Raw genomic sequence first — 144,179 nt, forward strand, 5'->3', positions numbered from 1 at the left:
ACAAAGAAATGGCTGACCAACTAAATACATACTTTGGTTCTGTCGGTACTAAGGAGGACACACATAACATACCAGAAATGTTGGGGAACATAGGGTTTAGTGAGAGGGAGGAACTGAAAGAAATCCGTATTAGTAGGGAAATGGTATTGGGGAAATTGATGGGATTGAAGGCCGATAAATCCCCAGGGCCTGATAATCTATATCCCAGAGTACTTAAGGAAGTGGCCCTAGAAATAGTGGATGCATTGGTGGTCATCTTCCGAGATTCTATAGACTCTGGAACAGTTCCTACGGATTGGAGGGTAGCTAAATGTAACCCCAGTATTTAAAAAGACAGGTAGAGAGAAAACAGGGAATTATAGACCAGTCAGCCTGACGTCGGTAGTGGGGAAAATCCTAGAGTCCATTATAAAAGATTTAATAGCTGAGAATGTGGAAAACAGTGGCAGAATTGGACAGAATCAGCATGGATTTATGAAAGGGAATTCATGCTTGACAAATCTACTGGAATTTTTTGAGGATGTAACTAGTAGACTTGATGAGGGGGAGCCCGTGGATGTGGTTTATTTGGACTTTCAGAAGGCTTTCGACAAAGTCCCATATAAGAGATTGGCTTGTAAAATTGAAGTGCATGGGATTGGGGATAGTGTATTGAGATGGATAGAAAACTGGTTGGCAGACAGGAAACAAAGAGTAGGAATAAATGGGTATTTTTCTGAATGGCAGGCAGTTACTAGCTGGGTACCGCAGGGATCGTTGCTGGGACCCCAGCTATTCACAATATATATTAATGATTTAGATGAGGGAACTAAATGTAATATCTCCAAATTTGCAGATGACACAAAGCTGGGTGGGAGGGTGAGCTGTGAGGAGGATGCAGAGATGCTTCAGTGTGATTTGGATAAGCTGAGTGAGTGGGCAAATGCATGGCAGATGCAGTATAATGTGAATAAATGTGAGGTTATCTACTTTGGTGGCAAAAACAGGAAGGCAGATTATTATCTGAATGGCTATAAATCGAGAGAGGGGAATGTACAATGAGACTTGGGTGTTCTCGTACACCAGTCGCTGAAGGTGCAGCAGGTGGTTAAGAAGGCAAATGATATGTTGGCCTTCATAACCAGAGCATTCGAGTACAGGAGCAGGGATGTCTTGCTGCAATTATACAGGACCTTGGTGAGACCACATCTGGAATGTTGTGTGCAGTTTTGGTCTCCTTATCTGAGGAAGGATGTACTTGCTATAGAGGGAGTGCAGCGAAGGTTTACCAGACTGATTCCTGGGATGGCGGGACTGACATATGAGGAGAGATTGAGTCGATTAGGATTATATTCGCTGGAGTTCAGAAGAATGAGGGGGGAATCTCATAGAAACCTATAAAATTCTAACAGGACTAGACAGGGTAGATGCAGGAAGGATGTTCCTGATGGTGGGGGTGTCCAGAACCAGGGGTCACAGTTTGAAGGTACGGGGTAGACCATTTAGGACTGAGATGATGAGAAATTTCTTCACCCAGAGAGTGGTGAGCCTGTGGAATTCGTTACAACAGAAAGTAGTTGAGGCCAAAACATTGTATGTTTTCAAGAAGGAGTTAGATACAGCTCTTGAGGCGAAAGGGATCAAAGGATATGGGGAGAAAGTGGGAGCAGGCTATTGAGTTGGATGATCAGCCATGATCATAATGAATGAGGAAAGGTTGGAGAAACTCGGATTATTCTCACTAGAGCGGAAATTGAGGGGCGACTTGATAGAAGTTTACAAAATTATGAGTGGCATGGATAGAGTAGATAGTCAGAAGCTTTTTCCCAGGGTGGAAGAGTCAATTACTAGGGGACATAGATTTAAGGTGAGGGGAGAAAACTTTAGAGGAGATGTGCAGGGCAAGTTTTTTACACAGAGGGTAGTGAGTGTCTGGAATTCGCTGCCAGAGGAGGTGGTGGAAGCAGGTACGATAATGGTGTTTAAGAGGCAGCTTGACAAATACATGAATAGGATGGGAATAGAGGGATATGGACCCCGGAAGTGCAAAATGTTTTAGTTTGACGGGCAATATGATCGGTGCAGGCTTGGAGGGCCGAAGGGCCTGTTCCTGTGCTGTACTTTTCTTTGTTCTTTTCTTTGTTCTTTGAATAGCGGAGCAGGCTCATAGGGCTGAATGGCCTACTCCTGCTCCTAGTTTCTATGTTTCTATTTCCCTCATGTTCACTTCCTCCTGTTCACTTTCTCCCATTCACTCCCACCTGTTCACTCCCATTCTCTCCCTCTTGTTAATTCTCTCCCATTGCTGATGAGCTCTTCACTCTTCACCGATTCCATTATAACAAGGCCCAAGCACAAATATCAGGCCTTACTGTTCAGTCACAAGCCATGAACCCTGTAGCCTCCAACGGGCCTTTATCTGCCATTTTGCCCCATTGGCCTGCAAATCCCCACAGCCTGTATTGCTATGGTGGTGTAAAGAGGGCATCCTTAAAATTTTAAAGGGCAAAAAGTGCTGATGCAGTTGACCACATGTTCAGCAACTGAACAGAAAATCTAAGGCTAATTCGCCAGGGTGCTTCCCTATAATACTCCTGATTAGGCATGCTCTTTAGTTATTCCTGTCAACTGATTCCTTTGTAGGGTAAATGCAGCAATCCTTGCAGCAGTACACTGTACACACAGGGAGCCCCCGGCCTTGGGATTAAGTCTTGGAGACCTATCTCTGATTGAATTTTCCTCTGAGTGGGGCTCCTTGATGGGACCATAGGACCCAGTGAGTTAACCTTTAAACTTACTCTTGTCAAATATCTTATTAGCAAAGAAATAGCTCAGGACTAAAGCACATTTGCTACTATATAAATAGACCCAGCCTGACAGGTTAACAAACTCTCCTCTAGAAACATTCCAAAGTGTGTTGGCTAAAGGAACTATTTCAATGAAATGCTATCTCCAAGAGATGGAGCTGATGGACAACAAAAGACTGGGATCATTTTCATCCTCATAGCTTACATTCAATGAGTACTTCTGCTTCCACCTGAGCAGAGGCTATCGTGAGGATGATGCTGCAAGGCAGTTCACAAATGGTCAGGTTGACATCGTTACTTCTATCCATCTGCTCTGGGCTCTCATCAATCAAATCAACTAAAACCTGGATTCGAGAAGCACGTGTGAAAAATTCCGTAGTGCCTCTGAACGCCACATGACAATGAATGACACCAGATCCCTGCACCATTTAACCCTTTGCTTTTATCCATTTAACCCTTCCCATTTTCCAGTTAAGGGTCATTGAAAGGCATTCAAATCCTTGCTGTTAACAGGCAAATTTTCATGGTGCTAGATCTCAGATTACACACCTGGAATCAGGAGCTTGTCTTGGCTAAATGGTCTATCCACAACAAAATTATTCTTCTTCTTAGGCAGTCCCTCGGGTCGAGGATGACTTGCTTCCACACTATAAATGGGTTCTCAGGTGACTGAAGAGTCAAATGCGTGCCCTACAGTCTCTGTCACAGGTGGGGCAGCGGATGGTAGGGGGATTGGGTGGGTGGGGTGCCCGGTTTGCCTCGTGCTCCTTTCGCTGCCGATGCTTGGCTTCAGTGATGAGACTCGAGGTGTTCAGCTTCTTCGCGGATGCTTTCCCTCCACTTTGGGTGGTCTTGGGCCAGGGATTCCCAGATGTTGTTGGGGATGTTGCACTTTTTCAAGGAGGCTTTGAGGGTGCCCTTGAAGCTTTCCCTCTGCCCTCCTGGGGCTCACTTGCCGTGTCAAAGCTCCGAGTAGAGTGCTTGTTTCGGGAGTCTTGTGAATTTGCTGCCAACAGGAAACCAAATTTCCTGGGACAAATGTAGAGTTTGGATAGGTCACTGTACTGATAGCCTGGTCATTACCTCAACAGGCTCCCTGTGGGACACATTGGGTGGACAACAAGGCCCCAGGCCTTCAGTCTTTTGTAACTAGTTGCTCCTTGGGGCAGCTTGTCTCCCAATCCCTTGTCCAACCCTGAGGTAAATGACTCAAATCTAATGTTACTGAGATAGAGATGTGCCTTATATGGAATCAATGGAGTAAATCGGCATCACAAGGGCCCAGATTTTCCTTTTGCAATAGTGGTGAACACTGAGATGTTTGTCAGTACTGAGGGACACAACGGCAATGCAACTTCCAATGAGTTTGCTTACACTGAAAACCAGGAGCTGTGGTGCACCTGAATGGACTCCAGAGAGGCCCATGCTAATGGTGCCACCATTCCAAGCTCATCTCCCGCCACCACCCCCAACCACCCCCTCTGGCTGCCCTCCTCTCCGTCTCCATTCCCTGGTCCCGTTCCCCACCCCCCTACCCCTCCACTTGGTCTCCATCTCTCTGCCCTTCCTTAGTCCCACCAATCTCAGGATCAGCCTTTCAAAGTCGTTCCCCTCCATCACGTGTTCTTTCCAACGTCGGAGGAGAGGGGCAGTGCTGGGCGAATCAGGGGGAGATGGTGGAATGGGGTTACCAAGGGTAGTGTAGGGATGAGGGGCCGGGGTGAGGGGAGGGGGCCAAGAGTGTGTTAGGGGGGAAGCAAAGGGTACGGAGTTTGGGAGTTGGGCGTGGCACTAATGTCAGAGGGACAGACCTTGACAAACTTTTAAAAACAGTTATACATGTGTTAAAAGTATTTATTATAATGGCTGAAAAAGAGTCCTAACTGAAAAATATTTAAAATCAATTTAAAAAAGCCTTACCTGTCATTGTTTGATGACTGATCTCAAGGGGCATGTCTTCAGCTTGTGACAACACAGGTAGATGTTTTTGGGCGCATCACCAGTCAAAAGAAAACCTGGGTGTGATGACTTGATATAACAGACAGGTTTCTACTTGAAACAGATAGCTCTCGTCATAAAGTTCATTTAGAAGACATATGATTGAATCGGGGAATCAGGGCACAACTAGAAAGCCACCCACCCCCTCCCCCCTCCACCCCCGTGCCCCCGGATTACCCACGTTTAGGGCTCATTCATCAAGAACAATCACGTGACCCCTAATAGGCAGTAGGAAAGGTTATACCTTCAGCCACTACATTTCCTTCCCCTTTAGTTTCTTTTACATTTCCTATTTATAAAGAACATTTTAATCCACAACATATACATATATACAGGCCGTGTGATTAAAGATTAAGTCTCTGAGGTGGTTTTCTAATTCGGTTAGAGCGGCATAGCTCTACCACTTGAGATTCTCCCACTGGATCGACATGATCCGGAACTGCAGCATCAGATACATCCTTAGAAAGTGGCAGTTCAGGGTTAGACAACTCTACAGAGACATCTGGTCTGTCTATTCTCAGTCAGTCTGTCACCACAAGGATTAATGGCTTGACGTCAGTCACAGCGGAATAGTTGGTTGTTGGAGTATCTCTCTACTCCTAAAATGATCCACATGTTTTCAAACAATTCAGTCTTCCACTTCCACTTAGAAGGACAGGGGACCAGTTTCTGAGACAATTATACCAAGAACCCAACAAGGTCCACTTCTAAAATTCTGCATAAAAACTGTGTATCCTACAGTAAATCTTCGAGTTTTGCTGTGAATATCATGATTCAATTTTTTATTACCCTGATTCTTCTCTACCTTCCCCTCTAAGTTTGGAAACACCAGACTTAACCTTGTACATAGGCGGCATTTCATCAATAATTCAAACGGTGTTGAACCCGTAGTTAAATGAGGAGTCGTACAATAATTGAGAAGAAAAGTGGGAAAGTCAAGTTTCTAGAGTACCTTTGGATAACTTCTTCATTCCTGATTTTAAAGTTTGCACTGCTCTTTCAGCTAAATTGTTTGATGAGGGATGATATGGTGCTCTTTTAATATGTTTATTTCTATTAAAACTCGTGAATCTCTGAAACTCTGTGCTTGTAAAGATTGTACCGTTAACTGAAGTGATGACTTCCGGTAGGCCATGTATACTAAAATATTGATGTAGCTTTTAGATAGTTGTGCTTGATGTCAGTGATCTAACTTCATACACATCCATCCACTTAGAATGCACATGTATGATCAATAAAAACATGGCATCTAGGAATGGACCTACATAATCAATAAGAGCCAGGGTTGACCAAGCCACTCCCACAGATGCAGTGGAGCTAAAACAGGCAACTTCTGTTGCTGACACTGGAGACAGTGCTTGACCCTGCTTTCAATGTCACTGTCAATGCCTGGCCACCAGACATAACTTCACGCAAGCACCTTCATCATTAATATGCCTGGATGTGCACTGTGAAGCTCTGTCAAGCATGGTTCCCTTCCCTGCGAAGGGACAACGACTCTTGAACCCCACAACAAGATTACATCTTGACAAAACAAAAACAAAAATACCTGGAAAAACTCAGCAGGTCTGACAGCATCTGCGGAGAGGAATACAGTTAACGTTTCGAGTCCGTATGACTCTTCAACAGAACTAAGAAAAAATAGAAAAGAGGTGAAATATAAGCTGGTTTAAGGGGGGTGGGGGGGTGGGACAGGTAGAGCTGGATAGAGGGCCAGTGATAGGTGGAGATTGCCAAAAGATGTTCTGTTGAAGAGTCATACGGACTCAAAACATTAACTGTATTCCTCTCTGCAGATGCTGTAAGATCTGCTGAGTTTTTCTAGGTATTTTTTGTTTTTGTTTTGGATTTCCAGCATTTTTTTGCTTTTGTCTTAATGTTTAATTGACTGCCACTTCTCTTCAAGGAATGCCTACCTTGAAGAAGTATTGCCCTCCTCTCCGACAGGATTTCTGCCTCTCTCTTTTGCCCTGTTCACCTTCATTGCTTTCCATTTCTCTCCTGGTGATTGACAAGGTGTTTACTAAAACTCGCTTTCACAGCCATATTTCCTTCCTCAGTGACTGTCTCCATCTCCGACTTACCCCATGTGGATTTCAACTGAAATTCCATCCCTCATGTTTCGAACCCACCCAGGATCACAGGTATCTCTGGGACATACAATGCTCCTCAGACTGCTGTTCTCGTTGCATCCTGAGATCCACACAGTGCCATGCACCGCCATATGAACACACTCGACCTCTCCCTCCAACAGCACCGACGCACCCTATTTCTAAGCTGCCCTTGCCCCCAGTTTCATTTTATTCTTTGTCTCATCCGACGCCTCAACAAGAAACTGTCTCTTTCTTTCAGGTGCAAAGGAACGCAAGCTCCAAAAACTCATCGACACCAATGCCCATCCAGGACCTTCCACCCCTGCCCATCCCTCTGTCCCCATCCTGTCTTCCAATCCCAGCCCTGGCCGTGTATTCACCATACCCCCTGACCTTCCCCTCTCTGATGCTGAATGTTCAGTGCTCAGAAAAGAACACAGTTTCATACCATTATGCCCTCATCTCAATGAATTTCGGGCTCGGCACGATGCTGAACTCTTCTTCCGCCGCCTTCGTCTCCGTGCTCACTTCTTTGGGCAGGAGTTCTCTCCCCGTTCAACATCCTTTTACCCGCCTCCAATATTCTCCCTCTACCTGGACCCCTCCCTCTGGATTCTTACCTGCTCTTGATCTTTTCATTGAGAACTGTCAGCATGACATCAGTTGTCTCAATTTCTCTGCTCCTCTCACCCACTCTAACCTGTCTCTCTCTGAACTTGCTGCACTCCGTTCTCGCAGGTCCAACCCTGACATTGTCATCAAACCTGCTGACAAGGGTGGTGCTGTTGTTGTCTGGCGCACTGACCTCTACCTCGCAGAGCTGGAGCGTCAACTCACGCAGACTTCCTGCTACCTCCCTCGGACCATGACCCCACCACTGAACATCAAGCCATTGTTTCTAGGACTGTCACTGGCCTCATCTGCTTTGGAGATCTTCCTTCCACAGCTTCCAACCTCATAGTCTCCCAACCTCGGACGGCCCGCTTCTACCTCCTACCCAAAATCCACAAGCAGGACTGCCCCGGCAGACCGATCGTGTCAGCCTGTTCCTGCCCCACGGAACTCATTTCTTGCTATCTTGACTCCATTCTCTCTCCCCTTGTCCAGTCTCTTCCCACCTACATCCGTGATTCCTCTCACACCCTACATCATATCAACAATTTCCAGTACCCTGGCTCCAACCGCCTCTTCACCATGGACCTCGAATCCCTCTACACCTCAACTCCCCACCGGGATGGTCTGAGGTCCCACCGCTTCTTCCTCGAACAGAGGCCCGAACAATCCCCATCCATCACTACTCTCCTCCGTCTGGCTGAACTTGTTCTCTCACTGAACAATTTCTCCTTAAACTTCTCTCACTTCCTCCAAATAAAAGGTGTGGCTATGGCTACCCGCATGGGCCCCAGTTATGCCTGTCTCTTTATGGGGTATGTGGAACATTCCTTGTTCCAGTCCTACTCCGGCCTCCTCTCACAACTCTGTCCGGTACATTGATGACTGCTGTGGTGCTGCTTCATGCTCTCGTCTGGACCTGGAAAAATTTATTAATTTTGCTTCCAATTTTCACCCCTCCATCATTTTCACATGGTCCATCTCTGACACTTCCCTTCCCTTCCTTGACCTCTCTGTCTCAATTTCTGGTGATAGACTGTCCACCAATATTCATTACAAGCCTACCAACTCCCACAGCTACCTTGACTACAGCTCCTCACACCCTGCTTCCTGTAAGGACTCCATCCCATTCTCTCAGTTCCTTCGCCTCCGTCGCATCTGTTCTGATGATGTCACTTTCCAAAACAGTTCCTCTGACATGTCTTCTTTCTTCCTTAACCGAGGTTTTCAACCCACGGTGGTTGACAGGGCCCTCAACCGTGTCCGGCCCATCTCCCGCGCATCCGCCCTCACACCTTCCTCTCCCTCCTAGAAACATGATAGGGTCCTCCTAGTCCTCACTTATCACCCCACCAGCCTCCGTATTCAAAGGATCATCCTCCGCTATTTCCGCCAACTCCAGCATGATGCCACTACCAAACACATCTTCCCTTCACCCCCCCGGTGGCATTCTGCAGGGATCGTTCCCTCCGGGACACCCTGGTCCACTCCTCCATCACCCCCTACACCTCAACCCCCTCCCACTGCACCTTCCCATGCAACTGCAGAAGGTGCAACACCTGCCCCTTTACTTCCCTCCTCCTCACCGTCCAAGGGCCCAAACACTCCTTTCAAGTGAAGCAGCATTTCACTTGCACTTGTCTCAATTTAGGCTACTGCATTCGCTGCTCCCAATGCAGTTTCCTCTACATTGGAGAGACCAAATGCAGACTGGGTGACCGCTTTGCGGAACACCTTCGATCTGTCTGCAAGCATGACCCAGACCTCCCTGTTGCTTGCCATTTCAACACTCCACCCTGCTCTCATGCCCACATGTCTGTCCTTGGCTTACTGCATTGTTCCAGTGAAGCTCAACGCAAACTGAAGGAACAGCACCTCATCTTCCGACTAGGCACTTTACAGCCTTCCGGACTGAATATTGAGTTCAACAATGTTAGATCATGAACTCTCTCCTTCATCCCCACCCCCTTTCCGATCCCCCTTTTTCCAAAAATTTTATATATTTTTCTTTTCCCACCTATTTCCATTATTTTTAAATGTATTTCCATCCATTGTTTTATCTCTAGCTTTTAGCCTATTTCGATCCCTTCCCCCCACCCCACCCCGACTAGGGCTATCTGTGCCTTGCTCGTCCTGCTTTCTACCCTTAATGTCACCATTAGCACATTTCTTAGCTAATATGACCACCATCAACAGCTCTTTGTCCTTTTGTCTATGACATCTTTTGGCAATCTCCACCTATCACTGGCCCTCTACCCAGCTCTACCTGTCCCACCCCCCCCTTAAACCAGCTTATATTTCACCTCTTTTCTATTTTTCCTTAGTTCTGTTGAAGGGTCATACGGACTCGAAACGTTACCTCTATTCCGCTCCGCAGATGCTGTCAGACCTGCTGAGTTTTTCCAGGTATTTTTGTTTTTGCTTTGGATTTCCAGCATCCGCAGTTTTTTGCTTTTTGCTTACATCTTGACAACTTGACTCTGTTTCTCGGGCATGGAATGGTCTCACCTCTTCAGACACTGGTGAATTCGATAACCCTTGCAAAACAAGGAGTGGAATCGTCCCAGATTTGCATGAAGTGTGGTAGCGGGCAGGTAAAATGACGTTTTACCAGCTGGTTGTAATGGCAGCTTTTCACGCTGTATCATCCCAAACCCGCCGCATTACTTATGCATTCCCGGGATACATGCTGTTTCGATGGTGGGCGGGATCCGATTCTCCTGCCACACCGTCACCTCGCTGCTTCATCATGCTAGGTACCACATCTAAAGTACAGCCGCGCTCAGTGCTTCCAGCCCAGGACTGCAGCAAAGAAGACATGGCCCCGAAAGGCAAGAAGACTGCAGCCCTCAAGTGCCTTTTGGATGCTGTGGAGGCTGCTGTGATGTCCTCTATCCCCACTCCGGCTGCAGGAGGGGCAACAATACTACCATTCTGGCTTGGTAGGCGATGGCAGTGGTGATCAGTGCCAATGCTGCACAGAATGGGTTGGCCATCCAATGCGGGTAGAGGATGAATGATCTTATCCATACATCCGGGGTAAGGCAACCATCTCATCACTCTGAACTCATACACTCAAGCCCATCGCACATTCACTGGCATCTCACTCACCGCCAGCTCAAAGGACATCAACACCAATTTTCACTCACATACCCTCATATGTCCATCTGGCCTCATCTCCTCTGGAGGCTGCCTCCTCAGCCCTCACCATCTTGAGGCCACTTGTACAGATTAACTTGTGCCCCCACACACAACCTAGTTTACCCCCTTTCCCCAGTATGGCTCTCATCCCACAGCCTCTTCCCTTACCTGAGGCCACTTTTCCCCCTTTTCCAAACAAGTCCTAGCCCAGCAGCTGTTGAAAAGCCACCCACATATGGCTGGTCTGGTAGGTAGAGACCTGCCCGTGAGCCCCCTCTAAAAGTGATGTGGTGCTGTCTGTGAAGCCTGGCACTGATGACTGTGAGTGCTGACCGAAGCAAGGTAGGCAAATAAACCTTGAAGTCCCGAGTGAAGCCCACCAAGTGCACGCCTTATACATGCTGTTGTGAAACATGTTGGTGTGTTTTCCCGCCAACGTGGGCGGACAATCCAGTGGGGTGGGGATGATTCCAGCGGGCTGGCCTTATAATGATATGCTGATTTATTACAATGAGGTTCCCGATGTCCGATGGTGGGGAATGTGGCCTGCCATCGACAGGCTGAGCGGACAATCACAAACTGGTTTTAAGACGTCGTGAAACAGATTTTTGGCCTTCTCACCATATTTTCCATTCACGCCACCAAACATGCCCGACACCAGCAGGCATTGAAATTCCCAGCCAAGGTCTCAGACTTTCCACAAAATTGGATCTCTGTTCATCCAATTCCTTATTTGTTTCAGAAACACACACAAAAAGTCCAAGAAATTCAGCACAAGCACAACTTCTTGTGGCACTGGAGCATGTACAATGCTATCTGGTAATGGGAGATGACTGAGTGCATCCTCATTTGCAACATGCAAGCCAGCTTGGTGCATAAAGGTATACTCATACACAAATAATATCAAAGCCCAACGTTGAATTCTTGCTGAGGCTATTGGCAGAATGGCCTTATCCTCACTAAATAAACCCATTAGCGGCTTCCTCTTGTTCTGAATTCCATTACCAACGATGGTTCTTTTTCAATCGTAAGTGTAAATATGCCAACACTGTTGACAGGTTTGGCAAGAAGCAGCCATAATAATTCATCATGCCCAAAAAGACTTGAGCTCAGTGACACTGGAAGGAGAGGGTGTCTCTTTGATTGTCCTAACTTTCTCCTCTACTGGATGCAACCCCTTGACATCCACCCGGTGACCCAAGTAAGTGACTTCTGGCACTTGAAATGTACATTTCTCTTTCTTTAATCGTACACCAGCTTCCAAGGATCTTCTTAAAACCTCTTCCAGGTTGGCCAAATGTTTTACTTCTGTTAACCCTGTGATCAGAACATCATCCAGGTGCACTACTACCAGGGGAAGTTCTTGCAGTAGGCTTTTCATGGTCCTTTGGAAGATTGCACATGCAGATGATACACCAAAGGATAGGCGTGTATATTGATGCAGGCCCTTGTGTGTGTTGATGGTTACATACCCTCTAGATGTGCTGTCCAGCTCTAGCTGTTGGTATGCATGGCTTATGTCCAGTTTGGTATAGGATTTGCCTCCAGCTAGTTTTGCGTATAAATTGTTTATCCTTGGGATAGGATATTTATCTAATTCAGCTGCCTTGTTCACGGTCAATTTGTAGTACTCACAGATGCAAATAGTTTGATCAGGTTTCATCACAGGGACGATAGGGGCTGCCCATTCCGACTGGCTGGATGATGCCTAGCTTCTCTAAGTGGCACAGTTCTGCATCACCTTCTCCTTTGGAGCATAAGGAACAGGTCTGGCCTTAAAGAATTGGGGTGCCACCTGAGAATCTACATATATTTTTGCTTGCAAAACTTTTATCTTTCCCAATTTGTCACAAAATACGGTGTTGTACTTCCTTAGCAGTTCAGGAACTCCTCCTGTTCTCACTTGAAATATTTCAGACCGGTTAAGCTTAATTTTTTATAACCAGTCTCGGCCCAGTGTCACTATGATCACTGGAAGCTGGGCTGTCTGTTGCCTATGGGACACAGATACTGTGGCAATGCCCTTTACCTGTATTGACCCTCCAGTTTATGTCTTCAGTTTAATCATAGTTTGCTCCAGATTCAGTGGCTGAGTACATTCATTTAGGTATTTAAATGTGTGTCCTCCCACCACTGTGGTTGAGACTCCTGTATCTACCTCCATTAGCAGCAGCTTCCCATTCACTTGAATTGTGACAGTTATTGGTTCAGTTTTCACTGCTTTGATATTGTACAGGGAATAGACGTCAGTATCGGCAGCTTTTGGTTCTGTTATATTATTCACTTCAATCATCTCGGTCTACTGCCTTATGGGCTGTCTCGATCTTGCCCTGCATTGCTTTATTACGTGACCTTTCTTATGGCAGTAATGGCATTCTGCCTACTTGAAGCTGCAGGTGTCTGGTACGTGGTTACCCCCTCATCTGTAACAGATTAACCTCGGAGTCGCTATGCTTCCATTAGGTCTTTTCATTTTTCTAGCAGCAGAGACTGTCTCTCGCTTCACTGCTATCTCTCTGGTTTTTGCGCCATGCCCAGCAGTAGGTTCCTGCCCCAACTGAAGAAGGCCCCTCTGGATTTAGTGATGTGGCCCTCAAGTGCATTTTGGATGCCATGGAGGCCCGCCGTGTTGTCCTCTACCCCTGCTCTGGCCACAGGAGGGGCAGCAGCATTACCATTCCGGTTTGGGAGGTGTTGGCAGTGGTGATCAGTGACAACATCCTGCAAAGGAGGACAGCCACCCAGTGCCGAAAGAGGATGAATGATCTCCTCCTTTCTGCTCAGGTAAGTCACTATTCTTATCACTCTCAACTCACACACTCCCAAATCCACCACACTTCACCTACTGCCAGCTCAAGGGACATCACCATTCATTCTCTCACACACAACTTCATTGTCCTCATCCCGTCCTTGGCACCACTCACCACCCACACATGCCAGGCATACTTATCATCTGGCCTGGCAGGCGTCCTGCTTACATTCTCTCCATCTGTCTTCATGCAGAACAAGCTGGCACACAAGAAGAGAGAGAGGTTGCAGACAGGTGGAGGAATGCCTGAAATCAATGTTCTCACGGACTTTGAAAATGGAGCCATCCAGCTGGCCGGCGAGGATCTGGACTGTTCCTGTGCTGACGGTATGGTCGGCGCTGCTCTACCAAGTGAGGATTCAACAGTGCATCATCCATCAGTCATCCATGCTGTGAATGGTGTGTCCTGTTTCACTGGCCACTGCCATGCACTATTTACCTCTCCTTGCTTTCGCAGGCACATCTGGGAAACAGCAGAAAGGGTCCACGACTCAAGCCCCGAAGACACATCGGAAGAGTAATCTGCTGAAACCCCAAATGAAGACCTGTCACAGTGCTCACCCACACCCTCCACCAGCACAGAGACATACACCTCAGTGGGACCTAGCTTTAGAGTAGCCTCAGGGCCACAATCTGGTGAGCACATGACACTGTCTGATCTACAGAAGGTGATGGCAGGGACTTCCCAGATTCCTGGCATGTGGAGGACTGCTGGAGGCCATAAATCTGCTTGGTCTGAGTCAGGTGATGAGCCTCTGGACTCGGTCATACCTCAGTTGCTGCAGCTGCAAAGGCAAGCTCAGGAACATCAGGAAGGGATGTCTGCTGTACTCCTCAGGTTGTAAGGCAAGATGGAGAAGTCCGTCTGCCTTCAGTCTGAAGTGGTAGTGCAGCATGCCAACACACCAACGTCAACACTGGTAGGGTGGAGACTGCCATGGAGACCTTGGTCCAGGACATTACTCCTGCACTGCTGCGCGGGCTGAACTCCATCACTAACACCATAGTCGGTGTCCAAAAATGTCAACGCGAAAGCAGTGCAGCTTGATCCCACTCCAGCTTCCCCTTCTCCTCAAGGAGTCAGCCAAGAGCCCTCAGGCACCCATAGGGAGGAGGATCAGCAGATGCACACTCCGGGGCCATCCACCCAGGTGACTCTAGGAGTGTTCAGCCCATCCGAATCCCCTCTTCCTTTGATCCCAGCAGCTCCAGCTCCACAGGCTGAGGAGGGTGCCACTGCCATACAGCAGGACCCCGAAGGCAGGCCAGGGTACGCAGGCCTCGGCCCTCCAGAGGATGCCCGCCAAGATCATCACAAACAGGGCACAGCAGTCAGCAGGCTGCCTCCACCTCCGCTGTGGATGTCCAGGGAGCAACAAGACATAGCAGCAGGCTTAGGAAGGTTAAGAAGACATAATTGCGCATCCTGGGCACGGGAGTTAATCACTTGTATATAATGTTCACTATTGTAAATAAACCCCAAAGAATGCCTCCTTGACTATGGCTCCTTGTTCTGATGAGCAGTGTTTGTCTCAATCAGATGTGAAACCTTGGTTCCTGCATAAGATAAAGGCAGGTGTCTCAGTCCAGGGTCTCTTCCCTGTGCAGTGTGCAGTGTGTAAGCTTCAGACCAAAGTGATGGTCCAACATCCCTGGACACATTACTGATGCCTGCACCTCGATGGTGCTTGTCATTGCTGCCAGAATGTCGTGGGTGTCACAGAGTTCCGTCATTCTCTCTGTGTGCTCTCAGCACCTTTGAGGTGGGATTGGATCCCCCATCTCATCAGCTTCTGTGACCAGTGATGCTGTGCTCCTGAAGGAGTCAAGTGCTGAAGGCTGACAAAGGAGCAGGTGCATTTAAAAGTTTCACAGCTGCATCTCCATGATATGACCCTGATCACAGAGCTGTCTTCGGCCAGACAGGAGTCAGACATTCTCAGAGGCTGTGTGAAGATCTATGGAGTGTCCTCACTGCATGTCATCACCATCCTCCTGAAATCTAGCAACCATTAAGGCCTCCGCTCTGTCTCCATGACAGGAACATTCTCACAGAGGGTATTCGCACTGCCATAAGCCAGACCGGAGTCAAAGGTTCGCAGATGCGATGTGAGGATCTATGATGTCTCCTCGCTGCATGTCGTCATCATCCTCCACAAATCTAGCATCTATGAGGGCCTCCTGAGCATGCCAGTCTCATCTGGCCAGTGCAAGGTACTCATCACCAATATCTCGCCTTCGATGACCGCCTCATCCTCATCCCCATCGATGTCCTTGGAGGAGATCTCCAGCTCCTGCATCTCCTCCTCAGCCAGCTCCTCTCCCCATTGCAGCGCCAGGTTGTAAAGGGTGCAGCAGGTGATGACGATGTGTGACACTCCCTGTGGACTGTATTGCAAGGCTCCACCAGACCCGTCCAGGCACCAGAACCTCATCTTTAACATTCCGATGGTGTGCTCCACCAACATGAGCCTAGTTATACCTTCACTCTGATGCAGTCTGAGGCTGCCACATGTATGTCCTTTGCCATGTTCTCTGCAGGTAGCCCTTGTCCCAAGGAGTCAACCCTGCAGCCTTTGTGGACTCTGGAAGACGTCAGGGATCTGTGACCGACTGAGGATGTAGGAGTCATGGACACTCCCTTGGAACCATGTGGAGGCCTGCAAGATGCATTTGTGGTGGTCGCACACCAGCTGCAGATTCAGCAAGTGGAAGCCCTGGCAGGTGATATAGTTGACCGCATGTTGCGACGGAGGTCTGAGCGCCACATGAGTGCAGTCAATGGCACCCTGCACCCGTGGGACACCTGAGATCTGGGCAAATTCAATCACTCTTGCATTCTGGCTTTCCTGATCCTGGGCGAAATGCACAAAGTTGTGTGCCCTCGCAAAGATGGTGCCCGTAATCTCATGGATGCATTTGTGGGTGGAGGCTTGTGATATCCCACAGGGGTCACCTGTGGAGCCCTGAAAGGAGCCACCGGCATAAAAATTGAACAACGCGGTCACTTTCACAGCCATAGGCAATAGATGCCCTCAATGTCCACATGGTGCCAAATCCTGCAGTAACTGGCAGATGTGACCGACCAGTCCCCTAGACATGTGCAGTCTTCGGCAACACTGGTTTTCTGTCATCTTTAGGAATGAAAGGCGGCATCTATATACCCTGGGTGTCACTAGACGCCGACCAGCAACGGCTCACTGTGGCTCTTCAGCAGCAAGCGTGGGAGCCCCAGCTGCCCCTTCTTCCTGAGATTGCCCAGCCAGATGCCTCCGTCTTCATCTCCGCTCTCTGTATGTCACAAGGCATACAGCTAGGTCACCAGGCTCCATGCTCCTGATGTACGCCTCCTGCAGGATGAAAGAGAGAGATGCGTGGGTTAGCTTGGGTATACTAAGAACCTCTCTTGATTAAGTCTGAAGGCCCCTTAACGCACCACAGATAGTGCTGGCCACCACTTGGATGGCCAGAGTTTGGTGCACTGCATGGCTGCCCGAAACTCCACCCACCTCCACCCCACTCCCTCTGACCAACTGGCGGCAGCTTTGCCCATTGGACTGCATGTTGTGCTCTCAGCTCAGGCACAGGCGTTCTCCTAACCTGCACTGCGAGGCTGCACTATTAGCTTGAATCATGGGGGAGACTAGTCCAAACCGGATTGATGATATTGCAAGGGGCTGTGAGCTCCTCCACCAGTGACTGATCCATGGCCAGCTTTAGCAAGGAGCTTGTACAACTTGCACAGTTGTCCAATTGCTCTGCAGTCCACTAAAACACTCATTAGTTTGCAGTCTGTGCCCAAGGGGTGAAAAGCTCTGGAGCACATGGTGGCACTTTCATGTCTCCGCATTGCTTGAGTGGGCAGATAAGCTAGAGTCCCGACTCCAAGCATGTCAATGTGGCTGCGTCTGAACTGTCTCAGCTGTGGAGGAATGGTCACTTTATACAAGGTTTCCCTAATGCCTAGCTGCTTCCCTCCCCAGCACCCACATGTGCTTGTGCACCACCATCAACCACAGGGCAGCCTTTGCCCCCCACAAACTCACCTCAACTGCAGGGCAGCCCTTGCCCTGGCACTGCACTGTCAGCCAACTGGGAAAAAGCGACTTGCCTGTGCCCGCGCTTGAATGTTTGCTGCCTCAACCTTGAAGTTCAACAGTTGACCCTCGCCAGCGCTGCACAACATTACTGTGCAATCACCTCCAAGTTCGCCTCAAAGTGCAGCCCGCTAAGTGCACACTGTATCAATGCTGTTGTGAAACACATCGGCATGCAATCACACCGTGTGGGAGGATGATTCGGCAGGCTGGCTTATAATGATATGCAGATGTATTACAATTAAGTTCCCGACATCCGGTGGCGGGAATCATGGCCCGCCATTGACGGGTGGAACAGATGGTTGCAAACTGGTTTCACAATGTCATGAAATCGACTTTTGGCCTTCCTGCCATATTGTCCGCTCACACCCGCCATGACGCCCGATGCCAGTGGGCAGAGAAAATTGCGCCCTCTCTTCCCTCCTACTACTACCAATGGCAAGTAACAGGATACACAATCGTTTTCCACTCTAACACTAACTTCACTAAACACTGGAATAATGTTATTGAAATAACTAGCTAGTTTCACATCAGTTTTCTGCAAGGAAATGCGACTTAGAGAATCCTGGTACTCTCCTTCCATGATGACAGGCTGCAGCTGTTTCAATGATGTAAGTCGTGAGTCTCTGACTCTCATTTCTACAGTGGGTTTTTTTCATTTATTCATGAGATATACTCATCACTGGCTAGGCCAGCATTTATTGCCCATCCCTAATTGCCCTTGAGATGGTGGTGGTGAGCTGCCTTCTTGAACCGCTGCGGTCCATGTGGAATATATGTTAAGGAGGGAGTTCCAGGATTTTGACCCAGTGACAGTGAAGGAACGGCGATACATTTCCAAGTAAGGATGGTGACTTGGAGGGGAACTTATAGGTGGTGGTGTTTCCATCTATCTGCTGCCCTTGTCCTTCTGGGTGGTAGGAGCTGTGGGTTTGGAAGTTGCTGTTGAAGGAGCCTTGATGAGCTGCTGAAGTGAATATTGTAGATGGAACACACTGCTGCTACTGTGCGTCGGTGGTGGAGGGAGTGAATGTTTGTGGATGAGGTGCCAATCAAGTGGCTGCTTTGTCCTAATTGGTGTCAAGTTTCTTGCGTGTGGTTGGAGCTGCACTCATCCAGGCAAGTGCAGGTGCTAGGAATTTATCTTCAGCCCTGTTACACTCATCTTCCATGTGCTGTTTCTCTTGCCCTCTGACTGAGCACAACTCTTGATCTTCCTGCTCGATAACATCAACTTCCGTTTCCACATCTATCATATGCACACTTGAGAATTTCTACACTCCTGAATTAGTTTTAGATCCATAATTACCTTGTCCTGATGCTTGGCTGTGACCTGGAGCTTGGATCTGGAGTGTTACTGTTCCTTTGCTCCTTCATGCCATCTGGATATAACCGACTTTCCCACAGGCATGGTACTTTAACTGGAAATGGGGGCATTTAACTGGTTTCTGACTCTGAGACTGTGCACTTGACTACCGTGGCCTGGATAATGCGGAAGTCTGGCGGACCTCCCCTGCTGACTCAGGAAAAGAACAATTTATTGTCTTTGCTCAAAAGCTTGACCTAGATTTTATTGTCCTTTAGGTCTCTTATGAAAGTGTCTCTAAGGTTGATTTCTAAGTTTGCCCCATATCCACAGTGATAAGAGAGTTTCTATAACTCAAGAATGTAATCTGAAACAGTCTCACTTGACAGCTGTATCCTTTGATGGAACGTAATTCTCAGTGCAATTACATTCTTAGTTGTGTCAGAATAGGAATCTAGAATCTCATTTATTTCATTGTATTTCAATGTACTGGGGTCAGTTGAGCAACACTGGTTAGACACTACATCAAAGGCATCTGGCCTCATTGTGCTGAGGAAGACATGAACTTTATCCCCATCGCCTATTTTGTTTGCTTTCATCCAAGTGTTAAGCTTTCATTCATAATTACTTCAATCCTCTTTGCTAAGGTTGGGTTCCCCCATTGATCCCAAATATGCTTTTTTAGATATTTTTCCATTGAATTACATACACCACTCAGTCTAATTTCAAATCTCCTGACATTTCAAAACACTTCTGTTGCAAAAATGCTCAAAACATCTTCAAATTTAACTTTAGGGGTTCAAAAAGTGTGTCACAATGTACTCAGGTCCTTGATTATTCAAATGAAATGTAAAATAAGTTACATCCCATCTTGGTTGTCATCTATCTGTGGGGTTTTGTATTGGCAGTAACTCACAGGGAGACTTGACTTTAGCCAGCCATGTTGTCCCACACATTATTCACACCTCCCAACAGAGAGGGAAGTATCGCAATATTATCAGCTCTTACAACATACCACAAGAAAGTTTGCTTGCTGCCTGTTTTAGAAGGAACACACTTGGGTTAATTGTGCATTGTGATCTCTGAGCCTGTTTTTGGGGGCTATTGTGTTACGTACTTGCAAGGTTTTACCATAAGAACTGGTTGTCAAGTGTATGTTTAATTATTGTGTGATTAATACATCGGTGCTGTTAGGCATTCCATGTTGCAAACTTGAATAATTTGAGGATGAAATGGCCTCCCCTCTGGTGTCTTTTTAATCCACCAGATTCCTGGGCCAATGAAGTTTGCTTAGCTTTGCAGTTCTTCATGCTTCTCCCCCACTTTGCTATCCTGCTTTAACTATTCCCACATTCTCTGGATCTCATTTAAATATTTTACTTCTTTCATCCTGCTTCCTATTGTTTTCTGCTATTCTCGCTTCTATCGTTATATCATCTCCCATGCTCAATCTCTTCACTTTACAGATCTCGTTTCATTTTCTTGTATGCTCTGGTCAATTGTTCTGCCTCCTCTCTTTCCCTTGCTCTGCTCATCTCGATAACATCTTATTCTCTAATGATGAAGAGTTATAGACCTGAAGATTGAACTAGAATTCCCATTGATGCTGCCTGACCTGTTGAATGATTTTCTGTTTTTATTTCCGATTTCCAGGATCCGCAGTATTTTGTTTTTTGTTTTAAGATTCTTGTCTTCTTCAAATCCCTCCCTTCTGCTGTGGTCTTTCAATGCCTCCTAATTCATGTCCTCCACTCTCTCTGCTTCACCAGTAGCAGCTGCTCATTCAGCCGCCTAAGCCCCCTATAAATTCACCACTGCCTTTAAGGCATCTTATTTGAGTATGCACTTGTCTCTTGCCCACCATTTTCTCTCCCAAATTCCCACCTCATCCATCTCATCTGTGTCCATTCCCTTTTCACTATTCTGAGATGTCTCTTTGTCAACAATTGTCTTTGGTTCTCAAGGATGGTCCACGACTTGTGTCCACGTGTCATGTCTGAGTCTGTTGTATATTGTTGGATAGAGATTGATTTTGATTAATATTAATAATTTCATTATTATCGTATCATGGGACTTAGAGGATAATAAAAGGTGAACTAAATGGATCTGGGTCATTCCGTATCTAGAAAATCGTGTTTTTATGAACGCTATAGAAATTGTTGTTGCAGTTGTAAAAATACAAAAGTCACTTTGGCACCTCAAACCTCAGCATATTTGTTTTTTTAAATTTGTTGACAGGATGTGGGCTTTGCTGGCTGGGCTAGCATTTAATGCCCATCCGTAATCGCCCTTGAGAAGGTGGTGGTGAGCTGCCTTCTTGAACCGCTGCAGTCCATGTGGTGTAGGTACACCCACAGTGCTGTTAGGAAGGTAGTTCCAGGATTTTGACCCAGCGACAGTGAAGGAATGGCGATATGTTTCCCAGTCAGGATGGTGAGTGGCTTGGAGGGGAACTTGCAGTTGGTGGTGTTCCCATCTATCTGCTGCCCTTGTCCTTCGAAATGGTAGCGGTCGTGGGTTTGGAAGGTGCTGTCTAAGGAGCCTTAGCAAATTCCTGCAGTGCATCTTGTAGATGACACACACTGCTGCTACTGTGCGTCGGTGTTCCCAGCCTCTGATTAGATATGTCTTGGCTGTCAGGCAAACAACTTTCACCTTATTTGTTTTTATAACTGATAAACAAAAGTGTTCAAAGAAAATGAAAACACTATTTTTTAAATCTATGATTTTCTGCTGAGTTGCTCACATCAGTGCCTTGGGAGCAATGCCTGGAGATTCCAGACCAATCCTGGAAATTTGACAAGCTCACTCAGTCTGTGGGTTCCAGACTACACAATCTGCTTCTGTGGAGAGGTGCAAACTTCCAATGGCGAAGCGGAACTTGATTCACAGAACAAGTCTCTCGCTTGCTGTTTGTTTCTGTCCCTCCCCCTGAGCTGTAATTGACGGCAGGACCAATTGGAATATTTTACTGCAATGTGCGGAATCAAACAGCAGATGCCGCCGGCCCTGTCCCACAGTGAAAACAAGCAGTGTCTGTCTCAGTCTCTGCCTCCGTCGTGTGTCTTTGGGTACCCAGTGTCTAAGCTGCAAGTATGATTGTAACAATTCAGTAAATGGACAGGACAGGTTTGCGACACTGGCAATAAGAGGCGGTAGCGCTGGGCAGCGGCTGATACAGGGAGGGATGTATCAATATTGCGGCTGTTGGTATCATTGTGAACAGTAAACCTGCTCTGTTCACCATTGCACACAGGGTGTGTTTGTGTGTGAGGATTTCCTGCTGCTGGGAGGAGGAGATTGTGCTGAGCGGCTGTGGGTTTGTTTTTTTTCAAAGAGAATGTATTTATAAAAAAGGGGGAAGTCTGTGAGCCGTTAAATCAGTGCCAGCCCAGAGTGGATGGGTGGTTGTGTGTGGGGGGGTCTCTGGGCATTGCCCGTTTGTCAATGGGAAATTCGCAGTTCTGGAGCGCCAGGGAACCCGTCACGCTGGAGGAATGTGACTCGACCTGGCAAAGCGATTCAGAACCGGAACAGGAGCAGGAACAGCATGAAGCTGCCCAGGAAACCACTGCCTCTGCCGAGGAAGGAGAAGCAAGCAGGAGTGTAGAGGAGGCTGAGGCTGGCAGCGAGGACCAGGTAATGCAGTGAGGCATTGGGTGAGAGCCAGCCTGGGGAGCCGGGCACACTGATCAAGTGAGGGGTTCCAGCTAGTGATCACTATTAGAAACTGGGGCTTCCCCACTTTGTTCTGCCGTATCTGAAGTCAGGGCTGTGCTGAGGAACATAAGAACAGGAGTAGGCCATTCAGCCCTTCCAGCCGATTCTGCAATTTAATACTTTGGCTTCATCGTCCGTTAATACACTTGGCTCTCAAAAATCTAAAAATCTCAGATTTAAAATTGAGTTGAGCTGGCAACTACTTGCTTTATGTGAGGGAAATTCCTACTGCTGCCATTTGTGAGTACAGGTGTTTCCCAACTTCTCTCCTGAGTGAGTGGCCTGGCTCTGCTTTTAAGTTGATGTCCTCTTGCCCTAGACTCCCCCACCAGCTGAAAAGGTTTCTCTCTCTTTACCGTAATACCTTTCAAAATCCTTAAAACCTCAATAAAATCATCTCTTAATCCTCTATATTCCAGGGGGTACAGGATACACTTGTTTATGTAATATTTGAGTTTCACCCTCAGAGGGCTGGTAACATTCTTTCGAAACTGCACTAATGTTAATATACCTGTTTTAAGGGGCAATGCCCAGAACTGTGTACAGTATTCCAGATGTGACCTAATAAAGGCTTTGTATAATGAGCAAAACTTCCCCCCCCCTTTATATTATAGCCCGCTTGTTGTAATAAAACATTACATTTTAGCATTTTTGATTTTTTTGAAAGCTGATGACCTACATTTTAATGCTCTGTGTGCATGGACCTTGAAATCTCTCTTAACTTCCACTGTTCCCAGCTTTTCACCATTTTCCCTTGGATTTTTTTAAAATCAATCAATGTCTCTGTCATTTTACACTCCCATCACTAACTGTGCCACCAATCTTCTGTCAGCCAAGTTGTCTCTCGTGTTATCTAAGCTCTGAACTAATATTGTATGTTGAGGCCCCAGCATAGATCCTGTGGGGCACCATTGATCGCTTCCCTCCAATTGTGTGCCTGCCCAGTGTATCCACACTCTGTCTTCTAACCAATCTCCTAACCAGGTCAATAATTTGCCTTCAGTTCCATGAGCTTTAATTTTAATGACCAGTCTCTTCTGTGGAGCCAAATCAGATCTCTTCTGGAAGTCCAGAGAAACCACAGCCATAGACATTCCCATGTGTTCTACTTTGGATGCTGGAAATATGAAGCAACAGAAAATGCTGGAAAAACTCAGCAGGTCTGACAGCACCTGTGGAGAGAGAAAAACAGAGTTAACGTTTCGAGTCTGTATGACTCTTTTTTTCAGGGCTTCTTCAGTAGTGCTGAAGAAGAGTCACACAGACTAGAAACGTTAACTCTGTTTCTCTGTCCACAGATGCTGTCAGACCTGCTGAGTTTTTCCAGCATTTTCTGTTTTTGTTCTACTTTGGATATTTCCTCAAAAAATTAAGTTGGGCTCATTAGACAGGACTGACAACTGAAATTTCTCAAAGTGCTCTGTCACTCTGCTTAATTTTGGATTCCAATAACATCCTCCTACAGATATTAGACTAACAGGTCTAGAATTTCCTGGTTTTCTCTCTCTCGTTTCTTAAATAATGGAATTACATTGCAATTGTCCAATCTACAGGACAATTTGTGAATCAAGAGAGCTTTGGAAAATTTGAGCATTATGCAGTTCCCACCTCTTCCTCCCCTCCCCTGCCCATTAAAACACCCCCCAACACTTTATTTAAGCTGTCAGCTTCTGGAGTCATTCGTTTTTATGGCTACTCTTTTCTCTAATGCTGTTTGCTTATTTTAACCACTGAATTTCAGTCCTCGAGTCATTCTTCGTTTCCCTGGAATGTCAGGTATATTATCCTCTTCTGTTACTGTGAAGACATAATTTTTATTGAACAAGTGATTTTAATCTCTCCTTTAGCAGCTGTGTCTTCAGCTGCAAAGGCCCTAAGCTCTGGAATTCCCTCCCTAATCCTCTACACTGTCCTACCTCTCTTTTCTCCTTTAAGAGAGTCCTTAAAACCTATTTCTTCAGCTCTGATTTCTCCTTTCTTACCTCGATGTCAAATGTTGTTTGATAATGCTTCTGTGAACCACCTTGGGATGTTTTATTACGTTAAGGGTGCTATATAATTACAGGTTTTTGTTAAAGCCTGTCACTTTCTTATTTCCATTTGCAATATTACCCCTTCTGTTTTTAAAGGGCTGAATGGACTGCTGGGCCTTGACATTACCCTTGACTATCCTTTTTCTTCTAATGTAACCGTAACAACCAGATGTTAATATTTATATATCTCATAAGTTTCTTTTCATGAACCTTTTTGAAGCTCTTGCCATCTTTTGTGTCTTTTGTTGTTCTTTTGATCCAGGATACTGGGTGAGATGGTGTCTCAAGTGGGTTCGAATGATTAGGACTGGGTGCTTAATATTAACAGATAGGGAAGGAAAAGGGGGGCGGTGGGGAGTCAGTACTGATTAGGGAAGACATCGTAGTGTTGGAAAGAGGGGATGTCCTTAAGGAGGTAAGGGCAGAATCCAATTGGTTAGAGCTGAGAAGCAAAAAGAGTATGATCACACATTACCAATGGAGGCCATGGGTATGGCCTTAGGGTTGCCAATTGGGATTAAATGTATTCCTGGAGGTTTCATCATATGACTTGCCCCTGTAGCCATTAGTCAGCCAACACATCCATCCTTGTGACGTATTGCTTTCCTACATCAATTGGAAAGCAAAAAGACTCACTACCCAATTGGATGATGCTTGACTGTCAGCCAAGCAGCTTGTTTTGCCCATTTTCAATATTTTTATATCTGGTAAAGACAAATGACAAATAAAATCTTTTTTAATATCCTGATGATTATTCTCCAGGATCGTACACAGCAGTGTGCTGGAGATTGATCTTCAATTCCTGGAGACTCCAGACCAATCCTGGAGGGTTGGCAACCCTATATGGCCCCCAAATAGTAAGAGAGAGACTAAGGAAAGGAAATGACAGAAATGTGCAAGGCGTATTGAATGGTGATATCGGGGGACTTTAATTACCCAAGTATTGATTGGGATAATATTAGAGCAAAGGGTAAGGAGGAGGAGGAATTTCTGAAATGTGGTCAGGAGAACTTCCATTATCAGTATGTTCTTAGCCCAACTAGAAAGGAGGTATTGCTGGATCCGGTGCTGGGAAATGAGGCGGGCAAGTAGAGCAAGTGTCTGTGGAGGGTGGCAAAGGTGGGGGGGATACTTGAATATGAGTGAGCATTGTATTGTTATATTCCCCGTGGAGACCATTAACGTAAAAGAACCGAACTTCCCAAATGACCCCAACTGAAGAAACCGGTGGACGAGATTTCACTTTCTATAACTTTTACTCGAACAATCAAATCAAGTGCCATTCTCCTGCCTTCTCCCTGTAACTCTGCACATTCTTCCTTTTCAGATAACAATCTAATTCCCTTTTGAACCTACTTCCACCACACTCCCAGGCAGTGCATTCCAAACCTTAACCACTCGCTGTGTGAAAAAGTTTTTTCTCATATAATTTTTGTTTCTTTTGCCAATTACTTTGAATCTGTGCCCTCTCATTCTCGAACCTTTCAGGAATGGTAATAATTCCTCCCCTTCTACTCTCATGATTTTGAATACCGCTATCAAATCTCCTCCCAGCTTTCTCTTCAAGGAAAACAGTCCTAACTTCTGTAATTTTTCTTCATAATGAAGTTCCTCATCCCTGAAACCATTCTCATGAACCTTTTTTGCACCAACTCCAATGCCTTCACATCCTTCCTAAAGTGCGGCCCCCAGAACTGGGCACAATACTCCAGCTGAGGCTGAACTAGTGTCTTATACAAGTTCTCGTACAAGTCCTTGTTCTTGTACTCTATGCCCCTATTATTAAAGTCTAGGATACTGTATTCTTTATTAACCATGCTCTCAGCCTGTCCTGCTACTTTTAATGACTTATGCACATATACAAACACCTAGAGCCCTCTGCACCTGCACTCCCTTTAGAATTGTGCCCTTTATTTTATATTGTCTCCATGTTCTTCCTACCTAAATGAATCACTTCACATTTCTCAGCATTGAACTTCATCTGCCATCTGTCCACCCGTTCCACCAACCTGACTACATCCTTTTGAAGTTCTACACTATTCTCCTCACAGTTCACAATGCTTCCAAGTTTTGTATCATCTGCAAATTTTGAGATTGTGCCCTGTACACCTAGTCTAGGTCATTAATATATATCAGGAAGAGCAATGGTCCCAACACTGACCTTGGGATATTTCCAGTACAAACCTTCTTCCAGTCCAAAAACATCCATTAACCACTAATAAAAACATAAAATACTGGAAAACGCAGCAGGTCTGACAGCATGTGGAAAGAGAAACAGATTTAACATTTCAAGTCCGCATGACTCTTAGAGTCATAGAGTTTTACAGCACGGAAAGAGCCCATTGTGTCCGAGCCGGTCACCAAGCCCCTATCTATGCTAATTCCATTTTCCAGCACTTGGCCTGTAGCTTTGTATGCTATGGTGTTTCAAGTGTTCATCTAAATGCTTCTTAAATGTTGAGGGTTCCTGCCTCTACCATCCTTTCAGGTAGTGAGTTCCAGATACCCACTACCCCACCCTCTGGGTGAAAATTCTTTTCCTCAAATCCCTTCTAAACCTCCTGCCTCTTGCCTTTAAATCTGTGCCCCCTGGTTATTGACCCCTTCACTAAGTGGAAAAATTTCCCTATCTATGCCCCTCATAATTTTGTACACCTCAATCAGGTCCTCCCTCAACAAAAACAAAAATACCTGGAAAAACTCAGCAGGTCTGGCAGCATCTGTGGAAGGGAGCACAGTTAACGTTTCGAGTCCGCATGACTCTTCAACAGAACTAAGGAAAAATAGAAAAGGGGTGAAATATAAGCTGGTTTAAGGGGGGGTGGGGGTTGGGACAAGTAGAGCTGGATAGAGGGCCAGTGATAGGCGGACTAGGGCTATCTGTACCTTGCTTGTCCTGCTTTCTACCCTTAATTAGCACATTCCTTTAGATAATATCACCACCTTCAACACCTCTTTGTCCTTTTGTGTGTGACATCTTTTGGTTATCTCCACCTATCACTGGCCCTCTATCCAGCTCTCTTGTCCCAACCCCCGCCCCTTAGCCAGCTTATATTTCACCCCTTTTCTATTTTTCCTTAGTCCTGTTGAAGAGTCATGCGGACTCGAAACGTTAACTGTGCTCCCTTCCACCGATGCTGCCAGACCTGCTGAGTTTTTCCAGGTATTTTTGTTTTTGTTTTTGATTTCCAGCATTTGCAGTTTTTTGCTTTTATCAGGTCCCCCCTCAGCCTTTTCTGTCCTAAGGAAAACAACCCCAGCCTATCTAGTCTCTCTTCATAGCTGAAACGCTCCAGCCTAGGCAACATCCTGGTGACCCTCTTCTGCACCCTCTCTAGTGCAATCACATCCTTCCTATAGTGTGGTGACCAGAACTGCACACAGTACTCCAGATGTGGCCTAACTAATGTTTTATTCAGCTCCATCATAACCTCCCTACTCTTGTATTCAATGCGTCGACTAATAAAGGCAAGTATCCCATATGCCTTCTGAACCATCTTATCTACCTGTCCTGCTACCTTCAAGGATCTATGGACATGGACACCAAGGTCCCTCTGATCCTCTGTACTTCCGGGTCCTACTCCCTTGTGTACTCCCTTGCCTTGTTAAGTCCTCCCAAAATGCATCACCTCACACTTTTCAGGATTGAATTGCATTTGCCACTGTGCTGCACATCTGACCAGCTCGTCTATATCATCCTGTAGTCTAAGGCTTTCCTCCTCGCTATTTACCACACCACCAATTTTCGTGCCATCTGCGAACTTACTGATCATACCTCCTGCATTCATGTCTAGATCATTAATGTACACTACAAACAGTAAGGGGCCCAGCATCGAACCCTGCGGTATGCCATTGGACACAGGCTTCCAGTCACAAAAATAACCTTTGACCATCACCCTCTGTCTCCTGCCACTAAGCCAATTTTGGATCCAATTTGCCAAATTGCCCTGGATCTCATGGGGTTCTTACCCTCTTGACCAGTCTCCCACGCGAGACCTTGTCAAAAGCCTTACTGATGTCTGTGTAGACTACATTAACTGCACTACCCTCATATACACACCTAGTCACCCCTCAAAAAATTCAGTAAAATTTGTTAGCTATGATCTCCCCCTGATAAAGCCATGCTGACTATCCTTATTAATCCTTGCCTCTCCAAGTGGAGATTAATTCTGTCTCTCAGGACTTTTTCCAAAAGTTTCCCGACTACTGACCCATAGTTCCCTGGTTTATCCCTACCACCCATCTTGAATAGTGGTACTACATTAGCTGTCCTCCAGTCCTCTGGCATCTCTCTTGTGGCCAGAGAGGGTTTGAAAATTAATGTTAGGGCCCCTGCAATCTCCTCCCTTGCCTCCCACAGCAGCTTGGGATACATCTCATCTGGGCCTGGGGATTTATACACTTTTAAGCCTGCTAAAACTGCTAATACCACCTCCCTCTCAATGTTAATTTGTTCAAGTTTATCACATTCCCCCTCCCTGGTTTCTGTATCTACATCATCCTTCTCTATAGTTGATATAAATGCAAAGTATTCATTTAAAATCTCACCTATGCTTTCCGGCTCTTCACACAGATTGTCACTTTGGTATCTAATGGGCCCTACTCTTTCCCTGGTTATCCTCTTGCCACTAATATACTTATAAAATACCTTTGGATGTTCCTTTATTTTACCTGCCAATGTTTTTTCATGCCCCCTCTTCACTCTCCTAATTTCTTTTTTAAGTAACCCCTGCACTTTCTATACTCTCTTGGGCTTCTCCTGTTTTGAGCCCTCGTTATCTACCATAAGCTTTCTTCAGAGCTGTTTCTTCTAGCTCTGAAGAAAAGTCATGCGGACTCGAAACGTTAACTCTGTTTCATTAACCACTACTCTCTATTTCTTGTCACTCAGCCAATTTTGTATCCGTGTTTCTACTGTCCCTTTTATTCCATGAACTATAACTTTGCTCACAAGTCTGTGGTGCAGCACTGTATCAAATGCAAACATGAATTAACAGGCAAATTGTATTCAAACTATAAATTGTGAACTATAAATTACACTCTAGATAGCTGCTATAACAAAGATAGATCTCATACATTTAAAGACAGTCCCCTTAGCACATATGGCTCTGCATGCAATCACAAAGTCCTCTACAACTTTCTCTTCCTCAAATAGAATTCAACTCCTTTTCTTCACACAGGATTTTGTCATCAAGTCGCCTCCAATAACAGCTTTACTCCATCCAAGTTCCACAGATACAGACATAACCAAAAGGGTGCACTTCTGCAGAACCTCCTTAACTCAGTCCATGACAGTCCTGATGGCATAGATTACCCAGAGTCACTTTATAACACCCTGGTGCACTGTTATACCGGATCTAGTAAAAACTGAAACAGTGGCAGTAACCTTTGTTTTATTTTTTCATGGGATGTGGGCATCGCTGGCTCGGCCAGCATTTATTACCCATCTCTACTTTCCTTTGAGAAGGTGATGGTGAGCTGCCTTCTTGAACCCCGCTGCAGTCCACTTGGTGTAGGTACGTCCACAGTGCTGTTAGGAAGGGAGTTCCAGGATTTTGACCCAGTGACAGGAAGGAATGGCGATATAGTTCCAAGTCAGGATGGTGTGTGGCTTGGAGGGGAACTTGCAGGTGGTGGTGCTCCCATGTGTTTGCTGCCTTTGCCCTTCCAGGTGGTAGAGGTTGCAGATTTGGAAGGTGCTGATGAAGGAGCCTTGCTGAGTTACTGCACTGCATCTTGTAAATGGTACACACCGCTGCCACTGTGCGTCGGTGGTGGAGGGGATGAATGCTTGTGGATGTGGTGCCAAAAGGCAGGCTGTTTTGTCCTGGACGGTGTCCAGCTTCTTGAGTGTTGTGGGAGCTGCACTCATCCAGACAAGTGGGGAGTATTCCATCACACTCCTGACTTGTGCCTTGTAGATGGTGGACAGGCTTTGGGGAGTCAGGAGGTGAGTTACTCGCTGCAGGATTCCTAGCCTCTGATCTGCTCTTGTAGCAACAATATTTATTTGGCTCATTCAGTTCAGTTTCTGGTCAATGTTAACCCCCAGGTTGTTGTTAGTAGGGGGATTCAGCGACAGTAATACCATTGAATGTCAAGGGGCTATGGTTGGATTTTCTCTTTTTGGAGATGATCATTGCCTGGCAGTTGTGTGGCATGAATGTTACTTGCCACTTGTCAGGCCAAGCCTGGATATTGTTCAGGTCTTGTTGCATTTGGACATGGACTGCTTCAATATCTGAGGAGTCACAAATGGTGAACATTGTGCAATCATTAGCGAACATCCCCACTTCTGACCTTTATGATGGAGGACTTGGAAATATATCACTGTTCCTTCACTGTCGCTTGGTCAAAATCATGGAACTCCCTCCTTAACAGCACTGTGGACAATAAATGCTGGCCTAGCCACATCCCAAGAGCAAATAGGAGATAGTTATCGGAAATACTGTAACTGTTGGACCAACTTAGTGCCTGGGGGACTTTCTTAATCTCCTTAGTTCCCCTCTACACTGCTGATTTACAATCATACTCTTCCCTTCCTGAATTTCTACTTTCCCCTAAGGTGTGACGCAGCTCTGCAGAAATCTGTCTGGCATTGTTCACTCTGTGTTGTGTGTTATTATTTCTCTAACTTTCACTCTGGCTGCAGAGCTCTGAGCTGGAGCATTTTAAAGCCGTGACATGCTCTCTCACACTGAAAGGCCGTTCTGATCCCCGTCCATGTCTGATGAACTCTCCATTGCACCATAGGTGCAGATTTGTGCTGTCTTCAGAGCTATTGGTGTTGCTTGACTGCTGACTTTATACAAGATAAGTCTGATTATTGCAATTCTTTGATGTGATCACAATTACAAGAGTAACTACAGTGCCTTGTGTTCATGCACTTTCCATTACTATTGGAGCAGTATGTTGTAGACAGCTTTTTGCCTTCAAGTTATTAAGCCCATCTCTGGTCCATAGAGGTGGATGGGGGTGGTGGAAAATTGTGTGCCAGTCAATGACTCGGTGTGACAACTGAGTGGGATTTCTTGCCCACATTCGCTCAGGGGCAGATTTATAACTCGTGCTTTTCTCAATCAGCTGCAGTCAGCTGCTCAGTTGAAGTCGAATTCTTGACTGTTCTACTTTCATATGATCGTGCCAGTTGTTTCATTGAAACAGGGGTCAAAGTGCCTCATAATGGGCCTCCACTTGTGTCCTTTTGCTGAAGAGCAAAAAGGACTGCATTGAATCACAGATTGGTCAGCAGGGATTTTCTCTTTAGAGTCATCTATGGGAGAGGAGTGCACCTATGGGAGAGGAGTGTATCAGAGGGCACACCTTCACTTTTCCAAAAGTGAGTTGGACAAAAGAATGCAATACAACATTAAGATGAGGTTTGTGGTCAAAGTCTGTATGGTTAGAGTGCAGAGAGAGATGGATGCAGAATCAAATGCATTGAGAGGTTTCTGTTTGCTCAGAGAAACTTTCCTGCTTTAGGGAAATAATTAGGCACAAGCCTACTTTATTATCAGACAGGATGAATGCCAATAACTGATAATCTTTGTGTGTTCTAAGAAGTTTTGAGATGTGAAAAATTGTTTTGATTTGCAAAAAGGAAGACTTGCATTCATATGGCACTTTCACAACCTCAGGACATCTCAAAGCTCTTAACAGCCAATAAAGTACTTTTGAAATGTGGTCACTCTTCTAGTGTAGGAAATGCGGCAGCCAGATGGTGCACAGCAAGATCTCAGAAACAGCAATGTGATAAATCTCCAGGCAATTTGATTTTAAGATGTTGATTAGCTGGTAAGTATTGGCCAGGACACCAGGGATACCTTCCCATCTCTTCTTCAAGATGGTGCAATGGAATCTTTTATGCCCATTTGAGAGGACAGATGGAGCCTTGGTTAAGCATCTCGCCTGAAAGATAGCAACTCTGGCTGTGCAGCTTTCCCACTGCACTGGCATGTCAGCTTAGATTTTTCTGCTCAGGTCTCTGGAGTGGAACTAAACCCACAACTTATGATTCCAAGATCAGATTACTAACAACTGAAACATAGCTGGCACACACAGCTGAGTTTCTGTTTGAAATCATCCTACCATCTATGGGTTAGTTTTCACATGTACGCTGACAACACCCAGCTCTACCTCAGCACTACCACCTCACTTGACCCCTCCACTCCCTTATCTGGTATCCAGTACTGGATAATTTCCTTTAATTTAAACACATGGAAGATCGAAGCCTTGCCTGTGATCCCCACCACAAAGGCTGTCTCCCACTAACTCTCTCCCTAGCCACTGTCTCGGCCTGAATCAGACTCTTCACAACCTTGGAGCTCAGTTGACCTCGAGCTGAGCTTCTGACTGCATATCCTCCATCAATAAGACCAACTAATTCTGCCTTCATTATATCGCCTGTCTCCAGCCCTGCTTCAGCTCACCTGCTGAAACCCTCATCCATGCCTTTGTTACTTCTAGACTTGAATATTCTAACGCATCCAGGCTAGCTTCCCATCTTCCACCCGCCATCAACTTGAGCTCATCCAAAACCCTGCTGTCTACATCCTAACTCGCATAGGTCCTGTACCCCGCCACCCCTGTGCTCACTGACCTACACCACCTCCTGGTCCGGGAGCACTTCAGTTTTAAAATTCACATCCTTCTGTTCAAATCCCTCCTTGACTTCACCCCTCCCAATCTCCATAACTTTGTCCAGCCCAAAATCTTGAGAGAACACTGCACTCCTCCGATTCTGGCCTCTTGCATATCCTTGATTTCCTGATGCTTCATCATTCAGTGGCCTAGGTCCCAGGGCCTGGGAGAGAAATCATGAGCCCTGGTACTTCTCCTGTTTCCGGGCCCCTTATTTCCCTTGCCACACGCCCCCTCCTCCCCCACCCCCACTGTTCAATGTGGATTACTTGAGAACTCCCTTTAAAGTTCTGTGCCCGGGACCTCCCAGTCCTTGGACCCCAGTGTTTGGCACTATCTGCAGCTCCCTCTCCCGGGCCCTGCTAGGCTCTAAGCTCTGGAATCCATTCCCTAAACCTGTCTACTTCTCACTGCTCAAAACCCATCTCTTTGACCTGTCCTAACATCTCCTTATGTACTTCAGCATCAGAGTTTATTTGATAACAGTCTAGTGAAGCGACATGGGGTGTCTTACTTAGTAGGAGGCGTTATGTAAATGCAAGTCACTGTAGAAATTGAATTGGGATAAAGGAGACCGTTTGTACAGTTTTAAAACCCATTGCACATTGTAAATCTCTGAGGCAGTATAATTATAATACACATTTGGATATGTATGTTAGTGGAAGTGTTGAGGCTCTCTGTATTTTATTTAAAAATTAGAAAAAAGAAAGAGTTGCATTTATAGAGTGCCTTTCACAGTCTCCGAATATCTCAATCAAGGACTTTATAGTCACTGTTATAATGTGGGAAAATGAGCTCATTGGATCTGCTCAGGCCTACGCAGTCTAACTCCCACCTCTGGTAAAGGAGAAGGGCACTGACTTACTTTTTCTGGCTTTAATTTAATCACACTGGACACACGCAGCAAGCTGAGGTGCTATGCTGTGCCATATCCTGCAGACTGGTTGATAATCCAGTTGTGTGTGCCCTCTCCCATTCCTCCACTGCCTTTCAAGTAATTAGCCATTTTTCTACTGCTAGGATCTCTAATGCGCTCTGAGAATATTGCTCTGGGATCTCCTTTAGATGTTTCTATTTAAACATTAAACAAAATAAGCACTTTGAAGGACAGTAATTTATAAGTCATTCTTATATTTGTTAAAACTCCAAAATTATCCACTAGTTACAAAAGTCTACATCCACAGAAATAATAAAATGTGTTTTTTTAATTTTAAATTCATTAGATTTGTGGATCCAGACTGGACAATTTTCAGTGTAATTATCCAAAGACTAAATTTGTGATGCTGCTCCTCGGACGTTTCCATGGCAATATGTTGATGCAGTGATAGTTAGCAAATTAGGTTGAAAACTCATTGTACGAACCTGCCTGTTGTGTAATGTAAGCAATCCATGCCTGCAACTAAATGAATTTATAGATAACTGCGTTATGTAGCATGAAAATGTATCAGTGTCACACATTTAAATAACATGAGTCATGGTAGAGATGGGATGAATTTTTTTACGTAGTAAGTTGTTATACACTGTCTGAAAGGATAGTGAATCACAGAATTGTTACGGTGTAGAAGTAGGCCATTCGGCCCATCATGTCTGCACCGGCTCTCTGAGCATTTTAACTTAGTGCCAATCTCTTGCCTTTTCCCCGTAACCCTGCAAGTTGTTTCTATTTAAATAATCACCCAGTGCCCTTTTGAATGCCTCAGTTGAACCTGCCTCCACTGCACTTCCAGGCAGTGCATTCCAAACCCTAACTACTCGCTGTGTGAAAAAGTTTTTTCTCACTACACATTTGCTTCTTTTGGAAGCTTCCTTATGCCAGGAAAAGCAAGGGGAACCCCTGGGGAACTCCACTGCAAATCTTCTCCCAGCCCAAAAAATACCCATTAATCATTACTCTTTGTTTCCTATTCCTCAGCCAATTTTTGTATCCACGTTGCTACTGTCATTTTTATTCCATGACCTATAACTTTCCTCATTAGTCTGTTGTGTGGCACTGTATCGAACGCCTTTTGGAAGTCCATATACACCACATCAATGGCCTTGCTCTCATCAACCATCTCTGTTACCTCTTCAAAAAACTCCAAGTTAGTTAGACACGATTTTCCTTTAACAAATCCATGTTGACTCTTCCAAATCAATCCACATTTTTCCATGTGACCATTAATTCTATCCCGAATAATTGTTTCTAGAAGTTTCCCCACCACCGAAGTTAAACTGGCTGGTCTGTAATTGCGAGGCAGGTCTTTACTACCTTTTCTGAACAAGGGCATAATGTTTGCAATTCTCCAGTCCTCCGGAACCTCCCCAAATCCAGGGAACATTGAAAGATTATTGCCAGAGCCTCTGCAATTTCCACTCTCTCTTTTCAATATTCAATAGTGGAACCATATTCAATAGTAATTTTCAAAGGGAAACATATACACTTGGATATATGGATATAAACCCTTGCAGGACTAGGGGGAAAGTGCAGGAGAGTGGGACTAATTTGCTATCACCTTCAAAGAGCCAGCACAAGCACAATGGGCCAAATGTGTTGTAAGATTCTATTTGTGATGGAGGGGTGAGACACAGGTTCCATTTTCCTCCAGGTCGAGTTGTCAATCTGTCTTGCTGCTGTGACGTGACACCAAAAATTGGGAAAATAAATCCTCTCCTCTCGTCCCAATTACAGGTATTGTCATATCCTAGAATGTCTCCCCATCTTAGTCTGTAACTATCTATATACAGTACCTATTGATGTCACTGTGTCAGCCAGTGAGCTGGAGGTGAGTGAGATATAAAACAGGACTCCCAGAAAAATAGCCTATTGTATATCGCTGAAAAAAGAGACAGCAACAATTTCAGTCTCCAATCTCCCTTGACCTTATGTTTCTATTAAAATGGGATCTTTAGTTTCTGGTGGTTTTAACAGTGAAACAAATTGTGAGAAGTGAGATTAAAAACAGGAAATGTTTGAAATACTCAGTTGGTCAGGCTGCATCTGTGGACAGAGCAACAGAGTTAACAGGTAGAATATTGAGTTTTGGGTCAGGACCCAAATATCGGGGTCAAATGGAGGTCACAAGCCAGCACTGTGTGGGATACACTCAGTCGGCAGTGGTTTCCCTGAATTGGCCAATTAGTGGGCTGTAGTAACTGAAGGTATAGCCTCTGTTACTGTCTATCAGAGGTCACGTGATTGTTCTTGGCGGCTCTGACCAATGAGCCCTAAGTGCAGGTAATCTGGGGGTGCGGGGCTTCTTGTTGAGGACCTGGTTCAAGCATGTAGCATCCGAAAAGCTCTCTGTAATAAAGTTTATTTGTTTCTTGTTTAGCTCTGACGCTGCACCTCGCTTTGTTAACGTGAGTACATCAAACCTTAAGCAAAAAGAAAAGAATATTCACCAGTCATGCCACTCTTGGCAGAATCAACCCTTATGACAGGACTATGGGAAGACTGGAGCCAATATGGAGAGTCCCTATTTTGTAGCAAACAAAACTAACGCAGAAGAGAAGCAGAAAGCAATCCTTTTGAGTGTATGTGGTAGCAAGACATACAATCTCATTTGAAGTCTGATGGCCCCGAATGCACCCAATTCTAAGTCCTTTAATGAATTAGTGGACCTCATTTTTTTAAATTGGTTCGTGGGCGTTGCTGGCTGGGCCAGCATTTATTGCCCTTGAGAACTCAGCGGCTTGCTAGGCTATTTTAGAGGGCATTTAAGAGTCAACTACATTGCTGTGGGTCTGGAGTCACATGTAGGCCAGACCAAGTAAGGACGGCAAATTTCCTCCCCTAAAGGATATCAGTTAACCAGATGGGTTTTAATGACCATTGACAATGGTTTCATGGTCATCACTGGACTTTTAATTCCAGATTTTTTATTGAATTCAAATTTTACCATCTGCTGTGGTGGGATTCGAACCCTGGTCCCCAGAAAATTACCCTGGGTACCTGGAAGAGAACCACTCTTGACAGGGTTTCACAGTGTGCTTCCAGGCATATCAAAAATGAAAATGCTTGCGTGAAGCTATGTTTGGTGACCAGGCATTGACGGTGACATTGAAAACATGGTCAAGCACTGCCTCCAGTGTCAGCAACAACAGAAGTTGCCCGTTTCAGTTCCACTGCATCCATGGGATTGGCCTGGTCGACCCTGGGTTAGACTACATATTGATTATGTAGGACCATTCTTAGGTACCATGTTTTTATTGATCGTAGATGTGCATTATAAGTGGATGGATGATCACCGACATTGAGCGCAACTATCAAAAAGCTGCGACATTGTTTTAGTATACATGGCCTTCCGTGGGTAGGCCGATTGATTCCATCTTGATGACTTAACTCTGTTTTTCGGGCATGGAATGGTCTCATCCCTTCAGACACTGGTGAATTTGACCACCCTTGCAATACAAGGTCTCTGACTTTTGACAAAATTGGGTCTCTGTTCATCCAATTTCTAATTTGCTTCGCAGACACAGGGGTCACTGTTTAAAAGTAAGGGGTCGCCCATTTAAAACAGAGATGAGGTGAAATTTTTTCACTCAGAGGGTCGTGAGTCTTTGGAACTCTCTTCCTGAAAAGGCAGTGGAAGCAGAGCCTTTGAATACTTTTAAGGCAGAGGTGAACAATTTCTTGGTAAGCAAGGGGGCGATAGGTTATTGGGGTAGATGGGATGCAGATTTCAGGTTACTATTAGATCAGCCATGATCTTATTAAGTGGCAGAGCAGGTTCAAGGGGCTGAATGGCCTACTCCCGCACCTCGTTCGTATGTACTGGAAGTCATCGTTCTGGATAACAGTACAGTCTTTACCATTTCAGAGGTTCATGAGTTTAAATGGAATCACACATACTAAAACAGCACCCTATCATCCCTCATCAAATGGTTTAGCTGAGAGAGCAGTGCAAACTTTCAAATCTGGAACGAAAAAGTTATCAGAAGATACTCTAGAAACTCAACTTTCCCGCTTTATTCTCAATTATCGTATGGCGCATCATTCAATTATGGGTTCAACACCGTCTGAATTATTGATGAAATGCCGCCTACCTACAAGGTTAAGTCTGGTGTTACCAAACTTAGAGGGGAAGTTAGAAAAGAATCAAAGTAATCAAAAATTGAATCACAATATTCATAGCAAAGCTTGCAGATTAACTGTATTAGACACAGTTTTCGTACAGAATTTTAGAAATTGACCTTGTTGGGTTCCTGGTACAATTGTCTCAGAAACTGGTCCCTTGTCCTTCCAGGTGGAAGTGGAAGACAGAATTGTTTGAAAACATGTGGACCATTTTAGGAATAGAAAGACATTCCAACAACCAACTATTCCGCCTGTGATTAATGTCAAACCATCAATCCCTAAGGTGACAGATGGAACTAGAATAGAATAGAATAATGCCCAATGTTTCTGTAGAGTTGCCAAACCTGGATCTGCTACGTTCTAATGATGTACCTGGTACTGCAGTTCCTGATCATGTCGATCCAGTGGAAGAACCTCAAGTGGTAGAGCTACGTCGCTCTAACTGAATAAGGAAACCACCTCAGAGACTTGATCTTTAATCACCTGACTTGTATATATGTATATGTTGTGGGATATTCAAATGTTCTCTGTAAATAGAAACTGTAAAAAAACTAAAGGGGGAGGAAATGTAGTAACTAAAGGTACAGCCTTTACTGTCTATCAGGGGTCATGTGGTTGTCTTGGAAGCTCCAACCAATGAACCTTAAGCGCGGGTAATCCAGGGGGTGGGACTTCTTGTCGAGGACCTGGTTCAAGCATGTAGCATCTGAAAAGCTCTCTGTAATAAAGTGTATCTGTTTCTTGTTGAAACCTGTCCAGCACGTCAAGTCATGACATGGTCAGAGTCTCCCAGTTAAGGATAGTGGGCGGGCTCTTAAAGCTGGAGGTCCAATAGGAGGCTGTTTAGCACTGAATCAGCAACTGTTCAGGTAGGAGAGAGAGAGGACACCTCTGTCTTGAGGCACCCTCCTGCTAACTTTTAAAAGTTTTCAGTTTAAAAATGGGATCAGCAGCCATGATTCTGGAGGGGAAACTTGTTCACAGGGTGGCCTGTGGCTACAGCTGAGTCCAGGCAGGTGGGGAGGGCATCAAAGCCTGCCTGGAGTACTGGTTCCCTGCTCAGATGCTAGGAAGCTGCCTCCATGGGGAGCTGGCCTAGTCCTGACACCTTGGGGGGCCTGGAGACCAAGTAGAGAATTCCAGTAGGCCTCTGACAATAGGCTTTAATTGATTCCCGTTAAGTTGCAACCTGCTGCTTGTGGGTGGGTTTCCCTGCAGGCCCCTGTCCAGCCCCTGGGGAAATGGTCCGGAACTGTGCCAGCAAACCGTCATGCCAGCTGGCGGTGCAGAAGTTTCACACCCATCTGCATCCCTGTTATGGGCAAAAATCCCATCCAGCGTTTTGGGTTGGTGACCTTACATCAAAACTGTTTTACTTTATATTTTCAATTTCCACTTATCCGCAGTATTCTTCTGTCAGAGGTGAGGCTGCCATTAAACTGGCCAGTGCCTGTTTTCCTGTGGTGGAAACAATTTTAAAATCTGATATACCTTTAATGTGCAATTCTTGGGTTAGAATGTAGAGATGAATGTAATATCGTTCCACTGATTATTCAGCCAGCTTCTTACCCTTGAGGTTTACTCATTTGAGCACAATGTCCTCTATCTGGAAATCAAAGAAGAGGGAGGATCTGTGCAGCATGTATCAGTTATATCAGATGGTCCCTTCTGGCCACCTATGTGTTGGTTGCTGTTTCTGGATTGTGTGCAAGCTGCTTCACCTAGACTTGTGCTCGGAATTGTGTGCGTCTAAATACGCACCCTTAATATGCTCCATCATTGAGGTAGAGATATGTTTAAACAAAAGCTATAGAGAGTGGACAGCATAGTTTCACTAGGATGGGGGTTGAGGAAAGAAAGCTGCAGTTATGAGGAGACATTGAGGCTGGTTCTCGTGGGACAGAGAAACCTCAGGAGAGATTTGATGGGGCTTAATGGGCAAGAGCATTCCCACTAGTTGGGGAGTCAGTGATCATCAATTTAAAACTGTCATTAAAAGAGCGAGAAGAAAGGTTTGGAGAAATACCTTCATTTGTTGTTGGGGCATTGAACTCTTGGCTACCAGGGGGTGGTTGAGGCAGTAACCACGGCAAGGTTTAAGAGAAAATTTGGTTAATTATTTGAGGCAGAGGGAGGTGCAATACAACAGGAAGAGAACAGGATGGAGCAATCCAAAGTTAATCGCTCTAACAAAGAGCCAACATTGACAGGCCCAATGGTTGTCAAATTTCTGTGGTCGTAAGTGTCATGATTTCGAAATAGATAAAACTGCATAGGAGGTGGCCATTCGGCCCATTGTGCCATGCTGGTTCTTAGAAAAAGCTATCCAATTAGTCCCACACCCCTACTCTTTCCTCATAGACCTGCAAAATCATTTTCCCCTTCCAAGTATTTGTCCAATTCCTTTTTGAAAGTTATTGAATCTGCTTCTGCTGCCATGTCAGGCAGCATGTTCCAGACCATCATACCTTATTGCATGAAAAAATAAATGCTGGTTATATTTGGTCCCTTCTGTCATTTGGGCTATATTCCAATTCATTGTGGCCGTGAGCTCATCTTTTTGAATATAACATGTTGTATGTTTGTTTGAAAGGTAAACAGCTGTCAATGTGGTGTACAGGGCCATGTGAAACCGGTTGGCCAGTGAAAGAGTCAAGTTGTTGGAAGTCTGGGCTCAGATGTGGCAGTCTTTACAAGGAATGGTGAAAACCCTGCAGTAGTAATTGACTTTATTAATGCCCTTACTCAAGACTGTTAATGTTTCAATTTTAAAAGGAGGTCTTGGGTATGTGTAATAACTTGATGGAGCAGCAGGTTTGGTGAAGAAAAGGCTAAACTTTATTTAGGAGACATGTAGAGGTGATTGCAAGCTAGACAGTATCGCTCCATCGGAAGTCCCGCCCACAGGATTCCCCGTGCAATAAGCTTATTGGTCAAAACCCCCATAATCGCATCATATGATGTGTGATTGACAGGAGGGACGGACAATACATCTCGTTACTACACTTTTTCCCCCTTTAAGTTTCTTACATTTACAATAAAATAATATCAGAAAAACCAGCAAACATTTGTACAGTCTCTGGTGATTACAAATCAAGTCTCTGAGGGGCTCAGAGGAGACGGTTAGAGCGGCATAGCTCTACTGAAGTAGACCGAACAGAATTAATGGGATCTGGAGTTGCACCAGGGCATACGTCATTGTAACTGGGTAGTATTTGGCAGCTTGTTAGATATGTCTGCAATATCAGTTCTAGGATGATCACACATCTCAGAAGTCGGCAGTGAAACATCAATCACAGGTTGATCTTGCATTCGTTGGAATGTTTCTCTAGCCCTAATATGATCCATGTCTTTACGTACAATTCTATCTTCGACTTGCACTTGAAAAGAGAATGGACCAGTCTCCTGGAGTCCAATGGGGTACACTTCCAAAATTATGCACGTTCACAGGGTCGCCTACGTGGAACGTACAAGCTTTCTATGTAGATCGTGGTTTCATTTTTGATTATTCTGGCTCTGTGTCACCTTCCCCTCTGGTTTGGAAACACCAAGTGTAAACGCATTTGCAGATGGCATTTCATTAGTAACTCTTGACGGTGTCGAGCCCGTATTAGTATGTGGTGTTGTACGGTAACAGGAAAAATCTGGAAAGGTGAGACTCCAGGTAACTTCTTCATACCACCTTTAAAAGTCTGCACAGCTCTTTCAGCGAGACCATTGGATGAAGGATGCCAGGGAGCGGTCTTAATGTGCCAGATACCGTTCGGGTCCGTGAATCTCTAAAATTCCACGCTAGTGAAAGCTGGTCCATTATCAGAAACAATAATCTCACATAAACCACGCACACTGAAGGAATGACACAGCTTTTCAATAGTTGCGGCTGATGTTGGTGTTTTTACTTCGTAGACATTGAACCATTTTGAATGTGCATCGATGATTAATATGAACATGGTGTCTAGAAACGGTCCCACATAGTCAATATCTAATCGATAGTCTAATTGAAGGTTGACCTGGCCATCCCCATGGGTGAAGGGGTGTTGAAACAGGTAGCTTCTGGCGTTGCTGGCAAAGGGAACAGTGTTTAACCATGCCTTTTGTTACTGTCTATTCTTGGCCACCAGACGTAGCTACGTGTCAGCATCTTCATCTTCGATATGCCTGGGTATGAACTATGGAACTGTTGAACCCTACAGCAAAATTCTGTCTTGACGATTCAGTTCTGTGTTTCTGGAATAAAATGGTTGTAAGTCATCAGACACTAGTGTCCTTGACCATCCCTGTAAAACAAAGTCTGACTTTTGACAGTACTGGATCTCTGTTCATCCAATTCTTGATCTGTTTGGATTCATCACCTGCATATGCCAAGAAATTTAACAGTAACACTACCTCTTGTGGAACAGGTGTATTGACAAGACTACCCGGTAATGGAATACGACTTAAGTGCATCTGCATTGCCTATACGTGAGCCAGGGCGGTACATGAATGTGTGCTCATAAGCTGATAGCCTCAAAGCCCAATGTTGGATTCTCGCTGAAGCTACAGGCAGAATAGTTTGGTCTTTGCTGAACAAACCTGTCAGCGGCCTATGGCCGGACACAATTGTGAAATGTCACCCATGCAGATATTGGTGAAACTTCTTGACACCAAATACAACCAATCATCCTCCTTTTCCCAACTGAGAGTAGCCCTATTCAGTTTGGGAAAGTGTTCTTGAAACATAGTCAATGGGTCTTTCTGATCCATCCTCCATTTGATGTGACAGTCCGGCTCCTACAATAAGGAGAAGCATCACATGTCAGCGCTGGCCCTTTAGCTGGGTCATAATGTACCATGAAGCATGATGAATGAAGCAGTATCTTCGCTCCTGCAAAGGCTTTTTCTTGCTGTGAGCCCCATGACCAGTGGTGGTACTTCCTCAGCAACAGGTGTAGTGGTGCCAGTACAGTGGACAGATTAGGGAAAAACTGGCTATAGTAATTAATCATACCCAGGAAAGATTTAAGCTCTGTCACATTAGAGGGAGATGGTGCATCTTTAATCGCTTGGACCTTGTCTTCAACAGGATGCAATCCCATAGTGTCTGCTCTGTGACCCAGGTAGGTTACCTCCGATGCTTGAAATGTGCATTTTTCTCACTTCAAACACACACTTGCTTCCATAAATCTTTTCAGCAGGTTGGCTAACTGTTCAGCTTTGGACAGTCCAGTGATGAGGTCTCATCTAAGTACACGACCACACGTGGAAATCCCTGCAGGAGACTCTCCATGCTTCGCTGAAAAATAGCGCATGCTGATAAAACACTAAAAAGTAATCGGGTGTACTGGTGAGGTCTTTATGGGTCTTAATTGTCGCGTATTCTCTTGATGTGCTATCCAATTCCAATTGTTGATAGGCATGACTCATGTCTAGTTTTGAGTGTGACTTGCCTCCTGCCAACTTGGCATACAAATCATCAATTCTAGGAATGGGGTATTTGTCTAACTTTGCTGCTCTGTTGACTGTCAGTTTGTAGTCACCGCATATACATATAGTCTGGTCTGGCATGACAACTGGGACTATGCGTGCGGCCCACTCAGAAAACTGGACGGCCCGCTTCTACCTCCTACCCAAAACCCACAAACAGGACTGTCCCGACAGACCGATCGTGTCAGCCTGCTCCTGCCCCACGGAACTCATTTCTTGCTATCTTGACTCTATTCTCTCTCCCCTTGTCCAGTCTCTTCCCACCTACATCCGCGATTCCTCTCATGCCCTACATCATATCAACAATTTCCAGTTCCCTGGCCCCAATCGCCGCCTCTTCACCATGGGCGTCCAATCCCTCAACACCTCCATCCCCCACCGGGATGGTCTGAGGGCTCTCCGCTTCTTCCTCGAACAGAGGCCCGAACAATCCCGATCCGCCACTCCTCTCCTCTATCTGGCTAAACTTGTTCTCTCACTGAACAATTTTTCCTTTAACTCCTCTCACTTCCTCCAAATAAAAGGTGTGGCTTTGGGTACCCGCATGGGCCCCAGTTATGCCTGTCTCTTTATGGGGTATGTGGAACATTCCTTGTTCCAGTCCTACTCGGGCCCCCTCCCACAACTCTTTCTCCGGTACATCGATGACTGCTTCGGTGCTGCTTCATGCTCTCATCTGGACCTGGAAAAATTTATTAATTTTGTTTCCAATTCCCACCCCTCCATCATTTTCACGTGGTCCATCACTGACACTTCCCTTCCCTTCCTTGACCTCTCTGTCTCAATTTCTGGTGATAGACTGTCCACCAATATTCATTACAAGCCTACCAACTCCCACAGCTACCTCGACAACAGCTCCTCACACCCCGCTTCATGTAAGGACTCCATCCTATTCTCTCAGTTCCTTCGCCTCCGTCGCATCTGTTCTGATGATGCCACTTTCCAAAACAGTTCCTCTGACATGTCCTCCTTCTTCCTTAACTGAGGTTTTCCACCCACAGTGGTTGACAGGGCCCTGAACCATGTCTGGCCCATCTCCCGCGCATCCGCCCTCACACCTTCCTCTTCCTCCCAGAACCATGATAGGGTCCCCCTTGTCCTCACTTATCACCCCACCAGCCTCCGCGTTCAAAGATCATCCTCCGCCAACTTCAGCATGATGCCACCACCAAACACATCTTCCCTTCACCCCCCGGTGGCTTTCCGCAGGGATCGTTCCCTCCGGGACACCCTGGTCCACTCCTCCATCACCCCCTACACCTCAACCCCCTCCACAGCACCTTCCCATGCAACTGCAGAAGGTGCAATACCTGCCCCTTTACTTCCCCCCTTCTCACTGTCCAAGGGCCCAAACACTCCTTTCAAGTGAAGCAGCACTTCACTTGCACTTGCCTCAATTTAGTCTACTGCATTCGCTGCTCCCAATGCGGTCTCCTCTACATTGGAGAGACCAAATGCAGACTAGGTGACCGCTTTGCGGAACAGCTTCGGTCTGTTCACAAGCATGACCCAGACCTCCCTGTTGCTTGCCATTTCAACACACCACCCTGCTCTCATGCCCACATGTCCGTCCTTGGCCCGCAGCAATGTTCCAGTGAAGCTCAACGCAAACTGGAGGAACAGCACCTCATCTTCCGACTGGGCACTTTACAGCCTTCCGGACTTAATATTGAGTTCAACAATGTTAAATCATGAACTCTCTCCTCCATCCCCACCCCTTTACCGATCCCCCTTTTTCCAATAATTTATAATTTAAAAAATATATATTTTTCTTTTCCCACCTATTTTTAAATTTATTTCGATCTATTGTTTTATCTGCACCTTTTAGCCCATTTTGATCGCTTCCCACCCCCCCACCCCACCCCCACTAGGGCCATCTGTACTTGCTTGTCCTGTTTGCTACCCTTAATGTCCCCATTAGCACATTCTTTAGATAATATCACCACCGTCAACACCCCTTTGTCCTTTTGTCTATGACATCTTTGGCAATCTCTTCTTTGCCTCCACCTATCACTGGCCCTCTATCCAGCTCTACCTGTCCCACCCCCCTCTACCAGTTTATATTTCATCTCATTTCTTTATTTCCTTAGTTCTGATGAAGAGTCATATGGACTCGAAACATCAACTGTGTTCCTCTCCACAGATGCTGTCAGACCTGCTGAGTTTTTCTAGCTATTTTTGTTTTTGGCTGAATTATTCCCAGGTTTTCCAACCTGCACAACTCTGCTTCCACTTTTTCTTTTAGTGAGTAAAGCATGGGTCTGGCTTTGAAGAAGTGTGGTGTTGCCTGGGAATCAACGTGTATTTTAGCTTGCATGCCCTTCAGTTTTCCCAATTCGTCTTGAAAAGCAAGGTTATATTTCTTCAAGAGCTCTGGAATTCAATCAGACTTCAATTTTTTCTGATTAGTCAGGTTTTATTTTCTGCAGCCAATTTCAACCCAAAAGACTGGGCCCCTACCCTTTTATGAATATCACTGCAAGCAGGGCTGTCTTGTTTGTAGCAGACTGGGACATCAGTAATGCCTGTGACCTGAATGGATTCTCCAGTTTAAGTTCTCAGCTTGGCAGGCGTCCACTCCAAAGTCAGTGGCTGACTCCCTTCACTGAGGTAATGAACGTGTGCTCCCCAACAACAGCAGTTGAAGCACCCATATCCACCTCCATCTGCAGTTGCTTGCCATTCACTTGCACTGTCACTGTAATGGGTTCAAATTTAACAACAGTCACACAATACAGAGAGTATACATCAGCAGCATCAGTCACTGCTGTATCAGTTAGCTCAGTTAGATTCGTTCATTGTTTTGCTTTGTTCTACGCTGCCTAACCAGGTATCCTTTCCTGTGGCAATAATTGCATTCTGCCTCTTTGAATCTACAAACGTCTGCTCCATGATTTCCTCCACTGTAGCAAATGCATATCTTATTAGCTGACGTATTACCATTAGGCTTCCTAAGCCTTCGTGTTGTGGGCATAGAATCACGTTTAAAATCTGCTGTTCTGTTTCTCAAGCCATGCTCAGCAGCAGGTTCCTGCCCAACACGGCATATGGCGTCATTATCCACATGCTGCAAAGCCTGTGAGTCTTTCGCGGCACTTTCCATAGCGAGAAAAAGTTCCAGGGCGTGCTTGAAATCGATGTCGGATTCGGCTAGCAAGCGGCACTATTGCATTGTCCTTGACTCCGCATACAAGTCTGTCCTACAGCATATCATTCAAGGCACCACCAAACTTTTTTTTTTATTCATTCACGGGATGTCGGCTTCGCTGGCTGGGCCAGCATTTATTGCCCATCCCTAGTTGCCCTTGAGAATGTGGTGGTGAGCAGCCTTCTTGAACAGTGCAGTGCAGGTGGTGGTGTTCCCATGTGTCCACTGCCCTTGTCCTTCTAAATGATAGTGGAGGTGGGTTTGGAAGGTGCTGTCTAAGGAGCCTTGGTGAATTCCTGCAGTGCATCTTATAGATGGTACACACTGCTGCTACTGTGCGTCGGTGGTGGAGGGAATGAATGTTTGTGGATGGGGTGCCAGTCAAGTGGACTGCTTTGTCCTGGACGGTGTCCAGCTTCTTGAGTGTTGTTGGAACTGCACTCATTCAGGCAAGTGGGGAGTATTTCATCACACTCTTGACTTGTGCCTTGTAGATGGTGGACAGGACTGGTGGAGTCAGGAGGTGAGTTATCTCCGCAGGATTCCTAACTGTTTCAGATTCACCACAAAGGTACCAATTTACTGTCCTGGGACACAAAATCTCGAATTAAACTTGAAGCACTGCACGATCACAGATGGTTTGGGCTGGAAGTGTGATTTCACGCGTTCCACTAACTCATTGTACAACTTAGAACTGGCGTGTTCGAGGCAGTCCGGTTTTGAATCAGGTTATACGTTTTGCCTTCACATGCACTCAGCAGGATAGCTTTACATTTTTCTTCCGCAGTAATCTCGTTCGCAACGAAATAGAACCCGAGTCGCTCAACTTTGTTTTACTCACATCAGCCAGGATGAAGTACGCAGCAAAAGTCAGTTTTATCTTAGTCACCAAGTGTAATAGCTTGATGGAGCAGCAGGTTTGGTGAAGAAAAGGTTAAACTTTACTTAGGAGACATGTAGAGGTGTTTGCTAGATGCAATCTCTCTGTCGGAAGCCCTGCCCACAGGGTTCCCCACGCAGTAAGCTTATTGGTCGAAGCCCCTGTAATCTTATCACATGATGAGTGATTGATAGGAGGGAGGGAAAATGCATCTAGTTACTACAGTTATGTTTGGGCAGTCACATAATGTTTGCATTTCAATGGCAAGGCATTGCTTTATCAAAAGCCTTTTAACTGTTTTAGCCTTGTAGTATTCACTTCTTTCATCTCTTTGCATCTCTGTCTTTTTAGTTTAAGAAAGTGAGACAATAAGGAAGCATTTTTGTCTAGGTTTTAACTTGACAAAGGTTAAGGGTTGCGAAACCAAATGGATAGTTGGAGTTAAGATACAGTACATACAAATCAGCTATGATTTAATTGAATGGCAGAATTGTCTCAAGGGGCTGAATGGCCTCCATCTTGATCTTAGGTTTGTTCCTTAAGTTCATTCACAGTAAGTAAGGAGTTAAAAACCAGCTTGCTCATAGAGGCCATGTCCCAGCCAAAGCAATGTTTCCAGGGTGACCCCAGCTTTTTTTAGACTGTTTATTTAATGGAGCAAATCAACCAGGTAATTCAAAAACACATGTACCACCTGTTGTTAATCCTGATTTTGCTAATCTCCCATAGTGTTGCATTTTTGTAAATTTATCCTTTCATGGGATGTGGGCATCGTTAGTAAGGCCAGCATTTGTTGCCCATCCCTAATTTCAAATCAACCACATTGCTGTGGGTCTGAGCCACATGTGGGCCAGACCAGGTAAGGACGGCAGATTTCCTTCCCTAAAGGACACTAGTAAACCAGATGGGTTTTTACGACAATCAATGATGATTTCATGGTCAACATCACTGAGACTGGGAGTGGAGACCTGGTTATAGTCTTCCAATGGTGCAGAGATACAGGTTGGACCAGGGTACATTGTGTAGTTCAGTCCCTATTTTAAAGTCATTCACTCTGTCTATATATTTACTTGCCTTCTTCCTAAACAATAATCTAAAATCAGAGGCTTTCTCTGGGAGTCTGAAGTCCACTGCATGGGAAGCAGTCACTCATTGTGATTTTTCTGAAGTGACCAATTAATGGCCAGAGGTTGGGCCCGCCATCCAATTAAAGGCAGCGGGTGCAGTCTCTAAGCTGCAGGACCAATCAGAGGCCTTCTAGCTCAAAAGCAGCAGCAGGTTGCCGTGGCAGATAAGTGAGAGAGAACATGCTTCAAAATGAAGGTGCCCTCTCTCCAAGTTGTTTAAACTTTAAATAAAAAATGGCTTTGCAGCTGGATCACCACTGTTAGGAATGGAGTGCAGCTATTGGCTACTGCTGCACCAGGCAGGCAGGGACAGCCTTTAAGTCTGCCTGGAGTGCTGGCACCACCCCTCCCCTCCACTCCCCCCCGCCCTCCTACTCACCCCTCTCCACTTCCCCCACCCCCCCGTCTCCCCCCTCACCAGTCTGCAGTCTGCAGTCTGCCCTACCTCGGGGCAGCTAAACTGTCGCCCGCTGCCTCTGGGAACCTGGAGGCCAACTGGAAAATCCCAGTCAGCCTCCATTAACAGGCCTTAATAGTCCTTAATTGGCAACCAGTCATGTGCAGTTGGGTACCCCTGCCCCCTGCCCTCATGGCCACCAAGCATCCCGCCTCAGGGAAAATGGCCAGGGGTGGTTGGGGCCAGAGAACCAGCATGTCGGTCAGTGGAACTATTTTTAGCACTCGCCCTCCAAATTCCCACCTCCAGTGGGGTCTAAATATGAAGCCTGGAACCTTTGGTTGCAAGGTTGGGGTTTCTCTGTGGTACAGGCTGATGACTGGAAGCTGCAAATCAGACACGACAGAGCTCCCAGTGCTTGAAAGGTTCCAGTTAGCATATGACCAGTTTAAATAGGCAAACCCCCATGATTAACGTGGGCGTAAGAAATTATAATGAGTAGGATTGGTAGGCAGATGTTTCAGATAAACAAAGGTTTTGCTGATTGGAAAACATTTTGATACGAGTCGGATTTGCGGCTCATTTTCAACTACTTAAACTCATCAAGACCGAGTTTCAGGGATAGTTCACCAGCATTTTGCAAATCAATGGGTTTGTGGATATCACAGTGAGTCACTTCCCATTAGCCTGCGTTCCTCAGACATGTCATAGTTACAGTGATAAGGAAGCTGGATCAAATGACCTGTCTTTTGTATTGAAACTTGATAAAAGTGCCATCTAAAGTATGAGTTAAGGGGACAAATGAAAAGAGGAAAATAATTATTCTGTAAGAAGATTGATTGCTATTAGTTTAGCAAAGAACTATTTACTTTCTATTGTACAGGGAGGAAGCAAAATTCGAGAACGATTGTCTAAGTGTATATTGCTATGTTTCTCCCATTTATTCACTTCACTTCCTGTTCAGTAAGTTAGTTTGTCTGCTGAATATAAATCAAGTTACTGTAGTGTTCACACTTGGCCTAAGAGATTCCTGTGGACCAGAAGAAAGTAGCTATAATTGAAGCTCATTTAACAGCTTTAATTTGGGCTTACGGATACACCAATCACTAGGAGTGAGACGAGTTAATAGAGCTAATAAAAAACAACAGAGCAGCGGGATTCATTTCTAGAGAAATTGAATTGAACAGTGAAGAAGTTATGGTAACCTGTACAGAACCTTGATGAGATCACACTTGGGTATTGTGTGCAGTTATAAAAATTGCTTTTGTAAAAGAATAGAGAGAAACTACAAAGAAATTTACAAGGCTGATGCCAAGTTTGAGAGGTTCTAACTATCAGAAAGACTGAACAAACTGAGGCTCTTCTGTCTCGAGGAGTGGAATTGAAAAGTGAGGTTACACTGCACTCATTTAGAAACATGTTTAGAGCACAGTTGGAGCACCGAGCACAGTTGGAACACCATGCACAGAAAACTGAAGGGTGACCTGATAGAGGCCATTAATGTAATGGGTACTTGTAGAGAAAATGTTTTCACTTGTGGAGGAGACCAAAACTACGGGTCATATATATAGGTTGGGCCCAGTAAATCCTTTAGGGAATTCCGGAGGAATTTCTTTACCGAAAGAATGGGAAGAATATGGACTTGCTACCACGAGAAGTAGCTGAGGTAAATAGAACAAATGTATTTAAGGGGAAGTTAGACAAATACATGCGCAAGAAAGGAATAAAAGGGCATCCTGATGGGTTAAATAAAGTCGGGTGGGAGAAGACTTGTGTGGAGCATAAGCACCAGAATAGACCAGTTGGGCTGAATGGCCTGTTTCTGGGTTGTAAATTCTACGTAATGGAAGGTACACGTTTCAATATTTGGACATATTTCATGGAATGTGTCAGGAAAATAAATTCACCTTCAGATCCTTCTGTAATGTAGAATCCATGACATGGGGCAGTTTGATGCAGGCAGGGTTTGGAACATCTGTTATTGTGTCATCTTCTTGCTCTTGAGAAAACCTGAATCAAATAAAACAGAAATCAAATTCCACCCAGTCTTTCCACCTTACACACTAATGACAGCTACAATTCATAGTTCACATTTTATCTTATTCATTCATCATTCAGCTTAGTGGTTGAGGAGCTGGGTATGTTGTTAGATATTGTTCCAGGTGCTCAGTTTGGGACCCTAACAATCTCGATTCACTTCTGGGTGGACATGGCCTGAGGGTTTAGACCCCCTTAATGCCTCACATTAGGCAAAAGACCTGCATTTCAAGTCTCTGCCATGTTCTTGTGTGTATGTTTTGTAAATGTCGTGTCAAACCACTGTGACAACCCAGCACATTACACCGTGACAATGAATTGAGAAGCTAATCAGAGTGACAGATTCTCACAGCACATCCTTACTCCATGAATTACTGCTCTGTCAGCTTCCAGGTGCCCCCGTCTCCTGCATTTCAAAGCAAATGGAAAAGAATTTCAACTCGGGGGAAGGGAGATGGTGCAGGGGGTGGGATGTTGGGGGGTGAGGGGTCAGCGGTTGAGTTGGTGGGGGAGGCATAGCACAAGCGGGAAGCTTGCATAGCCATGAGGGCAGTGACTTTAATTCCCCGGCTGTATCTGAACACCTGAGACTCTCTGGTGTTTACTATTTTCAAAGTTTTACCATTCATCGCATGTTTCCTCTCTGTATTCTATCTCTCAAAATGTACATCTTACATTGAACTTCATCTACCCCAACTAATAACCTGCCTCTGTTCTCACAAACTACAACCCTGATTATTGCACTTTTTGAAGTGTGGTCGCTATTGTAATGTAAGAAATGTAGCAGCCAGTATGTGCTCAGCAAATTCCCATGATTATATGGAATGACCAGATAATTGTTTTTTCTTGTGATGTTGGTTGAGGATTAAGTATTGGTCAGGACGCTTCCCTGCTGTCCTTCAAAATAGTGGCTTGGGATCTTTTTAACTCCCACCTGAGAGGGCAGACGGAGCCTCGGTTTAACATTTCACCAAAATATTGATATCAGTTTGAGGAGAGCCAAGCGCTCTGGGGCCAGCTCTGTACATCCCTCTATTTAAAAAAAATCCATTAACCTCATTTCTGTTTTCTCAGCCCTGAATTCCTTCCCTAAATCTCTCAGCCTCTCCACTGCTCTGCCTCTCTCTCTTCCTTCAGGCTGTTCCTTGAAAAGCAACCCCTCTGAGCAAGCACCTGTCCTAATAGTTCCTCACATGGCTCAGTGTCAAACTTTGTTTGATAACCCCTCCTGTGAGGCACCCTGGAACATTTTATTATGTCCAAGTCACTTTATAAATACAAGTTGTTTTTTCTACGTCATCGCAACCCCTTCAATATCATATGCCTTAGTTTTCTAACCATGCCTCCTAACCATTATCTTTTGTACACTGATATACACAACAATGGACGACATTACCTTCCCCAGTGTCCTCAATGAGCTTTTACTGAATTTGTCAGTCTTTTACAAATCCATGCTGGCTGCCCGGATGACAGATGTTACTGGATCGCATCTCAAGGTCCGGTGAGATGTTCTGACCTTTCAGGTTTTCTGGGGCTGTTCTGTGATGTTTTGATGAACCACATTAGATGAATAAGGAGTGACCACAAGATCCTGTCCAAAGATGATTGGCCTGAGATTCCTGCCCTTTCCATTCCTGCATTTCATTTAACATTCAACGTGTGACGGATTAGAGTCTGAAGGAACTCCTTACATTTTGTCCCATTTTCCTCCTCGTGTAGTCAAGGCACTAATTGCTGCTGGGATGAGGATGAGGTGCCCCTGGCACCATGTCCAGAGGTCACATTATCCTGTGCCAGTGGGTCTCAACTGCCAACTCGAATGTCGGGACCAGGCGGATCCTGACCTCGCTCGACTTCCACAGCTTTGCACTCTCCAGCATAAACCATTAGTGAAAGCAAAAAAGACTTGCATTATATAAGCACCTTTCATAACCACCGGACCTCTCAAAATGTTTTACAGCCAATGAAGTATTTTTGACATGTAGTCACTGTTGTAATGCAGGAAATACAGCAGCCAATTTGCATACAGCAAGCTCCCACAAACAGCAATGTGATAATGATCAGATAATCTGTTTATCTGATGTTGATTGAGGCATAAGTATTGACCAGGATCCAGGGAATGGGTTCTTTTACATGCATCTGAGAGGGCAGATGGGGCCTCTGAAAGACAGCACCTCTGACAGTGCAGCACTCCCTCAGCATTGCATGGGAGTGTCAGCTTGGATGTTTGGTCTGACCAGGACTCAGAGTCTGCTGTAGCCTAGGACACTGATCCCTCCCACCATCACTTCCCCCTGGCCTGGGTCAATCTGCAATCCTGTTCCTCTGCTGAGTGTTTCTGGAGCAGCCTCCCCCTCCCCAGTGGCACTGCTGAGCAAAAGAGTTGCCAGTCTCTGATTGGCTGCAGCTCTTGGTGGGTAGGACTTCGTGCCACCTAGGGTCCTGATCCTGTAGAAGACCTGGTGGCCTGTTAATTGCCTGATTGGTTCATAATTTGGTGGGCTTTCCCCAAAGAGGACAACATGGGTCTCCCACCAGCTGTCCAGCAAGCAGCCAAGTCCCCCATTGCCTTCATAAAATTCCCCCCATAGTAACAGCTTCAGACAGGTGAGGGCCTTCAGTCCATCTAGCCACCTGTCTACTGATGCGTTTTTAGCCACTCTGAATCCCATTTGTTGAAAGAAGATAATTGACACTGGTGCCAATAATGTGCTGCACTATGTCAGCAAGTGAGTTGGAGATGGTGGGACTTATGGCAGACCTACAGCAGACAATGGGCTAGGATTTTCTGGCCCCACCCACCACTGGGATTGTCTGGTCTCGCCGAAAGCCAATGAACTTTTTGCTGGGCCGCCAAATCACCTGTGGCAGGTCCTGCATGATGGGCAGGAAAATCCTGGCCAATGGCTTTGGCTTTTACAACAAAGAGAGTCTACTTCCTCAGCAGCAGCATCTATTTAAAGAGCCTCTGTGAACTACAACAAACAGAACTCACAGCTGAAACTACAGCAAAGTCTCCTGATAAAAGCAGGATTATTTCTCCAGCTATGTGCAGTGAGTGGATAATACTTAAATACAGATTGTGTGCAAAATTAATCTCCATCGCTTACAACAATGTAGTCTCCATGTGGGATTGACAAGGGAAATTATCTAATCACCTCAATTCTCACCAGGACATATGCTATTATGAAATGCAGCTAAAAGTGTCTGTCTGTTTCTTTCTTGAAGCCCATTTGACATTTATTGTTCCACCGCCTGCCCTAATTGTCCTTGAGAAGGCGGTGTTGAGTCGCCTTGTTGAACTGCTGCAGTTCATCTGGTGTAGGTATACCCAGGGCCAGGGAGAGAAGGCCAGGTGCTTTTCCTATTTCTGGGCCCTTTATACCTACCCCCTCTCCCTCAATCATGCATGATATTTCTCCCCCCTTCAAGATTCACCAATCAACTCTCCTAACAATCACAGGAAGGTCCTAGTAAAATTATAATGCCCATTGTTAACACCTGGTTACAAATATCATCCGATATATATGCAGCATGGGTTGTTGTTGGCATTTATTTCGAGAGGACTAGAATATAAAAGCAGGGATGTGCTGCTGAGGCTTTATAAGGCTCTGGTCAGAGCACATTTAGAATATTGTGAGCAATTTTGGGCCCGTATCTCAGGAAGGATGCTCAGGAAGAAGAGTGTCCAGAGGAGGTTCACGAGAACGATCCCAGGAATGAAAGGCTTAACATATGAGGAATGTTGGAGGACTCTGGGTCTATACTCAATGGAGTTTAGAAGGATGAGGGGGGATCTGATTGAAACTTACAGAATACTGAAAGGCCTGGATAGAGTGGACATGGGGAAGATGTTTCCATTAGTAGGAGAGACTAGGACCTAAGGGCACAGCCTCAGAGTAAAGGGAAGACCTTTTAGAACAGAGATAAGGAGAAACTTCTTTAGCCAGAGAGTGGTGAATCTATGAAATTAATTGCCACAGAAGGCTGTGGAGGCCAGGTCATTGAGTGTATTTAAGACCGAGATAGATAGGTTCTTGATTGGTAAGGGGATCAAAGGTTACGGGGAGAAGGCGGGAGAATGGGGTTGAGAAACTTATCAGCCATGATTGAATGGCGGAGTAGACTCGATGGGCCGAATGGCCTAATTTCTGCTCCTATGTCTTATTGTCTTATGGTCTTATGGGTCATTAATATTAAAAGCAGCAACAACATGATGCATTGTTAGTTTGTATGCCCTATAGGTGATCCCAATGCAACTATCAAACAAACCAGAAAGTACAAATTTTACTTTAACAGTATCGTGCAATATTGTTAAATTGACAGGAAGATATTCCATTAGTTATTTATAACACTCTGAAGACAATAACACTGATTTCGGTGATTGCTTCAGCCCTCATTAACATGTTCTGCACATTGCACCATATGAACATGGTGACAGGAAAATCATATTTGGGGGAAAGTCTCAATATTTGCAACCCAGATAAACTGCACAGATCTTTTCTGTTCTATAGAAGAAGTAAAAGGCTCTTCTGCCTGGGTGCATGATATTATTCAATATAATTATTTCAAGCAAGGAGTGTAATTGGATTCTATTTATCAGCAATCTCACAATGTAGAAAGATCAAATGACTCCTGAGCAACAAAGTGGAATGATTGAACAACATAGGGCTTCACTGTTAGTGAGGAGTGTTGCAGACCCCAGGTGCCTCTGTGCAACACAACTTTTAAGAGGCCAGAGTGGTTGACAATTGTATCTGTTTTGTGATCAGTAAGTCTGAAAACTGCTGATTGCTGCTTCTTGCTACTATATATTTTCAATAACTACTATGTAACACAACTTTACCGTGATATTTCAATCCCTCAAAAAACTCATAAAAAGCACCAAGATAGAGTGGGATAATAGGTAAGTAAACAAAATGACAAGATTGAAGTCGATGGAAAAGACTCTTAAGAATCATTTAAATTATAAATTATAATTTAAAAAAATTATGAGTTTACAAAATTGAGTGGCATGGACAGAGTAGATAGTCAGAAGCTTTTTCCCAGGGTGGAAGAGTCAATTACTAGGGGACATATATTTAAGGTGAGAGGAGAAAACTTTAGAGGAGATGTACAGGGCAAGTTTTTTACACAGAGGGTAGTGAGTGTCTGGAATTCGCTGCCAGAGGAGGTGGTGGAAGCAGGTACGATAGTGGTGTTTAAGAGGCAGCTTGATAAACACATGAATAGGTTGGGAATAGAGGGATACGGACCCCTGAAGTGCAAAATGTTTTAGTTTGACAGGCAATATGATCGGCGCAGGCTTGGAGGGCCGAAGGGCCTGTTCCTGTGCTGTACTTTTCTTTGTTCTTTGTAATCATGTGCAGTGTAAAACAGTTTACTATTCACTATTGCCCTGGCAATCTCACTCCACAAATCCTACTCACAGTAAACTTTCATTAGCAACAAAATAAACAGAACTCCAGCCACGATCCCACCCTCTGTTCACAAGGTAATTATGGATGACGAAGGACACCTAGCCCAGTTCATCTCATTCACCGAGAATGACATAAGAACATACGTATTGGGAGCAGGAATAGGCCATTCAGCCCCTCGAGCCTGCTCTGCCATTTGATAACATTACCTACATTATACCAGTGACTACAACTCAAAAGTACTTATTTGGCTGTAAAGCAATTTGGGACATTGTGAAAGGTGCTGTATAAATGTAGGTTTTGTCTTTCTTTCATTACACCTGCATGCAGTAGGCAGAGTGACTGTAGCAATGGTGAAATTGGAAGCCCAATGCTGATTCTCTCAGGATAATTAATCACAGAGCAATCAACTGATGTTAGGAAAGTGGCCACAAAGGAATATATTTACAAAAACAATTCAAGTATGCAGCTAACCACCCCACGCCCCCTCCAAACCTACCTCTAACCTCCCCCCAACCCCTAATCCAGCCCTTTCCCCAACCCCCCCACAATCTCTTCCTCAACCTCCCCACAACATGCCCCCCCGCTCCCCCTCCAGCGCCCCCCAACCCCCACCCTGTACCCCACATACACACTGTCCAATTGGTTCTAAAATTGCAGGCATTTGACTGACCATTTTTTAAGCAAGAACATTCTCGTGACAGTTGCTGTGTTGCTGCTTCTCACCTTCGGGCAGCTTTGTGTTTTTCTGGTGGACTTTTCAAAATAAAATCGGAACCACGAAGCTCCCTGAATGTCAAAAGTAGCAGCGCAACAACTCGGTGAAATTGACACTGACGGACCGGAACTCTCCAGTTCTGATTTTTTTAAGCCGGTCCGCAGCTCTGGCTGCTCAGTCTGGATGAGAAACTCTGTTTAAAACACGGACCCCAGGCACCCTCTTTCCCTGGTGTTTGGCACCGTCTGCACCCTCTTCTTCCTGGCCTGGAGTACACCCACGGTGTTGTCAGGGAGGGAGTTTCAGGATTTTGACCCAGTGACAGTGAAGGAACGGCGATATATTTCCAAGTCAGGATGGTGAGTGGCCTGGAGGGGAACTTGCAGGTGGTGGTGTTCCCATGTATCTGCTGCCCTTGTCCTTCTAGATGGTAGTGGTTGTGGGTTTGGAAGGTGCTTTCTAAGAAGGTTTGGTCAGTTTCTACGCAGGGACCTGTGCTTTGCAACAGAAGGAATATGTTCAAGCTTTGCGCCTTTTTTGAATTACCCAAGAACGTGGGGAGCTATAATTCCCTGCTTTCTCCATGGCACCCCTTGACCAATTACAGTTGATTTGCCAACCAATCAGCAACCTTTCCTCTTGTAGTATAAATTGTTATGAAAGATTGAAATTTGGTAGTCTTACATTTGTCCTGATGAGTACAAGACGAAAAGCTTCAGCAACATGTCTCTCTTTTCAACAATATTCAGGTTCTGTTCTACCAGGTGAACAATAGCAGGAATATGGGATTAAAGTAGATAAAGTTGCTGGTCTGATAATGTACCCTCCATCTTCATTCTGATGCAGCACAGAAACTGATGTGTACATCTTACACAGGAGTGCGTGAGACATTCTCCTTCTCTGCCTGCCTCCTTCTGTCTCTCTGCCTCTCTGTCTCTTTTTTTCATTCGTCACGGGATATAGGCTTCGCTGGCTGTGAGAGTATTTATTGCTATCTCTCTGCCTCACTGCCTCTTTCTCTGTCGCTGCCTCTCTCTGGTTCTTTTTTTTAAATTCATCACTGGATGTAGGCTTCACTGGTTGGGCCAGCATTTATTGCTGTCTCTCTGCCTCTCTCTCTCTCTCTCTCTCTCTCTCTCTCTGCCCCTGCCCCTTTCTCGGCCCCTCTCATCTCTCTCTGCCCCTCTCATCTCTCTCTCTGCCCCTCTCATCTCTCTCTCTGCCCCTCTCATCTCTCTCTCTGCCCCTCTCATCTCTCTCTCTGCCCCTCTCATCTCTCTCTCTGCCCCTCTCATCTCTCTCTCTGCCCCTCTCATCTCTCTCTCTGCCCCTCTCATCTCTCTCTCTGCCCCTCTCATCTCTCTCTCTCTCTGCCCCTCTCATCTCTCTCTCTCTCTGCCCCTCTCATCTCTCTCTCCCTCTCTCTGACCCTCTCTCTCTCTCCCGCTGCCCCCCCTCTCTCTCCCGCTGCCCCCCTCTCTCTCTCTCTGCCCCTCTCTCTCTCTCTGCCCCTCTCTCTATCTCTGCCCCTCTCTCTATCTCTGCCCCTCTCTCTATCTCTGCCCCTCTCTCTATCTCTGCCCCTCTCTCTCTCTCTCTCTCTCTCTCGCTCTCTCTCTCTCTCGCTGCCTCTGCCTCTCTTTCTCTCTCTCACACACACACGCGCGCGCACACACACACACACACGTGTTAGGGTTCATTAAGAAAAACAAAAAAAGATTTATTTGCAAGGTCTATAAATTGGTACAAGGCTGGTTCTAATGCTGGGGTATCAGAATTTGTTATCCAGTCTATAATAGTAAAAGGGACAAATTAGGAGAATGTTTTTTAAAAGACTTAACCTTTCTAAACAAAAAGCCAATTATTTACAGGACTCCTGACAAAATCATTTCGGTTCATTCCTAAGTGGTACTTTATACAGAAACTTCTAGAACAGACTCTGCCATCCAGTTTTGGTGCCCCTGGTAATGAACATAGTTATAAGATGGTGTTCTGGTGACTACAGGGCAGAGCCACTATTATGATGGGCTAAAAAAGGCAACTGTGAGAGCGAGGCAGGGGGTGGGTGGGGTGGGGGAGGCGGGGTGGTGGGGATGTGTGTGGAGGGCAGGCAAATCAGGCAAAACCATATCAGAGAAACATGGAGTAAATTAGCAGAAAGGATATTGATGAATGGAGTCAGGAAACAGTGGAAGGGAAAGGAATTGAGGCGTTTAATGGGATGATAGTCAGCTGAACAAGATAGTCATTTTTTGCATTGAACGGTATTTCACCTTTCTAAAACTTCAGTGGATCAATATTTGAATTGTCTCCATGTCATAGAATGTCCAGTTATTAATTGACCAGTATCAAGTTTTTCCACCTACATGTGATTGGAGCCTCCAAAGCTGCTCATTCCTCAAACCACTGTTCCCAGGCTATCCTGAGATCCGCACTTAATGCCTTTTGCTGTCACACCCTCGACCTCTCTCTACAGCAGCACCAGCTCACTCTATCTCACAGCTGTCCTGCTCCACGTTTCATTTCATCCTTCATCTCATCTGACATTGAAAAAAAAAACTTCTTCCTTTTCAGGCATGAAGGGTCACAAACTCCAAAAACTCATGGATAGCAACACTCCAGGACCACCTTTCAACCTCCCTTTCCGTATATTCATGACTCTCCAACCGTCCCCCCTCTGAACGTGAACGATCTTTCTTCAACAAAGGTCTTAACTTTATTCTGTTACGCTCCCCCACCTCAATGAATCGAAAGCTTGGCCATGACATTGAGCTCTCCTTCTGTTGCCTCCATCTTTGCGCCCACTTCTTTGGCCAGGAGTCCTTCCACCCGTACACAACAGACCCTGTCACCCACCCCCAATATCCTCCCTCTACCTGGACCCCTCCAGCCTCGTGCTCATTCTTGACCATTTCATTGAGAACTGTTGGCGTGACATCGCTGTCTTAATTCTTCTGCTCCTCTCGCCCACTCTAACCTGTCTCCCTCTGAACTTGCTGCACTCTGTTCTCTTAGGTCCAACCCTGACTTTGTTATCAAACCTGCCAATAAGGCTGGTGATGTTGTTTGGCATATTGACCTGTACCTTGCAGAGGCTGAGCGCCAACTCTCAGACACTCCTTCCTACCTCTCCCCAGATCATGGCCCCCACACTAAACATCAAGCCATTGTATCCAGAGCTGTCACTGGCCTCATCTCCTCTGGAGATCTTCACGGAATCACAGAATCTCACAGTGCAGAAGAGGCCCTTCGGCCCATCAAATCTGCACCGACACATGAGAAACACCTGACCTACTTACCTAATCCCATTTACCAGCACTGGGCTCAGAGCCTTGAATGTTATGATGTGCCAAGTGCTCATCCAAGTACTTCTTAAAGGATGTGAGGCAACCCGCATCCACCACCCTCCCAGGCAGTGCATTTCAGGCTGTCACCACCCTCTGGGTAAAAAAGTTTTTCCTCACATCCTCCCTAAACCTCCTGCCCCTCACCTTGAACTTAGGTCCCCTCATCAATGACCCTTCAACTAAGGGGAACAGCTGCTCCCTATCCACCCTGTCCATGCCCCTCATAATCTTGTACACCTCAGGTCGCCCCTCAGTCTTCTCTGCTCCAACGAAAACAACCCAAGTCTATCCAACCTCTCTTCATAACTTAAATGTTTCATCCCAGGCAACATTCTTGTGAATCTCCTCTGCACCCCCTCCAATGCAATCATATCCTTCCCATAATGTGGTGACCAGAACTGCACACAGTACTCCAGCTGTGGCCTCACCAAGGTTCTATACAACCCCAACATGAGCTCCCTACTTTTGTAATCTATGCCTCGATTGATAAAAGCAAATGTCCCATATGCCTTTTTCACCACCCCATTAACATGCCGCTCCGCCTTCAGAGATCTATGGACACACACGCCAAGGTCCCTTTGTTCCTCAGAACTTCCTAGTGTCATGCTGTTCATTGAATACTTCCTTGTCAAATTACTCCTTCCAAAGTGTATCACCTCACACTTTTCAGGATTAAATTCCACCTGCCACTTATCTGCCCATTTGACCATCCCATCTATATCTTCCTGCTGCCCAAGACACTCAACCTCACTGTTAACCACCCGGCCAGTATTTGTGTCATCCGCAAACTTACTAATCCTACCCCCCACATAGTCATCTATGTCGAAATGACAAATAATAGGGGACCCAGCATTGATCCCTGTGGTACCCCACTGGACCCTGGCTTCCAGTCACTAAAGATCCTTCTGTCATCATCCTCTGTCTCCTACAACAAAGCCAATTTTGAATCCACCTTATCAAATACCCTGTATCCCATGTGCATTTGCCTTCTTTATAAGTCTCCCATGTGGGACCTTGTCAAAGGCTTTGCTGAAATCCATAAAAACTATATCAACTGCACTACCCTCATCTACACACCTGGTCACCTCCTCAAAAAATTCAATCAAATTTGTTAGGCATGACCTCCCTCTGACAAAGCCATGTTGACTATCCCTGATCAAACCTTGCCTCTCCAAGTGGAGAGAGATTCTCTCTTTCTGAATTTTCTCCAATAGTTCCCCTACCACTGACGTGAGACTCACTGGCTTGTAGTTCCCTGGCTTATCTCTACAACGCTTCTTAAATAACGGGCTGTTCTCCAGTCCTCTGGCACCTCCTCCGTGGCCAGAGAGGAATTAAAAATTTGGGTCAGAGCCCCTGCGATCTCTTCCCTTGCCTCCCTCAGTAGCCTGGGTCACAAACCATCCGGACCTGGAGATTTGTCCACTTTTAAGCCTGCCAACACCTCCAATACCTTGTCACTCCCTATATCAATTTGCTTAAGAACCTCGCAGTCTCTCTCCCCGAGTTCGATACCTTCATCCTCATCCTCTTGGGTGAAGACGGATGTGAAATATTCGTTCAACACTCTACCGATGTCCTCTGGCTCCACCCATAGATTGCCCCCTTGGTCCTTAATGGGCCCTACTCTTTCCCTGGTTATCCTCTTCCCATTGATATACTTATAGAATATCTTGGGATTTTCCCTACTTTTACCAGCCAGAGCTTTCTCATATCCTCTCTTTGCTCTCCTAATTGCTTTCTTAAACTCCACCCTGAACTTTCTGTACTCCACTAATGCCTCCACTGATTTGCCTCCCTTGTACCTGCTAAAAGCCTCTCTTTTCCTTCTCTTCATATCCTGAACATCTCTGGTTATCCATGGTTCTCTGGGCTTGTTACTCCTTCCTATTACCCTATAGGGAACATGTTGAGCCTGTACAAAAACAAAAATAAAAATACCTGGAAAAACTCAGCAGGTCTGGCAGCATCTGCAGAGAGGAACACAGTTAACATGTCGAGTCCGTGTGACTCTTCAACAGAACTAAGGAAAAATAGAAAAGAGGTGAAATATAAGCTGGTTTAAGGGGGGGTGGGACAGGTAGAGCTGGATAGAGGGCCAGTGATAGGTGGAGATTGCCAAAAGATGTCATAGACAAAAGGACAATGAGGTGTTGACGGTGCTGACATTAGCTAAGAAATGTGCTAATAGGTGACATTAAGGGTAGAAAGCAGGACAAGCAAGGTACAGATAGCCCTAGTGGGGGTGGGGTGGGGGGAAGGGATCGAAATAGGCTAAAAGGTAGAGATAAAACAATGGATGGAAATACATTTAAAAATAATGGAAATAGGTGGGAAAAGAAAAATCTATATAAATTATTGGAAAAAAGGGGGATTGGAAAGGGGTTGGGGATGGAGGAGAGAGTTCATGATCTAAAGTTGTTGAACTCAATATTCAGTCCGGAAGAATATTGAGTTCAACAACTCAACAATGTGGCTGCCCCTTTTTTATTCCTAAGCTCTACCCACAAAGCTTCATTCGATGCCCCCTCCAAGATATCATCTCTCCTTACTGCAGTAACTGACTCCTTAACTAATAATGCAATGCCTCCTCCTCTTTTACCCCCTCCCCTGTCTCGCCTGAAGATTCTATATCCTGGAATGTTGAGCTGCCAATCCTGACCCTCTCTCAAACACGTCTCAGTGATGGCTACTATATCACAATTCCACGTGTCAATCCTCACCCTTAACTCATCCGTTTTACCTGTAATACTCCTGGCATTAAAGTAGAGGCCATCCAGCCTTGCCTTACTCCCTTGAAACTTAATGCAGCTGTACTCCCTCTTCCTTCCAGTACTTCCAACCTCATAGCTTGCTAGCCCTGCACAGCCCTCTTCTACCTCCTTCTCAAAACTGGCCCTGTTGACCCATTGCTTCAGCCTGTTCCTCCATTAAACCTATTTCTTCTTATCTCAAATCTTTTTTTTTCTCCTCCTTGCCCGTCTCTTCCCATTTACATTTGTGACTCTTCCGATGCTCTGTCACTTTAATAGTTTCCAGTTTCCTGGCCCTAACCACCTCCTCTTCACTATGGACATCCAGTCCCTCTACACCTCCATCCCCCACTAGGACGGTCTCAGAGCTCTCCATTTCTTTCTTGAATGGGGGCCCAACCAGCCCCCACCCACCATCACCCTCCTCCCCCTGACTGAACTTGTTCTCAATCTGAACAACTTCTCATTCAACTTCACTCACTGCCTCCAAATAATAGATGTTGCTATGGGCACCTGCATGGGTCCTACCTATGTCTGCTTTTTTATAGATATGTGGAATATTCTTTGACTGCTACTCAGGCTCCCTCCGTCGTCTCTAATTCCTGTATAATGACATATCAATGTCACTTCCTGCTCTCACCCGGAACTGGAAAATTTCATCAACTTTGCTTCCAATTTCCTCCCTTCTTTTGCCTTCACCTGGTACATCTCCCATTCTTCCCTTGACTTCTCTGTCTCCATTCCTGAGGACAGGCAATCAGCCGCTAAGCCCACTGACTCCCAGAGCTACTTTGGCTATACTTCCTCATACTCTAATTTTGTAAGGATTCCATTCCATTCTCTCAGATTCCTTGTCTCTGTCGCACATGCTCTGATGATACAGCTTTCCACACCAGTGCTTCTGGCATGTCTGTTTCCTTAGCCAAGAATTCCCCCTCACTGTGGTGACAGGGCCCTCAACCATGTCTGACCCATTTCCTGCACTTCTGCCTTCACCCCTTCTCCTTCCTCACAGAACCATGATAGGGTTCCCCATGCCCTCACCTTCCACCTCACCATCCTCTGTATTCAGCAGATTGTCCTCTGCTATTTTCGCCCACCTCCAGCGTGATGCCACCAATAAACAACTTCCCCCTCCCTTCCCTTTTCAGCATTCTGAAGCGACCACTCCTCAGTCACCCCCAAAGCCTTTTCTACAGCACAGGAGATGTAACACCTGTCCTTTTTCCTCATCCTTTCTTATCATCCAAGGCCCCAAATGCTCCTTCCAGGTGAAGCAGCGATTTACTTGTACTTTTTTCAATTTACTATATTGTATGTGCTGCTCATGACACAGCCTCCTCTGCACTGAGAAGACCAAAAGCAGATTGGGTGACCACTTCACGGAATGCCCCCATTCAGACCCTGAGCTTCTGGCCGCTTATCATTTTAATTCTCCACTTGCAATTTGCATTGAGTTCATCCATGTAAATCTGATTTTTTTACAGAACGATGATAAAGTCGACACTTCATTCAAGCCAAAGAGAAGTTTCTTTGCTGCCAGAGACTTGTACATGTACCGACATGGCTACCCAGTAAGTGGCCATCTTACTGTTCGCTGGATTGCGCTGTACACCATATGGGTTCTGTGTAAACATGTCAGTGTTGTTATTGCAAACCAATTCTGTCCCTTAGCACTCACCCCCCACCTCTGCCCATGGGGACTGGGTCATCTGATGGGCACTATGTAGGAAATATATCAAGGTCTTCGAGAGGGTACAAAAGAGATTTACTCCAATGATACCAGAGATATGGGACTGCAATTCTGTGGAGAGACTAGAGATGCTGGAATTGTTACAGTTAAGGGGAGATTTAATAAAGGTGTTGAAATTCATGAGATAGACTAAATGAAGAGAAACTGTTTTCACTAGCTGGAGGGTTGGTAACAGGATGGCACATATTGAAGATAATTGGCAAAAAGCCAGAGGGAAGATGATTTTTTTTTTAATGCAATAAGTTGTTCTGATCTGGAATGCACTGCCTGAAAGAGTGGTGGAAACAAATTTGATCATAACTTTCAAAAGGGACTTGGGTAAATAATTATCAAACAGGGCTATGGGAAAATAGCAGAAGAATGGGATGAATTGATAGTTCTGTCAAAGATGAGCCTAAAGGTGACCTCGTGTGCTGCATCATTCTCTGATTTGGGTGTGTAGTCTGATACAGTATTGGTGCGTTGTTTGTTTGTGGGGAGCATTGTAATTGAGCATTTTTCGATGTGACACGTCCATGAGCCACTATACTGAAAGGCAGAACATGACACATGGCATGTTCCATGGCTTATTCCCAACTCCTCCGGCCCCTTTCTGTAGCCCAGGATGCTGACTGTACCATTCCTAGCTGAGAGTTGGGACCTCAGCATATACCAGCGATTGAACCCTGAATTTCTGGGTTTGAATAGCACCCCCAGACAGAGTCTGGCAAAAGTCACTTCTTTCTTTGCAACCAATGTGAGAGCGGAAGAGGCATCAGACGTGTAAATTGTCACAGAGGATTGGAAAGAAGCTAGTGTGACATCTTTAATCAAGAAGATGAGATAAACAGGCTAACTATAGACCAGTTAGTCCAACTTTAGTTGTGGGCAGAGACTGAGGTAACAAAAGGGTTAATTAGGGGTTTAAGGCCTACTTCTCCTAATTCGTATGTTCATATGTAAGTTGTATTTTAACAAATTTTATAGAACTTTTTGAATTAGTGACCAATTGCATGGACTAAGTGATTGCACTGGATATGGGGTATATGGATTTTTCAAAGGTGTTTGGCAGGTTCATTCACAGCTACAAGTTTAGGTTTAAGAAGTTGGTGTTGTTCTGCTTAGAGCAAAGGAGATTGAGGGGAGATTTGTTAGAGATGTACAAGATTGACAGGTTTGGATAAGGTAGACAAAGAAAAGCTATTCCCATTATCTGATGCTATAAGGATACCTTGTATCTTGGGCAACAGATGCAGAGGGAATGTGAGGAGGAACTATTTTACACAGTGAGTGGTAATGACCTGGAACTCGCTGCCCACAAGGGTGGTGGAAGCGGAAGCAAACAATGATTTCAAAAGGAAATTGGATGGGCATAAAGTGGAAGAGTAAAGCTGTATATTCTGCAAACCACAGTTAGACCACACTGTGTGCAACTATCTTCACTGTAGCAGAGGAGACTAAGAGAAGATTTAAGAGTTTTTTTTTAAGGTCATGAATATTTTGACATGCAGAATGCTTTGGTTGAAGCAGAGAAATTGGAAAAATATTTGAAATAAAAGAATGTAGAGAGAACAGGGCAGTCAGATTGTGTGTCAGGACTAGACTCTCTGGTGTGATAGCTACTTATGTCTGGGATATAAAGAATGGTCCCATTAGAGGTCAGAGAGCACCTGATGCTCTTCCAACTAGATTTCAGCATCCGCCGATTCCGTCAAGAGAGAAGAGGAGGAAATTAGTGACCGGAATCTTTCCCCAGACTGTGCATCTTCCCTCTGCCTCTCCAGTCACCTGCTAATAAATACTGGAGCGGTTCTGGGCTCATTAAGTGGCTGTGTGTGGGCATGGTGGAGTGTGGATGTTCAGTTCATGTGGGTGTGAGGGAGGTGTGGCGGGGGGTGTTGGTGTTTCTGGGTACAATACCGGCTCCTGTCACTTTGGGTTGACGCTCTGGTGGCCTGCACTATTATATCACCTCTAGCACGTACTTTCTGCTTTTACAGAGGACAGTGATGGATCAAGTACAATTTAAATGTGTGGCAGTAGCTGTCATGGAGCAGGAGAGTTGTGTGTATGTTTAACTTGTTTGTGATTTATACTCAGGCAAAATCACGAGAAACCAAACTCTTCAGCACTTATGCCAATCTCAAGTTTTATACACAGGAAATTGCCTTGAAACCAGACGGTAAGTGGAGAGCTCTGCAGATAGCAGCTCTGGAAAGCATCAGACTGATTTGTCAGTTAACTCATGCCCTTATCAGACTTCTCTTCAACACTCTCACCACTCTGAGTAAAGAAGTTTCTCCTGACTTCCCTGTAAGATTTATTAGTGACTTATCTTATATTTATGGCCCTTAGTTTTGGACTGCGCACAACCAGAGACATCCTGTCTATGATTACTGTATCAAACCCTTTCATCATCTTAAAGGCTTGAAATTAGTTGCCATTCAACTTTCTCTTCCTAGATAAAAGATCCCTAGCCTGTTCAAGTTTTCCTGATGGTCATATCTAATAATCCCTCAGAATATTTTTGTTGTGTTTTGCTTATTTTTCAATGCGTGGTCCCGATAAGTATTTTAGCACTGTCACATGCGGGGTATCTTAAAGGAGCCAGTTTGCGAACGGTCTGCGTAGCACCGTAACAAATGCTGTGCTTAGAGGGAACATTGGCTATAACCTTATAATTCTGGTATCATCCTTGTAAATCTTTATTGTGCCTTCCCCAGTGCCTCTCATAATCCTATCATAGATAGTTAAATATTGTTTGTTTATATATATATATATATTTTGTGTATAGGTGTTTATATCGATGAGATCCTAACCAAGTGGAAAGGAGATTATGACAAGCTAGAACACAACCACACCTATATTCAATGGTTGGCTTCATCTTTTTGACTCTTGCTATGTAATTGTTTGAGTTTTTCCCTCACTTTGCATGCAATTTGTAACTAATGTTTTGCATTAATAAACTAGGTTGTTCCCACTGCGAGAACCAGGCCTGAATTGGCATGCTGAAGAACTGACTGCAGAAGAGATTAAGGTAAATTCAAGCGTGTTGACCTGGTTTGAATGTACTGTCTCTCCTTTTCCTCGTCCTTGTTTTTCACTTCTGCCCCTTCCTTTCCTGAGCTGCTCATTCTTGTTCAGATGGACACCGGCCACCCATTGCACTAACACTTTTATGTTGGAAGGATCAGAGTGCCGTTCAACTGAGAGAGCATTACAGCCCAGCCCAATCCTGGTCCTCATCCAACATCTAAATAAGCCCACTTTCCAGCAGAAATGATTGCGATCAGGACTGGGACTTCCTCTGTGTCTCATTCCATTGTCCCAGCAATACCAAAACAGCATCCTCATATACACCATCACTCAAATGATCCAACTCAATACAAAGCCAGGGATTAAAGTCAGCCTTCTCCAGTTTGTATGACTGAGTGCCACATTGTGTATTTCCCTGAGGCATTAGCAGAGCCTGAAAGTACCGTTATTTCAGGAATTAAATATCCACGCACTTTATCACATAAAACATCTATTCTCATTCTCTCTCTCTCTCACACACACACATACACTCACACACACACGTAGACACACATACACACGTAGACACATGCACATGTGCAGACGTACAGGGAACAGAAGGCAGCCTAGTTCAGTGTCTGAGGTGCCAATTCCTTAATGTTCCAGCCTGTTAAATCTGACTTTGAACCCTGTGGGCAGTGCAGGAACTCTGCACATTGGCAACGGGTCATTGATGGGTCACACCGCCAACTTCTAGTTGGCAGTGAGTGTGTTGTTAATAGAGTGCATTTTGGCAGGTGTGGTGTAAAATGTGTGTACGGTGGCATGGAGTGCAGTGACTAATCATAGAATGATACAGCACAAAGGAATCCATTTAGCCCATCTTCCCTGTGCTGGCTTGTTGAAAGAGCTATCCAATTAGTTCCACCCCTCAGCTCTATTCCACCTACTCCTACAAATGTTTCCAATTCAGGTATTTATCCAGAACCCTTTTAAAAGTTTCTTTTGAATCTGCTTCTACTGTCCTTTCAGGCAGTGCCTTCGACATCACAACAACTCACTGCGTAAAAATGTTTCCTATATGTCACCTCTGGATCCAAACCATTTGCCCCTCTCAAATCTCTTAACATTCTCCCCTCAGAGGAGAACAACCACATCTTCTTTCATCACTCCATTTAACTGAAGTCCCCCCTGCCTGGTGGTATTCCCATAAATCTCCTCTGCACCCTCTCCAAAACCTTGACGTCCTTCCTGAAGCATGATGCTCAGAACCAAACACAGTACTCCAGCTGAGACCTTACTAATGTTTTATAAAGGTTTAGCATAACTCATTTTTTGAACTCCCTCTACTTATTAAGTCAAACACCCCAAATGTTGTTGTTTTAAAGCCCTCTCAACTTGTCCTGTAAAGCTTTGTGTACATACACCCCCAGGTCTCTCTGTTTCTACACCCCCTTTAAAATTGTACCATTTCATTTTATACCCTCTTTCCTGATTCTTGCAGCCAAAATGAATCACTTCACACTTCTCTGCATGAAATTTCATCAGTCATGTGTCTGCCCATTTCACGATTCTGTTATTACCCTCCTCGCCCTTTTTTACCCTCCTCGCCCTTTTTTACCCTCCTCGCAATTTACTACATTTCTGAGTTGCATGTCATCTGCAAACTTTGAAATTATACCCTGTATACATAACTTCAGACCATTGATATATATTAAACAGAAAGATTTTATCTTCCAGAAGGTTTAATTTAATTTAAAGGGGTAAGTCATGGCAGGGGAGCTCAAAGCCGTGGTGTGCTCCTCCTGCTCTATGTGGGAGGCCAGGAACATTTCCAGTGCCCGGGGCCAGCATGTGTGTGGGAAGTGTCTCCAGCTGCAGCTCCTGGTAGCCCATGTTTTGGAGCTGGAGTGGCAGCTGGTGACACTGTGGAACACATGCGAGGTGGAGAGTATCGTGGATGGCATGTACAGAGAGGTGGTCACACCGCAGGCTAAGAGCCCACAGGCATAAAAGGGAATGGGTGACCACCAGGCAGCGCAAGAGGGCTAGGCAGGCAGTGCAGGAATCTCCTGTGGCTATTCCCCTGCAAAACAGATATGCCACTTTGGATACTGTTGAGGGGAATGGCCTCTCAGTGAAAAGCAGCAACAGCCAAATTTGTTGCACCACAGTTGGCTCTGCTGAATAAGGGAGGAGTAAAAAGTATGGGAATGCAATAGTTATAGGGGATTCAATTGTAAGATAGGTGTTTCTGTGGCTGCAAACGAGACTCCAACATGGTATGTTGCTTCCCTGGTGCTAGGGTCAAGGATGTCTCAGAGCGGCTACAGGACATTCAGAAGGGGGAGGGTGAACAGCCAGCGGTCGTGGTACACATTGGAACAAACGGCATAAGTAAAAAAAGGGATGAGGTCCTAAAAGCAGAATATAGGGAGTTAGGAAGTAAGTTGAAAAGTAGGACCTCAAAGGTAGTGATCTTAGGATTACTACCAGTGCCATGTGCTAGTTAGAGTAGAAATAGGATATATCGGATGAATACGTGTCTGAAGAGATGGTGTGAGGGGGAGGGTTTCAGGTTCCTGGGACATTGGGACCGGTGCTGGGGGAGGTGAAACCAGTACAAACTGGACGGGTTACGCCTGGGCAGGACTGGGGCTGATGTCCTAGGGGGAATATTTGCTAGAGTGGTTGGGGAGGGTTTAAACTAAAATGGCAGGGGGTTAGGAACCTATGCAAGGAGTCAGAGGAGGGGGAATCAAGGACAAGAACAAAAGACAGAAAGGGGAACGAGAAAAGTGATAGGCAGAGAAATCAAGGGCAAGAATCAAACAGGGTCTCAGTGAAAAATAGTGGGAACAGGACAAGTAATGTTAAAAAGACAAGCCTTAAGGCTTTGTGCCTTAATGCGAGGAGCATTCGCAATAAGGTGGATGAATTAACCGCGCCAATGGATGTAAACAGGTATGATAAAGTCGGGATTACGGAGACATGGCTGCAGGGTAACCAGGGATGGGAACTGAACATCCAGGGGTATTCAGTATTTAGGAAGGACAGACAAAAAGGAAAAGGCGGTGGAGTTGCATTGCTGGTTAAAGAGGAAATTAACGCAAGAGTGAGGAAAGATATTAGCTCCGACAATGTAGAATCTGTATGGGTAGAACTGAGAAACGCTAAGGGGCAAAAAACGTTAGTGGTATATAGACCCCCAAACTGTAGTGGTGATGTTGGGAATGACATTAAGCAGGAAATTAGAGACGCATGCAATAAAGGAACATCTGTAATTATGGGTGACTTTAATCTGCATTTAGACTGGGCAAATCAAATTAGTAACAATACCGTAGAAGAGGCATTCCTGGAATGTATACGGGATGGTTTTCTGGACCAAGACGTTGAGGAATCAACTAGAGAACTAGAGAACCAACTAGACTGGGTATTGTGTAATGAGAAAGGAATAATTGCAATCTAGTTGTGCGAGGCCCCTTGGGGATGAGCGACCATAATATGATATAATTCTTCATCAAGATGGAGAGTGATGTGGTTGATTCTGAGACTAGGGTTCTGAATCTTAATAAAGGAAACTATGATGGTAAGAGGCGCGAGTTGGCTATAATGGATTGGGAAACGTTACTTAAAGGGATGACGGTGGATAGGCAATGGCAAACATTCAAAGAGCGCATGGGTGAACTGTAACAATTGTTTATTCCTAAACAAAAACAGAATTACCTGGAAAAACTCAGCAGGTCTGGCAGCATCGGCGGAGAAGAAAAGAGTCGACGTTTCGAGTCCACATGACCCTTCAACAGAACTGAGTATAGTTAGGAGAGGGGTGAAATATAAGCTGGTTTAAGGTGGGGGGCGGGGGGAGAGAAGTTGAGGGTGGGGTGGTTGTAGGGACAAGCAAGCAGTGATAGGAGCAGATAATCAAAAGATGTCACAGACAAAAGGATCAAAGAGGTGTTGAAGGTGGTGATATTGTCTAAGAAAATGTGCTAATTAAGAATGGATGGCAGGCCACCTTCAACACCTCTTTGATCCTTTTGTCTGTGAAACCTTTTGATTATCTGCTCCTATCACTGCTTGCTTGTCCCTACAACCACCCCACCCTCAACTTCTCTCCCCCCGCCCCCCACCTTAAACCAGCTTATATTTCACCCCCCTCCTAACTATACTCAGTTCTGTTGAAGGGTCATGTGGACTCGAAATGTCGACTCTTTTCTTCTCCACCGATGCTGCCAGACCTGCTGAGTTTTTTCAGGTAATTCTGTTTTTGTTTTGGATTTCCAGCATCCGCAGTAGTTTTTTGTTTTTATATCTAATTGTTTATTCCTGTCTGGCTAATTAGAGATAGTATTAGATCCAAGGAAGAGGCATACAAATTGGCTAAAAAAAAACAGACCTGAGGATTGGGAGCAGTTTAGAATTCAGCAAAGGAGGACCAGGAGATTGATTAAGAAGGGGAAAATAGTGTACGAGAGTAAACCTGTGGAGAACATAAAAACTGACTAAGAGTTTCTATAGGTATGTGAAAAGAGAAAGATTGGTGAAGACAAATGTAGGTCCCTTACAGTCAGAAAGGGGGAATTTATAATGGGGAACAAAGAAGTGGCTGACCAACGAAATACATGCTTTGGTTCTGTCTTCACAAAAGACACAAATAACATACGAGAAATGTTGGGGAACACAGGGTTTAGCGAGAGGGAAGAACTGAAAGAAATCAATATTAGTAGGGAAATGGTGTTGGGGAAATTGATGGGATTGAAGGCCAATAAATCCCCAGGGCCTGATAATCTACATCCTAGAGTACTTAAGGAAGTGGATGCATTGGTGGTCATCTTCCGAGATTCTATAGGTTCTGGAACAGTTCCTACAGATTGGAGGGTAGCTAATGTTTTAGGCTTTTTGGAGCAGCTTGTGGTGGAGCCCATTAGGGAACAGGCAATTCTAGATTTATTGATGTGTAATGAGGCAGATTTGATAAGGGAGCTTAAGGTGAAGGAACACTTAGGAGGAAGTGACCATAATATGATAGAATTTACCCTGCAATTTGAGATGAAAATGCTGGAATCAGACGTAACGGTATTACAGTTGAATAAAGGCAACTACAGAGGCATGAGGGAGGAGCTGGCCAGAATTCACTGGGAAATGAGCCTAGCAGGAAAGACAGTGGAACGGCAATGGCAGGAGTTTCTGGGAGTAATTTGGGAGACACAGCAAAAATTCATCCCTAGGAAGAAGAAGCATACTAAAGGGAGGACGAGGCAACCATGGCTGACAAGGGAAGTCAGGGACAGCATAAAAGCTAAAGAGAAAGCATACAATGCGGCGAAGAGCAGTGGGAAACCAGGGGATTGGGAAGCCTACAAAGACCAACAAAGGACAACTAAAAAATAAATAAGGAGGGAGAAGATTAAATATGAGGGTAAACTAGCCAGTAATATAAAAGAAGATTGCAAGAGTTTTTTAGATATATAAAGGGTAAGAGAGAGGCAAAAGTGGACATTGGGCCGCTGGAAAATGACGCTGGAGAAGTAGTAGTGGGGAACAAAGAAATGGCGGAGGAACTGAATAGGTACTTTGCGTCAGTCTTCACAGTGGAAGACACGAGTGACATCCCCAAATTTCAAGAGAGTCGGGGGGCAGAGGTGAGTATGGTGGCCATTACCAAGGAGAAGGTGCTAGGAAAACTGAAAGGTCTGAAGGTGGATAAATCAACTGGACCAGATGGATTACACCCCAGAGTTCTGAAGGAGATAGCTGAAGAGATAGTGGAGGTGTTAGTGGCGATCTTTCAGGAATCACTGGAGTCAGGGAGGGTCCCAGAGGACTGGAAAATCGCTAATGTAACCCCCCTGTTTAAGAAGGGAGTGAGGCAAAAGACGGGAAATTACAGGTTACGAGGATGTAACTAGTAGAGTTGATGAGGGGGAGCCAGTGGATGTGGTTTATTTGGACTTTCAGAAGGCTTTCGACAAAGTTCCACATAAGAGATTAGCGTGTCAAATTAAAGCGCATGAGATTGGGGGTAGTGTATTGAGATGGATAGAAAACTGGTTGGTAGACAGGAAACAAAGAGTAGGATTAAACGGGCCTTTTTCTGAATGGCAGGCAGTGACTAGTGGGGTACTGCAGGGATCGGTGCAGGGACCCCAGCTATTCACAATATATATTAATGATTTGGATGAGGGAATAAATGTAATATCTCCAAATTTGCAGATGACACAAAGCTGGATGGAAGGGTGAACTATGAGGAGGATGCAGAGATGCTTCAGTGTGATTTGGACAAGCTGAGTGAGTGGGCAAATGCATGGCAGATGTAGTATAATGTGGATAAATGTGAGGTTTTCCACTTTGATGGCAAAAACAGGAAGGCAGATTATTATCTGAATGGCTATAAATTGAGAGAAGGGAAATGTGCAACGAGACCTGGGTGTTCTTGTACACCAGTCACTGAAGGTAAGCATGCAGGTGCAGCAGGCGGTAAAGGCGGCAAATGGTATGTTGGCCTTCATAGCCAGAGGATTCGAGTACAGGAGCAGGGATGTCTTGCTGCAATTATACAGGGCCTTGATGAGACCACACCTGGAATATTGTGTGCAGTTTTGGTCTCCTTATCTGAGGAAGGATGTTCTTGCAATAGAGGGAGCGCATCGAAGATTTACCAGACTGATTCCTAGGATGGCGGGACTGACATGAGGAAAGATTGAGTTGATTAGGAATTTATTCACTGGATTTCAGAAGAATGAGGGGGGGATCTCATAGAAACCTATAAAATTCTAACAGGACTAGGCAGGCTAGATGCAGGAAGGATGTTCCTGATGGTGGGGGAGTCCAGAACCAGGGGTCGCAGTCTGAGGATATGTGGTAGACCATTTAGGACTGAGATGAGGAGAAATTTCTTCACCCAGAGAGTGGTGAGCCTGTGGAATTCGCTACCACAGAAAGTAGTTGAGGCCAAAACATTGTATGTTTTCAAGAAGGAGTTAGATATAGCTCTTGGGGCAAAAGGGATATGGGGAGAAAGCAGAAGCAAGCTATTGAGTTGGATGATCAGCCATGATCATGATGTATGGCGGAGCAGGCTCGAAGGGCTGAATGGCCTACTCCTGCTCCTATTTTCTATGTTTCTATGTAGAACAATGGCTCTTTAGTAATCCCTTGGAAATGTCTCGTCTCCATCCGTCTGTAAGCCAATCGTTCATCACCATGGTCTGCTTCCTGTCTCTTCACCAAATTTGTATCCATGCTACCACTGTCCCCTTAATCCCATTGACTTTAATTTTGTGAACAATCGTATTATATGGTACTTGCTGGGGAGGCGATGGCGCAGTGGCATTGTGGCTGGACTAGTAATCCAGAGACCCATGGTAATGCTCTGGGGACCTGGGTTTGAATCCCGCCATGGCAGATGGTGGAATTTGAACTTAATAAAAAGAAAGCCATTGTCAATTGTCGTAAAAACCCATCTAGTTCTCTAATGCTCTTTAGTGAAGGAAATCTGTGTAGCCTACATGTGACTCCAGACCCACAATGGGCTGACTCTTAAATGCCCTCTGAAATGGCCTAGCAAGCCACTCAGTTGTAACAAACCACTAAAACGTCTCCAAGGAATGAAACCGGACAGATCACCAGGCATTGACCTGGGCACCGGAAACGACAACAGCAATCCCAGCCCTGTCGACCCTGCAAAGTCCTCCTTACTATCATCTGGGGCCAGTGCCAAAATTGGGAGAGCTGCCTCACAGACGAGTCAAGCAACAGCCTGACATAGTCATACTCTCAGAATTATACCTTACAGATAATGTCCCAGTCAGCACCATCACCATCCCTGGGTATGTCCTGTCCCACCGGCAGGACAGACCCAGCAGAGGTGGCGGCACAGTGGTATACAGTCGGGAGGGAGTTGCCCTGGGAGTCCTCAACATCGCCTCCAGACCCCCTGAAGTCTCATGGCATCAGGTCAAACATAGGCAAGGAAACATCCTGCTGATTACCACGTACTGCCCTCCTTCAGCTGATGAATCAGTGCTCCTCCATGTCGAACACCAGTTGGAGGAAGCACTGAGGGTGGCAAGGATGCGGAATGTACTTTGGGTGAGGAACTTCAATGTCCACCGCCAAGAGTGACTCGGTAGCACCAGTACTGACCGAGCTGGCCGAGTCTTAAATAACATAGCTGCTAGACTGGGTCCGTGGCAGGTGTTGAGGGAACCAACAAGAGGGAAAAACTTAGTTGACACTATCCTCACCAACCTGCCTGCTGCAGCTGCATCTCTCCATGACAGTATCGGTAGGAGTGACCACCGCACAGTTGTTGTAGAGACAAAGTCCTGCCTTAACATTGAGGATACCCTCCATCGTGTTGTGTGGCACTACCACCATGATAAATGGGATAGATTTTGAACAGATCTAACAACTCAAGACTTGGTATCCATGGGCTATCAGCAGCAGCAGAATTGCACTCGAACACAATCTGTACCCTCATGGTCTGGCATATTCCCCACTCTACCATTACCTTCAAGCCAGAGGATCAACCCTGGTTCAATGAAGGGTGCAGGAGGGCATGCCAGGAGCAGTGCCAGGCATACCTAAAAATGGGGTGAAGCTATAACACAGGGCTACTTACGTACCAAACAGCATAAGCAGCAAGTGATAGACAAAGCTAAGTGATCCCACAGCCAACAGATCAGATGTAAGCTCTGCTGTCCTGCCACATCCAGTCGTGAATGGTGGTGGACAATTAAACAACTCCTTGGAGGAGAAGGCTTCACAAACGCCCCCATCCTTAATGATGAAGGAGCACAGCACATCAGTGCAAAAGATAAGGCTGAATCATTTGCTACAATCTCCAGCCAGAAGTGCCGAGTGGATGATCCATCTCTGCCTCCTCCGGAGGTCTCCAGCATCACAGATGCCAGTGTCCAGCCAATTCAATTCACTGCACGTGATATCAAGAAATGGCTGAAGGCACTGGATACTGCAATGGCAATTGGCCCTGACAATATCCCAGCAATAGTACTGAAGACTTGTGCTCCAGATCCTGCCACGCCCCTTGCCAAGCTGTTCCAGTACAGCTACAACACTGGCATCTACCTGGTTATGTGGATAATTGCCCAGGTATGTCCTGTACACAAAAAGCAGGACAAATCCAACCTGGCCAATTACTGTCCCATCAGTCTACTCTCGATATCGGTAAAGTAATGGAAGGGGTCATCAACAGTGCTATCAAGCGGCACTTCCTTAGCAATAACCTGCTCACTGATGCCCAGTTTGGGTTCTGCCAGGGCCACTCAGTTCCTGACCTCATTATAGCCGTGGTTCAGACATGGACAAAAGAGCTGAACTCCTGAAGTGAGGTGAGAGTGACTGCCCTTGACATCAAGGCAGCATTTGACTGAATGTGGCATCAAGGAGCTCTAGCTAAAATTAAATTGATGGGAATCGGATAAAACTCTCCGATGGTTGGAGTTGGTTGGCATAAAGGAAGATGGTTGTGATTGTTGGAGTTCAGTCATCCCAGCTCCAGAACATCACTGCAGGAGTTCCTCATGGTAGTGCCCTTGGCCCAACCATCTTCAGCTGCTTCATTAATGACCATCATAAGGTCAGAAGTGGGGATGTTCACTGATGATTGCACAATGTTCAGCACCATTTGCGACTCCTCAGATACTGAAGCAGTCCATGTCGAAATGCAACAAGACCTGGACAATATCCAGGCTTGGGCTGACAAATGGCAAGTAACATTCACGCCACACAAGTGTCAGGCAATGACCATACCCAACAAGAGAATCCAACCATTGCCTCTTGATGTTCAATGGCATTCTCATCACTGAATCCCCCAATATCAACATGCTGGAGGTTACCATTGACCAGAAACTGAACTGTAGCCATATAAATACTATGGCTACAAGGGCAGGGCAGGGGTTAGGAATCATGTGACGAGTAACTCACCTCCTGACTCCCCAAAGCCTGTCCACCATCTGCAAGGCACAAGTCAGGAGTGGATGGAGCACTCCCCATTTACCGGATGAGTGCAGTTCTAACAACACTCAAGAAGCTCGACACTGTCCAGGACAAAGCAGCCCGCTTGATTGGCACCACATCCACAAACATACACTCACTCCACCACTGATGCACAGTAGCAGCAGTGTGTACCATCTACAAGATGCACTGCAGGAATTAACCAAGGCTCCTTTGACAGCACCTTCCAAACCCACGACCACTATCACCCAGAAGGACAAGGGCAGCAGATGGATTGAAATACCATCACCTGGAAGTTCCCCTCCAAGTCACTCACCATCCTGACTTGGAAATATATCGCTGTTTCTTCACTGTCGCTGGGTCAAAATCCTGGAACTCCCTCCCTAACAGCACTCTGGGTGTACCTACACCACATGGACTGCAGCGGTTCAAGAAGGCAGCTCACCACCACCTTCTCAAGGGCAATTAGGTATGGGCAATAAATGCTGGCCCAGCCAGGGAAGCCCACATCCTATTAATGAATTTTTAAAAATTGTCAAACTCCTTTTATATTTATTTACACTTTAACCTTTAACTACCTTCAGCAACCCTCTCTGTTACTTCATCAAAGAATTTGATTAAGTTAGTCAAACACTCTTTGCATTTAACCAACCCATGATGACTTCCATTTACTTGGCTTAGCTTGGCAGTTTATCACTCTCCCATTTTTTGTACATGGATGCAACGTTTCCTGTTCTCTGGTACCACTCCCATGTCCGAGGAAGTAATGTTCAGGTTGGGTGGCAGGGACTTGTTCATGGGAGGATTGAAGTGAGGGTTCACTGACGTAAATGTGTTGAAACTTGATTCTAATTTAGAAGCAAATAGCAAAAGTTTTCACATTTTTATTGTATCTTTTTTTAATAGGAATTTCTTAAAACTAAAAAAGCAAAGAATAACTATCTCCAGGTTTATGAAATTATGCTGGACTTTTTTGGAATGAAACTCGAGGACAAGAACACTGGGAGAGTGGCCCGAGCTTCGAACTGGAAAGAACGATTTCAACACTTGAATGAGTAAGTATGTGAGGACCTTAATGACCCCTCTGTGGAGGCTGCACAAACCTCATTGAATGTCACATAGATATCTAGCAGAAATTATAGATGTAATAGGATGTAATCAGTGAAAAGGCAGGGAAAGGAGGTTGGGGAAGGGGAAATTAATAAAAGAGGATATCTGTAATTGGGTAGAAGAGCAGAATGATTAAATAACAAAAAGAATGATGGTAAAGAAAGAAGATGCTAACTCTTCGATTGGCAAGCTGGAACATAGGGACATATGCACAGGATTGTCAGATGACTTGCAAGTGGTGTTTTATGCACAAAAGGCAGCTGTGATTAACATGTAACTTGATAGGTTGAACATGGATATAGCTTCCCCACAAGAGGCCAGGCTCACTGAGAGTGGATCACTGAAAGGAAAACATGACACGTTCATCTGGCAGGGGAAGAAGTTCAGAGGAATCACAGGAGCAGGGTGTAGGCCTCGCTGTAAGGAACTCACTACTCTCTTGTCAGAACATGTTTATTTACTGGAGAATTTCAACATGAGCGGGCGCAGACCATGAGACACGGTCCACCTGTCTTGGACATCATGGTCTCGGACAGAGACTACTTGAGCTTTGTTGCTATCATGAGCTTTGTGTAACTAACACCTTTCAGAACAAGCCATGCCACAAGGCATTCTGGGAACATCCAAGATCAGGGTATTGGCACCAGTTGGATCTGATCATCACCAGACATGACTCTGAACAGTATTCTCAACACACACCTACCAAAGCGCTGACTGTGATACAGATCACTCCTTGGTGTACACTAGGGTTAGGATGCAACCCTTGATGTTTTTTAATTTAAAGCAGAAATGCTTCCTTCAATGTCAGCCATACTGCCAACCCAAGATGAAAACCAACAGTTCCTTGACTCGATGGAACAGGCACAGAGTGCAGAAGTGAAATGAAACATACTTTGAGACACCACCTACAACACCGCACTCTTCAACAAATGGGAAGGAAGAGCAGGAAAATGCTGACTGGTTCGAGGCTAACATGACTGTGATGGAACCTGTCGTTGAAGCCAAGGGGTCCACTCTCATTAATTACAAGAGAGACTTGAGTGAGAAGACTCTGAATGCACTAAAGAGCTGTTCAAAGTCCAACAGACTGCTAGAGTCTACTGCTTACAACTCTGCCAGAATATCCAGATGTCCTTCGACGCTGGGACTGCTAGGGGTATGTATGAAGGGATCAAAAAGCAAACTAGTCCATCAGCAAAGAAAATGGCTCCATTGAAAACAAAGGCAGCATTAAAGTAAAATGCTGCAAATGCTGGAAAAACTCAGCAGGTTTGGCAGCATCTGTGGATAGAGAAACAGAGTTAACATTTCAAGTCCATATGACTCTCCAGAGCTAAAGAGAAGTAGAAATGTGATGGATTTTATACTGTTTAAGAGGGGCTGGAGCATTCCTTTTTCCAGGCCTACTCAGGCCCCCTCCCACAACTACTTTTTTCGTTACATCGATGACTGTATCACTGCCACTTAATGCTCTCATTTGGACCTGGAAAAACTTATCTATCTTTTTTTTATGCTTCCAATTTCCACCCCTCCTATCACTTTCTTTCCCTTCCTTAACCTCTCTGTCTCCATTTCTGGTGATAGACTGTCCACCAGTATTTATTACAAGCCCACCGACTCCCACAGCTACCTCGACTACAGCTCCTCACACCCTGCTTCCTGTAAGGACTCCATCCCATTCTCTCCGTTCCTTTGCCCTCCGTCGCATCTGTTCCGATGATGCCTCTTTCCAAAACGGTGCCTCTGACATATCATCCTTCTTCCTTAACCGAGGCTTCCCACCTACTGTGGTTGACAGGGCCCTCAATCGTGTCTGACCCATTTCCCACACTTCTGCCCTCACCTCTTCCCTTCCCTCCCAGAACCATGATCGGGTCCCCCTTGTCCTCACTTTTCACCCGCCAGCCTCCACATTCAAAGGATCATCCTCCGCCAACTCCAACATGATGCAGCATCAAACAAATCTTCCCCCCACCACCCCACCGGTCAGCATTCCATAGGGGCCATTACCTCCAGGACACCCTGGTCTACTCCTCCATCACTCCCAACACCTCACCCCTTCCCACGGCACCTTCCTATGCAATCGCAGAAGGTGCAATACCTGCCCCTTTACCTCCTCCCTCCTCACTGCCCAAGGGCCCAAACACTCCTTTCAGGTGAAGCAACACTTCACTTGCACCTCCTTCAATTTGTTCCACTGTATTCATTGTTCCCAATGTCTCCTCTACATTGGAGAGACCAAACACAGACTGGGTGACTGCTTTGCAGAACAGCTTTGGTCTGTCCGCAATCATGTCCCAGATCTTCCTGTCGCTTGCCATTTCAACACACCACTCTGTTCTCATGCCCACATGTCCGTCCTTGGCCTGCTGCAATGTTCCAGTGAAGCTCAACGTAAACTGGAGGAACAGCACCTCATCTTCCGATTAGGCACTTTACAGCCGTCTGGACTTAACACTGAGCTCAACAACTTCAGATCATGAACTCTCTCCTCCATCTTTATCCTTTTCGTAATGCAATTGCTTTTTTGTTTTTTTTTTAATTTTACTTTTTCTTTTCTTTTTCTTATTCAGTTATTTTTATTTCTTTTTTAAAAATCCTTTTTCCCCCAACCCTCCCCCCCTCCAAACCCCCTCCCCCGAACCACTGCAGGGCCACCTGTCACTAGTTTCTATGTTGTGCTTTCATAGAGCGCTGACCCTTGTTCTACCATTAACACATTCTGCTATCTTATCTTTATGCTACTATCAACACCATCTTTAATCTTTAACACTCCCTTTATCTTGTGCCCATGACATCTTTGTCAATCTCTGCTTAGCTCCCACCTATCCCTGGCCTTCTATCTTTCTCCACCTGCTCCATCCCCTCTTAAACGGTATAAAATCCATCACATTTCTACTTCTCTTTAACTTAGAAGAGTCATACAGACTCAAAACATTAACTCTGTTTCTCTCTCCACAGATGCTGCCAGACCTGCTGAGTTTTTCCAGCATTTTTTTTTTATTTTTAAGTAAATGCATTTAAAATTCCAGCAGCTGCCATGTTGGAATTCGAACCTGTGTCTCATTAGTCCAGGTCTCTGGATTACTAATTCAGTGACATTATCACTCTGCCACCATACCCATGCCATCTGGGAGGAGATGGACCAATAAACAATGAGAACAGTGGATTCTGCGATGTAGAGAGGTGTGAGAGGCTGGCTGTGCCTCGTGGAGTAGCGTTCTTTACAAAATGGGGATTGAAAGAGCAGGCTATTTCTGTGCTGCAAGTTTGCCTTTTATTCAATGAATGAGTCAACAATGCAAAGCTTCTTGGGGAACTACAGTGGATTGTTGGCAAACACTTGAGCTTGGAATATGTTTATTTAAACCAAAACTATCATGAACCACAACTTGCAAAAATTTTCTTTTAGAACTGCATGGAATTTACAGAAATGGGCCATTCATCCCAAGCGGTCTGGGCTGGTGTTTATGTCTCACATCAACCTGCATCCATCCATAAAGGACTAGATAATTTGTTGCATATTGTGGAGAACAGTAGCATATGGATTCTTTTGCTACCCAGAGATGTAAATGTTTGTGGCAGTCAAGTGTGACTGCAATCTCTGTAGAGGGTGAGAGGGAAAGTGGAGAGAGCTGGACAGAGTGAAAGTTTGAGACGGGTGCACTGAGTCAGGGGAGACTTGCAGAAAGAGAGGGAGTAAAGAGTCCGAGTTATATAGACATTGACACCACAGAAGAAAGTATCTGAGACACAAAGACTGGAAATCAAGGGGGACATGGGAAATAAAAATTGGAGAGTGAACGTCAGTAAAGCAATGTGAGCTCAGCCTACAAAGAGAGAACTTTACAATTTTCATAGCCTGAGGGTGTCTCGAAGCACTTTTGAAATGTAGTCACGACGTGAATGTTGGCAAATGTGATCGTCAACTTGGCAATGTCCTCAAAAAGAAGCAAACAATGAGATAAATAACCAAATCCTCTTTTTGTTAAATGTTGGAAGTTGGCCAGGACACTGAGTGGATTTGTCTACTCTTCTTCAAACGTGTCCCATGGATATTTTTCTTCCCTTCTTAAAAGCCAGCCTGGGTAGAATAGTTTTATGTCTCATTGACAAGGCAGTAGCTCTGACAGAGCAGCACTCCCTCAGCACTGCATACCAGTGTTAGCTGTGATTATTGGCTCAAGTCTCTGGAATGGGGCCTGGGTCGACACCTTGAGCCCAAAGGTGAGGGGAACGTTACCACTGAGCCAGCATTTGTTTGGAAAACAATGCTGATTCACTAATACACTGATTACAGTTTCTATGCAGTTGGGTATGTGATGCTTATTAATTTACATCTTGTCCTTTTTTTTTAAGGTCTCAGCACAATTATCTAAGAATCACCCGCATTTTAAAAAGTCTAGGAGAGTTTAAGTTTGAGAGCTTCCAGATTCACCTGGTGCGCTTGCTGCTGCATGAGGCTTTAGTTGAGGAGACTCTGCCCAACATGTTGCACAGTGCTTTGGAATACTTTGTTTACACAATTAAATCCAGGAAGGAGAGAAGGAGGCTCCTGCGCTTTGCCAGGCTCCATTATAAGCCAGCAGAAAACTTTGTCTGGGGACCTCTGAGGAAGGAAGCACCAGGAGGTAGAACCCTCATTGCCAAGTCATCCTCTCTATCAGAGAAGCGGCCATTTGTTCAAGAGAAGAGCAGACGCAACACCGTGAGTGATGGCTCAAGAAGCAGTGTGGCAGCTGCAGTTGGGAGAGAGTCGGCCTCCTGTTCTGAGACCGGGCGTGGGACAGGCAAACAGCAGAAAGATCAAAATAGCAGTGACACAGCAGAAGCTGAGAACGCAAAGAATAAAAGAAGCATCAAAGGGAAGAGTGACAATCAGGTGGCAAAGTCTTTGACAGAATCCGAGGACACTGGCAATTCCCAGAGCCTGGCTGAGAATATAGAGGACGCTGATCCAATAGAGACAGAGAATTAAGTGTTGTACAAGGACCATTTACTTTAAAACAATTGTGATCAAGTCCATAGTCCAACCATGCCTCGGCACTGGTGGGTCAATGCCGGTCTCGAGGCAGAGCTCTCTGACTGACCTTTTTCTTGGATGCTCTTTGCTCCTCAATGTTGTGCCCATGTATGGGCTAATGATTGTATTTTTTTATGCATTAAAGAGGTTGTATGTTTACATGACTTGAGACCAAGTTGGACAGTTTGCCTGTGTGGACACTGAGTACTACAAAGCGTGTATCGGGCATTCCTTGAACTTTACAAACTGCTCTCTTCCTGTTTTGAGACAAAGTGTAATGAGGCATATTTGAGTGAAAATAAGGTGCAAACCATGAGGTTTAATAATGATTAATGTGACCTTTATGTGAAAGGCATTTATGTGAAAGTTCACCTTTGGCAGGACATTGATGTAAATGCTTAATGCTGTTATAGACCCAGCTCATATAATCTGATCGTTTTATCAGTTTATTATGCTTGATGTGAATTAATCAGCTTGACATTTCATGGAGATAGGAGGTTTGGTAGTGATTTATATGGGGTTGTTGGTAGTGATTTATATAGAGTTGCCAACTCTGCATGTATTCCTGGAGATTTTATCATTTGAGCCCACACTTTTCGACTACACCCCAGCTGGCCAGGCTCCCTTTGTTCCCCCATGCCCAAATATTTTTATAATTAAGTGTTCATGGCAAATTTTTAAAAAAGCTCTGGTTCTTCCCTCAGGCAGCAGTGTTTTAGAGATTAATGTTTAGTTCAGGGAGGCTCCAGACTATTCCTGGAGGGTTGGCAACCTGAAATTTATACAACTTAAGATGTGTAGGCCAAACACTTAGATATTTGCCTTTCAGGCACAATTACCTGTAAATCACATCAATGTACTTAGCCTGTCACAGGTCTGTGCCGACATAGCGGTTTCAGTGTAAGGTAAACCTGCGGGTGACAGAGTCTGCTAGCTCTTTGGGTTTCCAGATTATGGATTTCTGATCACAATAATTTTTATTTTTTTTGGTGCCTGGTTCTCTCGGAATGGAAGACAAATTAATCTGATCAATCTAGTAAAGTTATGATTCAAAATGTTAACTACATGGTGCATTCAACACAGCTTTTGTGGATCAGTGAGAGTCTGGAATTGTTCCCCTTAGAGCAGAATAGATTAAGGAGAGATTTGATAGAGGTGTTCACAATCACAAGTCACTGGTCTTTCTAGCTGTGTATCTGACCTCAATTACATTTGGCATTAATTAAAGCTGGAATGGACTATTAGAGGGTTGGCAGCATTGGCTCAAAGTTACACCAGAAAACCAATGCCTAAATTCTCATTTTCATTTTTCAGTTTACATTGGATTTTAAGAAGAATACATTGCTCAAATTACAAAAATAACAAGTAGTGAATGAATGACAATTTATATAAATTTTAAAGGATGTGACTGTTGGTCTTTTAAACCCTGTAACAATTTGAATCTCTGTTTTGAGTAATTTTGTGGGGACTGTGTTAAGTGAGTGCTAGTGCCAAGTTACATGTCAATATGAGGTGACCTTTTAGTATATCGGGTATATATGAACTGGTCTGATTAAAATGTACAAGCAATTTAGTTTACACATTGTTAGCTCTTTCTGCTGTTTATTTGTAGTTTAATTGTTTTATTGTGGCGGTTGTAATGGTGGAGTTTGAATATGTCCTTAAACTTGGGGCAGGCACTGACTTTCTTCAATGAGAAGTGATTGTGGATTACATCACCTCTGTCCATAAGAAAGAAATACTTGCATTTATCTAGCGCCTTTCACAATCTTAGGACTTCACAGCCAATGAAATAATTTTGAAGTGTGTCATTGCTGTAATGTAGGGAACACAGCAGCCAATTTGCACATAGCAAGCTCCTACAAACAGCAATGTTATAACAACCAGATCATTATTTCAATGATGTTGGTTGAAGGTTAAATATTGGACTAGACAGCTTGGAGGACTCTAGAAATTCTCAGGTCTGACAGCACCTGTGAAGAGAGAAACAGTTAGTTTTTCAGGCTGATGACTACAACTATCTCTATTGGCCGGAAACATTGGCCCAGATCTTCTGGTCACCGGATGGTTAGACCTCAGCAGTACCCCAGAAGATATGCTGGGATTTTCCTCGGAAGTCCCCATGCAAGGACTCAACAGGAATTACCCAGAAGTTTCAACTTCCGATGGTCAATTCCCCTGTGTCTGGAATCCTGGAGACTTCGGATGGTTCCAATTTATTTACCGGAATAGTTACCCAGGAAAGGTTAGAAGCCCTAACTCTGAGGTAACTATACTACTGACCCCCCTGACTACCCCTCCACCCTTCAGTACCTCCCCACTCCCAACTCCCACCCAAATAAACCCCCCACCCCCGACTACACCCCCAACCCCCACCACCTGACCCATTCTAACTCCTCACCCACTTAACTACCACCTTACCCCCTCAGCCACCTGCCACCCTACTGCCTCACGCACTTACCTTACACACTTACCTTCTCTCCTAGCTTGTCAAAGTGGCTGGGACATTTAAACTTACCAGAGTATGGCAGCTGGGCTGTGAAAAGAGTGTGTGGCTTGGTTTCCCCCTGACACTCCTACGTTACAAGGGATGGACTCTGAGAGCAGGTAAGCTCCACATTTCTCGGCAGCTCCGGCTCAGAAGTCCAGGCGGGAAATGTGGAGCTCCCAGTGTAGGGTAAATAAGTAGGAGCAGAATGGCAATCCGACGGTGATTGCCACTCCACAGAAGATTCAGCCCATTAACTCTGTTTCTCTCTCTCTGCACAGATGCTTCCAGAGCTACTGAGTATTTCCAACATTTTTTTGTTTCTGTTTCAATTTCCAGCATCCATAATACTTTACTCTTGCACTGGGTTTACCTACCCTGCTCTTCAAAAAGTGCCATTTATGTACGCCCAAGAGGGCAGTCGTGGACTGGGGCCTTGCTTTAACATTGCAATGGAAAAACAGCACCTCTGACAGTGCAGCACTGCCTCTGTACTACACTAGAGTGTCGGCCTAGATTATATACTCAAGGCTGTGGTTTGAGATTCCGACCAGTGATCTTCTGTGTCTGAGGGGTGAGTGTTAATCACTGAGCCACAGCTGTCTGAAGACGCTGATGAAGGGGGGTGGGGAGGTACTTTCCAGAAGGAACTGCTTAGGAATTTGCCAGTCTCTGTCCAACATCTGCAACCTTGTTAATTGTTACTTTGAATTCAGTGCAAATAGTTTGTTAATACTAAGACTGTACCATGTGTGTGCTAACAGAAGCAGCCAGCAACTGGATTTGTAAAGCTGAAAGAATTTATAGTTTTGATTCATTAAGTGTGTGACAGTGTAATCCCAGAATTTAACACAAGCATTGTAAATTTGTCACATCATATTGCTTGTTATTTTGAAAATAAAACTTTTTAAAAAAGGCACCATGTCCTCTCCAGTATTGATTTATTCTGTGGAAAAGTCTTTGCAGTATTCTCGCGATTGAAATAGCTCAGTTTGGATTTAAATCTCGGGATATCAAGAATACAAATCAACCTGCAAACATACTCCCATTCCCTCATAGATACTTTTTAAAAAGCAGTAAAGCCTGTGAAAAAGGATTTGGAATTTGCAGCAGCTGTAGCAATGAGAGAGATTCAGGAGTTTGGTGAGAAATGGCAGCAGAATTATCTCTATTATGTCACAGGTGTCTATTTTGATTTCTCACAAGATGTGGCTTGCAGCTATTCCAAAAATAGGAATCGGGTGTCTAGTTCATGGGGTGTTTTAAACCTAAATCAAACTTTCCCTGTTTGTTAGTCATAATGGAGATTTAGCTTGCAGTTTCTGGATATGACACAGAGTGGGTTGATCTGTGCTGTTTGGGCCCTGATCTTTCCTTTGTGAACTTTAAAGTTTGCTGGGAAAAGTAATTAGAATGTACCACAGTGAGCAGAATGGTAAATCGGGGAACTCCTCAGCAGTGACGACTGACTCACCCCATCAGCATCAGTGACATAATTATACACCCGTTATACACAACGCCTGGGCAATCCCCACCCTCACCCAACACTAATTAAAGTTGTACTGTAAAAGCAAAGGGTCTTCCTGCAAGCTTTAAGATAAGTGGATGGAAGGTTGTTAAGATGCTAATGAATGAGCCAGTCTTGATGATGTTTCCTCATAGATAAAATAAACATTCACTGGCGAACTATGTTAGTGGATAAATGCTTCCATGCCTATTGGGAAGTGTAGTAATTGGATTACAAAACAAAAACAAAAATACCTGGAAAAACTCAGAAGGTCTGGCAGCATCTGTGGAGAGGAGCACAGTTAACGTTTCGAATCCGCATGACTCTTCAACAGAGTAATTGGATTAGTTGTCCCTCCCTCCTGTTGATCAACCATGGGTCAGCAAGATGGGAGAGGCTTCTGGTGGAGAGATGGCAACAAGCGGGTAAGCATTGTAACATGTGTCCTCAATAAAAGTTGTTTATCTGCTCTAAACCCACTCCTCCCTCAAATTACTCCAGTTGGCGATGAGGATAAAGCTGACTAATGCTGCATTCTTTGCCCTGGTTGCTGTGAGTAACACAAAGTTGAGAAATACTTACCAATCATGCGGTTTTTCGGGAGGATTGATCTGTACGATGCAGATGTAGAGGATTGGAGTCAGTATGTCGAGAGACTCGGTTTCTATTTCATTGTGAATGAAAGTACTGATGAAGATAAGCGTAGAGCTATCCTGCTGAGTGTGTGTGGAAGGAAAAGGTATAATCTTATCAGAAACCTGACTGCCCCGAAAGCACTAAGTCGTACAATGAGTTAGTGGAGCTTGTGAAGTTGCATTTTCAGCCAAAACCGTCTGTAATTATGCAGCATTTCAAATTCAACAAGAGTGTTCATGCTTCAGGGGAATCTATTGCTACCTTTGTGGTGAACCTAAAGCAGCTGACTGAGTACGGAGTGCGGGGATGTTTTGAATGATATGCTGCGTGACAGACTTGCATGTGGGGTGAATGACAATGTGAATGACAATGAGCACCATTTGCTTGCTGAATCAGATTTTGATTTCAAATGCGCTCTGGAACTTTCTCTCACTATGGAGATTGCCGCAAAAGACTCAGGATTTGCAGCACATGGATAATGGGGCAGTGCACCATGTTAGTTAGAAGCCTGCCACTCAGCATAGCGCTAAGAGTGGCACAGCAGATTTTCAGCGTGATTCCCTGTCTACCAAATGAGTCAGGAAGACTAATTGCAATGCATCAGCTGACAAGGTATGCATTTGCTATAGATGTGACAGGAATCATGGATTAGACGTACACAGATTTAGAGAGGCGGAGTGTAACTATTGCCACAAGAAAGGACACCTGGCTAGGCAGTGCAGAACAAGAATAAGCAGCAAAGCAAAGAATGAATCCGATTGAGTCACTGCAGAAGCTGATGCTGCTGATGTATACTCTCTGTATTGTGTGACTACTGTTAAATCTGAACCCATTACAGTGACAGTGCAAGTGAATGGCAAGCAACTGCAGATGGAGGTGGATACGGGTGCTTCAACTACTGTTGTTGGGGAGCACACATTCATTACCTCAGTGAAAGGAGTCAGCCATTGACTTTGGAGCGCATGACTGCCAAACTGAGAACTACACTGGATTCATGTCAAAGGCATCACTGCTGTTCCAGTCTGCTACAAACAGCAGACAACCCAGCTTCCCGTGATGGTTCTAGACGGGGAGAGGCCCAATCTTTTGGGCTGAGATTGGCTGCAGAAAATAAAAGTTGACTGATCAGAAACATTCCATTTGAAGTCCAATTGAATTCCAGAGCTCTTGAAGAAATATGACACAGTTTTACAAGCTGAATTGGGAAAACTGAAGGGCATGCAAGCTAAAATACATGTCAATCCCCAGACAACACCACGTTTCTTCAAGGCCAGACCCATGCTTTACTCACAAAGAAAAAGTGGAAGCAGAGTTGTGCAGGTTGGAAAACCTGGGAATAATTCAGCCTATCCAGTTTTCTAGAGTGGGCCACACGCATAGTCCCAGTTCTCAAGCCAGACCAGACTATACGTATATGCAGTGACTACAAACTGACAGTCAACAGAGCAGCAAAGTTAGACAAATACCCCATTCCTAGAATTGATGATTTGTATGCCAAGTTAGCAGGAGGCAAGTCACACTCAAAACTAGACATGAGTCATGCCTATCAACAATTGGAATTGGATAGCACATCGAGAGAATACGCGACAATTAAGACCCACAAAGGCCTCACCAGTACACCCGATTACTTTTTAGTGTTTTATCAGCATGCGCTATTTTTCAGCGAAGCATGGAGAGTCTCCTGCAGGGACTTCCATGTGTGTTGAATACAGAACCACCCAGTTCCAGTGATGCATCCTTTTGTGCAGCTCAAGACCCCATAGTTCCTGTTCCAGAACCTCCCTGAGAAGGGCTATGTCACTATCCGTTCCCACAGAGCACCTCAGAGACTTAACTGGTATTCATAGCCTAGAGGTGATTGCCAAGGACACTAAGGGACAGAATAATCCCCTAGTGATCACTTGGACTTTGGGCAGCCTACTGTTTTTTGTTTACAAGGGAAGTCAAAGACAAGAGACATTACAAATGTTTTGTTGGTTTTCAGACTTTGGTTGTAGTAAACATATAAGGAACTTAAAGGGGGAGGAAACATAGTAATTGGATTAGTTGTCCCTCCCTCCTGTCAATCAACCATGGGTCGGCATGATGGGAGGGGCTTCTGGTAGAGAGATGGCGACAAGCATGTAAGCATCGTAACATGTGTCCTCAGTAAAAGTTATGTTTATCTACACTAAACCTGTTCCTCTCTCAAGTTATTATGATAAGGAAGGCTTTAAATCAGTAAGGTAAAATATTTTTCAAGAATGATTATATAACACAAGATCTACTTCCAGAAGATGGTTGTAGGATGCCTATAGGAAAACTATTACAGTGACACTATTACGGTAACACAATTACAATAACTGGCATTAGCAACACTACTGCAGTGACACTATTATAATAGCATTCTTACAATAACTAACATTACAGCGACACTAGTTATTTCAATAGCATCTTGTAATATTGTCACTAACATTACAGTGGCCCAGTAACACTTGTGTTACTATTACAATAACACTATTACAATAACTAACATTATAGTGATACTATTACAGTAACACTACAATAACGCTATAACAGTAATATTACAATAACACTTAGAGTAACACTATTACAATAACTAAAATTGCAGTGACACTATTGCGGTGCCACTATTAGTTCTTGTAACAGTGTCACTAAAATTACAGTGACCCAGTAACACTTTTGACACTATTACACTAACTAACATTGCAGTGACACTATTACAGTAACATTATTACAATAACTAACATTACAGTGACCCAGTAACAGTGATACTATTACAGTACACTACAATAACACTAATAGTAACTAACATCACAGTAACACTATTAGAGTAACACTATTACAATAATTGGCATGAGTAACACTATTACAATAGCATTATTACAGTAACATTACAGGGACACTATTAGCGACACTATTACTAGACACTATTGCAATAACTAACTTTACAGTGACCCAGTAACACTTGTGACACGATACTGCAATAACACTATTACAATAACTAACATTAGTAACTCAGTAACATTACGGTGATGACGTCCTCATCACTGGACTGACCGAAGTTGAACATTCAGCTGACCTTGAGGAAGTGCTGAGAAGATTTATGGAAGCAGGTATGCGTTTGAAGTGAGAAAAATGCACATTTCGAGCATCGGAGGTAACCTACCTGGGTCACAAAGCGGACGTTATGGGGCTGCATCCTGTTGAAGACAAGGTCCAAGCGGTTAATATATTTGACTCTTCCACACAATACACAAACCACATTATTCCAATCACTTCAGGTTTTTAAGTGATATTTTGAACCCAGTCCAGGTGTCTGGATTTCTGCTGCTAGTATATCTTGTGCTGCTGAGCAACTAGCTAGCACATTTAATGGGGTGTCAGGTGTTATTGACCCTTCAGGGTCAGTTTGAGGTCAGAGTCCTTTCTGTGGTGGACTTTGATTTGGAAATTCTGCAGATACATTTGCCGTCTCTGCACTGTCCATGACTGAGGTAGATGCACCACTATTTTTACTCGAATCAGTTCCCTGTTCAATTGGAAAATAAATGGGCAAAGAGTCTTTACCCACAGGAACCATTCATGAACAACACACTGTCCACAGTACTTTAGTGAGTGAGGATCTCTATCGAGAATCATGGAAATGCGGACGCACTTTCCAGACTTCCGTTACACAACAGCTCCACAACCCGAAGTGAAGTCACTGCTTTCAATGTGAACCAGATAGACATGTTACCTGTTAAAGTGGATCAAATTCTACAAGAAAGCAGGGGGATGCTGTGCTCTCCAAAGTTTATCTGTACACACAGGTAAGTTGGTATGTACCTCAAGAAGTGAATACTGAGCTTAAACCTTAATACATGTTGGATTTGAGCTGACTCTGCAAGACAATTGTTTATGGGGAATCAGAGTTATTATTTTTCCAAAACTCTACACCTCAGTCACATGGGAATCGTCAAAAAGAAAGCATTAGCTCATCTACATGTATGGTGGCCAGACCTGGATAAAGACATCGAAGGCATGGTCAGTGATTGCCTTCCATGCCAAGAAATGAAATCTTCTCCTGCATCTGCTCCATTACATCCGTGGGCTTGTCCTGACCGCCCGTGGCAGAGACTTCATGTGGACTTTGCCGGATCACTTCTCGGACATACGTTCCTGATTGTGGTGGATTGTGGTGGATGTCCACACAAAGTGGCCTGACGTTCTTTCCATAAAATCGTCCACTTCAGCAAAGACCATTGATGCTCTCCGGAATGTGTTCACTACTTTTGGATTGCCGGGCAGATTGTGTCTGACAATGGCGCACAGTTCACATCATGTGAATTTCAAACATTCCTGAAAAACAATGGGATCAAGCAGATTCTCATCTCGCCTTACCATCCATCCTCAAATGGTGAAGCGGAGTGCTTTGTCCAGACGTTCAAAATGGCCATATTGAAGGGGAGGATGCAAACAGATTGGAAGTTGAAGCTGAAGAACTTTTTGATGATGTATCGTAACACTCCACATACCAACAACAGGCGCATCTCCTGCTGAGCTGATGTTTGGAAGATGGCTGCATACCAGAATGGATTTGCTGTGCCAGATTTGAAAGGAAAGATTGGTTCAAGGCAATTTGATCAGAAAAGGTCACGTGATACAAGTGAACCAGCTCGTGAGTTTAATCTGGATCAGTCTGCTTGGGTCCGAAATTATTGTGGAACACCAAAGTGACTCCTGGGAAGAAACATCAAGCGTTGAGGACCACTGACCTATGGAATCTGGAAGAGGCACACTGACCAGATTAGATAAGCCACATCCAAGGAACCAAATTTCAAAGGATCTCCAGTCACAGTGGAAGATTTCTGGGAAACATCTGCTCCAGTTGGTGAAACACAACTTCATTCAACTGATAAACCTGTAGCACCTGTAGCTGCAACTGTTGAACCTGAACAGAGACAGTGGAACAGCAGAACCTTCCATTTCTGAGCAAACAAACTGAGATACCTAAGCCAACACTCCTCTCTAGACCAAAGCAAATCTGCAAACTGTCTGACCAATTTGTCCCTGGCTAAAAGCGGAGGAGATGTGATGTTTGTGTTTAATGTTTATGCTTTTTTGTAAAAGGACATTTTAGTTAAAAAGAAGTGTTATATAAAAAACCTGGCAGTAGGATGTGCAAAGTCCCAGATGTATTGCCCTCTGGTGTAGAATAAGGAATAAAGGAACCTTCTATTTTTAACACAGGAAGTTGGAGTTCAGAAACAGTTCGCTGTGTGTGTATTCTTAATTGTTAAGAAGTGACAAAACACTTCCGAAGTGCAGAGTAGTTTTTAAATAGTGAGAGATTGGGAAGTGTTGATGTCCAAAGGGACCTGGATGTCCTTGTTCATGAGTCACTAAAAATTAGCATGTAGGTTCAGCAAACAATTAGGTTGGCCTTCATCGCAAGGGGATTTGCGTATAGGAGTAAAGATACCTTGTTGCAATTGTCTAGAGCCTTGCAGTTTTGGTCTCCTTATCTAAGGAAAGATACACTCGCCATAGAGGGAGTGCAATGAAGGTTCACCAGACTAGTCCCTGGGATGACGGGATTGTCTTATGAGGAGAGATTGAGAAGACTGGGCCTGTATTCTCTAGAGTTTAGAAGAATGAGAGGTGAGCTCAATGAAACTTACAAAATTCTTACAGGGTGTCACAGGGTAAATATGGATAAGATGTTTCCCCCGGCTGGTGAGTCTAAAAGGGCCATGCGTTTGACGTAGTCTACTTGGACTGCAGCAAGGCTTTTGATAAGGTGCCGCATGGGAGACTGATAACGAAGGTAAGAGCCCACGGGATCCAAGGCAATTTGGCAAATTGGATCCAGAATTGGCTGAGTGGCAGGAAGCAGAGGGTGATGGTTGAGGGGTGTTTTTGTGACTGGATGCCTGTGTCCCGTGGGGTTCCACAGGGATCGGTGTTGGGTCCCTTGCTGTTTGTGGTATATATAAACGATTTAGACTTCAATGTAGGAGGGTTGATTAGTATGTTCGCGGATGACACGAAAATTGTTGGGGTGGTAAATAGTGAGAAGAAGGTCCTTAGATTACAGGAGGATATAGACAGGCTGGTCATTTGGGCTGATCAGTGGCAAATGGAATTTAATCCATATAAGTGTGAGGTGATGCACTTGGGCAAGACAAACAAGGCACGGGAATACACGATGAATGGTAGAACCCTGGAAAGTACCGAGGATCAGGGGGAACTTGGTGTGCATGTCCACCGGTCCCTTAAGGTAGCGGGGTAGGTAGATAAGGTGGTTAAGAAGGCCTTTATACTTGCCTTTATTAGCCGAGGCATAGAATATAAGAGCAGGGAGGTTATGCTGGAACCGTATAAAACACTGGTTAGGCCACAGCTAGAGTATTGCGTGCAGTTCTGGAATCCGCATTATAGGAAGGATGTGATTGCACTAGAGAGAGTGCAGAGGAGACTTACCAGAATGTTGCCTGGGCTGAAGAGTTTTAGTTACGAGGAGAGATTGGATAGACTGGGGTTATTTTCCCTGGAGCAGAGGAGATTGAGGGGTGACATGATTGAGGTGTATAAAGTTATGAGGGGCATAGATAGGATAGACAGGAGGGAACTTTTCCCCTTGGTGGAGGGATCAATGACCAGGGGGCATAGATTTAAGGTAAAGGGCAGGAAGTTTAGAGGGGATGTGAGGAAGAATCTTTTGACCGAGAGGGTGGTGGGAATCTGGAACTCACTGCCTGAAAGGGTGGTAGAGGCAGAAACCCTCATAACATTTAAGAAGTATTTGGATGTGCACTTGTGATGCCATGGCATACAATCCTATGGGCCTAGTGCTGGAAAATAGGATTAGAATAGTTAGGTACTTGTTTGACCGGTGAAGACTCGATGTGCCAAAGGGCCTTTTTTTGTGCTGTAGAGCTCTATGACTCCATGACTATGACTATGACTAAAACAAGGGGACACAGTCTCAAGAATAAGGGACAGGCAATTTAAAACTGAGATGAAGAGGAATTTCTTCACTCGGAGGGTGGTGACTCTTTGGAATTCTCTACCCCAGAGGGCTGTGGAAGCTCAATCATTGAGCATGTTCAAGACAGAAATCGATAAATTTCTGGAGACTAATGACATCACGGAATATGGGGATAACATGGGAAAGTGGAGTTGAGGAAGATGATCACCCATGATCTCACTGAATGGTGGAGCAGGCTTGATGGTCCGAATGGCCCACTCCTGCTCCTATGTTCCTATGTCCCTCACAGAATCCAAACTGAGATTAAGTCCCACCTGCATTCCATGCAGTAAATGGTGAAGCTGTTACTTTCCCTGATTAGCTGCAGGCCTGACAAACTTTCATTTCCTTTGGTCTATTTTCTCAGTGAGTTGAAAACTTCACGAGATCCAAGTTATAACTGCCCACTTTCAGACCAAACATCCAAATAATTTAAACAAGAGAACCTCCCATCTCCCATACATTATCTCCATGACAGTGTGGCATGCTATGGGATGCCCTCAAGACAGATATGCAAACCCTTTGATTCTGTAACCGATATGAACAATTTAAATTACTAATGGATGGGATTACTCTTTGTCCAGACTCCCTGGTTCTAACCAAGGCTTAACAACGGATCATCAAATATCTCCTGTCTTTCTGCTTGTTTAAGTTGCATTCACTTGCGATGCATAGAAATTTCTTAACCAGATGCGTCTATTTCACTACAGTTAAAACTTTAATTCCTAAAACCAAATAGTTATATTCTAAAACATATAAATAATGAACTAGGTATTCATGACTCTTGCATCTTTAGGCGCTCCCAGGTCCCACAGATTTTTTTTTTATTCATTCACGGGATGTGGGCTTCGTTGGCTGGGCCAGCATTTATTATCCATCCCTAATTGCCCTTGAGAAGGTGGTGGTGAGCTGCCTCCTTGAACTGCTGCAGTCCATGTGGTGTAGGTACAACCACAGTGTTCCCATTTGTCTGCTGCCCTTGTCCATCTAGATGGTAATTGTTGTCGGTTTGAAAGGTGCTGTCGAAGGAGCCTTGGTGAATTCCTGCAGTGCATCTTGTAGATGGTACACACTGCTGCTACTGTACATCGGTGGTGGAGGAAGTGAATATTTGTGGGTGTGGTGCCAATCAAGTGGACTGCTTTGTCCTGGACGGTGTCCAGCTTCTTGATTGTTGTGGGAGCTGCACTCATCCAGGCAAATGGAGAGTATATTGATTAGTATACTGATTCAATATCAATATTACACTCCTGACTTGTGCCTTGTAGATAATGGACAGGGTTTGGGGAGTCAGGAGGTGGGTTACTTGTCGCACGATTCCTAGCCTCTGACCTGCTCTTGTAGCCACAGTATTTATATGGCTAGTCCAGTTCAGTTTCTGGTCAATGGTAACCCCTAGGATGTTGATAGTGGGGGATTCAGTGATGGTAATGCCATTGAACATCAAGGGGCGATGGTTAGATTCTCTCTTGTTGGAGATGGTCATTGCCTGACACTTGTGTGGCGTGAATGTTACTTGCCACTTGTCAGCCCAAGCCTGGATATTGTCCAGGTCTTGCTGCATTCGGACATGGACTGATTCAATATCTGAGGAGTCGCAAATGGTGCTGAATATTGCGCAATCGTCAGTGAACATCCCCACTTCTGACCTTATGATGGAAGGAAGGTCATTGATGAAGCAGCTGAAGATGGTTGGGCTGAGGACACTACCCTGAGGAACTCCTGCAATGATGTCCTGGTTGATGATTGACCTTCAACAACCACAACCATTTTCCTTTATGCTAGATATGACTCCAGCCAGCGGAGAGTTTTCCCCCTGATTCCCATTGACTCCAGTTTTGCTAGGGCTCCTTGAAGCCACACTCAGTCAAATGCTGCCTTGCTGTCAAGGGCAGTCACACTCGCTTCACCTCAGGAGTTCAGCCCTTTTGTCCATTTTTGAACCAAGGCTGTAATGCGGTCAGGAGCTGAGTGGCTCTGGTGGAACCCAAACTAGGCATCAGTGAGCAGGTAATCAAGTGTCGCTTGATAGCACTGTTGATGACCCCTTCCATAACTTTACTGATGATCAAAGCTGATGGGGCAGTAATTGACTGGGTTGGATTTGTCCTGCTTTTTGTGCACAGGACATACCTGGGCAATTTTCCACATAACTGGGTAGATACCAGTGTTGTAGCTGTAATGGAACAGCTTGGATCGGGGCATGGCAAGTTCTGGAACACAGGTCTTCAGTACTGTTACCAGAATATTGTCAGGGCCCATAGCCTTTGCAGTATCCAGTGCCTTCAGCTGTTTCTTGATATCACATGGAGTGAATCGAATTGGCTGAACACTGGCATCTGAGATGCTGGGGGCCTCTAGAGGAGACTGAGATGGATCATCCACTCAGCATTTCTGGCTGAAGATTGTAGCAAGTTCTTCAGCCTTATCTTTTGCACTGATGTGCTGGGCTCCTCCATCATTGAGAATGGGGATATTTGTGGAGCCTCCTCCTCCAGTGAGTTGTTTAATTGTCCGCCACCATTCATGACAGGATGTGGCAGGACTGCAGAGCTTACATCTGATCCGTTGGTTAGAGGGTCGCTTACCTCTGCCTATCACTTGCTGCTTATGCTGTTTTACACGCGAGTAGTCTTGTGTTGTAGTTTAACCAGGTTGACACCTCATTTTTATGTATGCCTAGTGCTGTTCCTGGCATGCCCTCCTGCACTCTTAATTGAACCAGGGTTAATCCCCTGGCTTGATGGTAAGGGTAGAGTGGGTATATGCTGGGCCATGAGGTTACAGATTGTGTTTGAGTACAATTCTGCTGCTGCTGATGGCCTACAGCGCCTCATGGATGCCCAGTCTTGAGTCACTAGACCTGTTCGGAATCTATCCCATTTAGCATAGTGGTAGTGCCACACAACACAATGGAAGGTATCCTCAATGTGAAGGCGGGACTTCGTCCCCACAATGACTGTGTGGTGGTCACTCCTACCGATACTGTCATGGACAGATGCATCAGCGGCAGACAGGTTGATGAGGATGAAGTCAAGTATATTTTTCCCTCTTGTTGGTTCCCTCACCACCTGTCGCAGGCCCATGTCCTGTCCAGCAGAGCTATTGGAGGGTTGGGTTCTTGGAGACAAGATGGCATATGACCCCAGAGAGAAATCTGCAGACAGAGGCTGACCTGCATCTACCATTTGGCTGCTCAAACTGAGATTTCGATGCTTGGTCTTTGCAGGCAGCTCTCTGCAATATTCTCCAGCTTGTGCCTCACTAATTGTTGGGGTCTGCTGCACCACCCGCAACCTGGTGCTCCAGGCAGGAGAGGTCCTGGAAGAGGATGATTTTATGGAGCAAGCCATATCCACTGATAATGTGTCTGAGGATGTATAGGTGGACACAGCCAGACCAACCAGCAGCAGAAGCTAATGTATAACAGGCTTTGGATGGCAGAGAGATGCAGGAGTCTCTTAGAATGTGCCAGGTTACCGAGGAATGAGAAAATAAACAAAAACATCCTTGCCTCACTCACCTCATTTTGATAACTCCAGGGCCAGCTGTGCATGTGCCAATGGTGAGGCACAATCTGAACAAAACAACTCCCATGATATCAACCAGCCAGGACGCAAATAGATACAACACCATCATTTAATACAGATTCTAGACAACATATACCCAAACAACAAACCCCAAACAATTACCTCGTGAACCCATGTGTAACGAATGTGATTGTTTGATTGTCTCACGGTTGCTGTGGTGTGCTGCTCCCCCCTCGCTGCCAGCTGTGCTGTACACAGGCTGCTGACCCTGATGTCACTTTGCTTGTCTTCTGGTTGTCTGAGGCCATAAGGGTCCTGGAATAGTGGGGTCTCCTGCACAGTTCGTTTGTTGCCATGGTGCTCTGAGATACTGCTGTCAATGGCAGAGGGGCAGATGAGAGGCGGCCCCCATCAGAAGCACCCAGAGATTTGCTCCCAATAGCAACAGCAGTTGCTCATGCACCAAGGTCCATTTGTCCTTCCCTGTTTTCCTGAAAGGAACCAGAAGCTGGATGTGACTCCAGGCTCCTTGTTGCCCTCTCAGCCTGGCTGACCTCAGACCTCTAACCCTGGCTCTGGGTACTGGAGCTCAGAGACATGGCAATGGAGTGCAGGTCAGAATGCATTCCCTGTATCCCATCAGTGAACTGCTGGGCATGGTCCTCCAGGAGAGTCACCAGTTGCTCAATGGAGGAAGTCATGTGTTCTGTAGAGTGAATGATCGCAGTACTCAAAGCCTGGAAGGCCTCCTCCACTGTCCCTGCCAGCGCACGCAGCCCTTCTGGAATCTCTTCCACATCTCCATGTAGCTCACGCTATACATGCAGCTCATCATCAGCCTGGGGTTCATCACCCAGGTCACATCCAGCACTCCCCTGAGTGCCAGAGGCTTCGACTATCTGTCTCCGAAAGCTGATCTTATGAATGAGCTGTGCTAGCACCAGTGTGTTAGAATCGACTCACACATACCCACTAAAGTTTGTGTATCTGTGCTGGTTCTGGGTATGGACCGAGGATGTGACGGTGCACCCCCTAAGGCTCCGTCCTCCCCCTCGGAGGTTAACGTTGGTCCCTCGCAGCTGGTGGCTGCAGTTGCTGATGTTTCACTTGTGGGGAAACAAACAAGGAGTATGAGGGGCCCCATCATCATTTGAGGTGACCTTACAGAGACAGGCTTTCATAAACCACACACTGGCACCACTGGGAGATGGGAACCAGGGTCCAAACCTCAGCCCTTTGAACACTGAGAAATCAATTCCTTCCCAAATTCTGCAAGGCTCCAATTTCCAAATCTGCCAATGTTGATCCAACAGAGGGCGCTGGTGAGAAGTGACTGAAGCATTCTGGGAGAAGTCACCGCAGCCACTGCGACTCAGGAGGGAATCGAGGAGAAGGACTCTTGCACTCAACAGGAGGAAGAGCATCCAACAGAGGGTGCTGATGAAAAGTGACTGAAGCATTCTGGGAGAAGTCACCGCAGCCACCGCGACTCAGGAGGGAATTGAGGAGGACCCACTGTCAAAGAATGGAATAGCCTAAACATTACATTGCTGTAGTGTTTCCATCCCTCCCTCCTCCTCAAACCTAATAAAAAGAGAGAGAGGAAGAGGCAGTGCCTTCAGGAGTGCACCAGACCTGCGAGGGACACTCTTCTGAAAGTGGATTTTAAAGAAAAAGCAGCTGATTGGTGAGTAAATCCTGGGAGCAGACTCGGAGGGAGGAGCACCGGAGCGGTGAGTATAAATCTAGCTTACCTCGGGGATTCGCAGCCTTGTCTCCAGGGAGCAGACTCGGAGGGAGGAACACTGGAGCGGTGACCTTGGGGCATAGAGTAACTGAAGCCAAAACTGAAAAAGTGACATCGTAGGAAAGTTGTTGGTAGGAAATCTGAACCAAATTTGAAAAAAAAACACTGCAAAGCTAATTAATAAATTATTTATCTAAGTCGAATGGTTGGGCAGGTGATGTGCTGTAGTTGTATGATGTGGGAGCTGGCAGATCCCATTGCGAGCCGCAGTGACCACATCTGCAGCAAGTGTTGATTTCTGGAAGAACTCTGGCTCAGAATTGATGAGCTGAAGTCTGAGCTCCAGACGCTGTGGCACATCGGGGAGGGGGAGAGCTACCTGGACGCTTTGTTTCAGGAGGCGGTCACACCCGGTAGATTAGGTACCTCAAGTTCGGTCAGTGGTCAGGGTCAGCGGGGTGTGACTGCAAGTGAGGCAGGTAAAGGGATCCTGTGTTCAGGAACAGAGGAGCCTCACCTCTTGATCTTGTCCAACAGGTACGAGGTACTGTGTAGATGAGGAAGAGGGCTGTAGGGAGGATGAGCCAGCTGACCACGGCACCGTGGCACAAGAGGCCATTCAAGAGGGGGAAGCAAAAAGACAAGTGGTAGTTGTAGGGGATTCTATAATTAGGGGACTTGATAGCATCCTTTGTAAGCAGGATCGAGAGTCCGGCATGGTATGTTGCCTGCCCAGTGCCAGGGTGAGGGACATCTCTGACCGGCTTGAAAGGATATTAGAAAGGGAGGGGGAGGATCCAGTTGTGTGGTCCACGTCGGGACAAATAACATAGGTAAGACTAGGAAAGAGGACCTGTTTGGTGATTATCAGGAACTAGGAACTAAATTAAAGAACAGGTCCTCAAGGGTTATAATCTCCGGATTACTACCCGAGCCACGTGCAAATTGTCATAGGGACGCGAGAATAAGAGAAGTAAACATGTGGCTAAAGCAGTGGTGCGGGAAAGAGGAGTTCCATTTCGTGGGGCACTGGCATCAGTATTGGAACAGGAGGGATCTGTACCGTTGGGACGGTCTCCACCTGAACCGATCTGGGACCAATGTTCTAGTGAAAAGGGTAAATAGGGTGGTCAACAGGACTTTAAACTAGAAAGTGGGGGGGGGGAGAAAGGGTAAAACTCCAAGAAGTATGACTAATGGGAAACAAAACAGCAGGTTAGCATGTGGGGGGGGTGGATTCAACTTCATGGAAAATTATGAAAAAACTGAAAAGAAAGGAGAGCCCAGGAGAGGCTATTAAAGTCTCCAGAACACAAAATAGGACAGAGTGTTTGGAAAGACCTGGGAATCTAACTTCAAGCACATCAGATAAAGGGACGACAATGAGAAAGGGGACAGGAAATACAGAACTGAAGGTGTTGTATCTTAATGCACGCAGTATACGAAATAAGGTAAATGAGCTTATGGCACAGATTGAAATTGGCAGGTATGATGTGGTGAGCATCACGGAGACATGGCTGCAAGGGGATTGGGACTGGGATCTAAATATCCAAGGATATACATCCTATCGAAAAGATAGGCAGGTTGGCAAAGGGGGTGGGGTTGCTTTGTTAGTAAGAAATGAAATTAAATCGATAGCAAGAAATGACGTAGGGTCAGATGATGTAGAATCTGTGTGGGTAGAGTTGAGGAACCACAAAGGTAAAAAAACCATAATGGGAGTTATGTACAGGCCTCCGAACAGTAGTCAGGATGTGGGGCACAAGATACACCAGGAGATAGAAAAGGCGTGTAAGAAAGGCAAGGTTGCAGTGATAATGGGGGATTTCAATATGCAGGTAGACTGGGAAAATCAGGTTGGTAGTGGATCCCAAGAAAAGGAATTTGTGGAATGTCTACGAGATGGCTTTTTAGAGCAGCTTGTGATGGAGCCCACTAGGGAACAGGCAATTCTAGATTTAGTGATGTGTAATGAGGCAGATTTGATAAGGGAGCTTAAGGTGAAGGAACCCTTAGGAGGAAGTGACCATAATATGATAGAATTTACCCTGCAATTTGAGAGGAAAAAGCTGGAATCAGATGTAACGGTATTACAATTGAATAAAGGCAACTACAGAGACATGAGGGAGGAGCTGGCCAGAATTGACTGGGAGATGAGCCTAGCAGGAAAGACAGTGGATCGGCAATGGCAGGAGTTTCTGGGAGTAATTTGGGAGACACAGCAAAAATTCATCCCTAAGAAGAAGAAGCATACTAAAGGGAGGACGAGGCAACCATGGCTGACAAGGGAAGTCAGGGACAGCATAAAAGCTAAAGAGAAAGCATACAATGCGGCGAAAACCAGGCGATTGGGAAGCCTACAAAGACCAACAGAGGACAACTAAAAAAGAAATAAGGAGGGAGAAGATTAAATATGAGGGTAAACTAGCCAGTAATATAAAAGAAGATTGCAAGAGTTTTTTTAGATATATAAAGGGTAAGAGAGAGGCAAAAGTGGTCATTGGGCTGCTGGAAAATGATGCTGGAGAAGTAGTAGTGGGGAACAAAGAAATGGCGAAGGAACTGAATAGGTACTTTGTGTCAGTCTTCATGGTGGAAGGCACGAGTAACATCCCCAAAGTTCAAGAGAGTCGGGGGGCCGAGGTGAGTATGGTGGCCATTACTAAGGAGAAGGTGCTAGGAAAACTGAAAGGTCTGAAGGTGGATAAATCACCTGGACCAGATGGATTATGCCCTAGAGTTCTGAAGGAGATAGCTGAAGAGATAGTGGAGGCATTAGTGGTGATCTTTCAGGAATCACTGGAGTCAGGGAGGGTCCCAGAGGACTGGAAAATCGCTAATGTAACCCCCCTATTTAAGAAGGGAGTGAGGCAAAAGACGGGAAATTACAGGCCGATTAGCCTGACCTCGGTCGTTGGTAAGATTTTAGAGTCCATTATTAAGGATGAGATTTCAGAATACTTGGAAGTGCATGGTATAATAGGGCAAAGTCAGCATGGTTTCATCAAGGGAAGGTCATGCCTGACAAATCTGTTAGAATTCTTTGAGGAGGTGAGGAATAGGTTAGACAAAGGAGAGCCAATGGATGTTATCTACTTGGACTTCCAGAAGGCCTTTGACAAGGTGCCGCACAGGAGGCTGCTCAGTAAGATAAGAGCCCATGGTGTTAGAGGCAAGGTACTAGCATGGATAGAAGATTGGCTGTCTGGCAGGAGGCAGAGAGTTGGGATAAGGGGGTCCTTCTCAGGATGGCGGCTGGTGACTAGTGGAGTTCCGCAGGGGTCAGTGTTGGGACCACAACTTTTCACTTTATACATTAATGATCTAGATGAAGGAACTGAGGGCATCCTGGCTAAGTTTGCAGATGATGCAAAGATAGGTGTAGGGACAGGTAGTATTGAGGAGGCGGGGAGGCTGCAGAAGGATTTGGACAGTTTAGGAGAATGGGCAAAGAAGTGGCAGATGGAATACAACGTGGGGAAGTGTGAGGTCATGCACTTTAGTAGGAAGAATAGAGGCATAGACTCTTTTCTAAATGGGGAGAGAATTCAGAAATCTGGAGTGCAAAGGGACTTGGGAGCCCCAGTCCAGGATTCTCTTAAGGTTAACTTGCAGGTTGAGTCAGTAGTTAGGCAGGCAAATGCAATGTTGGCATTTATTTCCAGAGGACTAGAATATAAAAGCAGGGATGTGCTGCTGAGGCTTTATAAGGCTCCGGTCAAACCACATTTAGAATATTGTGAACAATTTTCGGCCCCGTATCTCAGGAAGGATGTTCTGGCCCTGGAGAGGGTCCAGAGGAGGTTCACCAGAACGATCCCAGGAATGAAAGGCTTAACGTATGAGGAACGTTTGAGGGCTCTGGGTCTATACTCGATGGAGTTTAGAAGGATGAGGTGGGATCTGATTGAAACTTACAGAATACTGAAAGGCCTGAATAGAGTGGACGTGGGGAAGATGTTTCCATTAGTAGGTGAGACTAGGACCCGAGGGCACAGCCTCAAAGTAAAGGGAAGACCTTTTAGAACAGAGATAAGGAGAAACTTCTTTAGCCAGAGAGTGGTGAATCTATGGAATTAATTGCCACAGAAGGCTGTGGAGGCCAGGTCATTGAGTGTATTTAAGACCGAGATAGATAGGTTCTTGATTGGTAAGGGGATCAAAGGTTACGGGGGGAAGGCGGGAGGATGGGGTTGAGAAACCTATCAGCCATGATTGAATGGCGAAGCAGACTCGATAGGCCGAAGGGCCTAATTTCTGCTCCTATGTCTTAAGGTCTTATGGTCTAATGTTCCTCCCTGCCACCTCCCTACCCTCTTCAGGACTATCTCTGCAGGAGATAGCTGTCTGCTCTTGGAATCTCACCACCCTGGGGCCGTGCTCCAACCCCGCCTCACCCAAGGGTGCGACTCCATTGATTTGCTGCCAGATCCAATACCTCCTCCACTGGTGGGGCTGGTGGGGGAAGGTGGGGGTTGGGTGGGTGGTGTGGGGGGTGGTTTAGGGGCGGTGGAAATTGCTGAGTTGGCTCAACCACTTCTAGTTGTGAAACTCTCTTGGGCATTATGTGCCCTTTTCTCCTGCAAATAAAAAGTGACAGTGTAATGAATCTGCTGTGAAAAAATCATGCTTTCAATTGTGTGGCCAACACGTCCTCTGTCAGCGGCCAACAATTCTCAATGACCCATGCTAACTTCTAGGTATTTCAATTTATAACTCCCACTCTCCTCTTCGCCCACCAAATCCCCTGGTGCCATCAGAGTGGCAGGTCTGCTTCATGCCACTTTGTGCACTAGGCCAAGGCACCAGGCAATCTCACTGTTGAGACACCTTACACCCTCACACCCTTCCATATAAGTCCATCTGCAACACGGTTCCACACGTCCCCTGGCAGATTGTAAGAGGGCATTAATCCTTTTATGGCACTGCAATCAGGTCCTTTAGATGACCCCATATCTGCCAACCTCCTCCACAACCTTCACTAAGGCTGTTTTGGTCTGGTCGGGAGGTCTCACCTTCCCAGCTACAGGCATGAGGACCTCCACCTGGCGGAGGATTTGCAGGGAGTCATTATCAACTCGTGGGGCCATACTTGGTGTGGGCCCCTCAGCAGACAGTGTTTCCATTCTCTCAGCCATCAGTGGCGAGACAGAGCTCAAGAGTAGCATTTGAACCTTCTCCTAAACACGAAAGGGAAATGGTACAGATGTGCTCAAATGTTCTTTCCTCTCTAGCAAGGACCCTGAATAATACACTGCTGGCACAATAATCACCAAAAGTTAAAAAACATCTCTAACTTGCTGCTGCTGCCAAGGGATTTCAATGTTTTCAACCTTCAACCTTTAGTCTCCAAAGCACCATTTCTGCATCAGCTTCCACCAACCCGTGCCAGGGTCCCTTTAACTAGGTGGCCAAGGCTAACTTCCATTTCGTGGTCTGCCCTTTGTGCACCTGGACCTCCCGCCTTTCTGCCCCAATGGGACGAGGTTCCCACCATTCCGCTCAGCAGTTGGCCGGTTTCCCGCTGGCCAACTGTTAATTGGCTGTGAGACACTTTAACCGGCATCTTTAAAAGGCAGGAGCAGAAATCAGCGAACCATGCACATCTGGGTCGGACTCTTGACCTCGCCAAGAGGCGTAAAATTCACCCCATTGTTTTGGCTTTTCTTGTTGTTATGGGGTCAGTTCAAACAGCTCTGAGTTTTCCTCTCACCACCCGTCCATAAACAGAGGGTGTTTTGAATTGTTTTGTTTTAATAAGTGGTGGTGTATTTCCCAACCCCTCAGTGTTTGAGTGATCCACTAATAACCCCACACCAAACTGGAGGTAGGATTAACTCGGAAGGTTAGTTTATTGCAAACATTCAAAAACTGCGAAAAGGAGGGTGCGCAGCTTCCCCCCTCTGCACTCAGACAGTAAAGGGAGGGATAGAGAAAAGAAGGTTTTACAGTACAGAGACCACAGACAAAATAAATATTGGTTCACATGTGTTCCAGAAGCCAGAATCAAAGTCCAATGAGGAATTTTTTCACAGAGGTCAGTGGGCTGAAAACTGGAGCTGTAAAATTCACTTTTCCAGTGGTGTTGATGTCACAAGATGAAGTAAGCATGCAGGGACAAATCAGTTTTGGCGGCGATGGTACTAAACTTGCAGCAGAATCAGGCTAGATGGGGGCCAGTTGTCCAGCCTGGCCAGGGCTTGCTTTGGTGTGGCCTACCAGTCAGATGTTAAACAGCAGACTGGAGTTTGCAGCTCAGGAAGGCAATATTAACCTACTCAACAAGCCAGAGTCTTCGGTCATGTGACCTTACCTTGCCACAAAGTTTTCAACAAAGGACTTTTATCCAGTGTCTTGAAATTGGCTTTATCTTCAAGGCTGATAACATCACAGCCATTATGGGTTGAAAGAGGTGGTATTAGTTGAGAATCTGGTGTTTGGAAAGTCATTGTCTCCGTAGACTCACAGACTCTGCTAGCAAGCATGGTTTTTCAAATGCAAATTGCCTTCTGGTAGCTCCCTTTGAAGTTGGGCTGTGCAGTCCCCAGGTGGTCTCGCAGAAGCTCTTTAGATATAAAGAGGTGCGACAGTCCCGAACCTGGGAAGTGAATTCTTTTGTTCTGGAGACTCAAAGATGAGACCTCAAAGACCGAGGGTCAGCCATCCTAATGGTCTTTGTTCAGATGAAAAATCTAGTTTAAAAACAAGAAATAGCAATAAAGGTATATTTTTTATAAAAAACATAAAGTCTTAGGTTATGTTCAGTCACATCGTGACCCAAGAGGAATAGAAGTGCTCCATCCAGACCCCTTCCCCAAACCTCGCAATCATAGGCCTCCATGCAACCCAACTCCAGTTGCTGACAAAAGCTTCCTCTCTCCCCTTCGCCAATTGCCAGCCTCCCAACCCCATCCCTCACCTCTCTCGATTACCAATGGTAGCTTTCTTAAGTGTCTGTTACTGCTATTGTCTCTCTCACTCACTGGCAGGATCTCTGTGCATCCTAGCCTTGTTGGGCTCTTCTGCCATTTTTGGCCTCACTCCCACCCTCACCAGCTCTCTGGAAATATCAATGTCTCATGATGAAAACATCAATGTCTCATGATGAAAACAACCAGCCCTTTTTGATCAACTTGTTCCACGTAGCCTGGGAAATAGCTATCACTGTTTTCATGGTAACAGTCAAGCAGTTTGATGCATTCAGGGGGTCTAAACGAAAATGACACAATGCCACTAAAAGGAGTTATCTTGAAATCCACTTATCAACATTTTATAAAATCATCTTTGTTCCATTTCACATAACAGGACCACAAATGTCAGGCCTTTGAAACAATTCTTTCAGAGCTGTGTAAGGAGACTGTCCCAGGAGAGCAAGGCTGATTGTTCTAGCTGATTGCTAACAGGTCTCTGAGTGTTGGTAACCTGCCGTGACCTTACTGCTGTTGTTTAACAATTATTACTTGTTAATATTAATTTCCAAAAACTGTCAAGGCTTCCATTCTGCAAACCCCTCACAGTAACTGTAAGAACTATTACTTTATTCCTCTTTTCCCCTTAAATGGCCTCCCTCCCTGCCGCAAAACTTCACCAACTAACAAGCCAGGCTTAGACCTGCCCTTTGGCCCACATTAACACTGTGCCTTTAGCTAACTGCTGCTAGGAGGGCCAAGGGTGATTGTGTGTATAGTTTTCAGAACTTTCTTGTGGGAAACCACCTGACCTTTCTTCTCCCTGACTCCATGTGTGTGCTGTCATTACAATTAAGAGCTTAATGCAAGCCCTGGACAGGGTTTTCTTGGCCCTGGTTCATTTCAGATTTTAGACAGATTGGTGGTGTGGATAAGGGGAGCCATCAGCCTTATCACTCATTATTTTTTGCTTTATTTTAGTTGGCACGGCTGCTCAGAAACAGATCATTGAGTGGCAAACTGCCCTTCCATCTGAGACACTTGGCAAACTGACTGGCCCAAAAAATGTCCATCTTAAAAGATAAACTTATATCAAATAGGGGATTCAACAGGGATCCTATATTCCACCGGCATCAAATCTTTATAAACATTAATGGAAAAGCTTACTGTAGAGAAACGGACTATTTACAAAGGATATTCATGACCAATACTTCAAGCCCACCAGGGAGACTGTTGAGAGCTTAACTCCTGATCTCTAACCAGCCGGGTAGCAGAGCTCCATTGGTGAAGCTTCTATTGCTAATTTCCTGTCACCAGGTGACCCAGATGACCTTGTCTCCCAGACATGAAGGGAGCCTTCCTCATGGCTCTCAGATGTAGGGGTGCTGCCCAGTCAATCTGACTAGGTCTCCAGCAGCTGTGAGCAAGATCGGTCACGTCTCCAGAGACCGGATGATCAGTACCACTGCTTGCTCCAGTTGCAGCCTTTGTCAGTCATTTTGGAATCTCCTTCTGGTACAGGAGTTGGCCTCCTCAAACCGGATGCGCCCCCGGAATCCCAGACACATGCATTCCAGGATTCCCCATCACTATCCGACTCCTCTTTTCTCAGGCCACCACAGCTGCCTCTTCAGGTTCCACTACGCCGTTAAGTGGGCAGTTTGCCCCCACATCATCCCACCAGACTTTTGGCATCCCGTAACTCCCCTCTGGGAATGGTTTTCTGAGGTTGGCCTCCAGCTACCGGTTTGACATCATGTATGTGACCACCGGGGTCGAGCCGCTTCCCTGCTGTGGCCAAAGCTCACCCCTCCCAGTTCTGGCAGTGGTTGGCAATATCAACAGCCATCCCTGACCAGTAACAATACCTTCTTTTCAGTGCACCTGGCTGGTCTGATGATTAGTGCCCCATCTGCTTGTGGACAGCTTCCAACACTTGCCTGGAGACTGCCAAGCAGGAGGAGTTGCTTCACCTCTCCCCATTATCACAGACCAGCCAACAGGGAACTCCACCCTCCTCCCTGATCCTCTTCCAGCACCTCAGCAGTTTATGTGCCTGTTTTGACTCCTTCATTAAGCAGTGTTGGGTCAGTGGGCGTTTAGTCTTCCAGTAGAAGTGAAACCTCCTGATGTCTTCATCGGCCAGTTGAAGCTGCCTGAGGTCCTCTTTTGAGATGGATGGGAAAGGTGAAACTGTACGTGACCCTATCCCTCTGGATCTGGTTTGGACCTCCCTCATAAACACATCGGTGATAATTTGACAGCTCCCTTCCCAGATTCCACCGAGGATTGGGGTGTGAATTCTTCTGTTTGTTTGAGGCATGGGTATGTCATCAATCGTAATCCTCTCTTCCCTTCCATAGTCAGTCTTCCTGCTGAGGGCCTCAATGTTAACATTTTCTTTGCCGGGCTGTATCTTCTCTGAGGAGGATGAAGAATATAGTTGCATGGAGTCACCATGCCGAACGTCTGTGGTATTTGTGGTTGTTTTGGGCAGTCTCATTGGATGTGCCAACTCTGTTACAATTCCAGCACCTCGCTCTTTGGAGTTTTGATTGCACAATGTTCAGCACCATTTGTGACTCTTCAGATACTGATGCAGTCCATGTCCTTCTGCAACAAGACCTGGAAACATTCAGGCTTTGGCAAGTAACATCCACGCCACACAAGTGCCACTCAATGACCATCTCCAACAAGAGAGAATCCAACCATCACCCCTTGATGTTCAATGGCATTACCATCACCGAATCCCCCACTATCAACATCCTGGGGGTTACCATTGACCAGAAACTAGCCATATAAATACTGTGGCTACAAGGGCAAGTCAGAGGCTGAGAATTCTGCAATGAGTAACTTACCTCCTGGCACCCCAAAGCCTTTCCATCATCTACAAGGCACAAGTCAGGAGTGTGATGGAATACTCCCCACTTGCCTGGATGAGTGCAGCTCCCACAACACTCAAGAAAATTGACACCATCCAGGACAAAGCAGCCCGCTTGAATAACACCCCATCCACAAACATTCACTCTCTCAACCACCAATGCACAGTGCTAGCAGTGTGTACCATCTACAAGATGCACTGCAGGAACTCACCAAGGCTCTTTAGACAGCACCTTCCAAACCCATGGCCGCTGCCATCTAGAATGACAAGGGCAGCAGATAGATTGGAACACCACCGCCTGGAAGTTCCCCTCCAAGCCACCCACCATCCTGACTTGGAAATATATCGCCGTTCCTTCACTGTTGCTGGGTCAAAATCCTTGAACTCCCTTCCTAACAGCACTGTGGGTGTACCTACACCACATGGACTGTAGCGGTTCAAGAAGGCAGTTGAGCATCACCTTCTCAAGGGCAATTAGGGATGGGAACAAATGCCTAGTCATCAAGATCCACACACCATGAAATAATTGAAAGAAAACAATAAACGTTTATTTCTCACAGTGTTCAAAATGTGGTTACAACAACACTCACTCCCCACACATACTTTATATACACAAAAACAAGAACCAATGCTTTCCAATGCACTTAAATTACTTAAAGGGGAAATAGATCACCTCTAATCAGGCTTCAAGATGGTAGTTGAAACACTGCAGGCCTGAAGGATTCTTTCTTGATTCACTGAGGTTAAGTGAAGGTCGGAGGTTTTTGATGATGAATTCACATTGGTTCACCCAAACAACATCAAGTTCTTTCCATTTGAAGTTGGTAGAGTCTCTGTAGTGAAGAACTATACATTGACAGGTAAAGTGAACAAGCCCGAATTCTTTGCCTAAGATGACTTTTGAGGCAGATCCTCCCTTGTGCTGGGTGAGAGATGGCTTCTGTCCAATCTTTGTATCCCAGACTGACCTCCTGGGCTGTTCTTGTGGATTAATAAGGTAATTCCAGGTATTTCTTATAAATAATCCAGTTTCTGTTATGTGACATCAGTCTGAATGTTCTCCATTGTCCACACAATGGGTTGATTCTAAGTAATTCGCCACACAGTGGAGGGCATTGGCTGTCTCATCATATTCCAGCTAGGATTAACTCCCGAAATGTCTTTATTTGAACTTCCATCTTTATGGGGTTGGCTAGTCTAGCAGCCATTGTCATTTTAAATCTCTTCCTTTGAAATGGTGAGGGGTAGTCAATTAGCACTGGGAAAGCCATTTTAAATAACTTCCCAGAGATATGTTCAGACATGTCTGTCGTTGTCTGTACACAATCCACAAAAGAAGTCACCTGACTCTCTGGAGTCCATTTTGTGAATGTGCAGTGTCCATATTCTGTGTTGCTTTTTAAAAGTAAAGTGTCGATCTCCCAATAAGTTTTATGGGCATATGACGTGACCATAACATATTTAATGTACAAATTCAGAAAGTTCTTAAAAATAACGTGGAAGCTAAGGGAGAGATGTCATTTGTGTGAGGAAAACAGTGGAGCAGCATAAATCGACTGGCATGTTTTCGAGATTCGCAACACACAGAATTTCTCTTTATCCCTGGGAGTTACTGACCAATTTGCACATTAATCACAGCATGTGTCATTATCTGGCTATTAATTATCCAGCAAAATCTACCCCAATACATTGGGATCTTAAACATCCAGCAGGGAGGGCAGATAGGAGCTCATTTTAACATCTTGCGTGAACAATGTTTTTACAGATTTACTGAAAAATTTATAGATATTAACATATTTAGAATATTAGCATATTCCTGCAGGCTCCCTTACACTGCAGCTTTAATTGGCGTGAATCAGTGGCAGTGTTATCTAAAATGTTAAATGTTACAGCTCACTCAGAGATTGTTAAATAGAGGAACATTAAAAGCCACAGCGAAAGGTTGCGAGGTGGGTGACCAGTGTATACCTGAGGCATTCAGACCAAGAAGTCCCAGGGGCCGAGTTAGTTAATCTCAGCCACCAGCATCATGACTCAAGAGTAACCACAACGATCAGGGACTCGAGCAGGAAGAAGCAAAAACAGTTGGGTGGTTACTGAACACATAGCCAGAACTGGGCTTGAGGTGGAAGTTTGGGGTGCAGTTCGGGCGGAGGGGTGGGTGGGTGCGGGTGCGGTAGTGAGAGGAACAGGAAGAAAGGTCCAGAATCTGAAAGAGGATTACAGAACAATGGAGTCTGATAGATAAAGGCTTCAAAGTGGAACCCTCAGTGAAACCAGACCAGAGTGTGACTCATATTAGGAGATGTGGAGGTGGTTTTGGAGTGGTTAAAATTAGCCATAGTTTATTTTTCAATCTGATACTAACACATTGGTATAAATAAAACTGACTTCTTTAATTAATGTATTAAAAGAAATTAATCAGTCACAATTAATTGAGTTATGAGAGTATTATATGTGTTAAATTGTGATTATACAGCTTTGGTAAATGTAGATGTTTAAAGAATCAATTTCTGTAACATAATGTAATACAAATTTTACATTGTCTGTCCCAGCACAAAGGAATGACTAGAATGAATAGGTCTTTCGCTGCTGTTGGCAGGTGTCCTATCATCTCAAATCCCAATTAAAATAGGTCAGTAACTAACATCACAATGCCTGAACCAACCATCAGGCCAGACACAAGATGGCCTGATAGTCAGAAAAGGTTCAAAAGCCAAGTTTTCTGGAAATCCCGTTATGCTGAAATGATAGAAGACCCTACAGTTGAAATTGTGTCGAGGAGGAGCCAAGGGCTTCTCCATGTGGTGTGAAAGAGAAAGGCCAGAGAGAGAGAGAGAGGAGACTTTTTCATTGATTGTTAGGCCAGCATTTATTGCCCATCCCTAGTTGCCCTTGAGAAGGTGGTGGTGAGCTGCCTTCTTGAACCGCTGCAGTCCATGTAGCACCTGCAGTGCTGTTAGGAAGGGAGCTCCAGGATTCTGACCCAGCGACAGTGAAGGAATGGCGCTACATTTCCAAGTCAGGATGGTGAGTGATTTGGAGGGGAACTTCCAGGTGGTGGTGTCCCCATGTGTCTGCTGCCCTTGTTCTTCTAGGTGGTAGTGGTCGTGGGTTTGGAAGGTTCTGTCTAAGGAGCCTCAGTGAGTTCCTGCTACTGTGCATTGGTGGTGGGAGGAGTGAATATTTGTGGATGTGGTGCCAATCAAGCAGGCTGCTTTGTCCTGGACAGTGTTGTGCTTCTTGAGTGTTGTTGGAGCTGCACTCATCCAGGAAAGTGGGGAGTATTCCATCCTGACTTGTGCCTTGTAGATGGTGGACAGGCTTTGGGGAGTCAGGAGGTGAGTTACTCTCCGCAGGATTCCTAACCACAGTATTTATATGGCTTGTCGAGTTCAGTTACTGATCAATGGTAACCCCTAGGATGTTGATAGTGAGAGATTCAGCGATGGTAATGCCATTGAAAGTCAAGGGACGATGGTTACATTCTCTCTTGTTAGAGATGGTCATTGCCTAGCACATGGTGGCATAAATGTTACTTGCTACTTGTCAGCCCAAGCCTGGATATGGTGTTGAATATTGTGCAATCATCAACGAACATCCTCACTTCTGACCTTATGATGGAAGGAAGGTCATTGATGAAGCAGCTGAAGATGGTTGGGCCGATGACACTACCCTGAGGAACTCCTGCAGTGATGTCCTGGAGCTGAGATGACTGATCTCCAACAACTACAACTTCCTTTATGCTAGGTATGACTTCAACCAGTGGAGAGTTTTCCCCCGATTCCTAGTTTTACTAAGACTCCGTGATGCCACACTTGGTCAAATGCTGCCTTGATGTAAAGGGCAGTCACTCTCACCTCACCTCTTGAGTTCAGCTCTTTTGTCCATGTTTGAACCAAGGCTGTAATGAGGTCAGGAACTGAGTGCCCCTTGTGGAACCCAAACTGAGCATCAATGAGCAGGTTATTGCTAATCATGCGCCACTTGATAGCACTGTTGATGACCCCGTCCATCACTTTACAGATGATAGAGAGTAGACTGATGGGGCAGTAATTAGCCAGGATGGATCTGTCCTGCTTTTTGTGTAGTTTTCTGCATTGCCAGGTAGATGCCAGTGTTGTAGCTGTATTGGAACAGCTTGGCTAAGGGCGCGGCATGTTCTAGAGCACAAGTCTTTAGTACTAATGCCGAAATATTGTCAGGGCCCATAGCCTTTGCTCTATCCTGTGCCTTCAGCCGTTTCTTGATATCAGGTGGAGTGAATCGAATTGGCTGAAGACTGGCATCTATGATGCTGGGGACCTCAGGAGGAGGCTGAGATGGATCATCCACTTGGCACTTCTGGCTGAAGATTGGTGCAAATGCTTCAGCCTTTTCTTTTGCAGTGATGTGCTGGGCTCCTCCATCATTGGGGATGGGGATACTTGTGGAGCCTCCTCCTCCAGTAATGTTTAACTGTCCACCACTGTTTATGAATGGATGTGGCAGGACTGCGGAGTTTAGATCTGATCCGTTGGTTGTGGGATTGCTTATCTCTGTCTATCACTTGCTGCTTCTGCTGTTTGTCACACAAGTAGTCCTGTGTTATAGCTTCATCAGGTAGAGACCTCCTTTTCAGGTATGCCCGGTGCTGCTCCTGGCATGTCCTCCTGCACTCTTCATTGAACCAGGGTTGATCCCCTGGCTTGATGGTAATGGTAGAATGGGGGTTATACCGGGCCATGAGGTTACAGATTGTGGTTAAGTACAATTCTGCTGCTGCTGATGGTCCATGGCACCTCATGGATACCCAGTTTTGGGTTGCTAGATCTGTTCAAAATCTATCCCATTTAGCAAGGTGCTAGTGCCACACAACACAATGGAGGGTATCCTCAATGTGAGGACGGGATTCCACCTTCATAAGGACTGTGCACTGGTCACTTCCACCAATACTGTCATCAACAGATACATCTGTGACAAGCAGCTTGTGAGGATGAGTTCAAGTATGTTTTTCCCTCTTGTTGGTTCCCTCACCACCTGCTATAGACACAGCCTAGTAGCTATGTCCTTTAGGATTCGGCCAGCTCAGTCAGTTGTAGTGCATCTGAGCCAGTCTTGGTGATGGATATTGAATTTCCCCACCCAGAACACATTCTGTGCTCTTGCCACCCACAGTGCTTCTTCCAACTAGTGTCCAACATGATTCATCAGCCAAGAGGGGTGGTATGTGGTAGTCCGCAGGAGGTTTCCTTGCCCATGTTTGACCTGATTTCGTGCGGTCCGGAGTCGATTTTAAAGACTCCCATGGCAAATCCCTCTCAACTGTATATCACTGTGCTGCCACCACTGGTGTGCCTGTCCTGTCGGTGGGACAGGACTTACCCAGGGATGATGATGGTGGTGTCTGGGGCATTGTCTCTAAGATATGATTCTGTGAGTATGATTATGTCAGGCTGTTGCTTGGCTAATCTGTGGGACAGCTCTCCCAGTGTTGGCACAAACACCCAGATGGGATCGACAGGGTTGGGTGTGCCATTGTCATTTGCAGTCCTTAGGTCAAAGCCAGGTTGTCTGTCTGGCTTCATCCCTTATTGACTTTTGTAGCTGTTTGATACATCCGAGTGGCTTGCTAGGGCATTTCAAAGGTCAGCCACATTGCTGTGAGTCTGGAGTCATATGTTGTCCACACTAAGTAAGGATGGTAGATTTCTTTCCTGAAAGGGCATTAGCGAACCATAATACATCAAGAAAAAATCCTTCAGGGTTACATCATTTCAACTCCCATTTTGAGGACAGATTAACTCTTTTTAACTCTTTAAGTAATGTAAGTGCACGCTACATCTTTAGAACTCATCTGTTCTTGTACGTGTGTGTCTAGTCTGTGTGAGAATTGAGTGTTGTTGTGATCACATTTCCAGTAGTCTGAGAAATTATTTAATATAATTTAATATTACACGGAAGCATAGTTTGTGTCTGTTCTTTAAAGTTACAGCACTCAATGGGTTAAAACGCTCATTCTCTAAAATACTTCTTGTTGCAGTCAGCCAAGGGATGAGAAAAGGGAGAAATTATCCTACATCTCTCCCTGTCCATAACAAATGTCAAGTCATTGCAGAAAGCCACGGTTCATAAGTAATAATTTTCCCAGCCAGATTAGACATAACTAACTTTTTAATGAGCTTGTTGGTGCAGTCAGGCTCAGAATGGGGACAATTTAAACTGTGGAGTCACATTCCTGTAAGTGATAAATTGTTCTTAGAGACTTTAAAACATTAGTTGTTAAATTTTACTGAGAGAGAGAGAGACATGTTGCTGAAGCTTTTCATTTTGCACTCATCAGGACAAACACAAGAATGCCAAATTTCAAACAGTCACAACAATTTACACTACAGGAGAAAAGGATGCTGATTGGTTGACAAGTAGATTCTGATTGAGAAAGGAATGAGGAACTGTAAGATCCCCAAGTTCACAGGTAATTCAAAAAAGGTGCAAGGCTTTTGTTTTCAGAGAATGGGTCCTTTTGTATGAATGTATGTCACTTCTAGCAAGTGTAAATTAGCCATGTTATGATTTGTAATGGGAGAGATGGGATTCATATAATCCCACACATTATTAGGTTGACCTTATCAGCAATCTTGTAAATAGGGCCTGAGCCATTTGCTCACCTTGAAGGCTTGACGCAGAAATAGAGCACATCAAACCTATCCTGTGGAACAATGGCTATCCTGATTCAAATCCTTGTTTACTATGTATTACGCAAACTCACAAATGGGCCAAAGGCCACCACTTTCAGACCTGAAAAGTGCCTGGTCTACCTCAAATTACCCTGAAAAGGCAAGGTATCTTAAAAGTTTGAGCAACAGGTTAAGCAAACCGTTTCACTATGCAGTGTCTATGTGAGTGATACTTTCCATTTACAGGATGCTGCTGTCAGTCCAAAAAGATGTCTGCCTACCACACAATTGAGTAATGTTCTGCATGAGTTTCAGTGCCAGTACGATGCCAAGTCATACGTCCATGTGATTAACTGACATGAATGAAACAGCATATTCCTTTAGCAACATGTCTCTCTTTTCAGCAATATTCAAGTTCTGTACTGCCAATCAAATAATTGTTCAATTTTTAACTATTTTTTTACTTTGTGACTTTTCTTTCTCTCTTTTTCCAACTCTTCATTTCTCTTTCAGTTGCTGATTTGACTGTAATTCAACCCACCTTCCTTGTTGTGCCATTTTTTTTCTTAATCCTTAAATCTCATCGTTTAATGAGATAGACTGCTGGTCCCATCAGTCACCAAGGTCAGAAGTGCTCTGTTACCCTTGATATCAGTTTCCACCTCCAGCATAATAGGGCACAAAAAACGTTTTGAGCTGAAGGAAGTAGGAAAAACTCTAATATAGGGCTCCCATGAGATGCCCCAGCCCAGCAAGATCTAGCCCATTGTTAATTCAGGTCTCTACCCCCAACAGATAATGTTTCTCAATTAACTAGCAACACACAGAGATAGATGAACTGTTCATTCACCTGTGTCTTATTGATGGGATATTGCTGATACAGAATGGCAGCCACGTTTAGCTCCATACCCGCCCTGTCATATCAAAATTAATTCACTTCACTGTGAAGTGCTCACAGACATTTTGGACTGAATATTATGAAAGCACCTAATAGGCAGCAAGAGAACATGCATACACCAACTGTTTTAGTCATTTAACTTTGAGACCATGGTTGCTTTGATATGGAATATGAATTGTGATCAAAATTCAATTGCTTCTCATCTTCCCTCCAGCTTTCATTGCAATAAGTACCAATTAGTAATGACTATAATGATGAGTCAAAGCTTGCTGTGTATTTCCTGAAGAAACCTCTCACTTAAAGAGAAGAATTGACAAATGAGCAAGCGAAGGATATTCATTCTGGCCCCGTGTGTGAAAGCCTTGCTTTTATTACAAAGTCACATCCAGGTTTTTTTTATTCATTTACTGGATGTGGGTGTCGCTACCTAGGCCAGCATTTATTGCCCATCCCTAATTGCCCTTGAGAAGGTGGTGGTGAGCTGCCTTCTTGAATCGCTGCAATACATGTGGTGTAGGTACACCCACAGTGCTGTTAGGGAGGGAGTTCCAGGATTTTGACCCAGTGACAATGAAGGAACAGCGATATATTCCAAAGTCAGGATGGTGAATGACTTGGAGGTGGGGTGGGGGTGGGGGTATTCCCATGTGTCTGCTGCCCTTGTCCTTCCAGATGGTAGTGGTTGTGGGTTTGGAAGGTGCTGTTGAAGGAGGCTTGGTGAATTCCTGCAGTGCATCTTGTAGATGGTACACATTGCTGCTACTGTGCACCGGTGGTGGAGGGAGTGAATATTTGTGGATGTGATGCCAATCAAGTGGACTACTTTGTCCTGGATGGTGTCAAGCTTCTTGAGTGCTGTGGGAGCTGCACTCATCAGGGCAAGTGGAGAGTATTCCATCACACTCATGACCTGTGCCTTGTAGATCAGGACAAGCTAGTGATTGGGAACCTGCTGGACAAGGCAGTCATGCTGTTGCCTCCACAGCAAGAGGTAAATGCACCTGTACCTGACACTTACAGCTCACAGTGAGGGGCTTTGAGCTACAAGGCACGGCACAGTAACTGCCTGCCATTGGAATGCATTTGTCTCTTCAGAAACCAAAAGCCCTTTCTAACCATGTGATTGGCTGGTTTCCTTCCAGTTTAAAATAAACTCTAACTGAGGGAGTGCTGCATTGTTGGCGGTGCCATCTTTCAGATAAGGAATTAAACCGAGGCCCTGTCTGTTCCCTCAGGTGGATGTAAAAGATCCCGTGGCACTATTTGACTAAAGCAGCTTGACAACAGGTGCTGACATTGAAAACAGTGCCCACACCACCTGATAACCACTTCAAACCTTGAAATCATCTCAAGCAGATGGAAGGATGCTGACGATGATTTCGAAGAAGTGTGGGAGCTTGCTGTGCACAAACTGGCCGCTGCATTTCCTAGATCATAACAGTAACTACACTTCAGAAGTACTTCCTTGGCTGTAAAGTGCTTAGGGATGACTTGACATTGTGAAAGGTGCTATATAATTGCAAATTTTTGTTGCTTTCTCACTAACCTTTGATCCATAATGTTTAGGTAAACACTGTACAATTATTTTGATAGAAACAGATAGCTGCGTGAGGGTCGAGAGCTCATCAACCTTGTGTGAAGCTTTTTGGTAGCAAGCCACAATTGGAAAGGTTCGATATGGAACAAGAAAAGGCAATTTGGTCCATCAAGTTTCCTGCCCCCTTCCTTCCACAGACCTGTTGTGACAAAATCCAGTGGAAAAGGGAATGTTGACTAATCTGAAAATGGTAGCTCCATCAACCAACACAGTACTTTGGATATCCAGTAGATTTATTGTTAATAAGGGAGTTATTGAATTCAGTTTCACAAGTTACCGTGGTGGATTGACGTTCCCATCTTCTTATTTAGTTAAAATATTACTAACCTATCCAATGTATCTGAAACACTGTGAGGCATAATCAGATTTATATAAACCATTCTTTACTTGGAGGACAACAGTTAATTTCTTTTACAAAAAAGCGGAAAGGGTCCAGCAAACTGAATTTCTCCACAGTCAGGAACCAGCCTGAATCTAGATTCCAGGAAAAGCACCCTCTGCTGGGCAGCTTGATCAACTAATGAGTGCTTCTTTTAAAGAAACATTTTATTTCAAGAAGCCATTGTTATACACAAGAAAAATAATTAAATTGAAAACTGGCAAAAAAAATTTAACAAGTTAACGGTGAGGATGGTGGATTTTAAAAAATAACAAATGGAGTTGACAAATCCTCTTATCCACTCCTGGATCCGCCTGGCATGTCCCCAAGCATGTGAGATTTGTCTAAGCTGAGCAGGCTAACATCACTCCCACTGTTGTTGGAGAGATTAATTACCCCTCCCCTCTGTTTAGGGCCAAGACAGCTAAAGACACAGCCACCAATGGCAGGCAAAGGGTGGGGGGAGAGGCACAAGAGGTGAAGGAAGCTGGGGGAAGAAGGTTGGTGTGTGGTCTGTGGCTATAGATTCAGTTACAGAGGATGGAAGGGGTGAGACCATGCATGATGGGATGAGTATTTAAAATGGAAGCATGGGGTAGCCAGGAGAAACTGTATGTCAGCAAGAACGAATGTGGTAAGTGGTGCACATGTATACAGCAGAATTCATTCTAATCTCATGGGAAGCTAATTCATTCTTCTTTTGAGCTCCATCTGTTCTTAGCGGCCATGCAAAGCAATTTGAGAGAAAGAAAAATCTAGATGCTGAACCTCTAGAGCATTACCTAGGAGTTACCACTACTCTAACATTAAGATACTAAATATGACATTGTTTTTTTCAGCCTTATGCAAGATGCATTGAAAATGGTCAAAGCCAGTTTCTGACTACTGCCTGATCAGTTTCAATTTTAATACATTTCCTTTTTCCATTTCCCTTTAACATTCACAGTTTTGAAATCAAACATAAACCAATGAACAAAGCGAATCTGATTGGTGAACAGAGCTAAATTGAGATTACTTAAAGTGCTATTGATAGGTTTCACTGAGTTCCTGTCCGTGCCAGGTGGTTCATTATTCTGTTAGAAGTAATAGCAAACAAATGCTGTCACTGTTCTTTCTCTTAGATATCAGCACTGCATGGGTTTCTGGACAAACCAGCTCAAGACTCAATAATTTAACATTCCTTCTTGAGGAAGTATTATATTTTTAGATATTCACTCCAACTGAGTTCCAAATAAATCTTTAGTCTTATTATTCCGCCACTGCCACACAACAAAACTACCAAAGCACAGTTTTTAATATTATTACTTGTTCATCAGATGTGGGCACAGTTGGCAAGACCACGTTTACTGCCCATCGCTAGTTGACTGAGGTAGACCAATTTTTTTTTTACTCATTCATGGGATGTGGGCATTGCTGGCTAGGCCAGCATTTATTGCCCATCCCTAATTGCCCTTAAGAAGGTGGTAGTGTGCTGCTTTCTTGAGCCACTGTAGTCTATGTGGTATAATCTGCATCTGCAGTGCTGTTAGGGAGGGAGTTCCAGGATTTGTGAAGGAATGGCGATATATTTCCAAGTCAGGATGGTGAGTGACTTGGAGGACTTTCAGGTGGTGGTGTTCCCATGTATCTGCTGCCCTTGTCCTTCTAAATGGTAGCAGTCATGGGTTTGGAAGGTGCTGTCTAAGGAGCCTTGGTGAGTTTCTGCAATGCATCTTGTAGTTGCCACTGTGTGTTGTGGTGGAGGGAGTGAATGTTTGTGGATGTGGTGCCAATCAAGCGGGCTACTTTGTCCTGGATGGTGTTAATCTTCTTGAGTGTTGTGGGAGCTGCATTCATGAGGCAAGTGGAGAGTATTCCATCACACTCCTGACTTGTGCCTTATAGATGGTGGACAGGCTTTGGGGAGTCAGGAGGTGAGTTACTCTCTGCAGGATTCCCAGTCTCTGACCTGCTCTGATCAGATTGATCCACAGCTGTCCTTATCATTATGATATTGCATTCACAGTGGTGTTGTTTACATAATACAAAAAGCATTTGAAAGATGACCAATAACTATATCTGGTTGGGTCACATTAACCAGGTGTTAGTGTGGGGCATAGAGGGTACTAAGATGCTGCTCGATAGAATCAATGGACATGCTTTGGGTCAACACAGTGAGATTACACTCAGCCATAATGTTATTGAGAGTCACCAATTAGATGCAAGGAATATCCACACAGGGAGGTGTTGGATAACCAGAAACATGTAAGGTCATCGACCTGAAACATTAACTCTGTTTCTCTCTCCACAGATGCTGTCTGACCTGCTGAGTACTTTCAGCATTTTCTGTTTTCATTCATAAATAAATGACTGGGTAACACAATGGAAGATGGAGTTTTGAATAGGGAATCTGACAATGAATTTTAGAAAGACAAATCAGGTATTTTCTTAATGGTGGGAGACTCAGGATTGTGGAGGAGTAAAGGGATTTAGGGATCTAAGGACAGAAATCACAAAAACTGGTGCCCGTGTACACAAAGAAATCAAAAAGACTCATGGCATGTTGCTCTTTATCTCAATGGCCTTGGAATTCAGTGTTCTGATATGATGGACATGTATCTTTAAGGGTGCAACTTTAAACTGCTGTCCATCACTACCACTGAGACAGGATATGATGTAGTAACCCCATGACGCTGAACCAGTCTACAGCAGCAGCACTTACAATGGCTCAGAGATTCTGTCCTTGGGATCCATTACATTTAATTGTCGCTACAACAACTCAACCTGGTCACCCCAGATGTTTTATGTTGTGGGCACCACTGGTCCAGTGATCAAAGGCCTCCCACACTGCAGAGACCTGCCCTTGGTCATCATCCATGGTAACATCAAGTCTATGATGAGGACCACAGACTGCCAAGGAGCACCATATCATAATGTGCTTACAATGGGAGAAGATCACCTAACTCTGCAATTCACATCATTAGCCAATAGGCTATGTGGCACAGTTGGAATTGACCAAGTATACCCATTCTGAACTTGCAAACTGCATCGTTCTGGGAACCAGTACAGAATTTCTATTCGTCAATGAAGTGCAGACAACCTCCTCCAGCCATCACTCATTGATACTCCCAGGCATACATGATGCATTAATCCAAAAGCAGGGGAAATATGCCCATGACCAGCAAGCAGGTAACAAACTACCCAACCTCAACATTGGACAAAACATTTGAGTACAACACCCAACAGATAGCACCTGGAATTCAGCAGAAATCATCAACATATGCCCAGAACCAAGATCGTATTAAGCATGAACACTAAATGGCATGACAATGTGGAAAAACAGATGCCAAACCTGAACAATACAACAACCAGGAACACCGTGTAATCCTACTGTGAACAGAACACAGTCTAAGATGCAACACAAACACAGCACCTCTACTGACAGCCGTTATTCTGAAAACATACAAAAGCCTCCAACCAAAATCAACGTAACTAGGTTGTGATGGATAAACAAACCACCGATACATTTCAGTGCTTTATGAATATATTGCTTTGTATAATAGTTTATTCAGTATACAGTAAAGTCCCACAGTTCACAACTTCCTCTTTTGCAATTTTGTTTACCCAAGCAAATGTCCTTGCATCAGTAGAGGTGCTGTGTTTGTGTTGCTTCTTAGAACATGTTCTGTTTGCAGTAGGACTGCTCGATGTTTCTGGTTGTGATATTATACACACAATCACCCATTGCAGCCCCAAATCTTCGCCTACCCACAATTTAAGCAAACTAAAAATAACGAGTTCTTCTAACAAGCCGTGTGTGTGTGCGTATGTGTGCGTGTGTGTGCACGTGTGTGCATGTGTGTGTGCGTGTATGCATGTGTGCATGTGTGTATGTGCGCGTGTGTGCGTGCGTGTGCGTGCGTGTGTGTGTGCGTGCGTGTGCGTGTGTGTGTGTGTGCGAGTGTGTGTGCGTGTATGCGTGTATGCGCGTGCATGTGTGTGTGTGTGTGCGTGCGTGTGCATGTATGCGTGTGTGTGCGTGTGACACTGACAGGGGACAAAAAAGAAATGCAGATTAGCTGTGTATGGGCACACAGTTATTTAGAGATGTTTTTATAAGCACGTGAAGGTGAGTTAAACAATGTATGTTTCTCCCAGTTGTTACAGTCTGTCTCTTTGGTTGTTCTCAGCTCTTGCTTGGGCCTGGCAACAGATGAGGGTCTCTGTTGTAGTGGTAGCTTCTCACCCTTGTTCAAGCAGGGAGAGAGGGAGTGTGACAAAGAAAGAGAGGGAGTGTGAGAGAAAGAAAGAGAGAGTGAGAGAAAGGGAGTGACTGTGTGTCTGTGTGTGTGAGAGAGAGAGAGAGGGAATGAGTATGTGAGAGAGAGAGAGAGAGAGGGAGAGAGAGAGAGAGGGCCAGCGGCAACAGCAACTTCTCCTTCAATTCTTCCGACTGTCACTTGCACAACAACGACCAGCAACAGAACAACAAGCAGCGACTTTTTAAACATAAAACTCCTCTCACCCAATGCCAGCCCGAGCCAGAGTGGGGAGAAGAGAGCACTCATTAAAGAGAGAGAGAGACAGAGCCAGAGAGAGGGGGGCTTTAAAGGGCCGCTGGACAGACGGGACCCTGGCATCTGGCCAGGGTTAAATGTTGGAGAGAGGAGGGGTAAGGGGGTTAAAAGCTGGGATTACAGGCTCTGAGGTGTCTCCATACTGGACAATAATTTGATGCTGTCAATAACTTGGAGTGTGTGAGAGAGAGAGAGAGATAGCGAGCGAGAGAGTCCTAGTCTTTTAAACTCCGTTTTCTCATCTCTCCCCCTGTAATGGTAGAGTGAAAGGAATCGACTTGGGGCTCAGACCGTGCTTTTTGCTTTTGGTTTTCCGTCACGAGAAAACAAGCAAGAAAATAAATAAGGAGGAAGGGGTGGGGGGAACTGGATCGGAGAGGGAACCGTGTGTAACGGCGAAAGGATCAGCTGGTGCTTCAGTACAGGCAAGTCTGCCAGTGAGAGAGAAAAACCTGATTAACATCCAAATTCTGGGATGACTGGAACCTATCTATTTCACCCCCATTATAAAGTGAGTTCACTGTTTGCAACATCTCCCTTTGCAAGAACTCATGGGAATGTAACACCCGCAAATGGCGGGATTTTACCGTACTATCACCAAGACAGAATGTGATGGAGAACCCCATGACTCTGAATTCAGTCAGCAGCACTTACAAGGCAGTTAACATTATCTGTATCAAGCAATTAGGAGCAGGAGTGGTCCATTCATCCCCTCGAGCCTGCTCCGCCATTCAAAAGTTCATGGTTGATCTTCTCCTCAATGCCATTTCCCACGTTATGGGTGGAATATTCTGCTCCCGCCAGCAGCAGGAATCGTGGTGGGTGGAGGCACTTAATTTGGTAGGAGGTAAAAAATCTGTTTCCCGATGGTGGGATAAACTGTTGGAATTCTTTCCCCCAACTTTAAGGGCATGTTAAGGCAGGTTGAGCTTCTTGTCGAACAATGTCGGGAACCCCATTTGTATACATTAGCATCTCATGCTTGCTCATTAAAAGGTTATCTTGCCGGGATTAAGTTCACCCTCCAAATTAAATACTCCCACCAGCGGGAGTTCAGAATGTTCAGTTTTATGACTGTATATAAGTAGCGTGCATCTGGCAAGCGTCAGCTCTTCCATGAGTTTGAAATCCGTAGATGTTGCTCTCTGCTTCTTGGGGACCTTGTATAACTTCATTCGTTAGCAAATGCTGCTCCAAGGGATGCAGGCAGGGGCTGGAAGGGAGGTCGGGTGGAAGATTAGAGTGAAGGCTGGACAGGGGAAGCAGGGTTACAGGGGGAAAGTGAGTAGAGTGTCCGGGGAAGGGAGGGGAAATGTCCGGGGAAGCGGGGAGGGGAAGAGTGTCCAGGAAAGGGGAGCACTGTTCCAGGAAATGTGGGGGAATGTCCAAGGAAGAGGGGTGTGTCTTAGAGGGCGGGGTCAGTAGTGTCAATGGTGGGGACCTCGGGGGAGAATTCAGGGTGCTGAATTCTCTTGGCATCAGGTCAAACATAGGCAAGGAAACCTCCTGCTGATTATCACGTACCACCCTCCCTCAATTGATGAATCAGTGATCCTCCATGTTGAACACCACTTGGAGGAAGCACTGAGGGTGACAAGGGCGCAGAATGTACTCTGGGTAGAGAACTTCAATGTCCATTACCAAGAGTGGCTCGGTAGCACCACTACTGACTCAGCTGGCCAAGTCCTAAAGGACATATCTGCTATGCTGGGTCTGCAGCAGGTGGTAAGGGAACCAACAAGAGGGAAAAATATACTTGACCTTATTCTCACCAACCTGCCTGTCACAGATGCACCTGTCCATGACAGTATTGGTCAGAGTGACCACCGCACAGTCATTGCGGAGGTGAAGTCCCGTCTTCACATCCCGTCTTCTCCATCATGTTGTGTGGCACTACCACCGTGCTAAATGGGATAGATTTCAAACAGATCTAGCAATTCAAGGCTGGGCATCCATGAGGCACTGTGGGCCATCAGCAGCAGAATTGTACTCAAACACAATCTGTAACCTCATGGCCTGGCACATCCCCCACTCTACCATTACCACCAAGCCAGGGGATCAATCCTGGTTCAATGAAGAGTGCAGGAGGGCATGCCAGGAGCAGCACCAGGCTCACATAAAAATGAGGTGTCAACCTGGTGAAGTTACAACACAAGATTACTTGCATGCCAAACAGCATAAGCAGCAACTGATAGAGCTAAGCAATTTCACAACCAATGGATCGGATTTAAGCTCTGCAGTCCTGCCACATACAGTCATGAATGGTGGTGGACAATTAAACAACTCACTGGAGGAGGAGGCTCCACAAATATTCCCATCCTCAATGATGAAGGAGCCCAGCACATCAGTGCAAAAGATAAAGCTGAAGCATTTGCTACAATCTTCAGGCAGAAGTGCCGAGTGGATCCCGGCCTCCTCTGGAAGTCCCCAGCTTCACAGATGCCAGTCTTCAACTAATTTGATTGACTCCACGTGATATTAAGAACAAAGAACAAAGAACAAAGAAAAGTACAGCACAGGAACAGGCCCTTCGGCTCTCCAAGCCTGCGCCGATCATATTGCCCATCAACTAAAACATTTTGCACTTCCGGGGTCCATATCCCTCTATTCCCATCCTATTCATGTATTTGTCAAGCTGCCTCTTAAACACCACTATCGTACCTGCTTCCACCACCTCCTCTGGCAGCGAATTCCAGACACTCACTACCCTCTGTGTAAAAAACTTGCCCCGCACATCTCCTTTATAGTTTTCTCCTCTCACCTTAAATCTATGTCCCCTAGTAATTGACTCTTCCACCCTGGGAAAAAGCTTCTGACTATCTACTCTGTCCATGCCACTCATAATTCTGTAAACTTCTATCAAGTCACCCCTCAATCTCCGTCGCTCTAGTGAGAACAATTCGAGTTTCTCCAACCTCTCCTCGTAGCTAATAACCTCCAGACCAGACAGCATCCTGGTAAACCTCCTCTGCACCCTCTCCAAAGCCTCCATATCCATCTGGTAATGTGGCGACCAGAATTGCACGCAATATTCCAAGTGTGGCCTAACCAAGGTTCTATACAGCTGCAGCATGACTTCCCAGCTTTTATACTCAATACCCCTGCCAATGAAGGCAAGCATGCCATATGCCTTCCTGACTACCTTATCCACCTGCGTTGCCACTTTCAGTGACCTGTGGACCTGTAAACCCAGATCCCTCTGCCCGTCAATGCACTTAAGGGTTCTGCCATTTACCGGCTGAAGTCACTGGACATCACAATGACTTTGGGCCCTGACAATATTTTGGCAATAATACTGAAGACTCATGCTTCAGAACTTGCCGCGCCCCTAGCCAAGCCATTCCAGTACAGCTACAACACTGGCATCTACCCGGCTATGTGGAAAATTGCCCAGGTATGTCCTGTACACAAAAAGCAGGACAAATCCACCCTGGCCAATTACCATCCCATCAGTCTACTCTCAGTTATCAGTAAACTGATGGAAGGGGTCATCAACAGTGCTATCAAGTGGCACTTGATCAGAAGTGGGATGTTCGCTGATGATTGCACAATGTTCAGCACCATTCACGACTCCTCAGATACTGAAGCAGCCCAAATGCAGCAAGACCTGGACCATGTGTTGACAAGTAGCAAGTAACATTCGTGCCAGACAAGTGCCAAGCAATAACCATCTCCATCGCCCCTTGACATTCAATGGCATTACCATCGCTGAATCCCCCACTATCAACATCCTGGGGGTCACCATTGACCAGAAACTGAACTTTACTAGTCATACAGATACTGTGGCTACAAGAGCAGGTCAGAGGCTAGGAATCATGCGATGAGTAACTCACTTCTTGACTCCCCAAAGCCTGTCCACCATCTATAAGGCACAAGTCAGGGGTGTGATGGAATACTCTCCACTTGCCTGGATGAGTGCAGCTCCCACAACACTCAAGAAGCTTTACACCATCCTGGACAGGAGTAATGTCCTGGAACTGAGCTGATTTGGTGGGTCTATGGTGATGGGGGAGGGTGGAAGGTAGTGGAGCAAGTTTGAAAGGTGACCCGCATCATTTTTCCAAACTGATCCTGACTATGCAGCTAGTCAGTGAGATCCCTCGAGGCGGGATTTTATGACACAGCAGATGGTAAATGCCGAGCTGTTCAAATCCCAGAGGGAAACTTGAAACAATTGTTGCAACTTGTTTTGCAGTGTATATACATCGAGATGCATACCTTGAATTCAGTAGTAATAATCCCCTCAAGTCTTATAGGTTTCCATAAAACTAAATTAAACATTTATTAATAAGAGAAATGATATTAAATACATGCATAGATCTACAAATTACTAACATGATAACTTCTAAATCCCCTAATCAACCTAACTCCCAGTTACACTTTTGTTAAGGCAACAGTAAGACACATGGATTTTAAAAGACCCAGGCAAAGAAACATGATACCCTGAACAATCCAATTCAAAGTAAGTTTCCTTAACTTCAGTTCTTTGAGGACAGCAGCTTGAGGCATAGATGCTGAAGGCTTTTCACACACCTGTAAGATCTTAAAATGCCTTCCCTTACAAAACAGTCTTCTCTTCTTTATATGTACCTTCCTCTTTGAATGCAAAAGCCATTGTTTCACTATGTTTTTGGACTTTATCTCCCTGATAATAAAACCTTCTCATAGCACCCAGTAATCTTTGGGAAGAATAAACACACTAGAGAGAACTTTCTCCCCATTGGGTGGGTTGTTCGGGAGCGGGTGCAGGCGGGTGAAGAGCTGATTGCCACCCATGATTGGCTCCATGCCGCCATTTTATGTGGGTGGGCCAATTAAGGCCCTCCCAGTGTGAAACACGGCTCCCGAGGACAGTGGGAGTGGGCAGACGGCGGCAGGAGTGCAATGACCACCAGGTCCAATGGTGACCCGGCGGCCTGTTTAAATAGCGCACAGGCAGCTTGCAAAGGCTGTGCATCGTGGCAAACAGAAGGGCTCCCCAGAACGCTGTTGGTGAGCAGGCCAGGCAGGAGGGTAGGGCAGGGGGGCACTGTGCCCCTCACTTTTCTGATGAGTGCCTAGCTGCCCTCCTGGAGGAGGCGGATGCACGGCAGGAGGTCCTCATTCCCAGGGGCGGGAGGAGGAGGCACCCCACCAGACCAAATGTGCCTGGGAGGAGGTGGCAGACATAGTCAGCTCCCATGACATGGTGCGCGCACGTGGGTCCAGTGCCGCAAGCGTTTCAACGACCCCTTGTGCTCGGGAAGGGTGAGTACCATGTTGACATAGGTCACTTAACACAGCAGGTAGGCTTTCCGCCCAGCGCCTCCCAACTCTGAGTGCAGTTACAGCATTGAATCATTCACGACATGTGTCCCTCACTGGGTGGGCCAGCAGATACTGCCCATGCCTAGTTCACCCTGAAAGGGTAATGCTGAGATGGGTTCTGCACCTGCAGAATCTGTGGTGGACTGACACCCAGAGTACCGTTTTGGGGGCAACATCAAGGATCTGCAAAACATGTTAAAGTCAGGCTGCTGACATGCTGGGAGGGGGGCTTCCAGGTGGCGGGGCACCGACCCATCTGCTGCCCTTGGTGTTCCGCGTGCTTGTGCGTCCTTGCTTTGCAAGGTTAGACTGTGTGGTGGTAAATGTGGAGGCAGCATGTGGGCAAGGGGGGGTCAGCCCTGGCTTCTTGGTGTGTGTGCGGCAGCTGCAGGGTGATGATTCACTGGAGCCCTGCAATGTCCCACTCAGGTGGGGGTGGCAGAGATGTGATGGGAATCCAGGTATAGGCTGGACTAATCAATGCTCCTCTCTCCTTTTCAGGAGAAGATTGCACACAATGCCGCCGAGCGGATGTGGACTGGTGGACGCCAGGCCCAGTTGGCCATAATCACCAGATACGAGCAGGAAACGATGGAACTGGAGACACATCATGCGCCCAGGTCCACCGGTGGTGGTGAGGCTGGGGTGCCACGGGGAGGTAAGTTTGCCGTGCACTGAGGTCACCATGTGTGCCCCAGCAGCCATCCCACTGTTGAATGTTCAGTGACTGAAGCTTTCAATATGGGTTGACCATTGATTAGGGAAGAATGAGTGGGGGACAGGCATGCACATTGACATTGTCTCTGTTTGAACTAATCAAATGTCCTTGTTCTTCCTTTCAGCATCACTGGAGCAGGGCCGGGAGGAGGAGGCAGAGGAGCCGCCACTAACACCTGGGGGCCTAGAATAAATAGAATTACCAGTGTCACACCATCTCTGTCAGGCAGGCACCAGTGCAGGTATTAGCATCTCTGTGGGAATTAGATCATCAGCTAGTGTCCCAGGGCACAGCAGTGAAGGCACTTCACACTCGCTTGAGGTGCGGGTGGAGACAGAGAGTGCCCATGGCGCGGGCAGTCGAAGGACTGCAGGGGACCAGGCACATGCTTGGTCGGTGGCTGATGATGTGCCTCTGGAGTCGTCCATGAGGCAGCAGATGCTGGAAGTCCAGCAGGGTATGCGGGAGGATCTGGCGGAGATACATGAGGCTATGCGTGGTATGGTCCCCGTGCTGGAGGAGCCCACGTGGAGCATCACTGATGTAATGAGCCTCATGACCGAGCACCATACTTCCTCCGTGGAGAGAGTGGTGACTCTCATGGAGAGGATCCTCCAGGAGAACAATCAGGGCTCCCTGGGGTTGTGTTCAGGCCTGCAAGCCTTCACAGCAGCATTGACCTCAGCTGGTCAGTGACAGTGTGGGAGATGGTCTGGGTACCAAGAATCCCAGCTTGGTGCCCATCTATCTATAGTGAGCAGGGAGGTCCGAAGCGACCTCACATTGGCACAGCAGCTGCCTGTCGTCTCTGCGGGCTCCACTCAGGGCACACCGGATGGGGGCAGCAGCTCCTCCGCCCCTCTGCCAGTGACTATGGGATCCAATGAGGCTGCGGTGACTGGGGAGATGCCAGCTGTGGAACTGGCAGCTCCCTCCCAGGCAGGGCCAACACAGGCTCCACAGGCCAGAGGATGCCCGCCAAAGTCATCGAAGCCAACAGGACAGCACAGTGAACAGGCTGTCTCAGATGCCAGTGCCAGTGAAGGGGAGCACCTAGATGTAGCACCCGGAAACATAAACTTAAGGCACCTTAGGCATACCCCGGGTTTCTCACTGGTGGTTTTATGTTGCCCCGCTATGAGTTGATGACAAGTTGTGTGATGCTGAACACCTTTGCATTCAGTTTCTTTTCTGCTTTATTTTGTTAATTCATTAAACGTTTATATGTGAACATGGCTCAGGGTGATTCCTTACTTCTGCATTTGTACGGGAAGACATGAGTTGTTTGACATTGAGCTTTATTGACAAGGGCTTTAGTTAATGTTATTATCCAGGCTGATTTAGCACTCAGGTATCAAGTGTGGAGCCTGGCATGTGTTGAAGGTCCATCTGTGGTGGGCCAGCTGAAGGTTCTTTGGATTAAAGCCTCCAGGGTGTCCCTGCCTCCCTGGAGTATGCCTGGTTCAGTGTCTACCCTCTCAGCGTTCTCCCACTAGTCACAGCCTGCCAACCTGAGAATGACCCATTTATTCCTACTCTCTGTTTTCTGTCTGTAGATAGTCTTACCTTCTAATAAATTATTTTAATAATATTATCGTTTTACCAGTCCATGTCATATGATTGGTAAATTTACGTCGAATAGAAGAACATAACATTCAAAAGTGAGGAAATGATGCTTCAGTTTAGTCAGACCCCATTCTATTGTGTCATGTTCATCCTCAGTAAATATATATTTTGTCTTTGGAGGAATGCAGAGCAGATTCACCACAATGCTTCTGCAATTCAGAGGACAGGTAGCATAAACCTGACTTGTATCCTTTGGAATTTGGGGACAATTCAAATCCCACCACAGCAGCTGGGTGAATTTAAATTCAATTAATTAATAAATCTGGAATAAAAAGCTAATCTCAGTAATGATGATCATGAAGCTACTTGATTGTTCTCAAAGCCCACCAGGCTCACTAATGCCCTTCAGGGGAGGAGATCTGCTGTTGTGTTTGACTATTAACTGCCCTCTGAAATGGCCTAGCATGCTACTGAATTCTACCTAACTGATGCAGAAAAGTCAAATGAATTTCAGTGGTTCAAGAAGGCGACCACCACCACCTTCTCAGGCGCAATTAAGGTCTGGGCAACAAATGCTGGCCTTGCTACTGATGAACACATTCCAAGAATGAATAAGAAAATGATACAGCAAAACTATTTCCACTTGGTGGAGGGAGGGGGAAGAGGAAGGGGAAGGAGCAATCTAGAATTTCTTTTCTTCATTTTTTCAGAGGATGTGGGCGTCACTGGCAAGGCCAGCATTTGTTGCCCATCCCTAATCGCACTTAAACTGAGTGGCTTGTAGGCCATTTCAGAGAGAAGTTAAGAGTCAACCACATTGCTGTGGGTCTGGAGTCACATTTAGGCCAGACCAGATAAGGATGACAGATTTCCTTCCCTAAAGGACATTAGTGAACCAGATGGGTTTTTACAACAATCAATGATAGTTTCATTATTACTGAGACTAGCTTTCAATTCCAGTTACTTTAATTAATTGAGTTTAAATTCCACCAGCTGCCATGGTGGGATATGAACTCATGTGCCCAGAGCATTAGTCTGGGCCTCTAGATTACCACTGTGTCCCAAAGACAGAAAAATCTTAAAATTAGAACTAGGCCTTTTAGGTGTGAAACGGGAAGCATCTTTCACATGAAGGTAAGTGAAAATCTGGAATGTCTTCCCCCAAAGGTCTGTGGATGTTGCAGGCTTGTTGGGGGCTGGGGGGATGGGGGGCATGGTCAACTGAAAATTTGAAGACTGAGATTGATTGATATTTGTTGGGTGAAGGTATGAAGGAATACGGAATGGGATATCGGATATAGACCAGCCATGATCTAATACAATGGAAGAGCAGGCTTGAGCGGCATACTCCTGTGCCTATGAACTCTCAGTGATCTCATTAGAAAGGGTGGATGTGCGAACATTGAGTGATGATTGGATTAGCCAATCCGAGATCTCTCCAAAGATTAAATAGTGTTCTGACAATAGGTATTGACACTCACTCAGGATCAATGGACATTAGAAATGACAATCTAGACAAGAGTGGCTACTGGGATTAAAATGGAACCGAACTTGATACGAGTACAAGTTTCAGGAGCAATGTGGGAGAACAATAAGGGAAAAGGAAGAAAAGTCACAGGGAAAACTTAGAAAGAATAAAATTCAATATGTACCACTTCCTTACAGATTTTTTGAGAGACATTAATTTTAATTTATGACTGGAGCAGCAACAGCAGTCATATTTGGTGTAGGGAATGCATCTTAAACAGCTGTCAGTGAGTAGTTCTAACTGATGATTAATGGCATCATAGCCAGGCAATAAATCAAATTTGTGCTTAATAAGCAGGTGTTGTCAGACACGGACAATTACAGGTGCCTGACATTTTTATTTGAAGTAGAGTTTGGTTAATGTATTGGTGCTCTCACTGCTTTGTGCAGATTCTTGCTAAGCATCCTCACAACCCTGGGAGTCGCAGATATTATGTGTGTCATACATTAAGAACAATGAAGAAAATGCAGAGACCTGAGCATTTGATTATTCTTCACATAGAAAGGAAGGGGGCAAAATAAAGTCCCAGCTCAAATCAGCCACAGACCTCTCTCATGCACCTGCTATCAATTGGGCTTGCTTGAGGTCATGGAGTAGACCACTCCAATGGGATATAAAATGGGAGTAGGGCCCCTCCCATTCGATGTCAGAGACGGGAAGCAAAGTGATAATAAAACAAAACAACTGCAAGATTCATGTTCTTATTTCTCCCCTCATACATGGGTATAGTTTCAGAGGCAGCAAGCTAAAAAAAAGGAAGATTCATTTTTCATGCCAGCGGAACAGCCAGAGTGTATCGGAAAGTACTTTTCAGAAACATTGTAGTTCAGGGGACATAGCAGTCAATTGTGCACACGAAGCTCCCACCAGCAGCAATAACATGATGATCAGATTGTCGGTTTTGGTGATGTTAGCTGAAGAATAAATATTGAACAGGAGACCAGGGATAATTACCCAGCTCTTCTCAAATAGGACCATGCAATCTTTTATGTTCAGGCCTTGGTTTAACATGGCATCTGAAAGACATTCTGCACTGGAGTGTCAGCCTAGATTTTGTGCTCAAGTCTTTGGAGTGGGACTTAAATTCCCTAATCCAAAGATATTGCTGTCACTTGTGGTTACAATCATATTACTCTGCACAGACCAAGAATTGAACTGTAGGAGACTGAATCTCCCACAGGACCTTGGTGAAAAATTGAAAGCAATGCATAAATTGATTGAAAATTCTTCTTGCAAATTGCTTTAAGTTTAGTGGGAACATCACTTTTATATGCTGTAATCATTGATCTGAACTACCAAACTACAAGTGATGCCATTAGATTAACACCTGATATAAACAATATGACAGATGACAGAATCATAGAATGGTGCAGCACAGAATAGCAATTGGCCCACCATGCTCGTGTCAATTCTTTGAAAGAGCTATCCAATCACAATGACTCCTCCTGTTCTTTCCCGATCTACAGGCAATGTTATTCCCTTCAAATTTTTATCCAATTCCCTTTTAAAAGTTACTATCGATTTACCCTTTCAGTCAGATCATTCCAGATCACAACAACCCGCTGCCTCAAATGTTATAAAAGCAAAATACTGCAGATGTTGGAAATCTGAAACAAAAACAAAAATTGCTGGAAAAACTCAGCAGGTCTGACAGCATCTGTGGAGAGGAAGACAGAGTTAACGTTTCGAGTCCATATGATTCTTCATCAGAACTAAAGAGGAATAGAAATGTGGTGAAATATTTGTGTGTGAAATTTTTGTTTTTGCCTTAAATGTTATCTCTGGTTCTTTTGTTGATCAAATTAAATCTGTGTCCCTTTGGTTACTGATCCTCCTGCCACTGGAAACAGCTTCTTCCTTTCTGCTCTATCAAGATCTTTCACAGAATCAGAATCACAGAATTATTATGGTGTAGAAGGCCATTCGGCCCATCATGTCTACACCGGCTCTCTGAGCATTTTAACTTAGTGCCAATTTCCTGCTTTTTCCCCATAACCCTGCACATTGTTTCTATTTAAATAATCATCTAATGCCTTCTTGAATTGAACCTGCCTCCATCGCACTTCCAGGCAGTGCATTCCAAACCCTAACTACTCGCTGTGTGAACAAGTTTTTTTCTCACCTCGCATTTGCTTGTTTTGCAAAACACTTTAAAACTAGGCCCTCTGGTTCTCGATCTGTTTATGAGCGGGAACAGTTTTTCCCTCTCTACTCTGTCCAGACACCTCATGATTTTGAAAACTTCTATCAAGTCTCCTTTTCGCCTTCTCCTCTCCAAGGAAAACAGACCCAGCACCTCCAATCTTTCCTCATAACTGAAGTGTCTCATCCCTGGAATTATTCTCGTAAATCTCTTCTGCACCCTCTCCAATGCGTTCACATCCTTCCTATAGTGTGGCGCCCAGAACTGTACACAATACTCCAGCTGAGGTCTAACCAGTGTTTTATATAAGCTCAGCATAACCTCCCTGCTCTTGTACTCTATGCCCCTATTAGTGAAACCAAGAATACTGTATGCTTTAAAAATGGGTCTCTCTACATGTCCTACCATCTTTAATAAACTATGTGTATATACACCCAGGTCTCTGTGCTCCTGCATTCCCTATAAAAAAGAATCCTTTATTTTATACCATCTCTCCATGTTCTTTGTACCAAAATACATCACCTCACACTTCTCCGCATTGAACTTCATCCGCCCACTCCACCAATGTGTCAATGTCCTTTTGAAGTTCTACACTGTCCTCCTCATAGTTTACAATTCTCCCAAGTTTTGTGTCGTCCACAAACTTTGAAATTGTCCCCTGCACACCAAGACCTAGATCATTAATATATATCAGGAAAAGCAAGGGTTCCTATACTGACTCCTGGGGAACTCCACTGCAAGCCTTCCTCCAGTCTGAAAAATACCCATTAACCATTACTCTCTGTTTTCTATCCCATAGCCAATTTTGTATCCATGTTGCTACTGTCCATTTTATTCCATGACCTATAACTTTCCTCACAAGTCTGTTGTGTGGCACTGTATCGAACGCCTTTTGGAAGCCCATTTGGACCACATCAACGGCCTTGCCCTCATCAACCATCTCTGTTACCTCTTCAAAAAACTCCAGCAAGTTAGATAGACACAATTTTCCTTTAACAAATCCATGCTGACTCTTTCCAATCAATCCACATTTTTCCATGTTGCTATAAATTCTATCCCGAATAATTGTTTCTAGAAGTTTCCCCACTGCCGAAGTTAAACTGACTGTTCTGTAATTGCAGGGCAGATCTTTACAACCTTTTTTGAACAAGGACGTAATATTTGCAATTCTCCAGTCCTCCGGCACCTCTCCCAAATCCAGGGAACATTGAAGTATTATTGCTAGTGCCTCTGCAATTTCCACTCTCACTTCCTTCAATATTCTTGGATGCATCTCATCCGATCCCGGTGCCTTTAAGTAACTTTAAATACCAACAGCTTATCCAATACCTCCTCCTGATCAATTTTAAACTCTGCTAGTGACTTAGTTTCCCTCTCTGTCACCATGGTCTGGGCAGCATCCACCTCAAATGTAAAGACAGATGCAAAGTATTAATTTAACAGCTCAGCCATGCCTCTTGCCTCTATGTGTAAATCCCCTTTTTGGTCCAAAATAGGCCCTATTCCTCCTTTTCTCACCTTTTAACTATTGATGTGCTTTTAGAATACTTTGGGATTTCCTTTTATGTTAGTTGCCAGTCTTTTTTCATAACCTCTCTTTGCGTCTTGTTTTTCACATTCCTTCTGATCCTTCTGTATTCAGCTTGGTTCTCAATTGTATTTGTTGCCTGACATTGTCGTAAGCACACTTTTTCTTCTTTAACTTAAATTCTATCTCCTTTGTCATCCAGGGAGCTCTGGATTTGTTTGTCCTGCCTTTCCCTTTTGAGACCTTGACTGTGCCCAAACCATCTCCTCTTTGAGGTAGCCCATTGTTCAGCTACTGTTTTTCCCACCAACCTTTGGCTCCAGTATATCTAGCCCAGCTCCGTTCTTGCCCCATTGAAGTCCGCTCTCTGCCAGTTGATTATTCTTACTCTGGATTGACCAATGTCATTTTCCACCATCATCCTAAACCTTATGAAATAATGATCACTGTCCCCTAAATGTCTCCCACTGTCACTTGATCTACTTGGCCCACTTCATTCCCAAGAATGAGGTCTAGCAGCGGTCTTGTTGGGCTGGACACATACTGCTGTAGGAAATTCTCCTGAACACAATCTAGAACACTTGCTCCTCACTGCCCCTTACACTACCACTATCCCAGTCTATATACGGGGAATTAAAGTCCCTCATTATAACAACTCTATGATGTTTACACCTCCCTGTAATTTCCTTGCAGGTTTGTTCCTCTGTATCCTCCCCATTAGCTGGTGGTCTATATATTACACCGAGCTATGTAATTGCACCCTTCTTGTTCCTTAGCTCCAGCCAAATCAATTCTGTCCTTGAATCCTCTTACACATTGTCTTTCTCCAGTACTGCAATACTCTCCTTAACCAAAAATGCCACCCCTCCTCCATTTTTCCCTTTCCTATCTTTTCTGAACACTTTATAACCAGGAATATTTAACACCCAGATCTGCCCTTCCTTAAGCCTGGTCTCCATTATCGGCACAACATCATAATCCCACAAGGCAATCTGTGTCTGTAACTCCCCAATTTTATTAACTATACTCCATGCATTCACATACATGCAGTGTAACCCTGATTTAGACTTCATCACTTGGTCCCTTACTCCGGCTCCACCTATTAACACCTCTATTAAAGCTCCTCAACCTTCCCTGCTCTACAAAAAATGGCCCTCAACTTCTCCAGTCTCTCCCAGTATCTGAAGTTTTTCATCCCTGGTACCATTCTGATAAATGTCCTCTGCATTGGCTCCAAGGTCCTGAAATCCTTCCTAAACTGTGATGATCAGAATTGGCCACGATGCTCCAGCTAGGGCCTGACCAGTGATTTATGAAAATTTGACATAATTTCATGGTTTTTGTACTCATTGCCTTTATTACTAAAACCAAGGATTCCTGTACTTTTTATAGCCTTTCAACTTGTCCTGTTATTTTCATTGACTGAGTACAAACATTCTCAAGGCTCCATTTCCACACCTCTTTTAAAATTGTAACCATGTGATTTGCATTGCCTTCCCTCACTCTTCCCACCAAAATGTATCACCTCACAATTTTCCGCATTAAATTTCATAGAACCATAGAACAGTTATGGTGCAGAAACAGGCCATTCAGCCCATCATGCCGGCACCGGCTAAAAAGAGAAAAAAGAAACCAGCCACTCACCTGCTGCATTTCTGCCCATTTCACTAGTCAATGCCCACTTCAAATCCATTACTATCCTCCTCCTTGTTTATTACATTTCCAAGTTTTGTGTCATCTGCAAACTTTGAGATTGTGCCCAGCGTACCCAAGTCCAGGTCATTAATATATATGAAAAAAAGCAGTTGTCTGATTATCGACCCATGTGGAAGACCACTGTAACAGCGTCCAAAACAAGAAAACCAATTGTTCACCAGCCACTACTCTCTGCTAATTTCACATTCACGTACAATTTTAGAGGGTTTCAGACAGACTTGCACAAATCTTTCAAGGTGGCAGGACAGGTTACCAAAGCAGTTAATAAAGCAAATGGACTTTATAAATCGAGGCATAGAGTACAAAAGCCAGGAGGGTTATGCTAAACTTATATACAAGACAAGTTCAATCCCATCTTGAGTACTGAGGGCCTAATTCTGGGCACCACATTTCAGGAAGGTTGTGAAGGCTTTGGAGAGCATACAGAAGAGATTTAGGAGAATGGCTTGAGGGGGAAGGAATTACCATATTGTGGATAGACTAGAGAAGATCTCCTTCAGAGGTGTGAGGGCTAAAAGGAGATTTAATGCAGGTTTTTAAAACCCTGAAAGGTTCAGACAGAGTAAATAAAGAAAAATTCTTTCCAATGATTGAAGGGTCGATAACCAGAGGGCATGATTTAAGGTGATTATAAAAATAGCAGAGGTGACATGAGGAAAAGCTTTTTTGTGCAGCAAGTGATTAAAATTTGGAAAGTACTGCCTGATAGGCTGGTGGATACAGATTCAATGGGAATTTTCAAAAGAAAGTTGGATAAATACTTGCAGGAGAAAAAAAATTGCAGAGATATGAAGGACGAGTGAGACTGGATTTCTGATTGAAAGAGCTGCTTGCAGGCTCAATGGGTCAAATGGCCTTTGAGCTGTACTGTAGAAATCTATAGTGCAGCCTCTATCCTTTTAATCCCATCTGCTTCAATTTTGTCAATTATGTGGAACATTATTAAATGTAAATCCACGTAGAGAGGTGACCTTATTGAAACATAAAAGATTCTTAGGAGGCTTGACAGGGCAGATGCTGAGACGTTGTTTCCCCTTGTGGGAGAGTCTAGGACCAGAGGGCATAATCTCAGAGTAAGGGTTTCCCATTTAAGACAGAGGAGGAATTTCTTCTCTCAGAGGGTAGTGAATCTGTGGAATTCTTTATCGTAGAGGGCTGTAGAGGCTGGGTCGTTAAGTATATTCGAGGCTGAGATAGGCAGATTTTTAATCAGTCAGGGAATCAGGGTTATGAGGAAAAGGCAGGAAAGTGGAGTTGAGAATTATCAGATCATCCATGATCTCATTGAATGGCAGAGCAGACTCGATGGGCTAAATGGCCTACTTCTGCTCCTACATCTTTTGGTCTTATGGTCTTATATGCATTAACTGCACTATTCTTATTAATTCTCTCTGTTGTTTTAAATAACTCAATCAAGCTGGTCAAGCTAATTTGCCTTTAACAAATCCATGCTGGATTTCATTTATTAATGCATACCTTTCCAAGTGTCACTTAATTTTGTCCTGGATAATTGCCTCTAGAGGTTTCCCCATTACCAATGAAAGGTTTATGCCTCTCCCCTTTTTGGAAGAGGGGTGTAACATTTATAATCTTCCCTTTCCTCTGGTACCACTCCTATATCTAAGGAGAGGAGGAAGATTGTGAGCCGTACCTCTGCAGGCTCCACTCTTACTTCCCTCAGCATCCTTGGATGCATCCCATCCAGACCAGGAGACTTATCTAAATTTGAGCCCTGCCAATTTTTAAAGCACCTCCTCTTTCTCTGTTTTAATCTTATTCAGTTTGTCTCCTGTTCTGTGACCTTAGCAGCATCCTTTTCTCTGGTGAAGACAGGTGCAAAGTATTTGGTAAAAATAACCCCAATTTGCACACAGCAAGATCCCACATACAGAAATGAGATAAGCCAACAGTTAATCTCTTTTAATGGTGTTAGATAAGGGATAAATGTTGACTTGGGCACCAGGACAACCCTCTTAGTCTTCCTCAAACATTCTCATGCAATCCTTTCTGTCCACCTGAGAGGACAGACAGGAACTCACTGTGCAGGCAGCACCTCCTGCAGCACTGCACTCCCTCAGTACTGAATGGAATAGTCAACCTAGATTAGATGCTCCAGTCTCTGGGATGGTAAGTGAAGCCACCACTTCCTCAGTTAGAGGTGAGATTGTTAGCATTGAACTAAGGCAGACACCAAAAGTGAGATCCTGGTCTCCCTGGTGGGAAAAAGTAAAACTGGGATGGAGAGTTAAACTGGTTCTACTCTGTCAGGATGTGTTTGATTAAAATGAGCCCTTTGTGTTCATTCTGTGCAGAGTAGCCTGGCAGAGTAGACTGGCCACCCATCATAAAGGCAGTCAGATTTTCATTCCATTCATATCAATAATGAGTTTTACAATAAGAGGGTAATTGTACAGGCACTGAAGACACAATTTACCCCCAGCATCTCCTAGGTACCCTGCAGCCCCCTGAACGTTGACTTAAGCAACTTCCAATTTTACATAGAGATACATAGATGAGTATACAGTGAGTATGTCACTGGACTATTAATCTAAAGGTCCAAATTAATGATCAGGAGACATGACTTCAAATCCCATCAAGGCAGCTGGGGGAATTGAAATTCAACTAAATAAGTACTAAATGAAGAGCTAGTCTCAGTAATGGTGCCATGAAACTACTGAAATGCCATAAAAACCCACCTGACTCACTAATATCTTTTCAGAAGGATATCTGCTCCAGGCCCACCCTCCTGACCTTCTATTTTTCCAAACCTGCTCCACCCCCTCTCAAACAGTATAAATCCATTACATTTTTACTTCTTTTTAGTTCTACAGAAGAGTAATTCAGACTTGAAACGTTAACTCTATTTCTCTCTCCACAGATGCTGCCAGACCTGCAGAGTTTTTCCAGCATCTTCTGTTTTTATTCCCACAGCAATGTAGTTGGCTCTTAAGTACCCTCGGAAATTGCCAAGCAAACCACTCAGTTGCATTCAAAAAGGTGACAGGCCACCACCGCCACCTTCTCAAGGGCAATTAAGGATGGACAATAAATGTTGACCTTACCAGTGAAGCTCACAAATGAATGTTATCAAGGAAAAAGGCCATTTGGCCTTATTGGTCCTAGCTGATTCACTCTCCATGTTATTAAATAATCCCACTCCCATAGGCGGAATTTTACGGCCCCATCGCGGTGGGGCGAGGCCATAAAATGCAGCTAGCTATTCAAAAACCTATTGACTTTGGCAGGACTGTAAAAGCTCATCAGCGTAAAATTCCGCCTCAAGTGTCCACTGTTTTCCCATATCCTTTATCTCCTTTTCCTTCATCTATTTATCCAATCCAATCTTGAATGTTGACGTGGGCCTGGATTCTCCTCGGGGTTGTTCCCATTCTGTGCATCAGTGACACGACTTCTGCAGATAATTGGAGTTTCTGATCAGTTCCTGTGGAATCACAGTAGCAGAGCAGTGGGAAGCTCCAAGGAAAATCCGGGCTGTTGTTTAATCTTCCAAAATCCCTAATTTTACAACCTCACATCTTTCCATGTAGAATGGTTTCTCTTGACCAGTTCCAAATCTCTTTCATTAATCTTGTACCTATGGAAGAAAAGAAGGAAGATTTGCATTTATATGCAGGACAATCCAAAGCACTTTACAGCCAATGATGTACAGTCGCTGTTGTAATGCCTTATTCCAGACTCTTACTTAGAAACAATTAGCTTCTAAACCCATGTCACATCCTTTCACCACATTCTATCAGTCCTATCTCACTGCTCCATAACTTACATTGCTCTCACAAAGATGCCACCATTTGCCGCGTCATTTCTTCATACTATGCAGCAATCTAGGGGGCGGGACCCACTCGCCGACGCATAAAATGACGCGGAATGATGTCGAGCGTATGTCCTGACGTCATCGCGTGTCATTTAGATTTTCAGTTCGGAGGGTGCGCAGCTGACTTGGCTGCACGCCCACCAAACTGTCAAAAGCCTACTAAGCCATTTAAAACCTAATTCATTGAATTCAATGAGCTGCTCGTCCAACCTTAAGGTTGGCAGGGGGGCAGGCGAAGAGCCCAGGCGGCCTTCGCGTTTTTCATGAAAACTCATCCATGGGCGGGATGAGGTTTCATGAAGTGTTTTAAAATCTAATAAACATTTATACTTTTATTCTTTGACATGTCCCAGCTCATGTGATAGTGTCACATGAGGGGACATGTTTTAAAAGTGTTAAAAACCTTTATTTAAAATTTTAGCACTGAAACAAATCTCCCTGAGGCACCTCCCTGCCTCAGGGAGATCTCTGCGCTCTTTCGTGCGCATTCATGAAAGAGCGCAGGGAACCACTCAGGGAATCCCCCCTCCCCCGCCCGACAGGGGGAAATTTCTGGCCCTAGTGTACTTGTATTGTAAACTCCAGAATTTGCCACCTAAGCCTTTTG

The 144,179-nt window shown here is 45.1% G+C and overlaps 1 protein-coding gene across 1 annotated transcript; it reads left to right on the forward strand.

Annotated features, from left to right (window-relative positions):
- Positions 1-21,858: 21,858 nt before the first annotated feature.
- On the forward strand, positions 21,859-87,865 carry ogfrl1 (opioid growth factor receptor-like 1). The gene is made up of 7 exons (XM_078541860.1): positions 21,859-22,481; positions 65,066-65,152; positions 67,411-67,492; positions 68,105-68,183; positions 68,281-68,347; positions 79,213-79,361; positions 83,776-87,865. The coding sequence occupies exons 1-7, from the start codon at positions 22,290-22,292 to the stop codon at positions 84,392-84,394; spliced, it is 1,275 nt and encodes a 424-aa protein (XP_078397986.1). The 5' UTR covers positions 21,859-22,289; the 3' UTR covers positions 84,395-87,865.
- The last annotated feature ends 56,314 nt before the right edge of the window (positions 87,866-144,179 follow it).

The sequence above is a fragment of the Cetorhinus maximus genome, chromosome 5, assembly GCF_964194155.1.
Source record: "Cetorhinus maximus chromosome 5, sCetMax3.hap1.1, whole genome shotgun sequence".
NCBI lineage: Eukaryota > Metazoa > Chordata > Chondrichthyes > Lamniformes > Cetorhinidae > Cetorhinus > Cetorhinus maximus.

Excerpts from the sequence above, each read along its gene's own strand:
- ogfrl1 (XM_078541860.1), top strand. The coding sequence starts at position 22,290 with ATGGGAAATTCGCAGTTCTGGAGCGCCAGGGAACCCGTCACGCTGGAG. Across the intron at positions 22,482-65,065 it reads AGGCTGGCAGCGAGGACCAG|AACGATGATAAAGTCGACAC; the intron begins GTAATGCAGTGA and ends ATTTTTTTACAG. Across the intron at positions 79,362-83,775 it reads CGATTTCAACACTTGAATGA|GTCTCAGCACAATTATCTAA; the intron begins GTAAGTATGTGA and ends TTTTTTTTTAAG.